This window comes from Ambystoma mexicanum, chromosome 7q (genome assembly GCF_040938575.1).
Source record: "Ambystoma mexicanum isolate Mex_15411 chromosome 7q, UKY_AmexF1_1, whole genome shotgun sequence".
Lineage (NCBI taxonomy): Eukaryota > Metazoa > Chordata > Amphibia > Caudata > Ambystomatidae > Ambystoma > Ambystoma mexicanum.
The window spans coordinates 790,196,770-790,340,948 of NC_090941.1; positions in this window are offsets into that span (position 1 = coordinate 790,196,770).

The following is a 144,179-nucleotide window of genomic DNA, read 5'->3' on the forward strand; positions in this document are numbered from 1 at the left end:
GGTTAGCATTACGGTCTTCAGTGACAGCTCTTCACTTACCTGGTCCATCGGCTGTCACCAACGCCTCGCGCTGCATTCCGGCATCTGAAAGACAAAGGCTTACCTACTCTTCGTGCGCTCCGGAGGTCTTCACACTGCATTCCGGCATCTGAAAGACAAAAGCTTACCAACTCTTCGCACGCTCCGGAGGCCTTCGGCGCTGCATCCCGCATCTGAAAGACAAATCAAGGTGCGTTTAAAGACATTGGGGAACTTTAATACTCACGTGCCATTACTCCTTTCCACATCTAACCCAGTGGGTATTCCGGCACCCTGCAGCCGCTCCGAACTTGTACCTGCAAAATAAAAAGACAGTTAGAGCGCATCGTGAAGCAGGCAACAAGCGCTTACTTACGTGCTTCCAGGTGCTTCTATTCATCACACGGGCTCCATCTTCAACTCACTTCAGCCCGTCATCCGCCATCGCCGGAACCCTGCAAAACAAGAGACATCATTACTAAAGACTTTAAAGACATTAGAATTACTCGAAACTTACCGTTCGTGCAGTAAACGACGGACAGCAGTCCTCTGAAGTCAAGAGGCCTGCTCCCCTTATCCAGTGAAGAAACTGGTTACAGCACCCTGCCCCGAGGCAGATGGAGAGCACAGCGTTCACTTACCTAAGGTGAGAGCGTTAACCTTTGGGGTTCTACAGGAGAAGAGAAAGGGAAGAAGAGAGAGACATTCAATAACCCAGTTCCTTAATCCCATATTTTCTATCTGCAGACATCTTACCCTTCGAGTCAGACATACAGTGCACAGAGGTCCAGCCCAAAGAGCCAGCCATGTGTTACACATCACCTTTGAAGATACGGTATACGCCCAGTCAAGACCGGCGCCTCTACGGGAATCAGGTGAGCGTTACATGTTTGTTCTGACTACAAATAGAACAGGCTTGGATGTACAGTTGTACGTCTGTCTTCATTCTAGGAGACCAAAATTGTCTTTATATAAGACGGAGGGTGTTGGTGATGCGACGATGTCCAGAATGAAGGGTATCGTGGCAGAGGTTGATTATCCTTTGTTGTAATTTCTGTGTGGGGATGACTAGAGCATTATCCTTGAACAAGAATCCATCCTTGATTCTTAGATTCCATTGATTCTTCCTGAAATGTCCTTCTAGAGTTCAGAGCATTGGGTTTGTATCCGAATTTCTTCGAGGAGACTGACTGCTTGGGCTACAAAAATCGTGTGGGGAAACATCTTGGGATAGGTCCGGTCTTCAATTGTTTCGTAGTCAGGATGTTGGGATAAGGCATCAGCAATTATGTTCTGTGATCCGGGGACATGGTGGATGTGGAACTGGTACTGGGCAAAGAAGAAGGCCCAACGGGCCTGACGACTGTTCCTACACTCCAAGGATTGTAGAACTTGAAGATTCCGATGGTCCATGTGGACCTGGACTGGATGTCTCGCTCCCAGAAGTAGGTGTCGCCATTCGGTGAAGGCTTGATGGATGGCTAACAGTTCGTTTTCCAGGACACAGTAATGTGTCTCACTGGGAGTCAGAGTTCTTGAAAGATAAGCAATGGGGTGTTCCATCTTGTCCTCGAACTCTTGTTTCAGCACTGCTCCTATGGCGTAGTTAGAGACATCCGTCTCCACTATGAATGGTCAATTTATGTCGGGTTGTGCTAGGATGGGGGCTTGAGTAAACTCTGTCTTTAAACGTTGGAATGCCTTGTCTTTAGGTGTAGACCAGAGAAAGGGAGTGTCTTTCTTCAAGAGTGCAATGATCGGCTGAACAATCTCAGAAAAGGTGGGTATGAACGTCTGGTAGAAATTGGCTAGCCCCAGGAAGGATTGAACTTGTTTCACAGAAGTGGGAGCCGGCCAGGATAATATGGCTTTTACCTTTCACTGATCCATACCAATTCTTTCTGGACTAAGGACAAATCCTAGGTAATGAACAGAGGTCACATTAAACAGGCATTTCTCAGGTTTGGCTAGGAGTCTATGTTCACATAGTCGTTGTAAAACAGCCTTAACATGTTCTTCATGCCTTAGAAGGTCCTTGGAATAGATCAGGATATCGTCCAGGTAGACGATGATGAAGATGAACAGCATATCGGAGAACACCCTATCCATGAAACGTTGAAAGACGGCAGGGACATTAGCAAGTCCAAAGGGCATTACCAGATATTCGAAGTGTCCAAAGGGTGTTCGAAAGGCTGTTTTCCATTCTTCTACTTCACTGATACGGATCAGATGATAGGCACCCCTGAGATCCAGTTTCGTGAAGATTACAGCTCCTCTCAATGCTTCCAGGATATCCGAGATCAAGGGTAAAGGGTAGCGGTCCTTGAGGGTGCATTGATTTAATCCACGATAATCGGGGCAAGGTCTAAGTTCCTTGGTGTCCTTTTTGGGAGCAAAAAACAGTGAGGCTCCAGCTGGGGATTTCGATGGTCTTATGGTGCCATTTTCATGGTTGGTATCCAAGTATTCTCGTAGGGCTCTCTTTTCAGGTTCGGATAGGATGCACATCCTCCCAAAGGGAATCACTGCTGAGGGTTCTGTGTCTATGGCGCAGTCTTCAGGTCTGTGAGGGGGTAGAGCCTGGACTATGGCAGTTGAGAACACATCAGCATAACTCTGATAGGCCTTTGGAACCAATACGATATTGGAAACCATGAGTGGAACTTGCTGAACTATTGATGGTTCTTTGGAAGGTGTCACTGATGATTCCAGAAATGGTTACCAGACATTTCGTTGAAAAAAAAAGGTCGACAGGACAAATGGTCGAATGTTTTTTTTTTTAGTATTTTCACTTTTTTTTTTTTTTTGGGGGGGTCCCTCTCAAACCCCCTTTTTTTTCTAAAAAACCCTTTTTTTCCCTAAACGAAAACTTACAAAATATATATATAAATAAAAAAAAATTCGATCATTTGGTTTTCGACCAAATCGTGTCACCCATTTGTCCTGTCGACCTTTTTTTTTCAACGAAATGTCCGGACACCTCCAGAAATAGACAGTGAGACATACAAAACTCAGATCCAAGAAATAAGGTTCCTGCTGCCCAGTTGATATAAGGATTATGCTTCTGTAACCAGGGCATACCCAGGACCGTGGGATAATGAGCAGACTTAATGATGTCAAATCTGATCAGCTCTTGGTGATGGTTTATTGAAAGTTGGATCTCTTTAGTCTGCAGGCTTATAGGCCCTGAAGTGAGGGGTCTTCCATCGATCGCTTCCACCGGTTGCATGGTACTTCGTGTCTCGTATGGAATGTGGTGACACGTAACCCAATCTTGATCAATGAATACTCCCATAGCTCCGCAGTCAACCAAGGCCAAAATGGAGTAGGTCTTATTCTTGGATGGCGATAGAAAGGCCTGTACAATCACTAGGCTGGTTTGTCCAGGAGAGTTCAAGGATGGAATAGACACAGAGCAAACATCTCTCTCCCGAAGACTTGCTCCATCTAGGATCGGGAGCTGGCGTTTCCGGAACACCGAGGAGGGGCTAGTGGGCATTCTCTAACCAGGTGTTTATCCGAGACACAGTACATGCATAGCCCCGTATGAATCCTTCTCATCCTTTCTTGCGGGGATATAGGTCCACGGAAGGCTCCTATCTGCATAGGTTCTGGTTCAGTAGCTGACCCTGGATTTGTGTCAGTCTTGGAGGTAATCTCGAAGGATGCCTTCGGGGGGTTACTTTGGATTTTCTTTTTTCTGCCTTTCTTTCCTGGATACGAAAATCTATTTGCATGGCAAGGTCCAAAAGGGCCTGTAACGAGCTTGGGCGAGCCACTCTGGCCAATTCATCTTTGATCTCCTCATTCAGTCCCCTTCTGAAAAGTGTAAAACTTGCTTCAGGAGACCAGTCAGCTTCCTTGGTCAATTGCTTGAATCGGGTTACATCCGTAAGCATATCCAGGGATCCTTGATGAAAGTCTAGCAGGCGCTCCTGGGCACTATAGACCTGCTCAGGGCGGTCAAACATGTCTTTAAGGGCTTGTATGAATCCGTCGTAGTCATCCAGGAGGGCATCACCAGAATTGACTAAGGGCGTAGCCCAAGTTAGAGCATTTCTGGAAAGGTGTGAAATTATGAAGCCAACCTTAGCCCTAGGCGTTGAAAAGTAGTAGGGCTTAAAAGTAAAGTGAACCAAACAAGAATCAAGGAATCCACAAAGGGTTTTTGCCAACCCATCGTATTTGTCAACAATGCCGCCCAGCAATACGCTTTCCTTTGTGGCAGAATCACGGGATATAACTAATTGTTTGAGAGCGGCGTTTTCCGCCTTTAAATTTTGTACCTCGGTCGTTAGTTCTTGCATGACACGCATGAGATCCTGAACAGCCGCTTCCATGTCGGCTTCGACTTCGGTCGTTTGCCGTCTCAAACTGTCACGGAATTCCCCCTTTCTCACCTGGGAGCAATCCTTGTAGGATTTCTTGGGCGGTGTCTTCTTACGCACGGACCTGGTCTTGTATAAGTCCGCGCGAGCCTCTTCTGGCTCCAGCGTGCATTCAGAGCTCCAGGATTCAGACACTGCGGGATCCAGGAACGAAGAGGGTAAGCACACAGCACACGAGTCCGGGAAAGAAGGAGGAAGGAAGAGGGTAATGGGAATGGAATTAGGAGGTCCAGGAACAAGGACAACAGTGTAGCGAACTACGGAGCACACGTCTAGTCGCTGCTTGCAGTAGCATTGAGACGCGCGGGCCCGCGGGGGCGCAGCCTATCTGTAAATACGCTACGTCTGACGTAAGGACAAGGAAGATGTTGCACGTTAGACGGCCATGTTGGGAGTATCAAGGAGTGCAAGCCCCATTGTGACAAGGACCATGAGGTCCAAAAGGGGCGTGTTCTGTGGATCATGACAGCATGCCCCCTCCGAAGACTCGTTCCACCGGGTTTGCCCGGGTGTATGAGATGGTATCTTCTGAGCAATCGAGGGGTATTCAGGTTAGAAGCTGGTTCCCAGGTTCTTTCACTTAGAGGATATCCTTTCCATTCAACCAGGTATTGAAGCTGACCCCATTTATACCCGGAATCGCATATTCGGGACACTTCATATTCCACTTGGTCATCCACCACCACCGGAGGGAGTCGGCAAGATTTCCGGGAAGATCGGATGTAGAGTTTTAATAAAGAAGTGTGAAAAACCGGGTGAATCTTCTTCCAGGAGTCGGTGTGAGACAGGATTTATGATTTCCTTGACGGGAAATGGACCATAGTACTGGGGGGCCAGTTTGTTTGGCCGTAAGTGTCGGGGTAGTAGCTTCGAGGACAACCAGACTTGATCACCAACTGCATATGAAGGCCCTGGTCTTCTTTTAGAATCAGCATTTTGTTTAGTTTGTATTCTGGCCTTCTCTAAGTGTTCCTTGGCTTCCTTGTGTACATTGATGAGTGTTTCCATCCAGGAGTCAACGGTAGGAACAGGTGTGGGATGTGGAAGAACAGAGGGTAACACTGATGGACTTGACTGCAATAAAAGGGGCTGGTGTTGATTGCCGAATGATCGGAATTGTTGTACGTAAACTCAGCCACGGGTATTAGGAGCGACCAGTCGTCCTGAACCTTAGTGGCGAAACAGCGAAGGTACTGTTCCAGGGTCTGGTTTACACGTTCCGTAGCTCCATTGGTTTGTGGATGATAACCTGATGAGAGAGCGCATTGGATTCCCAGAATGCGACAGAGATGTTTCCAGAATTGTGAGACGTATTAAGGTCCTCGGTCTGATATGATCTTGGAAGGAAGTCCATGTAGGCGGAAAATGTGTTCCAGGAAGATTCCAGCTAGCTCTGATGAGGACGGTAGTTTATGCATGGGTGTAAAGTGAGCCATGTGAGTGAACAAGTCAATGGTAACCATGATAGTCATGTATCCCCTGGAAGGTGGCAATTCCACAATGAAGTCTGTAGCGATGAATTCCCATGGTCTTGTTGGTAGAGTAGGTTGTAGTAGGAGACCTGCTGGTCTCTTGTTATCGTGTTTTGTCATGATCTCTGCTTCCAAAAGGTCAGGGTTTTCCCAACTCCCTTGGAAGCAGATCCATAACCCAGGTTCCGAGTGCCAACCAGTCCCAATTGGGACCTTTTGGACCCAGTCCTGGCGCCAGTGGCACCAGGCTCATAAATATGCCCAGTCCCAGCGCTGGAAGCGCCGGGCTCATAATGCTTGGGTGGACTTACCTGCAGCAGACCATGCTGCTTACTTGCCTGCCAGTTGAGCCTCTGATCCTCTTCTGTTTGGAACTACTTTTCCTGTTGGGTGGGGCAGGAGCCACTCCCTAGATTCAGAACACTGGAACTCTTCTGGAAAGCAGGAACTCTTTTCTTACCTAGGCGTGGCTGTGGAAGGAGACACCTAAGCACTACAGGAGGCTATTTAAACCACACCCGATGGATGAATCTTGCTTTGCGTTATTCTGCATCCTCTGCAGCAGAACGCTCATCGTGTCTTCTGCATCTGATCCTGGGCCTAAGGAAAAAGGCTTACCATCCTGAATCCAGTCTTCAGCAACACCTATAAAGACAAGAAAGAACAGGTTAGCATTACGGTCTTCAGTGACAGCTCTTCACTTACCTGGTCCATCGGCTGTCACCAACGCCTCGCGCTGCATTCCGGCATCTGAAAGACAAAGGCTTACCTACTCTTCGTGCGCTCCGGAGGTCTTCACACTGCATTCCGGCATCTGAAAGACAAGAGCTTACCAACTCTTCGCACGCTCCGGAGGCCTTCGGCGCTGCATCCCGCATCTGAAAGACAAAACAAGGTGCGTTTAAAGACATTGGGGAACTTTAATACTCACGTGCCATTACTCCTTTCCACATCTAACCCAGTGGGTATTCCGGCACCCTGCAGCCGCTCCGAACTTGTACCTGCAAAATAAAAAGACAGTTAGAGCGCATCATGAAGCAGGCAACAAGCGCTTACTTACGTGCTTCCAGGCGCTTCTATTCATCACACGGGCTCCATCTTCAACTCACTTCAGCCCGTCATCCGCCATCGCCGGAACCCTGCAAAACAAGAGACATCATTACTAAAGACTTTAAAGACATTAGAATTACTCGAAACTTACCGTTCGTGCAGTAAACGACGGACAGCAGTCCTCTGAAGTCAAGAGGCCTGCTCCCCTTATCCAGTGAAGAAACTGGTTACAGCACCCTGCCCCGAGGCAGATGGAGAGCACAGCGTTCACTTACCTAAGGTGAGAGCGTTAACCTTTGGGGTTCTACAGGAGAAGAGAAAGGGAAGAAGAGAGAGACATTCAATAACCCAGTTCCTTAATCCCATATTTTCTATCTGCAGACATCTTACCCTTCGAGTCAGACATACAGTGCACAGAGGTCCAGCCCAAAGAGCCAGCCGTGTGTTACACATCACCTTTGAAGATAAGGTATACGCCCAGTCAAGACCGGCGCCTCTACGGGAATCAGGTGAGCGTTACAGAACGCAAAGCCTACCACAAAACTCCCGTCCAGGCGCTATGGAAACCTCGGATACCGACCAGCTAGCCCAGTTACTTGGGGAACTAAGGGCAGAAGTGCATGCAGCCCGTCAGGAAACGAACGCTCTAAGAAGGGAACTGATTATTTCCAAGGAGCGAACAGATGATCTCGCTAGACAATTGCTACAGTCACAAGCCGGACAGACCCCGTTACCCGCATCTGGGGGAAATCTTCCTTCTACATCCTCTATGAATCCAGTGCAGATCAACCTACCTGGGAATGTACCTCTGGCTCCGCCCGAACGATTTTCTGGTGACCCAAAGAGGTTTGCAGTATTTATCAATCAGTGCCGGTTGCATTTCTTATGCCGGCCAGCAGCCTTTCCAACTGATCAAGCTAAAGTAGCTTTCGTGCTTTCGTACCTTAGTGGCAATGCGGCAGACTGGTCGATCCCTCTAGTAAATCAAGATGATCCGGTCCTCCATGATTTTCAAGCTTTTCAGCTCAGTATGGAAAAACTGTTCGCAAGACATTCACAGGGGCAGTCCTTGGACAATGAGCTTCTTTCGTTGCGACAAGGTAATCAAGACCTTTTGGCTTATATTGCGTCTTTCAACAGACTGATAGTGGAAACTCAATGGCCTGAGGACAAAAGGATTACGCTGTTTTATAGAGGTCTACGTGGAGAGCTCAAAGATGTGTTAGCCCAAGTAGTGAATCCCCCACAAGATTGTTCGGACTATATAGACTTAGTCGTTCAAATAGATCACAGACTGCAGAACAGGAAGGCCGATCGTTCCAAGTTTGATGCTCGAGTATTTTCCAAGCCGCCAACTCCTTCCAAAGGAGTAGACTCCGGGGAACCCATGCAAATAGGGGGTCTGAAAGGTCCTCTAACACAAAAGGAGCGGGAAAGGAGAAAACAGTTGCAATTATGCCTCTATTGCGGAAACTCAGGGCACTTTCTTCGAGACTGTCCGGTGAAACCTGCCAAGAAGGCAGTAGGAGCTGCAGTTACCAAAGTTACAAACTCTGAGCAGGGAAACGACCTCGCCCGACAAGAATAGAGGTCCTCTTGCCGAGCGTGAAAACCAGTTCCGTGACCTCGCATTTCGTGATACCTATGGTCCTCATTAGCCCTGATAATCCGGATCGATTACATGCAATTGAAGCTTACGTCGACAGCGGTGCCATCGGCAATTATGTGGATCATGAAATGGTTTTGAGGATGAATCTAACTCTTTGTCCCAAGGCTGTAAAGGACGTCATTACTACGGTGGATGGTACGGAGATAGCCTCCGGGCCAGTAACGCATACCACTCAAGAGGTGACGCTAGTAAGTCAAGATGGACACCATGAGAAGATCGTGTTCGATGTGATCAAGGCCCCTCAGTTTCAGATTATTCTAGGAATACCTTGGTTAGAGAAACACAATCCTCTGATCGATTGGCGAGCAAGAACGGTCCAGTTTCCAGAATGTGTCTCTACTTGTCACCCTCCACCTGGTGTTGCACTGGCAGCAATTTCTTCAGAGACTCCCCAGTTACCTCCCGAATACCTAGAATACCAAGATGTTTTCCGGAAGGATCAGGCTAACTCTCTACCTCCTCATAGGTCTTATGACTGCCAGATAGACCTGATACCTGGATCTACTCCTCCTTGTAGTAGAATTTATGCCCTCACCGAGCCTGAGAACCTTCACCTTCGACAATACCTGGATCAATACCTGGCAAATGGGTTTATTCGTCCTTCCAAGTCCCCTGCTTCTTCAGCTTTGTTCTTCGTTCCAAAAAAGGAAGGAGACCTTAGAACTTGTATAGATTATCGCTCCCTGAACCAGATCACCGTTAAGAATAGATATCCGTTACCTTTGATCCCTGAACTCCTGGACCAAGTCAGAAAAGCATGCATATATACAAAGCTGGATCTTAGAGGAGCTTACCACTTGGTACGAGTAAAAGAGGGCGATGAATGGAAGACGGCCTTCCGCACCAAGTATGGGCTATTTGAATATCAGGTCATGCCCTTCGGAACTTTGCAATGCCCCGGCCGCCTTTCAATATTTTATGAACGATGTCCTCAGAGAGCTCATAGATGTGTGTGTTGTTGTTTAAATTGACGACATCCTCGTTTATTCTTCATCGGAATCTGAACATCGGAAACACGTGAAAATGGTCCTCGAAAGATTGCGTCAACACAAACTTTTCGCTAAGTTGGAAAAATGTGTTTTCAACGTGACTGAAGTTGAATTCTTGGGATTCATATTATCACCTGGCGGAGTGCGTATGGATTCAAAGAAGGTCGATGCAGTTCTCAAATGGCCATCACCATCCTCCGTAAAAGGTGTGCAAAGCATGTTAGGCTTCGCTAACTTTTACCGCAGGTTTATCCCCGAATTCTCTCGAATAGTCCAGCCCATCACTGCCTTGTTAAAGAAAAACAAACGTTTTGAATGGTCTACCGAGGCGGAACAAGCTTTCCAGGATTTGAAGACTAAATTTATCTCTGCACCAATCTTAAAACACCCTCGCCCCGAACTCCCCTACATCGTGGAAACTGATGCTTCAAGCCTTGCCATGGGGGCAGTTCTATCACAAAAGGACCCGGTAACCAATCAGTTGCATCCCGTGGCATTTTGGTCCCGCAAATTCTCGCCTCCTGAAATCAATTACACGATTACTGACAAGGAACTTCTGGCTATCAAGTCTGCCTTTAAGGCTTGGCGGCATTATCTGCTGGGGGCCCGACACACCGTTACTGTGATTACGGATCACCGAAACCTGCAATATTTGAAAACCGCAAAAGCCCAATCCTCTAGACAACTCCGTTGGGCATTATTCTTTGCCGAGTTTGACTTCATAATTACCTATCGACCTGGTACAAAGAACGGTAAAGCTGATGCCCTTTCTCGGATGGGAGTGGAAGAACACTTGATCAACCCTAAACCTGTACCAATCATTCCCGAACAAAGAATTCTGGGTGTAATCGCCACAGAATCCATAGAGGAAGTTAAGGATAAAGCCAGGCAACTTGTAACTCCAGCAGACATACAGAATTGCCATCTGCAGGGAAAGGACTTTGCAGTAAAGGACAACTTATTGTATTTCCAAGAACGATTATACCTACCCAGCACAGATTTACAGAAAAAAGTAATCTCTTGTTATCACGATTCTTTAATGGAAGGACATCCCGGTATGGCCAAGACCTCAGAAAAGATCAAGCGCTACTTCTGGTGGCCGTCTTGGAAAAAAGATATCAGAGACTTTATAATGTCCTGTGGAGTATGCGCCCAAAACAAGAGTCAAAAGGAAAGACCAGCAGGCCTCTTACGCCCTATTGACATCCCACCTCGCCCTTGGCATACGCTTTCTATGGACTTCATCACCGATCTACCTCCATGCTCCGGATACAATACGATTCTAGTAATCGTGGACTTATTCTCCAAGATGGCGCATTTCATTCCGCTCAAAGGCTTGCCAACAGCAGCAACTCTGGCCCGAGAATTTCTCGAAAACATCGTCCGACTGCACGGTTTTCCTTCGGTTCTAATTTCGGATCGAGGTAGTCAATTTATTTCTCATTTTTGGCGAAGTTGCTGTCGGTCGGCTCAAATTGATGTGAGACTATCGACCAGTCACCACCCTCAGACCGACGGACAAACCGAGAGGACCAATCAAACTCTTCAACAGTATTTACGCTGCATGCTGCAACAAACTGAAAAAACTTGGAAAGACATCCTTTGGATAGCCGAATATGCCTACAATAACTCTGTCCATTCGGGAACTGGGAAAACCCCGTTTTTTCTTTTGTACGGCAGTCACCCTCGAACCTCGGAGTTGGATCCCCTCCAAGATCTTGAAACACCAGCAGTAGACTACCTGCATTCTACAATCACCCAAGCCTTTAAGGAAGCTGTTTCTCACCTTCAAAGGGCTAAAGAACAATACAAGAAAGGAGCAGATCAACATCGGAAGGAAGCCCCTCAATATCAAGTAGGGGATCAAGTCTGGTTATCCACCAAATATCTACCTCTAAAAGGGCCACGCACATTCAACCCAAGATACCTTGGTCCCTATTCCATCACTACCATAGTAAACCCAGTAGCGGTCAAGTTGGACTTGCCCCAGCACATGAAGATACATCCGGTCTTCCACGTCTCTCTATTAAAACCCGTGCAACCTCAAACCCGACTAACTAAATCTCCAAAACCTATCCTAGTTGATGGAGAACTCGAGTTTGAAGTCAAAAGCATTCTGGACTCCAAGATCTCCAAATCTAAACTATTTTACCTAATTGACTGGAAAGGCTACGGCCCCCAAGAGAGATCCTGGGAACCTGCTGAATATGTCCACGCTCCTCGCCTAATCAAAAGATTTCACCGAACATTTCCTGACAAGCCAAAACCCCCGGAGAAGCCCGGGTTTGGGAGGGGCCTTGAGGGGGGGTACTGTCATGATCTCTGCTTCCAAAAGGTCAGGGTTTTCCCAACTCCCTTGGAAGCAGATCCATAACCCAGGTTCCGAGTGCCAACCAGTCCCAATTGGGACCTTTTGGACCCAGTCCTGGCGCCAGTGGCACCAGGCTCATAAATATGCCCAGTCCCAGCGCTGGAAGCGCCGGGCTCATAATGCTTGGGTGGACTTACCTGCAGCAGACCATGCTGCTTACTTGCCTGCCAGTTGAGCCTCTGATCCTCTTCTGTTTGGAACTACTTTTCCTGTTGGGTGGGGCAGGAGCCACTCCCTAGATTCAGAACACTGGAACTCTTCTGGAAAGCAGGAACTCTTTTCTTACCTAGGCGTGGCTGTGGAAGGAGACACCTAAGCACTACAGGAGGCTATTTAAACCACACCCGATGGATGAATCTTGCTTTGCGTTATTCTGCATCCTCTGCAGCAGAACGCTCATCGTGTCTTCTGCATCTGATCCTGGGCCTAAGGAAAAAGGCTTACCATCCTGAATCCAGTCTTCAGCAACACCTATAAAGACAAGAAAGAACAGGTTAGCATTACGGTCTTCAGTGACAGCTCTTCACTTACCTGGTCCATCGGCTGTCACCAACGCCTCGCGCTGCATTCCGGCATCTGAAAGACAAAGGCTTACCTACTCTTCGTGCGCTCCGGAGGTCTTCACACTGCATTCCGGCATCTGAAAGACAAAAGCTTACCAACTCTTCGCACGCTCCGGAGGCCTTCGGCGCTGCATCCCGCATCTGAAAGACAAATCAAGGTGCGTTTAAAGACATTGGGGAACTTTAATACTCACGTGCCATTACTCCTTTCCACATCTAACCCAGTGGGTATTCCGGCACCCTGCAGCCGCTCCGAACTTGTACCTGCAAAATAAAAAGACAGTTAGAGCGCATCGTGAAGCAGGCAACAAGCGCTTACTTACGTGCTTCCAGGTGCTTCTATTCATCACACGGGCTCCATCTTCAACTCACTTCAGCCCGTCATCCGCCATCGCCGGAACCCTGCAAAACAAGAGACATCATTACTAAAGACTTTAAAGACATTAGAATTACTCGAAACTTACCGTTCGTGCAGTAAACGACGGACAGCAGTCCTCTGAAGTCAAGAGGCCTGCTCCCCTTATCCAGTGAAGAAACTGGTTACAGCACCCTGCCCCGAGGCAGATGGAGAGCACAGCGTTCACTTACCTAAGGTGAGAGCGTTAACCTTTGGGGTTCTACAGGAGAAGAGAAAGGGAAGAAGAGAGAGACATTCAATAACCCAGTTCCTTAATCCCATATTTTCTATCTGCAGACATCTTACCCTTCGAGTCAGACATACAGTGCACAGAGGTCCAGCCCAAAGAGCCAGCCATGTGTTACACATCACCTTTGAAGATACGGTATACGCCCAGTCAAGACCGGCGCCTCTACGGGAATCAGGTGAGCGTTACATGTTTGTTCTGACTACAAATAGAACAGGCTTGGATGTACAGTTGTACGTCTGTCTTCATTCTAGGAGACCAAAATTGTCTTTATATAAGACGGAGGGTGTTGGTGATGCGACGATGTCCAGAATGAAGGGTATCGTGGCAGAGGTTGATTATCCTTTGTTGTAATTTCTGTGTGGGGATGACTAGAGCATTATCCTTGAACAAGAATCCATCCTTGATTCTTAGATTCCATTGATTCTTCCTGAAATGTCCTTCTAGAGTTCAGAGCATTGGGTTTGTATCCGAATTTCTTCGAGGAGACTGACTGCTTGGGCTACAAAAATCGTGTGGGGAAACATCTTGGGATAGGTCCGGTCTTCAATTGTTTCGTAGTCAGGATGTTGGGATAAGGCATCAGCAATTATGTTCTGTGATCCGGGGACATGGTGGATGTGGAACTGGTACTGGGCAAAGAAGAAGGCCCAACGGGCCTGACGACTGTTCCTACACTCCAAGGATTGTAGAACTTGAAGATTCCGATGGTCCATGTGGACCTGGACTGGATGTCTCGCTCCCAGAAGTAGGTGTCGCCATTCGGTGAAGGCTTGATGGATGGCTAACAGTTCGTTTTCCAGGACACAGTAATGTGTCTCACTGGGAGTCAGAGTTCTTGAAAGATAAGCAATGGGGTGTTCCATCTTGTCCTCGAACTCTTGTTTCAGCACTGCTCCTATGGCGTAGTTAGAGACATCCGTCTCCACTATGAATGGTCAATTTATGTCGGGTTGTGCTAGGATGGGGGCTTGAGTAAACTCTGTCTTTAAACGTTGGAATGCCTTGTCTTTAGGTGTAGACCAGAGAAAGGGAGTGTCTTTCTTCAAGAGTGCAATGATCGGCTGAACAATCTCAGAAAAGGTGGGTATGAACGTCTGGTAGAAATTGGCTAGCCCCAGGAAGGATTGAACTTGTTTCACAGAAGTGGGAGCCGGCCAGGATAATATGGCTTTTACCTTTCACTGATCCATACCAATTCTTTCTGGACTAAGGACAAATCCTAGGTAATGAACAGAGGTCACATTAAACAGGCATTTCTCAGGTTTGGCTAGGAGTCTATGTTCACATAGTCGTTGTAAAACAGCCTTAACATGTTCTTCATGCCTTAGAAGGTCCTTGGAATAGATCAGGATATCGTCCAGGTAGACGATGATGAAGATGAACAGCATATCGGAGAACACCCTATCCATGAAACGTTGAAAGACGGCAGGGACATTAGCAAGTCCAAAGGGCATTACCAGATATTCGAAGTGTCCAAAGGGTGTTCGAAAGGCTGTTTTCCATTCTTCTACTTCACTGATACGGATCAGATGATAGGCACCCCTGAGATCCAGTTTCGTGAAGATTACAGCTCCTCTCAATGCTTCCAGGATATCCGAGATCAAGGGTAAAGGGTAGCGGTCCTTGAGGGTGCATTGATTTAATCCACGATAATCGGGGCAAGGTCTAAGTTCCTTGGTGTCCTTTTTGGGAGCAAAAAACAGTGAGGCTCCAGCTGGGGATTTCGATGGTCTTATGGTGCCATTTTCATGGTTGGTATCCAAGTATTCTCGTAGGGCTCTCTTTTCAGGTTCGGATAGGATGCACATCCTCCCAAAGGGAATCACTGCTGAGGGTTCTGTGTCTATGGCGCAGTCTTCAGGTCTGTGAGGGGGTAGAGCCTGGACTATGGCAGTTGAGAACACATCAGCATAACTCTGATAGGCCTTTGGAACCAATACGATATTGGAAACCATGAGTGGAACTTGCTGAACTATTGATGGTTCTTTGGAAGGTGTCACTGATGATTCCAGAAATGGTTACCAGACATTTCGTTGAAAAAAAAAGGTCGACAGGACAAATGGTCGAATGTTTTTTTTTTTAGTATTTTCACTTTTTTTTTTTTTTGGGGGGGTCCCTCTCAAACCCCCTTTTTTTTCTAAAAAACCCTTTTTTTCCCTAAACGAAAACTTACAAAATATATATATAAATAAAAAAAAATTCGATCATTTGGTTTTCGACCAAATCGTGTCACCCATTTGTCCTGTCGACCTTTTTTTTTCAACGAAATGTCCGGACACCTCCAGAAATAGACAGTGAGACATACAAAACTCAGATCCAAGAAATAAGGTTCCTGCTGCCCAGTTGATATAAGGATTATGCTTCTGTAACCAGGGCATACCCAGGACCGTGGGATAATGAGCAGACTTAATGATGTCAAATCTGATCAGCTCTTGGTGATGGTTTATTGAAAGTTGGATCTCTTTAGTCTGCAGGCTTATAGGCCCTGAAGTGAGGGGTCTTCCATCGATCGCTTCCACCGGTTGCATGGTACTTCGTGTCTCGTATGGAATGTGGTGACACGTAACCCAATCTTGATCAATGAATACTCCCATAGCTCCGCAGTCAACCAAGGCCAAAATGGAGTAGGTCTTATTCTTGGATGGCGATAGAAAGGCCTGTACAATCACTAGGCTGGTTTGTCCAGGAGAGTTCAAGGATGGAATAGACACAGAGCAAACATCTCTCTCCCGAAGACTTGCTCCATCTAGGATCGGGAGCTGGCGTTTCCGGAACACCGAGGAGGGGCTAGTGGGCATTCTCTAACCAGGTGTTTATCCGAGACACAGTACATGCATAGCCCCGTATGAATCCTTCTCATCCTTTCTTGCGGGGATATAGGTCCACGGAAGGCTCCTATCTGCATAGGTTCTGGTTCAGTAGCTGACCCTGGATTTGTGTCAGTCTTGGAGGTAATCTCGAAGGATGCCTTCGGGGGGTTACTTTGGATTTTCTTTTTTCTGCCTTTCTTTCCTGGATACGAAAATCTATTTGCATGGCAAGGTCCAAAAGGGCCTGTAACGAGCTTGGGCGAGCCACTCTGGCCAATTCATCTTTGATCTCCTCATTCAGTCCCCTTCTGAAAAGTGTAAAACTTGCTTCAGGAGACCAGTCAGCTTCCTTGGTCAATTGCTTGAATCGGGTTACATCCGTAAGCATATCCAGGGATCCTTGATGAAAGTCTAGCAGGCGCTCCTGGGCACTATAGACCTGCTCAGGGCGGTCAAACATGTCTTTAAGGGCTTGTATGAATCCGTCGTAGTCATCCAGGAGGGCATCACCAGAATTGACTAAGGGCGTAGCCCAAGTTAGAGCATTTCTGGAAAGGTGTGAAATTATGAAGCCAACCTTAGCCCTAGGCGTTGAAAAGTAGTAGGGCTTAAAAGTAAAGTGAACCAAACAAGAATCAAGGAATCCACAAAGGGTTTTTGCCAACCCATCGTATTTGTCAACAATGCCGCCCAGCAATACGCTTTCCTTTGTGGCAGAATCACGGGATATAACTAATTGTTTGAGAGCGGCGTTTTCCGCCTTTAAATTTTGTACCTCGGTCGTTAGTTCTTGCATGACACGCATGAGATCCTGAACAGCCGCTTCCATGTCGGCTTCGACTTCGGTCGTTTGCCGTCTCAAACTGTCACGGAATTCCCCCTTTCTCACCTGGGAGCAATCCTTGTAGGATTTCTTGGGCGGTGTCTTCTTACGCACGGACCTGGTCTTGTATAAGTCCGCGCGAGCCTCTTCTGGCTCCAGCGTGCATTCAGAGCTCCAGGATTCAGACACTGCGGGATCCAGGAACGAAGAGGGTAAGCACACAGCACACGAGTCCGGGAAAGAAGGAGGAAGGAAGAGGGTAATGGGAATGGAATTAGGAGATCCAGGAACAAGGACAACAGTGTAGCGAACTACGGAGCACACGTCTAGTCGCTGCTTGCAGTAGCATTGAGACACGTGGGCGTGCAGGGGCGCGGCCTATTTGTAAATACGCTACGTCTGACATAAGGACAAGGAAGATGTTGCATGTTAGACGGCCATGTTGGGAGTATCAAGGAGTGCAAGCCCCGTTGTGACAAGGACCATGAGGTCCAAAAGGAGCGTGTTCTGTGGATCATGACAGATAGAAGCTGTGCAAAATTGGACAACATCTACTACTCAAACCCAGGTGAGAGCCTTCCTAGGTCTCACTGGGTATTACAGGAATTTCATTGAGAACTATGGGACCATAGCTTCTCTACTGAATGTGATCTCCTCTCCTAAGTTTCCTAAAAAGGTCAAATGGAATGAGGAGTGCAATCAGGCCTTTGAAAGCTCCAGTTCTAAGAGCTCCTGACTACCACCAACCATTCATTGTGCAAACAGATGCTTCCAATACAGGAATAGGTGCAGTCCTTAGTCATCTGGATGAGAAAGGTAGGGAACACCCCATGTGCTTCATCAGTAGGAAACCGAAGGAACCCGAGACAAGGTGGGCAACTATTGAGAGAGAATGTTTTGCCATTGTGTGGTCTCTGAAGAAGTTTAGGCCATACTTGTATGGTTCCACTTTCACCATTCAGACTGACCACCAACCCTTGAGATGGTTGATGCAAATGAAAGGGGAAAACCCAAAACTGTTAAGATGGTCAATCTGCCTCCAAGGGTTTGATTTTACCATTGAGCACAGGTCAGGAGGTCACCACCAAAATGCTGATGGTCTCTCTAGGATGTTTTTAACCGACTAGAGGTAAGAGACTCATCCAGGAGTGGATTAGATCCTCCTGTCCCTTAGTCCTGGGAGCGAGTGTTAGGGAGAATTATCTTCTATGGCTAATTTCCCTTACCTATAGAGTCCCCCAGCAGCTTTGTTGGATTTGAAGGGTTTATTATTTTCTCCTGCTAAGAGTGATACCCTTTTTTCCCACTCTTAGACAGATTGCTAGTGTGTGTTTTAGGCTATCTTGTGTGCTTATTGTCTATGGGGTTTTTCTCACCCTCATAGGAATCATATTTTTACATGTGTGGTACACAGGACCCTCCGTGCCGCACCACAGGGGTGTCGTAGCTACCCCCAAACATAGACTCCATACCCTGGGACTGACTACTGTCTCCCAGGGCATGTAAAGTCCCCATTGACTTTACTTGTCAAATCTTATGAACAAAACCAGTACAACCCATATTACTATGGAGGTAATGGGAAGGGTTGATAGTTTTTCCCTAGTGTTCTTTTTCAAGGGGGTACCTTACAGTCCCTCTCTCAAAAGTTTCTGGCTGCTGGCAGTGTTTACTACCGTAAATATTCGACCACAAATATTTCTCTATGGGATTTTCACATTGTTCGAGGCTACCACTTTTACTGTCAGCCTCTAACATACCACCGGTTTATTTTAATATTAACTTTATTCCGGTAGGTTTTTATTGCCAGAACTTTGATTAAAATTCTTTCTCGTGTCTTTCTCTATAGTCCTAACCCAGGTCGGGGATCCTTTGTTTGTTTGTTTGTTTATTTATTTGATAATGCGCACCAAGCCCTTGGGCAGCTGGCCACAACAGTACAAGTAGCCTCAAAGCTTAGTTACAGTGCCTGTCACAGGCTATTACATGCGTGTAAGTACACAGTAATTTACAATAAATAGTACAGTACAGATAGTTGCCAGGGTCAGCAATAGAAGGAGATCTTAACATATGCATAGCAGGATCAGGCTGCGGGGGGGAAGTTACATATCGTTAATGTGAAGCCATTTGAGAGCGTTACTTCTAAATCTGGTATAGGGTGATGGGCATCTGAGGGCAAGTGGGAGTAAATTCCATGATTGTGCAGCTTTGACAGGGAAGCTAGATCCTCCAGCCGTGGTTAGTTTAAATCTAGGGATTTCAAGCAGGAATGTGTTGGCAGATCTTGTAGGTCGGGTTAAGGATCTCCTGTTGATTTTTTCAGGTAGGTACGGGGGTGCTAGATTATTTAGGCATTTAGATGTGAGAGAAATAGTTTTAAGGAGGATTCTGTCCTCTATCTTTAGCCAGTGGGCCTCAGTCTGGTATTTAGAGATATGCTCTCTGCGTGGGATGTTCAACGCTGCTCTTAGGGCGTTATTTTGCAATCTCTGGAGTTTGTCAGTGATCGACATGTTGGCTCCTGAGTATAGGGCGTTACAATAGTCTAGACATGATAAGAGCAATGGCCAAGGTGAGGCAGCTGGCGCTGGACAGGAATGGTCTGGCAGCTCGGATGAGTTTGCAGGTGTAGGTTGTTGTGGAGGAGAGGGAGTTCACTTGCTTTTTAAGGGTGAGAGCGGAGTCAAGGTAGAATCTTAGAGTTTTAACCTCTAGCATAACCTTAATAATATTGTTGTCAATATTAAAGGATGCATAGTCTGTGGTAAGTTTTTTAGGTTATGGTCTGATCCGAGGAGCAGGATTTCAGTTTTATCGTCGTTCAGGCAGAGGCCATGGGTGGCCATCCATGCCTGAATGAGGATGTATATCTTATTCACCAAGGCCAGGTCCGCTTCATAGTTGCCCGAAAGGGGAATGAGAATTTGAGTGTCATCTGCATAATTTGTGTAAGTGACACCCAGTCTGTCCAACTTGTCAAACAGTGGCTTGGTGAAAATGTTATACATGGTAGGTGAGACACAGGAGCCCTGTGGGACTTCACATGTTATTTGGATGGGATCAGCGCAGGTGGATGTAGAGAAGACTCTCGTGGTCCGGTTGGCTAGAAAGAATTGGACCCAGGCTATAGCTTCCCCTGTGAAGTTGGCAGCGAGCCTGAGGTGGTTGCATAAAACTGCATGATCCACCAAGTCAAAAGCTGCTGACAAGTCCAGTAAAAGTAGCAAAGCTGTTTTCCCACTATCCTTTAATTCCTCAATTTTAGTTTTAAGATCTATCAAGGCTGTTTCAGTGTAATGGAGAGGGCGGAAGCCCGATTGGCGAGAGCCTAGTAGATGGTTAGCTTCCAAGTAATCTTGAATTTGGAGGTAGGCTACTCTATCGATAATTTTAAGTAGGCCGTTAAACACTTAGCACCTAATTACGAGGTCCCTTTGCGGGACCCGACCTTAACGGCTGGTTTTACCAGCCGTTAAAGTAGGGTGCCGCAAAGGGACCTTGGTGCTAAGTACGGTGCCGCAATTTGCGGCACCGTACTTAGCGCCTTCCCCATTCCCATTGAGCCCTATGGGGCAAAAATGGGGAAGGGACCATGGTGAATGGGGAATTACCGCCCCGCCAACCTTGGAATGGGGCGGTAATTCCGCCATTCACCATGGCAGACCCCGGCATGGACCATGGTGCTAATAGCACCATGGTTTAGCGCCGGGGTCGTACTGAGGCCCATGGTGGTGATAGGCCTATAGTTGGCTGGGATAGATGGATCAAGGGTTTGTTTTTTAAGTAGGGGGAGGACCCAGGATTCTTTCAGGTTGGCCGGATTTGAAGGAGGAATTGATGAGCTTCGAGATAAACGGGCTAAGTCTCTAGCTGCATCCTTTATTATTTGTGCTGGGCAGCTGTCGCCCTTACAGTTGGATGGCTTCAGTGAGAGGATGACCTTTTCAGTGTCGAAAATGGAGATAGTTTTGAAGCTAAAAGGCGGGATAGTATTAGGCTCAGTAGTCAATGGTGTGTGTTGATCAGTGGGGGGGAGAGAGTCCTTTTTATTGGTTATTTTGTGTTGGGGGGGTGGAGATTTTATTCGATAGGGCATTTGGTATGTTAGTACACCATATCTTGTGTTTGGGGACTGTGTCAGTTGGTTGAATGGGGGATTCCATTTCCCGGAGGATTGAAAAAAGTTCCTTAGTATTTGATTTGGCATAAGTAATTCTGTCGTTGAATAGATTTTTTTTTGTGTTGATAATTTCTTTCTTGTAGGATTTTGAAAATTGTGTTAAATTGGCTTTATTATTGTCAGTGGGCGAATTGCGCCAAATAGCCCCCCCTCTGAAGTCCTGTGCCCCTCCTTCTGCCCCCCCTACCTGAGGCGTGCAGTGACCATGTTCTCTGTTCGTGGTTTTACGACAAATGTCTGCATATCACACGGCAATAATCCTTTTGTCTCAAAGCGAGTAGTGCTCGAGCAGCTTGCAGTCCCTCCCATCAGAATGTAGCCACGAAACTGCTAATGATGGGCCATTAGTCACTGAATTGTTTCGTGCCTGCATTTTGATGGGAGGGAGGGGAGCTGCGTGGGGTGTGGGTAGTTGGTGTGCACAAAAGCCTCTCTGCAGGAGTGCTTGTGACGCCACCACTGGCATATCGAGGGCCCCCGCAGCCCCATTTGAGAAAAAAAATGAAACATTCCCCCCCCCAAAAAAAAGTTTTGTTTCTTTTTGAAATCACTCTGCATTCATAAATAAATTATTTCTTTAACAAAACTCATTTCTTTATTAAGGCAGAGTGACTACAAAAAGAAGTCTGCACTCCCCCACGTCACTAGCCCATGACATGGTAGACCCTAGGCACGAGGCTTCCATGTCATGGGGTTGGGGGGATCCCTATGACTTCAAAAAGAAATAGGGACTCATTACAGCTATGCCGGTCTGGAAACAACGGTGCTGGTAAGCTTACCGGCACCGTTGTTTCCGGACCAGCATATTACAGGTCTGCCTGCCATAGCCACCGTGCCGGCAGGTCTGACCGTGCCCAGCACAGCGCCCATGGTAGGCAGACCGCCATGCAAGCACCAGCACCATTAACAATTAACAGAGTCCTATGGGAATAGGGAGAAACATTTTACCGGCGCCTGACTTTCTGGGCTGCCGGGGTTGTAATCTCCCGGTGGCACTGGGAAGTCAGGCGCTGTAAATCATTCCGAGTCTGGCGGCAATCCTCCCGTGGCAACAGCACGGTTATCACCGGACTCAGAATGAGGCCCATAGTTTATTTTTGAAGTCACTCTGCCGTCATAAAGAAATTATTTCCGTTATGGGTCGGTCCTTACCGGAAATCATTTCTTAATGAAGTCAGAGTGACTTAAAAAAAAACATTTCTTTTTGAAGTAATAGGGCTCCCCTCAACCCCATGACGTGTGCGAGTGTATGGTGAAAGGGGGCACACTTAAATGTATAGGTGGCTGCCTGTGTGAGTGTATGGTGAAAGGGTGCACACAAATGTATGGGTGGCTGGCTGCGCGTGTGTGCTTGTACAGTGAAAGGGCGCACACTTAAATGTATGGGTGGCTGCCTGAGTGTGCCTGTATGGTGAAAGGATGCATACTTAAATGTATAGGTGGCAGCCTGTGTGAGTGTATGGTGAAAGGGTGCACACTTAAATGTATGGATGGCTGGGTGTGCGTGTGTGTATATGGTGAATGGTGCCTGTGCTTATGTTCAGGGGTGCAACAAAACCTACATTTCGGGTGGGCTAATCCTTCAAATGTTGGTAGAGGCGCTAACTTCACGAGCGGTTGGGAGGGTAAAACGTATTTGTGTGGGGGCATCTAACTTCTATACACATTTTAATGAGACTATTCTAGGGCAGCTTCAATGTTACAAGCAGTTAACTCTCTCCTTTAAGTCTAAAAGCACCCAGCTATGGACTACTGTGAGAATGAGCGGTCTCCTGTTCCATCTCCACCCTACCAATCACTCCCCTGGCATCCAAGTACTAATACCACATCACAATTTCAATTGCCTAAAAAATGTGGCGTTTGAAGGCAGGTACTAACAGTGAAATGCTTTACATTGGTAATTTCTGGGCCCTTGTTAACAGTGAAACCCAGGTGCCGTTTAACATCTGAGTCCTATTCTGTCCAGCAGCTGCTCTAAAGGTCAGCCAGGTCGAGTCAACATAGCACAAAATTTCAGGGGGGGTGCGGAAGCACAGTCAACTCAATGGTGTTGCACTACTACTTGTGTTTAATGCATCGATTACTTATTGGTAATCTTCATTACTCCTAGCCCTTTTCTTCCTCGTCCCAGTACTTATGCATGAGGCAGTATTTGTGTTTGAGGCACTCTGCCTCATACACAAATACTGGGGTGAGGAAGAGGTACATGGCGGTAATGTCTGACTTAGCTACCTGTAATCTTCATTACTTCTAGTTCCACTCTTCCTCACCCCAGTACTTACCTATGAGGCAAAGAGCCTCATACGTAAGCTCTTGGACAAGAACGAGGGACGTGGAGGTAATTCTGGGCCAAGGAGCTGATTTTGGAGGTTGGGGTAGGGGGTGGGAGAGGGGAGGTTTGGAGGGGCGGGATTGTGTGATAAATCATAATGGTTGTCCATGTCCAGGCTAAGCAGGCATGATATGTGGCATTAGTGGCTAGAGAGGCATTTTGGTGCAGCCAGTCTAGTCATTCCTCAGTTTGGTATGACTTTCTTTTAACTGGGCATTTCTGATAAAGCAGTCCTGCTAAGTGTAATTACCGGGATAGATTGGCATTTCAGTGCTGCCAGTCTAGTAATTTCTTACTGCCGCATTTCATATTTTTCTGGGCATCTGTGATAAAATGATATGATATGATATAAGTCATTTATAACGCGCCCGTACATAAGGCGTGACAAGACAAGGGAGGGAAGATAGACGGAGGACAAGACAAACAATCTTACTAGGCCATGTGTCATTCAGATGGTGCAAGTGCGAGAACGAGAAGTGCAAGGGGAAAGGGAGGAGGGGAGGGAAAAACAGGGCAGCAATGCTCTGAGTAGGTGCAGCCAGGGCAGCACGGCTCTGGGTAGTGCAAGGAGAACAAGGGATTTCAGGGTTACAGTTACAGCCCCTAAGTGCATGGTAGGCCCGGAGGCAGTGAAAGGGTAACCGATCAAGAAAGTGCCTGGACTCAGAGAGACTCTGAGGGTAGCCAAGCAACCAGTCGGTACAGCAGACAGGTAGGTCAGCCGGGGAGGGAGAGAGAGAAAGCAGAGGAGAAGAGGAATGTTTTGAGCTGCTTCCGAAACATCAGGTGGTCTGCCTCAAGTTTGAGAGGAGCAGGGAGGCCATTCCAGAGGAAGGCACCTGCAGAGGTGAGATATACCCCCCACTATCTGCCTGGAGAAGGGTCTAACCCTTAGAGAGTTGGAGGTAGCTGAGCGAAGGGCTCGAGGAGGAAGGGATTTTGGAAGAGAGCGTTGGATGTAGTGTGGGCCATGGCCCCAGAAATCCTTGCAAAGGTTCTTGAACTTGATCCCTGCCGCCACTGCGAGCCAGTGGAGAGATTTCAGGCTGAAGAGATATGATCCCTGGGCTTGAGGCCAAGGATAAGACTTGCAGTCTTGTTCTGGATTAGTTGCAGATGACGGAGAGTAGAGGCAGGCAGATTGAGAAAGAGGCTGTTGCATTAGTCCAGCCTAGAGAGAGCCAGTGCTCTGGATACAGTGAGCCTCTGGTGGAAAGTAAGAAAGGGAAGAGCCCCTTTGAGGAGGAGCAGCTGCTAGCGGGACATCTTGGCGACGTCAGAGATGTGAGGAGAGAAAGAGAGAGTGGAGTCCAAGATAACACCAAGGTTTTTTGCCTCTCAGGAAGGTGAAGGAAGGGGGCCCAAGGTGGGAGGTCAGAGTGAGAGAGGGAAAGCAGGGGCAGGGGTCCCAACGAGACGGATCTCATGGCATTGAGGTAGAGATCGTTGGAGGTGCACCAACCTTGAATCATAGATAGACCGTCAGGAATGAGCGAGAGAGGAGAGGAGGCTGAGGGGAGCCTGAAGGAAAGCTGAGTCATCCGCATAACACTGAAAGTAAGAGGAGAAGGCAGAGATCAGGTGAGACAAAGTGTCCAGTAGAGGTTGAAAAACCCGGGTGAGAGGATAGACCCATGGGGAATGCCACAGGTGGGGAGAGGTGGCGGAGAGAAAGGAACCAAGTTGGACCTGAGAGGGGAGGGGTGGTCCAATAGGAAGGCGATCAGTCACTACAAGGCCTGATCCGTGATGCCCAGGTTCTCACAGAGTCGATTGATGAGGATGGCGTGGTTGACCATGTCGAAAGCTGAGGAAAGAAGGAGGATGAGGATGAGGACAGAAGGAATGCTTGAATCACGGTTAGTGAGCAGATCTTCACAGGTTTTCAGGAGAGCATTTTCCGTGCCTCTGGCAGCTCTGAAGCCAGACTGATGGTCATGGCGACAACCAACAGATTCATTGTGGAGAGTAAGCTGGGAGATGGCAAGCTTTTCCAAGAATTTGCCCAGGAAAGAGGTAATGGAGAATGGCCGATAGTTTGCCGGGCAGTTAGGATCGGCAGACGGCTTCTTGAGGTGTGGGTGCACAAGGGAGTGCTTAAGAGGAGAGGGGAATGTTCCAGTGGCAAAAGAGTGATTACAAAAATCGCCCAAGGCTGGAGAGAGGGTGTCAATATGGTCCTTGATGGTTCTGGAGGAGCAGCGGAGCACCTGTTTGGATGAAATTTTCATAGATCGGACTTGTCTAGAAACCTTTTCAGGTGTTGTCAGAGAGAAAGAGGAAAAAGTAGGATAAGAGGTAGAGATGGCCAAAGGAGGCCGAGAGAGGAAGAGGGAGAGGAACAGGAGATAGCGGACAGGATGTCCTGAGATTTAGTGTGAGGCCAGAGATGTACAGAGGGCCTGGGAAGGAACAGGAGAGGTAGAGACCGCAACAGTATTGACCATTTCCTTCCAGATTGTAAAGAGTTTGGCCATGTTGTTAAAGGCCGTGGAGACGCAGGCTTTATTGTGTGCTCTCTTCGTGATGAGTGTTATTGCTTCGACTGGCCAGTCGAGGTATGTCTAAATGTGGCCTGGAATGCTTTACTGTAATGTTATTACGTGTCTACACTGGTCTACATTGTGCAGTCAGTTGGACATGTTTTGATTGTGGCATGACATTTTTAATAGCAAAGAATTAATATTCCTATGCACTGCTGGTGACTTGCACGTATTGGATTGGTGTTACGCTACAAAACAATTGCAAACACTATGGCTTCATAGCCAAATGTTTTCATAAGATTGTGTTGTATATTGCATTAAAAACACATTTATATCTTTCTCCTAGTGCAGTGTGCGGCATACCCCTTCAACAGCACGCTTGTGCGTATTGTGCAAGCGTGATAATCTAGACCAGCCTAGAGTGTGGTGAGAGCTGTGATTTGTTGCTGAGTAGGGGGGGGGGCCCTCATCATGGCTCGCAGGAGGGCCCCCACATTTTGTGTTACGTCACTCATTACCTTTCATGGGCGCCCCCCTACTTTTGTCTGTGCCCCCCCTACTTTCATCTTTGGCCCACTCTGTGCCCCTCCTAAATTTGATTCCTGGTGACGCCACTGGGTGTGAACCAGGCATTCAGGTGGGCTTCTGGCTTGCCTTTGCATAGTTTGGGTGGTGCAATAGTATCTAGTGCATAAGTCATAGCTTTGTTGAAGGTGTCTACTAATGTATCTGGGTCAGTGTTATTCTCCAGGCCATTAATAATAGGCAGGAGGAGGGGGATGAGTTTTTCTGTGGTAATGTCTTTTTTACTTCTAGTAGGGAGTGGTGGTATCATTTTGATAATTTTGGGACTGAGGAGATCAAGTGTGGCAGTGAAGCTTATTAGATAGTGGTCCGTCCAAGGTTGAGGGATGATGTCAGTAATGGCAATGTTACAGTTAAGTTCAGATACCCAGTCAAGGGTTCTACCTTTAACATGTGTAGGGATGAGGACTTTTTGGGTAAGCCCATTGAGTAAGGCAGTTATAGAGTGGGCATTTTTGTTATCTGGCTCATTAAAGCCAATGTTAAAGTCACCCAGCAGCAGCGTTTGAGAGTAGTTTTGGGTATTGTTAGCTATAAGGCTGGTAAGGTCATCTTCAAAGGCTCCTAAGGGTCCTGGGGGCCTATAGATCAAATGGATAGTTAGCGTGCAGTTGTTGGAAAGTGGCAGTTTTTCTGAAAGTATTTCACAGGATGCACAAGGAGGTGAGGTGGTTAGTCTAATGGGCAGAGTAGTTTTGGAGATGATGGCTAGGCCACCGCCTTTGGGTTAGGTCTGTCTATTCTGTGGATCTGGTAATTGTCAGGTATGGCTAACATCAGAGTAGGTCCTGCTGCCTCGTGGAGCCAGGTCTCTCTTATGGCAAGAAGGTCCGGGTTGCCATTGTTTATTGTGTCAGCAATTTCAGTGGTGTGGGCTACCATAGATCTGGCGTTAATGAGGGATCCAGTTAATGTCAGGGTACTTTTAGGATTGGGGTTGCTTACAGGTTTGACTGTGTGTTTGTTTTGGCTTGGGTATTTCTTTTTGTGAGAGTGAGTGGGCATCAGGGTAGAGGATTACGTAGCCTGAGTTTGCTTATCCAGGTGAGTCTGTGTAATCGGGAGTCCAACAGTCTTGTTTGCGCTATTTCTTTTGGGTTCATATATGCAAGGTAGTCTTGCCCTAAGTCTCATGTTTCTGTCTGTAGGTGGGCTAGTGCTATAAGTAGCAGAGGCCATGATTGTAAGGAGGCCAAATGTAGTTAGGAGGGTCAGGGAATTCGGGTTTCTACTCATGGTAGTTAAGGTGGTTATAGGTCTAAATTACTTCAATTACTTCGCTAAAGTTATCTAACTCGGGTGTCACAGTGTGGGCTGACTAAATGATATGCGGGTGGCTAGTTGTAACAATAGGGTTCACCTCGGATCATGGATCATGGTGTAGGCTAATAGGGCCGTGTAACAAGTATACGCAGTTTCAACATTGGGAGTTTGCTTAGGTTAAAAAATCACAGCAGGATTCAACAGTCACAGCAAATTCAAAAGTCACTGCAAGTTCAGAAATCACGGTAATATGAATGTGAGGCTAGGAGTGCGGTAAGCAAACATAAGGTACAGTTTCGGCATTAGAATCACATAGATTTGAAAGTTACAGTAGATTCGAGCATCACATTAAGGTCACCATAGGGCTAGTAGTGCAATGTGCAAGCATATGGTACAATTTCTACATTAATAACGCATACATTCGAAGGTCACAGTAGGTTCAAGCATCCCCTTAAGGTTACCATGAGGGCTAACATTGCAATGTGCAGCCATGAGGTGCAGTTGCTGTATAAGGAGTTCACAATTGTTCAAGGATCACAGAGTGTTGAGGACAAGGCTAGATGTCGGACACTGTTAATGCAGGCATTTGGCAGTACCACATACAACATGGAGCTAAGGAAGGGTGTGCAAAGGCTAGGTAATTTGAATTGAATATGGCATGTGAAATTGGGCTTTGCTCATTGAAAGAATACAGTCGAGGAGGATACTGTTGTTTGCGGTGAGTATTAGGAAGTCTGGACGTATTCCTTCATGTGCAATGCATGGTGACTGCGGTAGCAGTACAACAAGAATGAGGCAATGGATGGCAAGCAGGTGGGTGCACAATGGAAAGTTCACTTATAATGGTAGGAGTTTGGTAGGAGGGTGTCGGAAAAGTTAGCTTGTGGTCCCGGTGAGAGATGAACGTGTGCAACCGCGCTGAATGCGCTAATGATGAAGCAGCAACTTACCCTTATTTTTTTTTTTAAACACTTTTTATTGGCATTTGGGTAAAATTGCACCGCAAAACTGCAATTATTGAAGGTATTCGTTGGCCATAGAGAGTAACAAATAACAACAAAAACAACAACAAAAATGCACAGTCTCTTTGTGTGGGTATCCTTGTTCGGCTCGTGTTCCGGAGGGAAGAAGTGCAAAGGCAGAGTTCGAGGGCTCGCAGATGATCGAGGTTCAGGTTCTGGGTGGCTCAATATTTGTGTAATGTTAGGGTGGGCAGGCACCTCAGGGGGGCTTGAAGTCTGCGGAAAAGGGTATGTCTCGGAGGAGGGCCTTCCATGCTTCAAGGGTATTGTTTACGTCGGCTACTCCAGTGTTAGCCCCATCCTGCCAGGCTCTGGTCTCGGCTGTGGTCCAGCGTTCTAATTCTCTGAGCCAGTGTTCATATCTCGGGCCTGGTTTTGACTTCCAAGCCATAGCTATGGATATTTTGGCTAGGATGCAGGAAATGTCCATCAGCTTGACCACGTGTTTGATCTTGCTCAGTCTGGGGTGTGCTCCGAGCAGGCATTCCTTGGGGTCCCAGTTGTATCTGGTAATGCCAGCTTCCATGCAAGTTTGCTTTATTTTGGACCAGAATTGTGACACTTTGTTACAGGACCAGAACATGTGTAGTAGGTCCGCTGCGTTGGTGCCGCACCAAGGGCAGTTTGATGATATCTTTTTGTTAAAGCTGGCGACTCTCTTCGGGGTCATGTATGTTCTGTAGAGAACATTGAGTTGGATTTGTCGAAACCTGGTGTTCCTGGAGACCTCCTTGGGGTAAAGTAATACTCTCTCCCACTCAGTGTCCGTGAGCGTGATCCGGAGGTCAAGTTCCCATCTTTCTTTTAGTGCTGCACTTTTAGGGTTGGGTCTGTCTATTAGGCGGCCGTAAAGACGGGTTATTGGTTTCCAGCCGTCCGATAGTTCATGCATCTCGTTGAGCAGGGGGTTGGGGTTGGGTTCTTCTGGCCATTCAGGCCATTTAGTTTTCGCAACCTGTTTAAGACGATGATACCACAGGAATTGGCCTCTATTTAGTTCCTCTGACTCCAGGATTGCTTCAAATTCTCTGAATTTGGCGTCCTCGTACATATCGCCCCAAGTGTAGATCCCCGCGCGCTCCCAATTTCTCGACACCCTGAGGTCTGATATGGTTTGGCATGTGTCCACAAGGATGGGGGTGTCAGGAGAATACGGGTGAGTTATTTGAAGGACGGAGCAGGTTCTAGTCCAAATTTGTCTACCCAGCTGCACAATCATGGGGACTTCTCGTGTTTGTTTCAGTGGGTTCCAGAGTGATTCCTTGGGAAACAGATTGGAAGGTGTAAGCCTTAGTAGTTCTGATTCCGCATTTGGGTCGTCGTGGAGCCACTTTGTGACGTGGCTGAGCTGAGCTGCTAAGTAATACATGTGTAGGTCTGGGAGCTGCACCCCCCCCTCCTTGTGTCGCAACGTGAGGATCTTTAGGGGTAGCTTGTGTCTAGCTGGGCCCCATAGAAAGTCTCTGATTAGCGAATCCAGCTTTCTGAAGAAGGATATAGGGATGTAGTGGCAGACATTTGTAAAGTAGTAGAGGAATCTCGGTAGGATAATCATTTTCACGATTGCTGCCCTACCCATCATGGAAAGGGGCAACTTTGACCAGAACTTCATGGAGTTGCGGAGTGCTTTTACTGCTCTTTCAGTGTTGTGGTCGTGGGTGAGTTCTGGGGTATGCGTTATGTTGATTCCCAGGTAGCGGAACATTCCTGGTTGCCATTTTATCCCCACCACCGGCAAATCTTCCTTTGTTGTCTTGTTGAGTTTGGCTAGCGGGAATGCACAAGATTTTGATCTGCTGAATTTGATTCCGGAATACCGGGCATAGTTGTCCAGGCCATCGAGCAGAACCTGCGCGTTCATTTGTGGGTTCTGTAGGTATAAGAGTACGTCGTCTGCGTATAAGGAGATTATGAAGTGCCTGTTGCCCAGCTTTATGCCTGCATCAAAGAACTGTTTCCTGCAGTAGATGGCAATCGGCTCCAGTCCTAGGACGTACAACATGGGTGAGAGCGGACAGCCCTGCCTGGTGCCTCTTTGTATCGCCCAGGCTTCAGATATTATTCGTCCGGTTTTCACTCTGGCCATGGGTGAGCTATAAAGGACCCTGACCCATCTCACAAAGCCTTCACCAAACCCAAACTCGCTCAACACCTCGATTAACCACTCCCAGAAGATGGAATCGAAGGTCTTGACGGCATCTAGTGAGAGTACCGCCAGATCCTCGGCGCTCTCCTGGGTTTCAGCTATGACGTGTTGTAGCCTTCTTAGGTTGGCCGTTGTGTTGCGTCCCGGGATGAACCCGTTTTGGTCCTCATGCACAATGGTCCCAATCACCCTCGCGAGCCTCTTAGCCAGAATGGTGGTCAAAATCTTGGCGTCATAGTTCAGCATCGCTAGGGGGCGATAGGAGTCGCAGCGTTCGGGTGGCTTGTTTGGTTTGAGCATAGGGATTATGATGGTTTCCTTCATGGTGCAGGGGAGAATTCCTGCTTCATATGCCTCCGTGTAGACCCCCAGTAGTATTGGAGTGATGGTGGCTTCGTAGGTTTTGTAGAACTCGGGCGGGAGTCCATCGCTCCCCGGGGACTTGCTGGTGGCTAGAGATCTGATCGCGTCCTTGATGTCGTCGGCGGTGATCTCAGTGTCTAGTGCTGCGCACTGTTCTTCGGTCAGTCTAGGGAGACCGATCTCGTCTAGGGTGGCTCTGATGTCTTCTCTGGGAACTTGCTTATCATGGGAGTATAGCTCGGAGTAGAATTCTGCGAAAGCGGTGTTAATGTCGAGTTGTGATTTATGTGTAACTCCACGGTCGTCCTGGATCTCCGTGAGGGAGTGCCTTGGGTGTTCGCGTTTGCACAACCATGCTAGTAGTCTACCTGGTTTATCGGCCTCTTTGTGTGTTTTGATGGTGTTGGCTACGAAGTCGAATTTCGCCAGTCTGTCCCAAGCCGTCCGACAGTCGTCTCGGAGCCCCCGCAGGGTCTCCTCCTTTTCAGCAGCGGTGTCTGATTGGGACTCGAGGCGTGTTATCTCTGCTTCGTGTTCTTCCAGTGTTTCCTTCAGGCGTCTCCGAATACCTCCCGCTCCAGAAATGGCTTCGCCCCTTGTTACCACTTTCATCGCCTCCCATAGCGTGCTCCAGCTCGATACGGATCCCTTGTTGTTGTCGATGTAGTCTTCAAGCTTAGTGCCTAGATCTTCCTTGAACTCTTGATCAGTGAGTGCCATGGGGGATAGTCTCCATGTCGGAATCGGGGGCCTGGGATCGTTCAGCCTCCACTGCATAACCAGCGGTGAGTGGTCAGATATCGATCTGCCTAGGTATGTGGTGTCATCGACCAGTGCAGCTTGTTCCCTGTCGATAAAGAGGTAGTCGATCCTTGTGTGAACCTTGTGCGGAGCAGAGTAGTAGGAGTAGCCCCTTTCTTCCGGATGTTGCTCTCTCCATATGTCCACCAGGTCTAATTGTTCCAAGGCGTTGTTGAGAGCCATGGCGGCGGCGTTACGTGGTTGTTGTAGGGGTGCCGACCTATCCAGCTCGCCGTCTCTGGCGCAGTTGAAGTCGCCTCCCCAAATGAAGGTGCCCTCTCTGTGGTGGGTTATTTTGGAGCACAGCATTGAGATATGCGATGGTGTCCCGTGTTGCGGGAAGTAGGAGTTGACCAGACAAATTGCTGTGTTTTCAATGGTGCCCCACAATATCAGGTATCTGCCCTCTTTATCAGCTTCCGATCCCTGTAGGTGAAACGGAACGCTTGGGTTCACCCATGTGAAGACTCCACGTGCATATTTGGAGTATGATGCTCCCTTTCCAACGCCTCCCCATCTCTCAGCCAGTTTAGAGGAAGATTCCGCCGTCAGGTGGGTTTCCTGGAGCATTGCAATAGAGATCCTTTTTCTGCGGAGGTAGGATTGAATGCGATTCCTTCTCAGGTAGGAGTTCATCCCGCGCACGTTCCACGTTAGTATCTTTAGTTGTGATGTCATTTGGATGTGTGGGTGCTTTTTTTTGTCCCCTCCCCGGAGGGTCTGCCCAGAAGGATTGGTTTCCTGATGAGGAGATTCGACGTTTGGCCCTCATTCTTGCCTAACGTTAAGTACTGTGTCAGTTTCTTCAGTTGTCCGCTCGAGTGTGATGATGTGGAGGCTGTGCATCTAACATAACAAATAACGTAACTGTAACTGGTGCGCCTAGCGACTGCATTCACTTTGCTGTGCTCAGGCGCCCTCGCACCGTCGGGACCCATCCGGGCGTCGGGTTCGAGTAGGGTCGGTCAGGCAACTGGCCTGTCCTGGTCTGTTCGCGGGGGCGAAGTCCTAGGTCTGGTGTGGGGCCGGGCGAGATCCGCGTTTATCTAGCGAACTGTAGTGTAGATTTCTTCCGCACTGAGGAATGTACGTGGCTATGGCGGGATCTTGCGTCTGCGGTCATGTATGTGACCTGCTGCACAGCTTCGATCATTTGCCTCTGGGATGGATGTCTGCGCCCAGGTCTAAGTTGTTGTCCTCCATCCACATGTTGGCGGCCTCTGGGGTCTCCAGGAAAATCGAGCGGCCCTTAAAGATGACTTTTAGTTTGGCGGGATAGAGCAGCATGTATTTTAAGTTTAGTTGCCGCAACCTGGCTTTGATTGGAACAAATGAGTTTCTCTCTCTTTGCACTTTTGGGGTGTAGTCCGGGTAGACGGATATTTTTGAGTTGCCACGTTCGAGTGGGCCAGTCTCCCTGGAGTGTCTGAGAATGGCCCTCATTACGACCCTTGCGGAAATTGACTGACCGGACCGCAACAGCGTAAATAGCGTTTCCGCCATTGCACGAAGGAGCAAAGTGCGGCCAATCACGACCCATCGGGCACGAGCATTACGCCATGGCGGAATCCGAAAGGCTGCGATGGCGGAAATGACCCCAAAACGGCCCTTACCGCCGCCGTACGCTGCACCAGGTGCAATACCGCCACCCATCTTAGCGGTCACCGTAATGAGCGGTCACCGTAACGAGCGTGCACCGCAAATTACGGCCACCGTAAATATACGGAAACGGAAGTAAAAGCATGTGGCCGGAACGGGAAACAGCACGCCGCACAACTATAAAATCCGAATCCCAACACAACCATAAAAAATCCGACCCTGACACACATCCCAACCCGTTAGCAACCCCAGTTAAAAAAATAAATATGGGAAAGGTAGCCAAGAAAGCGTGTGACCGCAAGCGGCAGGTACACTTCTCCCGAGAGGAACTGACCGTGCTCACCGAGACCCTACAGGAAAATTCCGCCGTCGTCTTCTCCAGTCAAATGACCAGGACGGCCCTTGCCAACAAGAAGGCCATATGGGTCCTGGTGGCACAGCGCGTAAGTGCGGTGGGGACAACACCCCGCACGCCACAGCAATGTCGCAAGCGGTGGGACGACCTGCGGATCCGCGTACGCAGCATACTTTCTGCGAACAGGAACATCGCCACAGCTACCGGGGGGGGTTCAGAGTCGCCCATCAAGTTGACCCCCTGGGAGGAAATCTGCGCCTCCACCATAGGAATGGAGAGCATAGAGGGAGTCGGAGGGATGGAGAAAGGAGTGCCGACATCCGGAGAATCAGGTAGGTTGGCCAAGAGAAACAATGCGAAATCCACAAACCACGAACATGTGCAGTACCATGTGACCCCATAGTGCAATACATACTTAGCCCTGACAGCGCCCTCTAAAAGTCAGAATGAACAAACAAATCAATCAAGAAGCCATAAACAACCCCTACATGTGCAGCATGCACCCCCTAACTGCAGGCAGCCAAATGAATGCATCCTCAATCCACACGGAAATGAGACCACCTCCAAGGCCCAGTCCCAAATCAGCCTCATGTACCACCCCAATGCATTTGATACGTTGCCATTCCAAATCCGACAGACCCATAACTAACGCTCGCCCCTCTTTACTCCACCACAGGGTCCGATACCAACGACGAGCTGCAGGACACCCCTACCAGCACGCCTGCAAAGAGGGCCAGGACCAACGTCCCAAGAGCCTCCACCTCAGGTGCAAGGATCAAGACACGGCAGCAGCAGGAATCAAGTGGCAGCACACTGGAGGGGACTGCAACAGGCACCCCAGCAGCCAGCAAGTCCACAACCCCAGCACCACAGGTCCCCCCAAAGAACGTATCTGATGGCACCGCCTCTGGTGGTAGCAGCACCATAGGGGACACAGCTGTCATGCCAGCATGCTCCGACACGGAAAACAGTGCTGGCGACGTAGGTACCATCCATGACCTTTCCCAATCCCCCTGCATGTCCCATCCCCTACACCATGACGAAACCACGCAGGGGCACCCTGAAGACGACGACTGGCCAACCCCCACAAGTCCTGTGCCAAGGCAACATGTGTTGAGCAGCCCCCCTGTCACACCACCGCAAATGTCCATGGCCCAGCAGAGGCAACAGTCCCTCGACCTGCTGATCGAGCAACAGCAGGAAGCGTCCACGCTACTCAAGGACCATGCAAATGAATGCGGGGGTTCCAGGGCAGCCATGGAAACATCCACCGAGACACTCAGGGCACAAATAGAGAAAAGTAGTGAGAGCCTCAGGGGAGAAATGGAGAGAAGCACCGAGAGCCTGAGAGCACAAATGGAGAGAAGCACCGAGAGCCTGAGAGCACAAATGGAGAAAAGCACCGAGAGCCTGAGGGGGGAACTGCATGCGACGTCCAAAGACGTCTGTGCTGAACTTGCTGCTGTGCGCCGTGTGCTCTCGGAGCTCTCACAAACCCTCAGAGACATGCATGGACGCGAGCAGGCAGAGACCTCATCCGTGGCAAGTTCCGTCCAGGGCAGCCCCCAACGCAGATCTGGCAGGAACCTGCGCTCCACGGGCAGGGGTGCCCCTGATACCCGTAGAGGGGGCTTGCAATAGCGTCTACCCACGGACAGCATGCATATTTGGACACTGGTGTTGGGGGGGGAGGTAGTAGGGTGGAGGGGGTGTGTTGGGCTTCACTGGGTGGCGGGTCCATAGGGTGTATAAATCAAATCACATTAACAATACAGCACCTCATTATCATCCAATGACATGTGTGGACATTGATATTTGCGTACGAGGCCTTCATAGGCGTACAGTCCACAATGTGCCTGTACTACACACACACAGTGCCACAGGTCCCCTTTCCGTGTAATAGGCACCATGCGTGGTTGCTAGAAGCATGCATCTATGATGCTCTGTCGGATTGCACGTGCATCCTGTGCCTCATGGACTCCTTGAGGTGCCTCCACATCCCCACCCTCATCATCATCATCATCTTCAGGTGCATGCAGTACAGCGTCAGGGGGCATGGGCACATTCCTACGTATGCACATGTTGTGCAGCATGACACATGCCATGACCATCTTAGAAACCTTCTCATGGCTGTATATGAGTGCCCCGCCAGACCTGCTGAGGCTGCGGAAACGAGCCTTCAGTAGGCCGAATGCCTGTTCAATGACCACACGGGTACGTGAGTGGGCATGGTTGTAGTCCTCCTCATGCTCGTTCTGTGGGTTCCGGATTGGTGTAAGGAGCCATCTCTTCAGTGGATACCCGGCATCACCTGTATGAGACGAATAAAGGGTGTCAGTGGAATGATAGTGCTAAGTAGCCCCCCCCCCCCCCCCTGCAAGGTCATTGACGCATCAAATGGGCCACGATGTCATGCATGAAATGAGACTCACCGAGTAGCCAGGATCTGTGCCCTGCGTGTCGCTCCATGTAGCGTGGTATTCTTGTGTTCCTCAGGACCATAGAATCATGGGTAGATCCTGGAAATCTGGCACAACAATGCGTAAATATCTTGTTGGAGTCACACACCATTTGCACATTGATTGAATGAAATTGTTTCCGGTTGCGGTACTGGACCTCCATGGCATGTGGGACAACCAATTCAACATGGGTGCAGTCGATGGCACCAATGCAACCCGGGATGCCGCCAAGTGCATGGAATCCCACTTTAGCGTTGGTAATCTCCTGGTACGTGCGTGGTAGTGTGATGTGGTCGTCGGCGTGCTTCAGGAGGGCATCGTGCACTTGGAAGAGTGTCCGTGAGAACAGTGGCTGTGAAATGCCATGCAACTGTCCCACTGTGTGCTGGTAGGTGCCTGTGGCCAGGAAGTGGAGTGCAGACACCACCTTCAGTAGGGGTGGGATGGCGGTTGGGCTATCTATCATGCTCACGAGGTCAGCATGTGTCATGTCCACAATGGCGATTATGGTGTCCCGGTCCAAACGGTAGAGGGTGTGGATCTGCTCAGCAGTGAGGTTGAACGGATCGGCTCGGAGGCGTGGGATTGCGGGCCGCCTGCGTGGTGGTGGTGGCAGTGCTTGTGGGCCTTGCTGACCCTGCCTTGCCCTCCTCCTCCTCCTCCTCCTCCGTCTCCCCTGTGCGCCCGGTTGTTGTACCTGTTGTTGTTCGTCGTCTTCTTGTAGTTGTAGCACTTGCAGTGCTATCTGGTACCCCAGGCCCAACATCGCTAGTCCTGCCGGTAGCATTTTGGAGTGGGAGTGGTTGTGGGAGGGGTTTGGGTCTGCAATATATGTGCTGTCGGCCTGTATGGCCTCCACCTGTGCTGATTGAATGAATCTGTGGCAGATGCAATCCCTTCTGGTCGAGCACGGCCCGCACGTAAGGCTGCATTTGGCCGCATGGCATCTTGGGATTGGAATCATGTATCAAATCCCGATGGCAGTGTGATGTACTTTGACTGATTTTCATGCTATGCTCCCATTGTTACACATGCTATGATTGCAGCCGCTTACATACCTGTGAAGAGTCAGTGGTATGTAGGGCTCGATCGATGGCCGACCCTCATGCAGCACAGTAACGTACTTCACCGACGGGCGTGGCGTCCCATTTGTGATTGCAGCCAGTTAGCATCATGACACACAGCCGCACTACATTGATGTAATTGTGAATGCAAGCGTTCACAGAAGCCTTTTCGACGTAATGTTGCAAGTGAGGAATTCGAAGGCCAGCATTTTTGGTTTTGAAGTAGCGGCGAGGATACGCCCACAGGTCTGGCTGGAAATGTAACGTTCTATTGTAGAATGTCCTTGGGACATGGCCCATAACGAGCAGGCAATGAATGATATGAATTGAATGGGATGCGCAATAGCGTAGTGGACGATAAGGCAGGACGTTCCCAAATCCATCTTGCTTCACAACACTACAGATCCGGCCAGGGGCACAGTGGTTTTTGCGGACTGCATTACGCACAGACGCGATGGAAGTTTCACATATTATGTGAGTGAATATTCATGCGTTTTCATTGCGGGATGAGGGAATGATGTGTGGATGCATGGACTGATGAATCCGTTCAGGGTCTGCCATGTACATGGGTTTCTTGGTTCACTCCCCTTCCCCTGCGTTATGTGATGCAAGGCTGCCATAGTGGGACATACGTCTCTCTGCCCTTGTCGGATCCTCCCTGTCTCGACGCGCCTTCATACACTTGTGTCTAGGCACGTTACTAATCCCATGTCATGGGTTCTATCTTGACGGACGCATGCACAGTAACCGACGTTGCCAATGGTGTATTTAGCTCGATTGGTTTCGTTGTGATTCGATACTGGATTAGGGGTGTGTATATTCCTTTGGAGTGGGCTAGCATGCATATGGGTGTGGATTTGGTGTGTTGAATGAAGATTGTAATGCATCATGAGTCCCGTAATGCAATCGGTTGATTTGTGTTTCTTTTGGGTGACAGGTATCTCCTGCCCTATTGCAGATGCCATCTCTACGCCACTCCTCCAGATGGTTTTTACTCTCGACTCCTGCAGCTTCGGGTGAATCAGTGGAGCACCATTTCGATCATATGGGACGATCGCCAATGGGCCACATGCCCTTACGCTGTACTGGTGGCTAGGTGCAACATTTCGGCCTTTCAGCTCGACTAGTGCCTGCCTCATGGGACGGACCTGCGGTTCTTGCCGCTTCCATGTTGCCTTTTGGAACGTTGATGTAAGCCCTGTGTGCCATGATGGTACAGGGCGTCACACAAGTGGAAGCCGGTCAATTATTGCAGATGCAGCCCTCGGTGATGATGGTTGTTTTGGTGGGATTTTGCAAATTGATGTGGGGCCTTTGTCATTTGGATGTGCATTTAAATTGTATTCCGATATTTGTCGTGTTGCGTTGTTCTTTGCAGGTGATGTGGCGATTTTCGCTTTGTGGCGGTATGTATTGCATGATGATCTGCTTTGTGTTCCGCCTTCTGAGTTGAGTTGTGTGGTACAGTACTGGCCGCGTTTGCCTACGTAGCACAGTATGGTCACGGATAGAGGCTGCCATTGTGTCTGTTTACATGATGTGCTGTTCAGGGGCGGGGGATTGGCTTTTGGCCGACTGGTGCCTGTCAGCCAGGTCGATTGGTGGAATGATGGGTTGTTCAGAATGTGGCTGGTCACAGGTGACTGTGTTTGCGTGCGTTTGTTGGAGGGGGACTGGGGTCATGTCCATTGGAATAGCTTCTGTATTGATGCCATCTGTGCCCTGCAGCTCCCATCGGCCCCTCTTGGGATGGGCCTGGCTGCTCAGTCACTCTGCCGACTTGTGTGGTACATGCTTCTGCTGATGGTTGGTTTGTTTACTGGCATGAGTACAGGGCTGGTGCAATCCCCCTCAGGATGCTGTTGTGGATGTTGCCTTGCGCTGGTGGCAAGCGATGGGGGACTACTGTTGTTTTGTGTCATGTGTTCTTGATTTTCATTTTGATGTGTTGTACCTTCACATGCCTGTGCTGCGTCAGTACGGCTATGGTGACATGCCGTACATGGATGCCCACTCACGGGGCGCTTTGAGCCCCTGCATGCTTTTCTACGTTGGCATGCATGGGTGAATAGTGGATTTCACTGGTTGCATAGTGTGTGTACATTGCGCCTGCCAGGAGTTGTGCAATGAGGCCAGGGAGTGGAGTACAGGCACTCAGTGGGCCATTTACGGTTGGTTCGCGTTGCCGTATTTCTCGCCATGGCGGAATGGTACTTTACGACGTGCTTGATGGCGTTCAGTACATGTCCGCTAGGGTCAGAATTCGCGTACCGTTGCGCCATGGCGGTGATTCCGGTTTTGCAAGGCGCGCGTGCGCGTACTTGGTGCAGTTAGCGTTGCCGTTCACTGCGGTGTCGCTAATGGCATCGTACTTTACGGTGACGGGTCATGATCGCAACGAGCGGTGTTCGATGGCGGTATTGCATTTCCGCCATCATTTTTCCATTTCCGCAAGGGTCGTAATGAGGCCCAATGACTTCTCTGTCCTGGAAGTTAAGTATTTTGGCTATTATTGGACGAGGGTGTGAGCCCGGAGGGGGTCTTTTTTGGAGGGACCTGTGTGCCCTCTCGACAGCGAAACCTTGCGTGAGTTTGCCTGCGCCCACCTCTTGTTGTAGTAGGGTCTCTATATATGCAGTGGGGTTCGGGCCCTCATCTCCTTCGGGGATTCCGAGTATCCTGATGTTGCCTCTTCTGGCACGCCCCTCGGCCTCCTCAGCCCTCGCCTCGAGAAAAGCCACCTTCCTTTCAAGGTCCGTCACCTTAGCCTTCAGCTCCACAGTGTTTTCTGTGGTCTCTTTGATGGTGGCCTCAGAGGTGGCTACCCTGTCCGTTAAATTCCTGGCATCCTGTCTCACAAGTTGAATATCCGACCTGAATTCGTCAATTTTGGTGTCGATGAAAGTGCGCAGGGATGCTATGGCCTCCAGCACTTGTGTTTGGCTCTCGGTGGGGTCTGTGTTCTTTGGTTTTGTAGGATCAGGGCTGGGGGGGTGCAAATCAGCCGAGGTTCTGGCTTTTGTGGAGACATAACTGTCCATCGTGGCAGATTTTGGCTTGCCTCTAGCAGACATGGCGGGTCTTGGGGGGCGTTGGTCAGGTAGTGCTGTCTTGATGGTACGTTGGGTGGTAGTAGCCCTCGAGTTACCGGGGTAATATGGCCCTCACGGGCAGCGAGGGGCGGATTGATGGTGTCGGTAGTCTTGTGGGGGGATCGGGGGGGGCCGAGTGACGTTGGGCTCAGAGCCCTGAGCGGCAGATGCTGGTGCCGCTGTGGAGTTCAGCGGGGGCCCCCCTTTCTCCTCACCTCATATGCTTCGGTCCCCACTGTAGTCAGGTCGGCGTTACTTCCGACAGCGCTTCCGACAGCGCTCTGAGTTGTCCTGTCGTCGCCCGTTCAGCGGGGGGAATTCCAGCGCCTGTTGGCTGCGGCTCGTGGCGTCCTGAGTGTCGGGGGAGCTGCAGGCGCTCAGTGCGTGGCTTCGTGGCTGTGGAATGTGTTCCCCAGGGTCGCATCCACTGATGATCCGCTCCTCCGTGTGCTGGGCTTCGCGACGGCAACTTCGGTCGCGTTAGAGCAACGCAGTGGCCGCCATCTTGAGCTCAGGCGAAGGTGGAGAGGGGGAGGGTTCGTGCAGAGCAGAACTGTGCTTCTACGGCTCCGTTTCTTCCCGGGATTGATGCCGCCGCTCGACGGCGTTTTCCGCCGTTTCGTGTCCGAGTTAGTGGCCCGGAGGCGAGCTGCATGCGGTCGGAAAAGGATCGTACCGCGGCGTCTCGGCCCGAGCTCGGCACCTTAGCCTCCTACCACCATGAGCTCTAGGCCACGCCCCGCAACTTACCCTTATAACACCGGGTTATGGGCATCACAGTATGCAACGGCTGCGGGATTTGGATTAGCAAGGGTTCAGTGGCGATGGTGGTTGGAAGGGCTGGACAGGGACGGACAGGCAGTTGTCCTTATCTCTGTGGTCCTTTGCTCCTGTGGGCCGGCTCACACCTTGCCGGCGTGCTGTTGGCTGGGATAAAGGCTCCAGCAGCCAATACCAATAGGCGGTTTCCTGGTTGGGGGTTTGCCGGTCAGGATCAGGCAAATGGTCGTAGGGCAGCCATCTTGAAGTAGCTATTGGCCTTGTGTATGCCAATGGATTCCGGATGGCATCTGCTTCTACAACAATGCCATTTACACGATCGGCTGGTCGGCGGCAACATCAGGGTGCAGGCAGTGGATACGGGCACAATTAGAGCCCAGTTCCTCCAAGCTTCATAGATTTGGGGGCGCAATGGTTGAACACTGGGAATGTAGTCTGAGGGTTTACCTCAGAGCGTTGTATTGCCGCAGGTGCAGCCACTGCTCCAGCAGTGGTGTGGGAGCTCCTGCTCCACTTGAACACGGCGTCGGAATGTGAAGGAAGGGCGACAGAGACGGACAGGCAGTTGTCCTTATCTCTGTGGTCCTTCGCTCCTGTGGGCCGGCTCGCGCCTTGCCGGTGTGCTGTTGGCTGGGATAAAGGCTCCAGCAGCCAATCCCAATAGGTTGTTTCCTGGTAGGGGGTTTGCCGGTCAGGATCAGGCAAATGGTCGTAGGGCGGCCATCTTGAAGTAGCTATTGGCCTCGTGTATGCCAATGGATTCCGGATGGCATCTGCTTCTACAACAATGCCATTTACACAATCGGCTGGTTGGTGCAACATCAGGGTGCAGGCAGTGGGTACGGGCACAATTAGAGCCCAGTTCCTGCAAGCTTCATAGATTTGGGGGCGCAATGGTTGGACGCTGGGTATGTGCTCTGAGGGCTTACCTCAGAGCGTTGTACGTCCTTTTGGCGGGCTTCTGCACAGAGTCTGGGGTAGCCAGGATGTGTGGGAGGGGGAATAGGCACCCTAGACAGGGTTGCCTATGCAACCCAAGTCGCACTCCGCCCTGATAGGCTGGGGGGTTCTCCCGCCAGGAGAGCCACCCCACTGTGTGAGTGACAGCTAGGCTGTATGAATGGGGGTCTTGCTGCATAAAAGCAGGTTCCTGAGGACTGGAGGACAAGACGTCGCCACTGGAACTAAGAAGCCGAAGAGGAGAGAAGCCAAATACATCTGCAACGACTGAACTACCAGTGAAGCCCTGCGGCAGATCCTCACCACTTTTCTCCAACGACTCGAGAAGATCTTCACCTGCAAGAGTCTTCTTCCCTTGAGCTGGTGGGGCCAACCAGTTCACCAATCGCCTTCCAGGACCTGGCTTGGTCGAATCGCCAGTTCCAAGCACTAGGAGACTTGATAGCCAGGCACCCGTCCACCCGGACCGCGATTTAAAGGAGCATACCTTTTATTTGTTTGGCAGCACCGCGGCTGGTTTCATCCCTGGGCAGTGCAGTAACTCGAACCTTCCTCCACGACTGGAGCATCTCTTCCTCTGCTGGATCTCCTGAACTGCAGGAACTGCCAGGAACTACCGCCACCGCAGGAGCCTCTTCCACTTTTAAGATACATTGGGCCTCATTACGACCCTTGCGGAAATGGAAAAATGATGGCGGAAATGCAATACCGCCATCGAACACCGCTCGTTGCGATCATGACCCGTCACCGTAAAGTACGATGCCATTAGCGACACCGCAGTGAACGGCAACGCTAACTGCACCAAGTACGCGCACGCGCGCCTTGCAAAACCGGAATCACCGCCATGGCGCAACGGTACGCGAATTCTGACCCTAGCGGACATGTACTGAACGCCATCAAGCACGTCGTAAAGTACCATTCCGCCATGGCGAGAAATACGGCAACGCGAACCAACCGTAAATGGCCCACTGAGTGCCTGTACTCCACTCCCTGGCCTCATTGCACAACTCCTGGCAGGCGCAATGTACTCACACTATGCAACCAGTGAAATCCACAATTCACCCATGCATGCCAACGTAGAAAAGCATGCAGGGGCACAAAGCGCCCCGTGAGTGGGCATCCATGTACGGCATGTCACCATAGCCGTACTGACGCAGCACAGGCATGTGAAGGTACAATACATCAAAATGAAAATCAAGAACACATGACACAAAACAACAGTAGTCCCCCATCGCTTGCCACCAGCGCAAGGCAACATCCAAAACAGCATCCTGAGGGGGATCGCACCAGCCCTGTACTCATGCCAGTAAACAAACCAACCATCAGCAGAAGCATGTACCACACAAGTCGGCAGAGTGACTGAGCAGCCAGGCTCATCCCAAGAGGGGCCGATGGGAGCTGCAGGGCACAGATGGCATCAATACAGAAGCTATTCCAATGGACATGACCCCAGTCCCCCTCCAACAAACGCACGCAAACACAGTCACCTGTGACCAGCCACATTCTGAACAACCCATCATTCCACCAATCGACCTGGCTGACAGGCACCAGTCGGCCAAAAGCCAATCCCCCGCCCCTGAACAGCACATCATGTAAACAGTCACAATGGCAGCCCCTATCCGTGACCATACTGTGCTACGTAGGCAAACGCGGCCAGTACTGTACCACACAACTCAACTCAGAAGGCGGAACACAATGCAGATCATCACGCAATACATACCGCCACAAAGCGAAAATCGCCACATCACCTGCAAAGAACAACGCAACACGACAAATATCGGAATACAATTTAAATGCACATCCAAATGACAAAGGCCCCACAGCAATTTGCAAAATACCACCAAAACAACCATCATCACCGAGGGCTGCATCTGCAATAATTGACCGGCTTCCACTTGTGTGACGCCCTGTACCATCATGGCACACAGGGCCTACATCAACGTTCCAAAAGGCAACATGGAAGCGGCAAGAACCGCAGGTCCGTCCCATGAGGCAGGCACTAGTCGAGCTGAAAGGCCGAAATGTTGCACCTAGCCACCAGTACAGCGTAAGGGCATGTGGCCCATTGGCGATCGTCCCATAAGATCGAAATGGTGCTCCACTGATTCACCCGAAGCTGCAGGAGTCGAGAGTAAAAACCATCTGGAGGAGTGGCGTAGAGATGGCATCTGCAATAGGGCAGGAGATACCTGTCACCCAAAAGAAACACAAATTAACCGATTGCATTACGGGACTCATGATGCATTACAATCTTCATTCAACACACCAAATCCACACCCATATGCATGCTAGCCCACTCCAAAGGAATATACACACCCCTAAATCAGTATCGAATCATAACGAAACCAATCGAGCTAAATACACCATTGTCAACGTCGGTTACTGTGCATGCGTCCGTCAAGATAGAACCCATGACATGGGATTAGTAACGTGCCTAGACACAAGTGTATGAAGGCGCGTCGAGACAGGGAGGATCCGACAAGGGCAGATAGACGTATGTCCCACTATGGCAGCCTTGCATCACATAACGCAGGGGAAGGGGAGTGAATCAAAAAACCCATGTACATGGCAGACCCTAAACGGAATCATCAGTCCATGCATCCACACATCATTCCCTCATCCCGCAATGAAAACGCATGAATATTCACTCACATAATATGTGAAACTTCCATCGCGTCTGTGCGTAATGCAGTCCGCAAAAACCACTGTGCCCCTGGCCGGATCTGTAGTGTTGTGAAGCAAGATGGATTTGGGAACGTCCTGCCTTATCGTCCACTACGCTGTTGCGCATCCCATTCAATTCATATCATTCATTGCCTGCTCGTTATGGGCCATGTCCCAAGGACATTCTACAATAGAACGTTACATTTCCAGCCAGACCTGTGGGCGTATCCTCGCCGCTACTTCAAAACCCAAAATGCTGGCCTTCGAATTCCTCACTTGCAACATTACGTCGAAAAGGCTTCTGTGAACGCTTGCATTCACAATTACATCAATGTAGTGCGGCTGTGTGTCATGATGCTAACTGGCTGCAATCACAAATGGCACGCCACGCCCGTCGGTGAAGTACGTTACTGTGCTGCATGAGGGTCGGCCATCGATCGAGCCCTACATACCACTGACTCTTCACAGGTATGTAAGCGGCTGCAATCATAGCATGTGTAACAATGGGAGCATAGCATGAAAATCAGTCAAAGTACATCACACTGCCATCGGGATTTGATGCATGATTCAAATCCCAAGATGCCATGCGGCCAAATGCAGCCTTACGTGCGGGACGTGCTCGGCCAGAAGGGATTGCATCTGCCACAGATTCATTCAATCAGCACAGGTGGAGGCCATACAGGCCGACAGCACATATATTGCAGACCCAAACCCCTCCCACAACCACTCCCACTCCAAAATGCTACCGGCAGGACTAGCGATGTTGGGCCTGGGGTACCAGATAGCACTGCAAGTGCTACAACTACAAGAAGACGACGAACAACAACAGGTACAACAACCGGGCGCACAGGGGAGACGGAGGAGAAGGAGGAGGAGGAGGGCAAGGCAGGGTCAGCAAGGCCCACAAGCACTGCCACTACCACCACGCAGGCGGCCCGCAATCCCACGCCTCCGAGCCGATCCGTTCAACCTCACTGCTGAGCAGATCCACACCCTCTACCGTTTGGACCGGGACACCATAATCGCCATTGTGGACATGACACATGCTGACCTCGTGAGCATGATAGATAGCCCAACCGCCATCCCACCCCTACTGAAGGTGGTGTCTGCACTCCACTTCCTGGCCACAGGCACCTACCAGCACACAGTGGGACAGTTGCATGGCATTTCACAGCCACTGTTCTCACGGACACTCTTCCAAGTGCACGATGCCCTCCTGAAGCACGCCGACGACCACATCACACTACCACGCACGTACCAGGAGATTACCAACGCTAAAGTGGGATTCCATGCACTTGGCGGCATCCCGGGTTGCATTGGTGCCATCGACTGCACCCATGTTGAATTGGTTGTCCCACATGCCATGGAGGTCCAGTACCGCAACCGGAAACAATTTCATTCAATCAATGTGCAAATGGTGTGTGACTCCAACAAGATATTTACGCATTGTTGTGCCAGATTTCCAGGATCTACCCATGATTCTATGGTCCTGAGGAACACAAGAATACCACGCTACATGGAGCGACACGCAGGGCACAGATCCTGGCTACTCGGTGAGTCTCATTCCATGCATGACATCGTGGCCCATTTGATGCGTCAATGACCTTGCAGGGGGGGGGGGGGGCTACTTAGCACTATCATTCCACTGACACCCTTTATTCGTCTCATACAGGTGATGCCGGGTATCCACTGAAGAGATGGCTCCTTACACCAATCCGGAACCCACAGAACGAGCATGAGGAGGACTACAACCATGCCCACTCACGTACCCGTGTGGTCATTGAACAGGCATTCGGCCTACTGAAGGCTCGTTTCCGCAGCCTCAGCAGGTCTGGCGGGGCACTCATGTACAGCCATGAGAAGGTTTCTAAGATGGTCATGGCATGTGTCATGCTGCACAACATGTGCATACGTAGGAATGTGCCCATGCCCCCTGACGCTGTACTGCATGCACCTGAAGATGATGATGATGATGAGGGTGGGGATGTGGAGGCACCTCAAGGAGTCCATGAGGCACAGGATGTACGTGCAATCCGACAGAGCATCATAGATGCATGCTTCTAGCAACCACGCATGGTGCCTATTACACGGAAAGGGGACCTGTGGCACTGTGTGTGTGTAGTACAGGCACATTGTGGACTGTACGCCTATGAAGGCCTCGTACGCAAATATCAATGTCCACACATGTCATTGGATGATAATGAGGTGCTGTATTGTTAATGTGATTTGATTTATACACCCTATGGACCCGCCACCCAGTGAAGCCCAACACACCCCCTCCACCCTACTACCTCCCCCCCCCAACACCAGTGTCCAAATATGCATGCTGTCCGTGGGTAGACGCTATTGCAAGCCCCCTCTACGGGTATCAGGGGCACCCCTGCCCGTGGACCGCAGGTTCCTGCCAGATCTGCGTTGGGGGCTGCCCTGGACGGAACTTGCCACGGATGATGTCTCTGCCTGCTCGCGTCCATGCATGTCTCTGAGGGTTTGTGAGAGCTCCGAGAGCACACGGCGCACAGCAGCAAGTTCAGCACAAACGTCTTTGGACGTCGCATGCAGTTCCCCCCTCAGGCTCTCGGTGCTTTTCTCCATTTGTGCTCTCAGGCTCTCGGTGCTTCTCTCCATTTCTCCCCTGAGGCTCTCACTACTTTTCTCTATTTGTGCCCTGAGTGTCTCGGTGGATGTTTCCATGGCTGCCCTGGAACCCCCGCATTCATTTGCATGGTCCTTGAGTAGCGTGGACGCTTCCTGCTGTTGCTCGATCAGCAGGTCGAGGGACTGTTGCCTCTGCTGGGCCATGGACATTTGCGGTGGTGTGACAGGGGGGCTGCTCAACACATGTTGCCTTGGCACAGGACTTGTGGGGGTTGGCCAGTCGTCGTCTTCAGGGTGCCCCTGCGTGGTTTCGTCATGGTGTAGGGGATGGAACATGCAGGGGGATTGGGAAAGGTCATGGATGGTACCTACGTCGCCAGCACTGTTTTCCGTGTCGGAGCATGCTGGCATGACAGCTGTGTCACCTATGGTGCTGCTACCACCAGAGGCAGTGCCATCAGATACGTTCTTTGGGGGGACCTGTGGTGCTGGGGTTGTGGACTTGCTGGCTGCTGGGGTGCCTGTTGCAGTCCCCTCCAGTGTGCTGCCACTTGATTCCTGCTGCTGCCGTGTCTTGATCCTTGCACCTGAGGTGGAGGCTCTTGGGACGTTGGTCCTGGCCCTCTTTGCAGGCGTGCTGGTAGGGGTGTCCTGCAGCTCGTCGTTGGTATCGGACCCTGTGGTGGAGTAAAGAGGGGCGAGCGTTAGTTATGGGTCTGTCGGATTTGGAATGGCAACGTATCAAATGCATTGGGGTGGTACATGAGGCTGATTTGGGACTGGGCCTTGGAGGTGGTCTCATTTTCGTGTGGATTGAGGATGCATTCATTTGGCTGCCTGCAGTTAGGGGGTGCATGCTGCACATGTAGGGGTTGTTTATGGCTTCTTGATTGATTTGTTTGTTCATTCTGACTTTTAGAGGGCGCTGTCAGGGCAAAGTATGTATTGCACTATGGGGTCACATGGTACTGCACATGTTCGTGGTTTGTGGATTTCGCATTGTTTCTCTTGGCCAACCTACCTGATTCTCCGGATGTCGGCACTCCTTTCTCCATCCCTCCGACTCCCTCTATGCTCTCCATTCCTATGGTGGAGGCGCAGATTTCCTCCCAGGGGGTCAACTTGATGGGCGACTCTGAACCCCCCCCGGTAGCTGTGGCGATGTTCCTGTTCGCAGAAAGTATGCTGCGTACGCGGATCCGCAGGTCGTCCCACCGCTTGCGACATTGCTGTGGCGTGCGGGGTGTTGTCCCCACCGCACTTACGCGCTGTGCCACCAGGGCCCATATGGCCTTCTTGTTGGCAAGGGCCGTCCTGGTCATTTGACTGGAGAAGACGACGGCGGAATTTTCCTGGAGGGTCTCGGTGAGCACGGTCAGTTCCTCTCGGGAGAAGTGTACCTGCCGCTTGCGGTCACACGCTTTCTTGGCTACCTTTCCCATATTTATTTTTTTAACTGGGGTTGCTAACGGGTTGGGATGTGTGTCAGGGTCGGATTTTTTATGGTTGTGTTGGGATTCGGATTTTATAGTTGTGCGGCGTGCTGTTTCCCGTTCCGGCCACATGCTTTTACTTCCGTTTCCGTATATTTACGGTGGCCGTAATTTGCGGTGCACGCTCGTTACGGTGACCGCTCATTACGGTGACCGCTAAGATGGGTGGCGGTATTGCACCTGGTGCAGCGTACGGCGGCGGTAAGGGCCGTTTTGGGGTCATTTCCGCCATCGCAGCCTTTCGGATTCCGCCATGGCGTAATGCTCGTGCCCGATGGGTCGTGATTGGCCGCACTTTGCTCCTTCGTGCAATGGCGGAAACGCTATTTACGCTGTTGCGGTCCGGTCAGTCACTTTCCGCCAGGGTCGTAATGAGGCCCATTGTTCCGCCAGGCCTCCCTTTACGTTGGGTACTGCTAAAGGTGTTTTAAATCCTTTACTTACCTACTGGGTTGGCCGCCCCTGTCATCTAACATTGTCTTTAACCTTCTGCAATCGCCTTTTTGAATCATTTAACAAAGACTTGACTGCAGCTACTAGAACATTTTTCTCCTGGGCACTTTGCCCTGTACCACTGATTATGGCAAAGGCCTATTGACTCTGGCTAAATCTGTTACAACTGCCTTCTCTAGATTGCTTCTCACCTAGAAATGTGTTGGTGCACCTAACTCTTATAACCACCTTTTCCTTCCCTCTTTTTAAACTTGTGAAGTGCCATTTTGCTCGGTCTTCACCTCAGTATTATACATGCTAAAGTACTGCCTTGCTAACTTGTCCTTTCCCTCCCTTTTGAGAAATTGTTAGAGTGCCATTTCTGCTTGGTTTTCACTGTGCCGTTTTGTTCAGTTTTCACTCTTGCTCAAACGTGTCTACAATTTTAATAGGGAGTTGTGTATACTTTTCTTGACTGATTTAACTTGCTTTGATAATAGTGATTTGTGTGTGAACATCTGAGTGTGTAAAATAAATATATATATTCTTTTTGATACAAAGCTTTGGTCAGTGTTTCCTTGTTCCATAGTATGCTAGTCCTAATGTGTAAACCCTGAATACTGCTCATCTCCCTCTTGAGATAAGTCTTACTGCTTAGCCACAGCTACCAACTAAATCTTTGTGGTACTGACTGATATCAAAGGGGATTTATTGCACATACCTGTAGTCTTAATCTTCTGTAGTACTCCCTAAGGGAACTGCACAGGATTCTGCCTTACAGGTGGCGTCCGGATCAGGTGGGTGGCCACCAACAGTAATAGTACAGCAGCCAAGTAATGTGCTGTTGGCCTCCCCGGAAAGGCTGGCTGGGGATCCACCGAAATACATGACCTTCTTGACACAGTGTAGATTGTATTTCGTCTGTAAACCAGTGACTTTTGAAAGCATGCAGGCGCTGGCAGCCTTTGTTATTTCGTGTTTGACTGGGGATGCAGCAGCATGGGCCATACCACTTGCTATAAGATTGGAATGCATTTTTGGCAGCATTTGTGAGGTTGTTTGATAGATGGGAAGTGTCATTAGTGCAGGGCAAGGAACTTTAGGCATTACGTCAAGGGGCACAAGATTTGGTTACCTATGTTCCCAGTTTAATCGGCTGGTGATTGAGACGGATTGGCCTGAAACCAAGCAAACAGTGCTCTTCTATCAGGGTTTGCAGGAATAGCTCAAGGACGTCATAGCGCAAGTGGAACCTCAACCTACCACTTGCACTATGAGGATTGACTTAGCTTTGCGATTAGACCACTGACTTAATGAACGGAAAGGGGAAAAGAAGAAGCCAGATGCAGTCCCTTTTGTTTGTTTAGACAAGGGGGGGGGGAGTCCATGCCATCTGATGTGCAGCCTATGCAAATTGTGAGTGTAATGGGTCTGCTTTCCACTGAAGAAAAGGAAAAGAGAAAGGCAAACAATCTTTGTTTATATTTTGGTCAATCAGGACACTTTATTCGAACTTGTCCTCACACTCCTCAGCGAAGTACTGGGTCAGACAGAAACATGATGGAGGCGGCAAAAGGACAGGCTTGACCTTAGGAGATGTAGATGTATTTGACAAAGGGAGGCTGAGAAATTGCCCCCACACCGGACATAGGATTGTGTTATAGATTTGGGGCCGGGGGCTAGATTACCTTGTAGTCGAACCTATGCACTCATTGAGGTTGGGAACAAACATTTGAAAGAATATCTAGACCATATGCAAGACAGAGGGTTAATACAGAATTCTACCTCACCAGTATCTTCACCGCTATGTTTTTGTGCCAAAGAAGGAAGGTACACTTAGGACATGTATTCACTATCGAGCCCTGAACAAAGTAATGATTAAGAACCGGTTTCCTTTACCACTGATCTCAGTGTTTTTAGATCAAGTAAAATCAGCTGTCATCTACACGCAATTGGATTTACATGGGGCTTACCATTTGATTAGATTAAAGGTGGGTGATGAGTGGAAAACTGCTTTTAGAACAAAGTTTGGACTTTTTGAATACCTAGTTATGCCGTTTGGGTTGTGTAACGCTCCCGCAGCTTTTCAGCACTTCATGCACAAGGTTTTGAGGGAATTCATCAATGGTTTCATTATTGTATATATTGGTCACATTTTGATTTATTCAGACTCCAAGGAACAACACGTGGGGCATGTGAAGGCTGTATTACAGAGGTTACAAGAGTATCAGCTTCATGCCAAGCAGGAGAAATGTGTATTTCACACAGAAAAGGTGGAGTTTTGGGGATTTATTTTGACACCAGCAGGCATTATCAAGGATAGTAAGAAGGTTCAGGCCGTAACTGAGTGGCCCTCACTCCAGTGTGTAAAAGATGTTCAGTCCTTTTTGGGGTTTGCCAACTTCTATAGAAGATTTATCAGCAATTTCTCTCACATTATGACACCCATAACACAGTAACTCAAGAAGTCCACACTGTTTGTGTGGGGTGAAAGGGCGGAAAAAGCTTTTCAGGAATTAAAGCTGGCAGTTATGAATGCACCCATGTTGAGACATCCAGGGCTAGAGAGCCCGTTTCAGGTAGAAAGGGACACATCCAATGTGGCGTGGGGCTCAGTATTGTCCCAGAAAGATGAGAAGGGTGTATGGCATCTGGTAGCATACAATTCTAGAAAACTCACTGGATGTGAACAGAACTACTCTATCACAGACAAGGAACTATTGGCAATTACAGCAGCCTTTCTTGAGTGGAGACACTATTTGTTGAGGGCCCAACATCAAGTAACAGCAGTGACAGATCACAAGAATTTGCAGTATTTTCGGACAGCTCAAACACTCAGTCCAAGGCAATTGAAATGGTCACAGTACTTTAATGAATTTGATTTTGTGGTAACCTTCCGCCTCGGAAGGAAAAATGGGAAGGCAGATGTGTTCACACAGCAGCGACATTTGGAGAAAGTGATTATGCAGGTAAAGGTTATTATTCCTCCCAAAAAGATTATTGGGGCATTTACGGAGGACTTGGTAGGACAAGTACACAAAAGCATGAGCAGAAAAGAGTTGCAGGTTTGGGTGTCTGGTCATGCAGCCCGGATGGTGCGGGAGGGTCTCCATATCATTTAGGGTGATTATACTTGCTGAGTAAAACTTTACAAGAGAAAGCATTGTTCTGGTGTCATAAATCCCCATTGGCAGGACACTCTGGGGAGCGAAAGACCAGGTGTATGTTGGAGAAATACTTTTGATGGCCTGACACGCAGAAAGATCTTCATAGGTATATTCAAGAATGTGAGACTTGTATGGCAGACCATTCCAAAAGAATGGGATTGTTACAACCTTTGCCTACTCCTGAGAGTCCATGGACGAACATCTCCATGTATTTTATTACAGATCTTCCAAAGGATTACAAATATGATGATACAGTGTTGGTGGTGGTGGATTACTTTTCCAAGCAGACTCACTTCATTCCATGCATAGGAATTCCTGGGGCTAGTCAATTGGCAGAATTGTTTTTGCAAAACATCATAAAGTCACATGGGTTGCCGAGAAGCATTGCATCAGACAGAGGACCACTGTTCACTTCAAGGTTTTGGCGTGCCTTTTACAGTATGTTGGAAATCAGTTGGGCGTTGTCTACCAGTTATCATCGCCAAACAGTCAGGCAGACTGAGAGAGTAAATCAAACATTGGAGCAATACATTCAGTGCTATTTGGGGGACAGCATGTCATCCTGGGTGCGAGCCCTGTGGCTGGCACAGTTTACCTACCTGGTATGGCTCCCAATGAGTGCCTTTACGGGCAAGAGCAAAACATGATTCCGGAGATCTTACCGGAAGTAACTCAGGTTCCAGTGCTTCAAGAACGTAAACCGTTGCTTCTTGACAAAAGGCACGGCTGTCATGATCCCAGTCAGTGAACATAATCCTCCTTCAGGCTTTCAGGCTAGACAGGGAACATTACATAAACCAGTAGGTCAAAGGTGGGTGTTAGCCTGGCACACATGGCATTTACATCATTCTCAGCATACACTTCCATAGACTATTGTGATGTTTTACAGTAAATTCCATACACTTAGCATGTCAGCTGCACGATTCATTCATAAGTTGCAGCACGTTCTATTCATATGTCAGAGGGAGCTATTTAAGCCCCGCCTCTGCCTGAACGCACGCTTTGCGTCTGATCCACTGACAGCGGGAAGTGCTACCGGTGTTTCTCCTCACAGAACCTGTGAAAGGAGATAATAGAGACATTAGCTTTACTGCAATTTACAGAGTTCAATAGTTAATAGAAAAGACTTACCTGTTCAAAGTTATCTCCGAAGCCCTTATCTTCCATCAGAAGTTTTACTCTCAGCCGCCGCATTTTCAGTCGGTAGTCTCCGCTCATATTCGCAGCATCATCCATCAGAAGTTCCACTCACTGCTGCAGTATCTTCAGTCAGAAGTTTCTTCCGCAGCCACCGCATCTTCCAAAGGTATTTTTCCTCAGCTTTTCGAAAACCTGCAGACAAAACAAGAGGTATTTAATTAACAATATACAAACTTTATAGTTAAAAGAAAAAGACGTTAAATAAGCATTACGTACCTGAAGGTTCTTCAAGTTTTCACCTCACAGTTGTTTCCGCGCTCATCCCTGAAGACTGCAGTTACTCCGTATACATGAACTCACGTTGTATAAAAGTTTTCTCATTCTGGGTAACTCCGCAGCCCTTCTCAGACATAAGCCCTTTTTCTAAATTCCGAGAACCTGTAAAAGAAAGTGAAAAAGAGCAAGTTTTTAGAAAGAGAGATCTCTCCAACGTAGGAATCTAATTTAAGCCTTCAATGATTACAGCATATTCACCAGCTACTTACCCCAAGACTCATTCTTAAAAGTAAAGAGATTAATTTGACAAGAAGCTATAGAGTACAACAGCTACCCAAGTTATCATTGTTTCTTCACCTCAACGCCCCCCTGTAGAAAAGCAGGATGGAGAGCTCCATAAAAAATTAACACAGGTGAGAAGGGAGGGATTAAAGGAGCACACATGCCATGCAGTAGTATTTTAGTTTATAGATGTTATAGTGTTCTATTGTTGTTATTGTTGTTTTAAACAGAAAGAGAATCCAAAAGGTGTCAATTACCAGGTCCATAGGTAGAGAACGCATTACGCTCCCGAGGAGTCCAGGTAAGCGTTACCGTACGCAAAGCCAGTACTTAAAATACTCCACCTGAGCATAATGGAGAACACAGAAATAGAGAATTTATCCCAGATTATGGGAGAGTTAAGGGCCGAAGTCCATGCAGCTAGTTCAGAAACCAATTCTCCCAGGAGAGAGTTGGTAGTTAACAGAGAACGCACTGATGAATTGGGTCGCCAATTACTACAGTCCCAGGCAGGACAAGCACCACTTCCCGGTGGTGCTCCACAGGGTCAGGTTTCCACTCCCAGTCCTCCTCTACAGGTGGTTTTACCAGGGAACATTCCAATAGCAGCCCCAGAAAGGTTTACGGGGATCCAAGGCATGTTGCAGTTTTTATGAACCAACGCAATTTACACTTTCTGTGTAGACCAGGGGTCTTTCCTTCAGAAACACTGTTCAGAAACACTGTTCCTCCTCCCTCTCCTCTCCCCTTCATTCTCTTTCCCCCCTCCAAGCTCTCCTTCTCTCCCCATGCCCGCAACCTTGGTCTCCATATCCACCCTCTCCTCTCTCTCTATCCCACCACATGTCTCTCACTGCTAAATCCTGTCACTTTCACCTCTACAACATTTGTAAAATTCGACCTCTCCTTACCTTTCACGCCACTAAACTTTTAATTACCTTCCTCATCTTCTCCAGACTCTTCTACTGTTCCTCCCTTCTCTTCGGACTCCCCTCCTCTCATCTCTCCCGTCTTAAATACATCTACCAGTCTGCCATCCGCTCCCTATGTCTTCTCTCACCTCTTGATTCCATCTCCTCCTCCCTCACCTCTCTAGGCTGGCTCTCTTTTCACTCCCCGCTTAAATTCAAGTTCCTCTGTCTTGTTTTCAAATCCCTCTATGGTCTTGCCCCCCCACCTCTCGCCCCTTCTTTATTTCTACACCCCTTCTCGTTCTCTCCACTCTGCTAATCTTTTCCTACTCTATCCTCCTCCTCCACCCTGCGCCCCTCCCCCTTCCGCTCCTTCCAACTCCTTGCTCCCTTCCACTGGAACCGCCTCCCCCTTCACATCTGCTCTTCTCCCTCCTTCCCTTCCTTTCGCTCTTCCCTAAAATCTTATCTCTTCCACTCACCTCCCTAACACCCCACATTCCTCCTCCCTTTCCCTCTACTCTCACCTCTTACTCCTGCTCTTCCTTACCCTCTCCATCTCACCTACCTCCTTCCTCCCTTCCCCCTGCTCGCATCTAGTCTCACCTTTTCCTCTCTTCTTCCCTCACATTCCTGCATTCCCTTTTTCCCCGTTCTTACCTCCTCTAACATCTACTACTCCTTTGCACACCTCTCCCCTCCCTACACCCTCCTCACCTCTGCATTATTGTAAGTTGTTCTTTATACTGTTTTCAGGTTGTGGTTCAATTGTCATCTTATACTTGCTGTATTGTTTACTTGTTCTCATGTAAAGCACTTTGGTGTAAAGGGCTATATAAATTCAATAAAATACAAATACAAAATACAAATACAGATCAGGCTAAGGTGGCATTTGTGTTATCATACCTGGGTGGACATGCTGCTGACTGGTCCATACCCTTAGTCATTTCAGATGACCCATTATTGAGACACTACCCTGGCTTTTAACAGGAGTTGGAGAAACTCTTTGCCCATCTTGCTCAGGGACAGGGCTTAGATAATGAGCTGCTCTCTCTATGCCAAGGTAACCAAGAACTATTAGCTCACATTGCTTCCTTTAATCGACTAGTAGCAGAGACTAATTGGCCTGAGGAGAAAAGAACAACACTCTTTTATCGAGGATTACGGGGGAACTCAAAGACATATTGGCGCAAGTAGTGAACCCTCCTACAGGTTGTACCGAATTCATTGATCTAACTATACAATTGGATCATCGACGGCAGGACCGGTGCTCTGATCAGGCCAGATCAGAGACTAGGTCAATCTATGTTCGTTCAAAAGACAGTGGAAGTCGTCAAGTGACTCAAAGTCACTTTGAGCCAATGTAGATACGAGGTGTTCGGGGTCCCATTTCTAAAGAAGAAAGAGACAAAAGAAGACAACAGAGTACATGCTTCTATTGTGGTTCAGCCGGTCATCACTTGCGTAATTGTCCAGTGAAACTGCTGTGGAAACCAGTGGGAGCCGTAGACAAAGTGGACAAGAATATAATAAAGAATGAATTGAGGGAAAACTCCAATGCCCGACAAGTGTAGAGGTCGACTTGTCGAGCCAGAAGAAGGAAATTCAGATCTCTCATTTCGTTGTTCCCTCTATCTTAAGTAGTGACCCTCAACCTTCCAAGATATATGCTCTGGAAGCATATGTGAACAGTGGTGCGATAGGGAACTACATGAATTACAAACTAGCAGGCAAGATGGGTATTGGTATGCACCCAAAGGCGGTGGTGGAAAAGGTCACTGCAGTGGATGGTACTCAGCTGATATCTGGACCAGTGACGAAGTGTACTGAAGTTTACACCTTGCTTTGCCAGGAGGGACATCAGGAAAAGATCTCGTTTGACCTAATTAGTGCTCCACAATTTAAAGTAATACTTTGAATTCCATGGCTAGAGAAACATAATCCACAGATTGACTGGCATGCCAGAACCTTGGTATTTGCTGAAGAATGCAAGAACTCCTGCTATGTTCAAGGCGGAACCTTTGGAAAAGAAGTTCAAGCGATTTCAAGAGAAGAGCCCCATTTAGGATTAGTAGGAACCCTTCCACAGGAGTATCGAGATTTTCAAGAAGTATTTGAGGAAGAACAGGCCAACGTGTTGCCTCCACATCGGCCATATGATTGTCAAATTGATTTAATCCCTGGTTCAAAAACCCCATGCAGTAGAATTTGCGCCTTAACAGAACAAGAAAATATTCATTTGAAGACATATTTGGAAAACTATCTTGCCAAAGGTTTTATTCTGCCCTCTACATCACCCATGGGGCCTCATTACGACCCTGGCGGTAAGCGAAAAACGATGCCGGTAAATGATAACCGGCATCGTTTTCCGCTAGGTCCGATCATGACCCGTGACCGTTAACTACGATGCCATTAGCGGCATCGTAGTTAATGCTCCCGCTAACTGCACCAAGGTCGCGCGCACGTGACCTGCCACGCCGTAAATACCGGCATGGCGCAAAGCTAAGCGGATCACGACCCAAGCGGACATGCACCTAACGCCATCACCCATCCCGTTAAGTACCTTACCGCCATGGTGCTAATTACGCCATTGCGAACCAACCGTAAATGGCCATGTAAAGTTAACCCAGCTGCCACAGGTGCACAGAATCAGCACAGGTGGAGGCAATACAGACTCAGGAAGTACAAAAAGAGCACACCCCACCCCTTCCCACACCCAGTCACACTCCACAATGATACCAATAGGACTAGCAATGTTGGGGCTGGAGGACCTGATAGCAATGCAAGTGCTACAACAACAACAACAACAACAGGCAGCACAGAGGAGACGCAGGAGGAGAAGGAGGGCAAGGCAGGGCCAGCAAGCCCCACCAGCACAGCCAGTGCCACCACGCAGGCAGCCCCCAATCCCACGCATCAGAGCCAGTCCATTCAACCTCACTGCTGAGCAGATCCACACCCTGTACCGTTTGGACCGGGACACCATCACCGCCATCGTAGACATGACACACAACGACATCGTCAGCATGATAGAAACACCAACCACCATCCCACCCCTACTGAAGGTAGTGTCTGTACTCCACTTCCTGGCCATAGGCACCTACCAGCACACAGTGGGGCACTTGCATGGCATTTCACAACCATTATTTTCACGTACACCAATGTCCAATGTACACCGATGCCCTCCTCAAGCACACAGACGACCACATCTCATTACCACGGACTGCCCAGGAGATTGCAAACACCAAAGTGGGTTTCCATGCACTAGCCGGCATACCTGATTGCATTGGTGCCATCAACTGCACCCATGTGGAATTGGTGGTCCCACATGCCATGGAGGTACTGTACCGCAACCGTAAACTATTTCACTCAATCAACGTGCAAATGGTCTGTGACTCCAACAGGATCATCACACATTGTTGTGCCCGATTCCCCGGAGCAACCCATGATTCAATGGTCCTGAGGAACTCCACAATACCACGCTACATGGAGCGACATGCAGGCCCAAGATCCTTGCTACTCGGTGAGTCTAATGTCATGACCATGGAAATGTGAAGTGGGTAGGTGAACGATGTACCAATGCATACTCCACCTGGCTGAAAGGGGGGGGGATGATGCATACTCCACCTGGCTGAAGGGGTGGGGGGATGATGCATACTCCACCTGGCTGAAAGGGGGGGGGGAATGATGCATACTCCACCTGGCTGAAAGGGGGGGGAATGATGCATACTTCACCTGGCTGAAAGGGGGGGGGAATGATGCATACTCCACCTGGCTATGAGTAGCAGAGACAACGGAGCCAGATCATACCCTAAAGCAACACAAACTTCACCCAACACCAGTAAACCCAATGCCTGATGTATGCAGCCCTACCATGTGAATGAGGTTGTGTCCCAACCATGACACAACCATCTGCAAGTGCATTGTACCAATTCAGACCACATTGACTACAACGAAAACCACCTACATTCACATCACCAAACACCATCAACCGAAAGGCCTGTCCCCCATAACTGCGCACAAAGGAGGCACATGACGGACAGAAACATCAACACACCATCACACAGACAGCAGGACCCCCAAAATGTCCCTATAAACATCAGTATTGCTCACTGGGGTCATGATGAGGCCGACAGCAATGTTGCAATGACGTGAGCATTGACATCACAGGACACATGCCAGGCCACCAAAACAAATGGCATGAACAAACACAGTGGATGGGCACTCACAAGGCACTTGACCCCCCTGCATACATTGGTTGATGGCATGCAAAACAGGCCATGAGAGCCATGAGCATAAACAGGTCGCATACTGTGAATCAATTAGTGCATTTAGAAGTGGTCCAAAGTAACAGTTGGATGCAAGCCATGGTGGCACATCATGTTTCGATTTAGACGTCATGACTGACACATACATTCTCGCCCACATACAGGTGATGCAGGCTATCCCCTGAAGAGGTCACTCCTTACACCAGTCCGGAACCCACAGAACCAGCATGAGGAGGACTTCAACCGTGCACATACACATACCCGTGTGGTCATTGAGCAGGCATTCGGCCTATTGAAGGCACGGTTTCGCTGCCTCAGCAGGTCTGGTGGGGCACTCCTGTACCGCCATGAGAAGGTGGCAAAGATCGTCATGGCATGTGTCATGCTACACAATATGTGCGTCAGACGAAATGTGCCCCTGCCCCCTGACGCAGAACTGCAACCACCTGACGATGAGGATGAGGAGGGTGCAGAGGGGGCCGCACCTCATGGAGGAGGTGATGCACAGGAGGGGCGTGAAATGCGTCAAAATATCATCAATCAATGCTTCTAGCACACACGGCTGGTGTGTATGACATGGAGACGGCACTTGGGGCACTGTGTGTGTCGGGGACATGCACACTGTGGACTGTACACCAATAAAGCACACATGCGCAATGAACAATGTCCACACATTTGATTTGTGCAAAAGGAAAATGTGTATTTTAAATGTGAATTGTTGTGACACACCCACTCCCCCCTCCCCCCTGAACACCCCAACACACCCACTTCCCTCTCCCCCTGAACACCCCTACACACCCACTCCCCCCTCCCCCCTGGACTCCCCAAAACACACCCTGTGACTAAGTGGCTAATGTTGCATGAGAACGGTGGGCAGCCGCTATTGCAAGCCCCCTCTCCCGGCCCCCGGGGCACCCCTGCCTGTGCTGCGCAGGTTCCTTCCCGATCGGCGGATGGGGCTTCTTTGGGTGGAACTGGCAGCGGAGGAGGTCCCTGCCTGCTCATGTGCACACATGTCCCGAATGGAGTTGCTTAGCTCTGAGAGCACGCGCCGCACGGCGGCAAGTTCCGCACACATGTCCTTTGAGGAGGACTGCATTTCAGCCCTCAGGGTCTCAGTGCTCCGCTCCATTTCAGCCCTCAGGGTCTCTGTGCTCCGCTCCATTTCAGCCCTCAGGGTCTCAGTGCTCCGCTCCATTTCAGCCCTCAGGGTCTCTGTACATTGTTCCATAGCTGCCCTTGCCCCCCCACATTCTGCAGCATGCTCATTCAGAAGCGAGGAGAGTTGTTGCTGGCGCGTGATTACCTCCTGCAGGGAACGTTGGCTCTGTTGGCCCATGCCTATTGCAGATGATGTTACGAAGGGGCTGCTCCCCTCCTGCTGATTTTCGACAGGGCATGGGGTGGATGGCCATTCCTCATCTTCTGAATGGCCCTGTGTGGGATCCTCATGGGGGCTGCTCTGGGACAGACAGGGGGAATGATGGAGGTCAGTGGGGGGTCCGACATCGGGCTCCTCTGTGTCACTTTCAGAGCATGCTGCAATGGCAGCAGTTTCGCCTATGGTACTGCTTCCTGCAGAACCTGTGTCTTCTGTGGCGAACATTGTGGGGATGTGCGGTGCTGCTGCTGCCATGCTGCCTGCTGGGGTGCCTGTCAGTGGCCCGTCCTGTGTACTGGCAACGGATTTCGGCTGCTGCGGTGTCTTGGTCACTACAGCTGAGGTGGAGGGTGTTGGCACAGTGGTCTTGGCCCTCTTGGCTGGTGTTGTGGCAGGGGTGTCCTCATCCTCGGGGTTGGAATTGGAGCCTGTGGTGGAGCAAAGGAGGGAGAGTGTTATTGATGGGTCTGCGGACATTGGGATCGCGATGACTGACATCATTTTGGTTACTAGATGCAGCACATTTGAGGCGGGGCATGCAGGTTGTCTCCTTTTTGTGTGGCTTTAGCATGGAGGTATGTGGGTGCCTGCAGTTAGGGTGTGCATACTACATGTGTACAGGATGGAGGTCGGATGTGGCTGTGGGCAGTCTCCTGCTGATGTGTTGCATTTACACTCTAGGGCAACATTGTGCTACACATGAATGGACTTCAGTGACTATTGCATGGCTTGATTTGAGGCACCTACCTGCCTGCATCGCCTGATGTCGGTGCTCCTCTCTCCATCCCTCTTACCCCTTCTATGCTCTCCATGCCGATTGTGGAGGCACAGATTTCCTCCCATGGCTGGAGTTTAATTGGGGAATCCGATCCTCCCCCGGTTGCCAGGCCCAGGTTTCCTGACGCGGAGCCTCAGGTCGTCCCACCGCTTTCGACACTGCTGTGCGTTGCGGGGTACGGTTCCCACCGCACTGACCCGCTGTGCCACCAGGGCCCATATGGCCTTCTTCTTGGCAATTGCCGGCCTGGTCATTTGTGTGGAGAAGACCACCGCCGCATTCTCCTGTAGGGTCTCCGCCACCATAGTGAGTTCCTTCCGAGTGAAGCGGTCCTGCGGCTGCCGATCACAGGCTTTTTTGACAACTTTTGGCATTTTGTAGTGGGAAAATGGGTGGGTAATGGGTTTTGACAGGTCTCAGGGTCGGATGTAGACTGGTTGGGGAGGATGCCAATGGATTGTGTTTTTAAAGATGGCCGCTGTGCTCTTTCCCGTTCCTCCGCGATAACGCTACTTCTGGTTCCCCTTATTTACGGTCACCGCTAATTGCGGTGACCGCTAATTACGGTCGCCGCTGTGATGGATGGCGGTAGCGCACCTTGCGCGGCGTACGATGCCGGTAGGGGCCGTTTTGGGGTCTTTTACGGCATGGCGTAGTTTACATTACCGACATGGCGTAATGCTCGTGCGCGATGGGTCAGAATGTGCCGGACTTTACGGCATCGGACCAGGGCGTAAACGTTAATTACGCCATGCCGGTAATGTTGAATACTTACCGCCTGGGTCGTAATGAGGGCCAGGGTGTCTCCTCTGTTCTTCGTGCCCAAGAAGGAAGGGGACCTTCGTACTTGCATAGACTATCGTACATTACAGTATCACAGATAAGGAATTACTAGCAATAAAACATGCTTTCAAGGAATGGAGACAACATTTATTGAGGGCCCGGCATACCGTCACAGTTTTCAAAAACCACCGAAACCTGCAATATTTACACAATGCAAAGGCTCAATCTTCCCGACAACTCTGCTGGGCATTGTTTTTTGTGGAATACGATTTCTTTATAATTTACCGCCCAGGAGTAAGGAATGGTAAAGCGGATGCCTTGTCAAGGATTGGAGAGAAAGAAGAGGTCCAAAGTACTTAATATCCAGTAAACATAATTCCAGAAGAGAAGGTGCTGGGAGTCACTGGATTCTCAGAAGAAGACCTAAAGTCATAGATTCAACTCAGCATGACCACTTCAGAATTAGAGGCCTGGAAGTCAAACGGACCAAAGTTTAGCATTCAAGAAGGTTTACCTTATTTCCATAGTCGCCTTTACCTACCAAATCAGGAGCTACAAAGGAAGGTCATGGCAGATTACCATGGAACCCCACTATAAGGCTACCCTGGAATCGCTAAGACCGCAGCCAAGATCAAAAGACATTTCTGGTGGCCAACATGGCGCAAGGATATCATAGATTTCATCCCGACTTGTGGAATTTGTGCCCAAAACAAAAGCTCAAAGCAGAGACCAGCAGGACTTCTTCAACCATTACCTGTCCGACCAGCACCATGGAATACCATTTCTATGGACTTTATTACTGAGTTACCCCCTTGTTTGGGTTATAAGACAATCCTTGTAGTGGTGGATTTGTTTTCCAAAATGGCTCATTTCATTGCCCTCAAGGGACTTCCCACATCATCAGTTTTAGCAAACGTGTTCCTAGAACAAATTGTGCGTCTTCATGGATTTCCATCTGCAGTGATCTCTGATAGAGGGAGTCAGTTTGTCTCTCAATTCTGGAGGAAATGTTGTGAGTTGGCTAACGTTGAAGTAGGTTTATCTACTAGCCACATCCACAAACTGACGGCCAGACTGAGAGAACCAATCAAACTCTAGAACAATACCTTCAATGTCTTCTCCACCAGATAGATTGTTCTTGGGTGGATGTCCTTTGGGTAGCAGAGTATGCTTATAATAACTCCGAACACACTTCCACAGGTTATACTCCTTTTTACGTCCTTAACAGTTCGCATCCTCGAACCTCTACCTTCGATCCAACAGAATCCTTAGAAATTCCAGCATTACGGAATCTTCAAGAGAACATTACCCACGGAACAAAAGGAGGTCCAGAGACATTTGACTACAGCAAAGGAAAGCCAAAAGAAATTTGCAGATAAACTTTGAAGAAAATCTCCAGAGTATAAAGTAGGAGACAAGGTATGGTTTTCTTCTAAACACATTGCATTTAAGGGCCCACGTAAATTCCAGCCCAGATTTCTGGGCCCATTCTCTGTGGAAGTCATTGTTAACCCTGTAGCAGTAAGATTGAACCTACCAGCTCATATGCGAATTCATCCTGTATTCCATGTTTTTTTGTTAAAACCAATGAATCCGGGGACTCAACTACAACCATCCCCAAAACCCCTGATCATAGAAGGTGAACCAGAATTCTTAGTGAAAGAAATCTTAGATTCCAAGATTGTCAAAAGGAAATTATTCTACCTTGTGGATTGGAAAGGGTTTGGTCCACAGGACAGGACTTGGGAACCCAGTTCAAATAGCCATGCTCCCAAATTGCTTCAGAAGTTTCATCAGAATCACCCCAGTAAGCCAAGGCCGGAGGGTGCATCTTTGGGAGGTGTCTTGGGGGGGAAAACTGTCATGATCCCAGTCAGTGGACATAATTCTCATTCAGGCTTTAAGGCTAAGCAGGGAACATTACACAAACCAGCAGGTCAAAGGCGGGTGTTAGCCTGACACACATGGCATTTGCATCATTCTCAGCACACACTTCCATAGAGTATTGTGATGTTTTACAGTAAATTCCGTACACTTCCATAGACTAGTGTGATGTTTTATAGTAAATTCTATACACTTAACATGGCCGCCGCACGATCCATTCGTAAATTGCAGCACGTTCTATTCATATTGCAGAGGGAGCTATTTAAGCCCGGCCTCCGCCTGAACGCACGCTTTGCATCTGATCTGCTGACAGCGGGTAACGCTACCGGCGTTTCTCCTCACAGAACCTGTAAAATGAGATAATAGAGACATTAGCTTTACTGCAATTTACAGAGTTCAATAGTTAATAGAAAAGACTTACCTGTTCAAAGTTATCTTGGAAGCGATTATCTTCCATCAGAAGTTTTACTGTCAGCCGCAGCATTTTCAGTCAGCAGTCTCTGCTCATAGTCTAAACACTTGTGTATGAGCGCGATAGAAACAAAATATCATATCATATCATCTGTCAGAAGTTCCACTCACCGCCGCAGCATTTTCAGTCAGCAGTTTTCAATCGAAGTCACAGTATCTTCAGTCAGAAGTTTCTTCCGCAGCCACCGCATCTTCCATAGGTATTTTTCCTCAGCTTTCCGAAAACCTGCAGACAAAACAAGAGGTATTTAATTAACAATATACAAACTTTATAGTTAAAAGAAGAAGACGTTAAATAAGCATTACGTACCTGAAGGTTCTTCAAGTTTTCACCTCACAGTTGTTTCCGCGCTCATCCCTGAAGGCTGCAGTTACTCCATATAGGCGAACTCACGTTGTATAAACGTTATCTCATTCTGGGTAACTCCGCAGACCTTCTCAGCCATAAGCCCTTTTCCTAAATTCCGAGAACCTGCAAAATAAAGAGAAAAAGAGCAAGTTATTAGAAAGAGAGATCTCTCCAACGTAGGAATCCAATTTAAGCCCTCAATGATTACAGCATATTCACCAGCTACTTACCCCAAGACTCATTCTTAAAAGTAAACACATTTATTTGACTAGAAGCTAAAGAGTACACCAGTTACCCAAGTTATCATTATTTCTTCACCTCAACGCGCCCCTGTAGAAAAGCAGGATGGAGAGCTCCACAAAAAATAAACACATGTGAGAAGGGAGGGATTAAAGGAGCACACATGTCATGCAGTAGTATTTTAGTTTATAGATGTCGTGGGTGCCTACCCGTGGAAGCTATGGCACAGGTATAGGTTGAGCAGCCATTAGCTTCCTCTCAGGTTTCCTTTTGTTTCTCGAGGTGACGGTCTAGTCTTTTTTCCGCTCCATCCAATGTGCGGAATGGCGGACGGCATTTATTGTCCTCACTTCCGGCGTTCCGCGCATTGCAACGTCGGAAGTTTCTCTACTCGAGTGCTTTGCTTGGTGTCATCACCCCACTCGTTCTTTTGAGCCTCTTTGCTGTTTCTTTGCTATTTTTCCTTCATATCCGGACTGCAGCCTCTCTGCCGTCCCTCTCCTCGTCTCTACGCTGGTCTCCCCCCAGGGCTTTCTACCTTCCTTACCTGCTGGAGACTCCCATCCTCTACGCTTTCCTCCTAGCGTTTCCCGGTCTCTCTCTCTCTCTCTCTCTCTCTCCATCAACCACGGCCGCTACTGCCATTCTTCCTCTCTCAATCCCGAAGAGTGGCCCAGGAGTCTTTCACCCCTTTCCCTGGATCATCTTTCTACACCGGCTTCGCTCATCTGTTTTCTCCGGAGAAGTTACTTCACCCGTGTGCTGACTTATTTGCTTCTGAGACCGGTTGCCAGAGATTACAAGACCAACTGCAATGAACTGTGGGTTTTTTTGTCGCCAAAGGCTTTTTCCCCTGACATTACCTGCTTCGGTACTGGGGCCACAGGTGGCTACAGCTCACCGGTGGCAACTGTGGCTTCATACCAAGGCCGGTTCCAGTCTCCACAAGAGTATCGTGAGATCGTTGGATACAGCACGGATTCCAGTACTTCAGGTGAGGAGAAGGAGGGTGGCTCAGATTTGGACGAGAGTGAAGTGTTTTATGACAGTTTGCAATGCCTAATAAAGATGGCTACACCTGGCCAGATCTAAGAACTAGTAAACGCAGTACAGGTGCTGTCACAGGAGGTACAAACCTTAAAGAACGAAAATGGCATACTTCAACAAATCTCTCAAGAGGTTCAGAATCTGAAGGCTGAGAATGTTGTGTTAAAACAGATGGCCACACACAGAGAGCCTATAACCGCACCTGAACTACCCCCTATGCCTTTGTCATCAGGGAAATTCGATGGCTCTTCTAAGAAGGTAAAGGAATTCTTAGATGCCTGCAAGATCTACTTTACATTTCGACCCAGCCTATTTTCCACAAACCAAGCCAAGGTGGGGTTCCTCATCTCAAATATGACTGGAAATGCACTAACTTGGGCTACCCCTCTAGTGACAGGGGATGACCCCATTCTACAGGACTATGACGGATTCCGAACTCTAGTAAAACAGACCTTTGAAAGATCTGAAATCACATTTACGGCATGCGAAGAATGATTAGACACCCATTAAGGCACCATGGACGTGCTATCCTATATCTCAGAGTTTAAGACTCTAGCGGCCCAGGCGGGGTGGCCTGAGCAGGCCCTGTATGCCATATTTAGGCACGGTCCTAAGGAAGAGATCAAAGATGAATTGGCTAGACTACCTCGACCTCCCACTTTTTCTGAACTATTGGTTCTGCAGATCGAATATCGTATCCAAGAAAGACGAAACGAACGGAGACGGATCCGAAATAAGACTCTGCTAGGTCCAATGAGCTACTCTCCAACTCCCTCCTCTCCTACATGTTCAGATGAACCTATGCAGATAGGTGCTACCAGAGGACCCCTGTCCGCACAGGAAAGGAGACGCAGACGTGAAAAGGGATTGTGTGCATATTGTGCATCCGAAAATCACTCTATTCAAGACTGCAACGAACTTCCCTCCAGAAAGTCGGGAAACGAAAGACCTCGGAACTGAAGGGGACTAGTATCCGAGGGGCTGCAGATGTCTCAAGTCCCTATGTTTCAATGTCGATATCTCCTTCGGAGCAAGTTAAGACAGTGGATTCAAGACTCATGGTCATTGCTGTTTAAATCAGGAACAAGGAAAGATGGACGGAAGCCCTAGCCTTATTGGATTGCGGAGCGGCAGGCAACTTTGTTGACATCCATTGGGCAGAAAGTCTGGGCATTCCGAGAGTTGAGAAGGCGGAAGATCAACAGGTGGAAGGGGTTGACGGGACGCCATTATCCTCTGGACCCATAACCCACATGACCGAGCCACTCCACATGCGAATCATACAACATGCTGAGCTTATTACGTTTGATTTAATTCGAGCCGCTCATTTTCCGATTATATAAGGAATTACTTGGCTCCGCAGACACAACCCTCTGGTTGATTGGACTCACAACCAGTTAACGTTTGTGTCAGAATTTTGTACCAACCATTGTCTTCCTACCACGAACGTGGTTAAGATACAAGCCTCTGCCATACTTCCAGAAGGTCCCACTGGAATCCATGCTCTACCCAATGAATACTCCCAATTTCAAAGTGTTTTCTCTAACCATCCCTTTTTGGAACTTCCTCCACATAGACCAGAAGATTGCGGCATCGAGTTGGTACCAGGGGCTTTAGTTCCTTTTTGTCACATGTTCTCTTTATCCAAGCTTGAACAGAAAGCTCTTCGCTCATACCTGGACAGCAATCTGCAAAATGGACTTATTCAACCATCGAAATCACCAGCTGGTGCTTCCCTATTTTTTATACCAAAAAGGTATTCTGACGAACTAAGGTCATGTATAGACTTCCGGGGGTTAAACCAGGTGACCATTAGAGACCGTTATCCGATGCCGCTTATCACGGACATACTCGAGACAGTTCAAGGAGCGAAAAGGTTCACTAAATTAGATCTTCGTAGTGCCTACCACCTGCTGCGAATTCGCCAGGGAGATGAGTGGAAGACAGCGTTTAGAACCCCCTGCGCTCTATACGAATATAAGGTTATGCCCTTTGGCTTAGTCAATGCCCCGGCTGTATTTCAAAGATTTATGGACAGGATATTCTCTGATCTAATGTTCATAAATGTGATCATCTATTTAGATGATATATTGATCTATTCTAAGGACCCTTCACAGCATTCCCAACACGTCTCGGAGGTTCTCCGTCGGCTCCAGTCACATCATCTGTTGGCCAAGCTGGAAAAGCGTGAATTCAGTGTCACAGAAATACGTTACTTAGGATACGTCCTATCTGAACAGGGTATCGCCATGGACAAAAAGAAGGTAGCTGCGATCTTGGATTGGAAGTCACCCACTTCAGTGAAGGAAATCCAAAAATTCCTTGGTCTGGCAAATTTCTATAGGAGGTTCATTCCTAACTTTTCAGAAGTGGTTCTGCCTATTACCTCCTTGTTGAAGAAGACCTCTGGGCCTTTCAAATGGACAGTGGAAGCTGAAGACAGCTTCGGACACCTCAAATCCCTCTTTTGCTCCGCACCCATTCTACGGCAACCGGACCAATCTAAACCGTTCGTCATTGAGACGGACGCCTCCGCCGCAGCCATTGGAGCTGTTCTTCTTCAAAAGGATAAGGGGTGTGAATACCCCATTGCCTACTTATCAAAAACTTTGACTCCCAGTCAGAAGAATTATTCAGTTATAGAACGAGAGGTGCTAGCCATGAAACAGGCATGTGAGGAGTGGCGACACTTACTACAAGGAGGGGCTCAGCCATTTACCATCCGCACCGACCACCGCAACCTCAAGGTGTTGGAGTCTATGGAGTGCATCAACTCACAACAGGCCAGATGGGCAAATTTTTTTGCGCAGTATGACTTTCACATTTGTTATCAACCAGGGAAGGCTAATATCCTGGCCGATGCTTTATCCAGGCGAGAATCCTTAGAAGACTCGCCCAAGCTCGCGCCGGAGCTCATGTTTCCCAAGAAGGTGATTGCCACCGTGGATACCTTTTTACAGCAGGTGAGACAAGCCACTGCTAGGGAACTCAGAGAGCTCAAGTCTTTTCCCTCAAGTTTAATTAATGAAGATGGACTCTTGTTTAATAATGGTCTCCTTTACATCCCAGAAGGCTCATTACGCAAACAAGTGTTAAAATGGTGTCATAATATCCCCTCAGCCGGTCATCGAGGAATATCAGGAACATTAGACCTGTTACAACGCTCCTATTTTTGGCCAAATCTCAGAAGGGAAACTACCGACTATGTAAGAAACTGTTCCACCTGCGCCATGAGCAAATATCCTTCTGGCAACCCCATCGGTCTTCTTGAACAGCAAGCTCTGCCCACGACACCTTGGAGAAACATTTCCACTGACTTTATCATAGATCTACCTCCCTCAGACGCATGTACTTGTATAATGGTAACGATTGATACTTACTCCAAGATGGCTCATTTCTCGCCATTGCCCAAGCTTCCCACAGCAGAAGAAATGGCGAATGTGTTTCTTCGGGATATATTCCGCTTGCACGGACTACCCGAAAAGATAATATCGGACAGAGGAGCTCAATATACCTCGAGGTTTTGGAAGAATGTCTGCCACCAACTGGGTATTGAGAGGGCGCTTTCGTCTGGTTTTCACCCTCAAACCAATGGACAGACAGAACGGGTGAATGCCACCCTAGAACAATACCTCCGATGTTATTGTAACCAGCAGCAAGACAACTGGGTAAAACTCCTACCCACTTCCGAATTTGCGCATAACAACGCAAAACACTCTGCGATCGGCATGTCTCCTTTCTATTGCACTTATGGTTTAAACCCACGTCACCTTCTTCCTTCAATCAGGAGTTCAACCAACATGCCTGCTATTGAAAACATTATTGACAAGATAAAAGAAGCTCACAAGACAGCATACTCCAGTCCACAAACCGCTACTCAAACTTATAAGAAGCAGGCAGATCGACATCGCCAAGAAGGACCTGCATGGAATGAAGGATCACGAGTTTGGCTTTCTACAAAATTCCTGCCCAAATGGGCACACCTTCTAAACTATCCCCTAGGTTTCTGGGTCCTTTCTCTATTCTAGCTAAACTTAACCCTGTAATTTATAAGCTTAAATTACCACATAATCTGAAGCGGATTCATCCGGTCTTTCACTCTTCTTTACTCAAGCCTTTCTCTTCACAGGCTCCTGGCTGCTCAACCCCCAATTTTAAACACTTAAGAGAAGAATCTGAGGAAGAATATGAGGTGTCATCTATTTATGACTCCAGGTATCGAAGAGGGAGATTGGAATACCTTATTGGATGGAAGGGGTTTCCCAGATCGGAAGATACCTGGGAACCATTAACACACATCCACGCTCCCAAATTGCTGAACAAATTCCATAGAAACCATCTGGGGAAGCCTGGGGGAGTAAGCAGGAGAAGGGGGCATACTGTCATGGGTGCCTACCCATGGAAGCTATGGCACAGGTATAGGTTGAGCAGCCATTAACTTCCTCACACGTTTCCTTTTGTTTCTCGAGGTGGCGGTCTAGTCTTTTTTCCGCTCGTCCAACGTGCGGAATGCCGGATGGCATTTATTGTCCTCACTTCCGGCATTCCGCGCGTTGCAACGTCGGAAGTTTCTCCACTCAAGTGCTTTGCTTGGTGTCATGGCCCCGCTCGTTCTTTCGAGCCTCTTCGCTGTTTCTTTGCTATTTTTCCTTCATATCCGGACTGCAGCCTCTCTGCCGTCCCTCTCCTCGCCTCTACGCTGGTCTCCCCCAGGGCTTTCTCCCTTCCTTACCTGCTGGAGACTCCCATCCTCTACGCTTTCCTCCTAGCGTTTCCCGGTCTTTCTCTCTCTCTCTCTCCATCAGCCGCGGCCGCTACTACTGCCATTCTTCCTCTCTCAATCCCGAAGAGTGGTCCAGGAGTCTTCCACCCCTTTCCCTGGATCATCTTTCTACACCGGCTTCCCTCATCTGTTTTCTCCGGAGAAGTTACTTCGCCCGTGTGCTGACTTATTTGCTTCTGAGACCGGTTGCCAGAGATTACAAGACCAACTGCAATCAACTGTGGGTTTTTTTGTCGTCAAAGGCTTTTTCCCCTGACATTACCTGCTTCGGTACTGGGGCCACAGGTGGCTACAGCTCTCCGGTGGCAACTGTGGCTTCATACCGAGGCCGGTTCCAGTCTCCACAACAGTATCGCGAGATCGTCGGATACAGCACGGATTCCAGTACTTCAGGTGAGGAGAAGGAGGGTGGCTCAGATTTGGACGAGAGTGAAGTGTTTTATGACAATAGATGTTATAGTGTTCTATTGTTGTTATTGTTGTTTTAAACAGAAAGAGAATCCAAAAGGTGTCAAGTACCATGTCCACAGGTAGAGAAGGCATTATGCTGCCAAGGAGTCCAGGTAAGTGTTACAACGGCATAATCTTGGGAAGGCTAAGGTCACGTAGAAGGCGCAGGCAGACAAGAAACGGCAAGATGCTCTGAGATGCAAGGTGGGAGATAGAGTGTGGTTGTCCACTCAGAATTTACAACTGGTGGGGTCTTGCAAATTTGCACCTAGGTTTATTGGTCCATATGAGATCGAGAAATGTGTGTCGCAAACAGCAATGCATTTAAGATTGTTTGACAACTTGAAGATACATCCAGTGTTGCACCTGTCTGTGTTTAAACTTGCAGCTCCAGGGGTCACTACCAAGAGGCCATCATCAGTCATAAAAGATGTACAAGCTGAATAGGAAGTGAGATGAATTATGGATTCCAGAAGGAGGCAGCGGCGCCTGTGGTATTTAGTGGAATGGTTGGGGTACGGTTTGGAGGAGTGCTCATGGGGACCGGAGGAGTCATTGCATGCACCAAGATTGGTGAGACAATTTCATAGAAGAAATCTGGGTAAACCAGGCCCGCAGAGGGCTCCTGGAAGAGGAGGTACTGTCAGGAAAAAGGTTGGGGGGAACAAGCAGCAGTAGAAATGCGGCACGGCTGGCCTCGAACTACATTTCCCAGAATTCCTGGGGGTGCATGGCCTGCGCACGCCAAACTGGCATGGCCAGCATAAAACTGCTGCTCTACCCGTGCCAGGTGCGGTTTATTGATGATTCTCGGCACGAGCTGATGCGGCGTGAGGAGCAACTACACTGTTGGAACACTTTACCGAGAAAGGGCTAGGTGCGGGATGGCCTGAGATCCAGGGATGGAGCTGGGCAGCAGTTGGGAGGGGCGGGGAGGGGAGTGGGGATAGTTTATCAGTTGGGGATGGGTAGGGTGGGGGTGGTAAGGGATTTGGGGAGTTTGAAGGGGGGTTAAGAAAAGCGGGGGAGCGAGCATACACCTATAAATCACTGCGCATGGAGCGGAAGACAAGGCAGGACAGGGGCGGAATGGGGTATGGATAAGATAGGGGACCTTAAGATAGCGACCTGGAATGTCAGGGGGCTCAATAGTTATTTGAAGAGGAACAAGGTCATGATGTATTTGAAGAGACAGAGAATCGATATTGCTCTACTACTGAAAACTCACTTGACAAAAGAAAAACAGGAAGTGGTGGGGAGGAAATGGAGAGGGACCACCATCGGAGCAACATACTCTGCGTATGCCAGGCCGGTAATTACGTGGATAGCAACTCATGCCCCCTTTAAGCTGTTACAGTCCACCATAGAGCCAGGTGGGAGGATGGTGCTAATAAAAGGACTAGTGGAAAACAGGGAGCTGAGCATTATTAACACGTATGCCCCGAACCAAGATGCCACCAGTTACTTCAGAACCCTATACTGCAAGATCAGCCCATATATTGGGGGGGGGGTAGTTATATGGGGAAGGGACTTTAATTGTACGTTAGATCCCAGGGTTGACAGATCAGATATGAAGATAGAAAAGCCCACCCCGGTAGCTAAAGCTTTGAAGTCCTTACTAAGTGACTTTCGACTAGTAGACGTATGGAGGATGCACCACCCACAGGATAGGCAATATTGTCACTACTCGGCCCCACAAAACCTGCACACGCGGTGGACTACATATTTGCGAAACTGGAGCTGACGGGGGAGTTGGTGCTGTCAGAATACAAAGCAAGAGTCCTCTCAGACACCTCGCCATTGATTGTGGAATGGCAGTACTTGCCACCCAGGGCACGGATCCCAACATGGAGACTTAGGGCTGAAGCTTTGAAAGACACAGGGTTTAGAGAGGACTTGAGGAGTGAAATAGTGGAATACTTGGAAAACAACACTGGGGGAGTAGAATCAGCTGGCACATTATGGGAGGCATTCAAGGTGGTGGTAAGGGGGCTGCAATATCTAAATCCAAAGGTCTACAAGGTGGAATAACGCATGAGCTACATGAAACAGAGAAGAAATTAGAGATCATAATGCGCAAGGGAGGGCATTAGGGGATGGGTAACGGGGAGGTGGTGGGCACATAGAGAGACTGCATATGATACTTGAAATGTATAATTGTTGTTCACTGTCTGGTTCCTTTTGGTTGTTTGTTGAAATTAATAAAAATTGTAAAAAATAAAAAAACTAAAGTGTTGGAGCACAGTGGAAGGAAACTGGAGAGCAGTGAAAAGGACCTGGGCTGCACGGCGGTGATGGTGCAAGCCCTCAATGTTTTACGACGTCTTCTACAGCATCCGGGTGTCCTCACAGGGCATCCAGACTTCAGTTAAGTGCATACCGCTTTTGACCATGTGTGTTTACTAATGCGTTTTCCGTGTTGGGAATATATGCAGTTTCTGCAATTGAGACCGACTTGTAGGCAAAGCTATTTCCACATAACTAAATGAAAGGACAGTATTGTTGGGGCTCTGAAGGGCTCTGAACTGCTGGAGTTGTCATGGAGAGTAAAGCATGGTTCTTGGTGTGGGCGTGTGAGGAGGTATTGTACGAAATTATCGAATATAAAAGTCCGACCCCACCAAAAGACCTAAAACACACACCAGGAAAAGTTCTAACTACCAAAAGTTTGAACCTTTCGTGGTATGTGTTTAGGTGTTTCGGTGGGGTCGGACTTGGGGCTGGGGGGTGTCCCCCACAACACCCCGTTCACTACAGTGACAACCCTGCAGCACACCTGAGAAAAAAAAAAGGAAAAAAAGGGGGCTGTGAGGGTGTCCCCCGCAACACCCCGCTCACTATACTTTACAGTATAGCGAGCAGGGTTTGCGTGGGAAACTCCTGCAGCTGCCCGAAAAAAATTAAGAAAAAAGAAAAGGACCCTACGGCACTGGTTCCCAATCACAAAAGTGAAAAGGAACTGGTGCTGCAGGGACACAGCGTGTCTTCAAAGGTAAGTAGGGTGGGGCTGTGGGTGAGGATGTGTTGTGGGTGTGGGTGGTGGTGTGGGGTTGTAGGGGTTTTTAATGTTTGTTTGCATAGGAAATGTACAAAACTTTTGTGTTTCGTACATTTCTCATGCAAACTTTTCCATCGTTGACATTTCTGCGACGGAAAATTCATGCAGATCCGTGTGAGGATAACACGCTGACTAGACTGTTCAGTATCTCTAGGAAACATTTCTTTTCTGTTGCTTATTTCATGCTTTATGTTCAGTGTTATGTGTCTTCATGAGGCCATGAGTTTTGTCCATCATAAGGGGAGACCCCTGCTGTTTGTTCCATATCTTGCCATGTTCATACTGTGAGGGTGTGTCATGTTTTATGTTCTAGGCAAACATATTTTGGTACAAGGAGGTCTGGGGAATGCATGTTAGGAGTAACATAGGGAGGTCGTAGGCATGTTCAAGCAGGTTAGGTAATTCCTAGGAGAGGGTAGGTTACTAGGTGAATATGCAAGTGTATCAAGGTGTGTTTTTTCCCTAACTCCCCTCTACCTATCCAACTTTGTTACCCTAACCCTCTTTCTGGTTCTCCTACTTCCCCCCTTCCTATCCACAACCACTCCCTAATCCTTCCTTCCCCCATTGGCTGCCATGTGGTCCCCTGTAATTGCTAACATCAGGAACCTGTGCCAACCACGGTGGAAGGGTCGAACTTGTTCGGCTTCTGTGGTTAGGGAGTGGGTGTTGATACCTTTCCCTTCAAGTATTGACATTCGGGCACGGACCCCTGACAGATGTTCGCCTCCCTCCTTGGAGTTCACTGTGGCTTTTCTTACTTTCATGAATCTTTTTATTTTTTATTTTTTTAAAACTTTTCTTTATTGGCAAGAAGTAGTAGTTGGCACATTACAGGTTACAGCAACAGCACACATTACACATTTAAATCGTGAATGATAAAGGGCAGATGTAGCAGCGGACCACACATAATCCTGACAGAGGTTAACAACAATAGGGGCGTTATGGTGTAGTATGCTCAGTCCCCGGATCTGGAGATGGGGGAGAAGATAGAAGCTCCAGGTCCACCTTACAGTTCAAGTAGCTACAAAACTCTGTCCATATGTTGTTAGGCCAAGCATTACTAGGCAACATGTTAATGTAGTCTTCTTCACAAGATTGTGTCCAGGTGAGGGCTTTCAGCCACATTTCTAGGGAAGGGGGGGATCTGCGCTTCCAACATTCCAGGATGCATTTCTTGGCCACACTAGCCGTCACATTCAGAAACTTGGCCTCCCGCTTCGCCTCAGCCCCCTCCCACAGCCCAAACAGAAGAGATAGGGGCCTAGGGCAGATAGGAAAGCCCACTATCTCGGAGAGGGTCTCAAGCACTGCATCCCAGAACGGGGCCAATGCCCCACAGGCCCAGAACATTTGAGCATGGTCCGCATCGTTAGATCTACATCTTTGACAGGGGAGGGACTGATCCCGGGCACACTTTCCAATCGCTTAGGGAGTGTAGTACAGGCGATTGAGTAGCTTGTATTGAACACATCTAACTCTGGAATTAAGGTAAACCTTGTGTGTATGCATGCACATCTTGGTCCACATATCATCAGTGATGTCTAATCCCAGATCACGGCTCCAGGCAGCTCGAGCAGTGTAGGGGGGTTCTACAGATAGGGAGGACACAATGCCCTTACCACCAGCGGAATTCGTAATGTAGCAGACCTCTGGGGACTCAGGGGGTTCGTCAGGATATGAAGGCCACATGTCTTGAACCGCCGCCCTAAGTCGAAAGTATTGTAGCAACTCCAGTGGGGACCTGGAGTGCCCTGGCTTCCACGTATCTGGGGTGATGAATTTTCCATCAGGGAACAGGTCGGAGAATGAACTGTATACCAGGTCCGACCAGTGTCGCATGAGGAGCTTATCTTGTGTAGGGGAGAGGCCAGGGCACGACCAGAGGGGAAGCCATTTGTAATACGGGGGGGAACCAGAGCCAGGCTTCACAATCTGGCGCCATGCCCGTATAGTGGAGGCCACTGGGTCAGCAGGGGCCTCCGATTGATACGAGTGATAAAGGATCAATGACATGACGTTCACCTCCTCGGTCGCCAGGATTTCGAGCTTAACATGCGGGGGGGTTCCTGGTGATGGTACCAATATGTAGCATGCTGAGCTTGAGCGGCTACCCAATACTGGGCGAGATCAGGTGCATTAAAGCCACCCCTCTCATACGGTAGGGTCATATGTTGCCACTTTCTGCGCACGGCACCAGGATGCCATAGAAAACGGGCACACCCCGCATGCAGGTCCGCAAAATACTGTTTCCCGGGCCAAAGTGGGACGTTGGCGAATATGTATAGGAGCTTGGGGACTATAATCATTTTTATAAGGGACAGTCTCCCAGATAGTGAGAGGGGGGAGGTTCTGCCACCTTTCCATCCTGGCATCAGCATACTGCGCGGCAGCTCCGTAGTTATCGGACAGTAGAGAGGATTTAGAGAGGGACACCTGGACCCCCAGGTATTTGATGCCTTCAGGTGCCCATTTGAAAGGAAACTCGCAAGTAGGTTGGGAAGTTACGGGCGTGAGGGGAAATATTTCTGATTCTGTGTAGTTTATGGTGAAGCCCGAGAATGTGCCAATTTTGATAATTTCGCGCATGATCGGGTCAAGGTGGACTGAGGGGTCTCTGATGTATAAGAGCATGTCATCGGCATACAGTGATATAATTTCGGGGGTATCCCGCAGGCGAATCCCTTTGCGCACATGGTTGTTTCGCACACTATCCGCCATGGGCTCGATGGCCATCGCAAATAACAAGGGAGAAAACGGGCACCCCTGCTGCGTCCCCCTGTGGAGAGAGAAGGGAGCCGACAGGTGGGAATTAACCAGGACCCTGGCCACGGGGTCAGTGTACAGTAGTTTAATGCAGGACATCATGTATGGGCCGATCCCCATCCTCTCCAGCACCACCCAAAGGTATTGCCACGAGACCATGTCGAGCGCCTTTTGGGCATCCAGCGTCACAGCCACAGCGTTGGCTTGAGGGTCAATTCTAGAGAGAACATTATACAGTCGCTGAATGTTTAATGCCGTGGAACGGGCAGGGACAAAACCGCTCTGGTCTGGGTGAATCAGGAATTTCATGATGGGGAGGAACCTATTTGCTATGATTTTGGCGAAGATTTTGGTATCAGTGTTGATGAGGGACAGAGGTCTATAGGAGCCGCATTCATCCAGGGGCTTGCCCGGTTTGGGGAGCACAGTGATGACAGCCTCGCGGAGTGACCAGGGGAGGGTAGATAGACGCAACGACTCCTCCCAGACCTCGTGAAGACGTGGAGCAAGAAGGGCAACATGTTCCTGATAGAACTCGGCGGTTAGACCGTCGGGCCGGGGGCTTTACCCTTAGGGAGGGCAGAAATGACAGCGGTGATCTCGTCAAGGGTGAAGGGTGCATCTAATTGTTCTTTGGTGGCTGGAGATATAAGGGACATTGGGATGCGGCCTAGGAGGTCGTCCAGGTCCTGCGGGTTGTGCTCTGGTTGCTGGGCATAAAGGTTCGCGTAAAAATCTGCAAAGGTCTCAAGAATGGGCCGGTCCGACCAATGACGCACTCCGTCATTGTCGATGATATTATCAATCCGAGCTCTACCTCCCTCGGCCCGGGCGAGGCGGGCAAGGGTACGGCCCGGCCTCTCTCCTTCACCATATTTCCGAGCCGCAACGGGTCGGGCAAGGTATCTTATCTCGCTGAGGGCAAAGGTTTCAAACGCATCCAGTTCAGTTCTTATCTGCGCGAGCACAGGTGGAGAGGGGGTGGCTGCATATTCGCGCTCCAGTTCCTTGAGTCTGGACTCAGAGCGGCGCAGAGAATTTCTAATGTCCTTCAGGACCCCAGCCTCCGTAGAGATACACATGCCCCTGATGAAAACCTTAAAGGCCTCCCATCTCACCCCATCCGTAGTATCGTGGCGCTTGTTATTTTCAAAAAACGTGGAAATGTCTGCGAGGATGTCAGCCTTGAAGATAATGTCATGCAGTGCATCTGACTTAAACCACCAGTTAGAGTGCTGGTGGAGGGCCGGGTGTAAGGCGATGTCCAGTGTAAGCGGGGAGTGATCGGACAAAGTGCACGGGAGAATCTGTGTGGTAAGTGTTTTGCCCATGAGCCCGGCAGAGAGAAGGAAAAGATCAATCCTGGAGTGGCTGTCATGGACAGAAGAGTAAAACGTGAACTCTTTCGACAATGGGTGGAGTACTCTCCAGGCATCTACCAGCCCGGCGGAGAGCATGTGTGCATGGAGGCGACGAGCGGCTCTGGACAGAGTTCTAGGTGCAACACCGGATCTGTCCAAGTCCGTGTCCAGGATGAGATTCATGTCCCCCCGCCAGATAACAGGAACCCCAACATATCCCAGGAGGATGTCAAGGATGTGGTCAAATACATGGGGCGTATGTGTTGACCAGGAGGCATTCAGTATTAGCAAGGAAACAGTGGAGGATAACGCATCTACCCTGGTCATCTATGTGGCTGGTGCGAAGGGAAAATTCCAAGGACTTATGAATCAAGGTGAGGACACCTCTGGACTGCGAGGAGAACACCGTATAGTATTTGTTGGAGCCCCATGTAGGGGCAAAAGAGGACGAGAGATGAGCGAAAGCGTGAGTTTCTTGCAAGAGAAGTATTTTGACCCCGTGCCTCTGGACGTAAGCAGTGATCCTGCGTGCCTTAGTGAAGTTGCTGAGCCCTCTGATATTCCAAGACATTAGCCTAATAGCCATTCAGTAGCCCTTTAGGGGAGATCCAAGTAATGTGTGAGAAAGTATGTTAAACAAGTACCGGCCACCAATACAGCGGCCTGTTGCATCGTACCAGAAGCTACCACTGCCTTACCATTTTTGCCATAACACCCCAAAACTACACCCGCCCCCTCCCACACTGCCCCCCCAAACAGAGCAGTGCCCAAAAGCCCTCCCAGAGTTCCAAGGCACTTGTGCCAAACCCAACGGGGCAAGGCCGGCCCACGCACCCAACAGGGGTGCAACCAGTGAACATAACAAGCCAAACTCGGTGTTGCAACTGCAGCGGGGGTAGCTGCTGCCGTGAGCCCGATTGGGCGGTTGAATGGAGGACTCAAATTTCAGTTCCCCTTTTTCACGGGCTAGATGTAGGATGTGGTCTCTATCCCTGAAGCTGAGAACCTTGGCTATAATTGGTCTGGGGAAGTCCCCCGGCTTGGGGCGCGGGGCCAACGAACGGTGGGCGAACGGTGGGCGCACTCAATGGTGAAGAACGGGGAGAGTTGTGGATCCCCCAGGAGGTCTCTCAGAAGGGTCTCGACTGCGAGTTCCATCTTGCCCTTAAGAGCCGACTCCGGAACCCCCACAATGCGGATATTGTTCCTGCGGGATCTGGACTCTAGGTCATCACACTTCGCTTTGACCTGCTTCATATCCCGCACAAGGTCGGAGACCGTGCCCTGAAGCACATGTACCTCATCCTCGGTGGTTCCTATCCTGGTCTCGGCCTCGACCAGCCTAGCGCCATGTTGGTCCAACTTAGTACGTAGTGAGGCAACATTTGCATGTATGTCATCCAATTTTTCATGAAATGATGCAAAGTTTTGGTCCATAGATTCCATGAGTGTGGTGAGGTCCGGCTGAGGAGAACATGTGGAAACATCTGGGTCGTCCTGCGGGAGGGCCGCCCCCCCAATCCTGTTTAGCCAATGATTTAGCAAACTTGTCCCTCGCTCCAGCTTTGTTAGCCCCGTGAGCCTTGCCGGACATATTTGGAGGCGCACCTACAACAGCAGGGCATGTATTGCAGTAGATTGGCAGTGGGGCCCCGGCGGTTTAGGGAGGGCCTCCAGGTCTTGATCAGCACTGGGGCGGTAATTGCATGGGGCCTGCGGCGAAGAGTACTCAAGTGTCACAAGCGGCCGTGTCCTGGGAGGGCAAGTGACAGGCGGCACTCGCCTCAGAGTCAGATAGGTCTAGGCAGCCAGAGTCAGCAGTGAAGGGCAGCAGAGACCGGGGCACCCAGTGAACTCAGGGCACGGGCAAGTATTTGCACAGTATGGGGAGAGGAGAGTGGTGAAGCACCCAGAGTCGCACCAGTGCAGGCCAAGTGGTCAGAGTTAAGCCGGCGAGTGGTGCCAGAGGGCCAGGAGGGCCTCAAGGCACTAGTGCAGCAGTGATGGGCGACGCAATCCAGGGTCACAGTTGAAGGGCTACAGTGGTTAGGTGTGCCGTCCAGGGGTATCGCAGAGGAGCCCAGGCAGTGGACCAATCTAAGAAAAAATGAATGGCTGCCCACAGGAGAGGAGCAGCGCCACCCTGGACCACGTAGATGTTGAGGGGCCTGATGGCCCGTGGCCCCTCACCTGCATGTAAAGTGTCCAGATCACTGTCGCCGCAGGGGTCCCAGTCGATCCAGCCTCCAGGCTCCAGAACGTGGAGTAATCAGGCAGGTCCCAGTACAGGCGCAGATGCAGAGCTACGGTGCCCCTGGGGAAAAAGGACCACCAAGGAGCCCACGCGGGGGCGAACGATCCGGTGGGGAGATCTTCTGACGGATCTGTGAGAGAGACAGCAGTGCGGGGGGGCGCTCCAGCAGCCCCCGCAGTCTGGTGTCCGGGGATCTGGCGGTGGCAGGAGGCAGCTCTGTCCCCACATCGGGACCCCTCCAGGGGCAGCCGGAGAGGACTGGCCGCACGGGCCAGCAGCAGCGAGTGGCGCACCAGGCCGCAAGGAGAGCGGGGGGAGAGGAGGGAAAGACAGCGGATCGTCAGGCCGGCAGGACTCAGGGGACAAGGCCCGCAGTAATCGCACCCAGCCCAGCGGGCCTCAGTTGTCGGGTGCGCGGCCAAAAGGAGAAGGGGTCTCCCGCAGCCCCGGAGCGCCGATTTCGCCCAGACATGAGTCTATGCACGGGGCAATCAATGTACAGCACAATGCGCTCGTTCCCAGTGCTGGATGTAGCAGGGAACCGCCGATTCTAACGGATAGCCAGCCGTCGGGTCACAGAGCTGGAAAGCTAGGCAGCCATCTTGCCGGCTGCTCCACAGCGCCCCCACTTTCATGAATCTTAAAGTATTTTTAAACATTTCTTTGGGCTTCGCCCCTTTTTTCGGCTTCCCTCTGCCAGGTTCACTCTTGACTACTTTTACAATACACTGTTCATATGCTCATTTCACCAAAAGGTATTCATTTCCCTTAGCTTCGCATTCATCTGTTGGTCAAAGACTTTCGACGGTACAGAGACCCCTGTATGACCACTTTGACCTCTTCTCGCCTCTTCCAAAGGGCTTCTGGTTACAGTAGTTGCTACCATCGGGTAATCGCCCAGCAATTCCTGCCCGAACACCCACGTGATGTTGGATTCCTCTACTGCTGGTTTTCCCCCTCTTTCTCACTAGTATATTTAAGCTCTTTAAATGTTCCAAATTAGCTGTTGGCTATTTATCGTTCGACACAGTTTGGTTTGTTATCAGATTTTCCCTCAACTCACCGGTTTTGATGAACTGCGTGGCTTTCTTCTCCGAGTCAAGGTTGGTACCATATAGACCTGTGGCTCTCCCCAGTCTGGTTATTAGCAGAGAAGGGTCTCAAGTACCGTAGACATCTGCTGCAACACATGCTAGCTATTGTTTGCAGACTTATAATTCCTTCTGCTAAGGTTTCATGGTCCTTGGTCGGAAAGGGCAAGGTCGCTTCTCTCCTTGTAACCCTCTTGGTCTGCACTGTCTTTCTTCTCCTCTTGAACTGCTGTGCTGAGTTAGCTCTCACCTTGTGTGGTCGCCTTACTCGTCCTGTGCTCTCGTGCTCCACCTTTTCTCCCTGTGGGGAAGGGAAAGGGCTGACAGGTGTGTGTAATTCTTCTCAATTCCCTGACTTTGCCTTCACTACTTTCAGCATAGACTCTCCATAAGTGCGCCTTCTAGGGATTGTTCTTTCTTGTTTCTACTAGTCACTTTCTAACACCCTTGTAATTTCCTAGATCCCAAACCTTTTCGGACTGCTCCTTCGTTCACTGTCTCCCGCAGCTGCAACCTGTTTCTGACTGCGTTTCCCTGCTGTCTTACTCAGGCTTTCTCTCCCTCATCCCTGGACTCGTCTATTCACGGTAGGACTCCTCTGAACTCCATTATATCGCCCAATCACGTCTTTCCGTAATGAGACAGTTTACATTTTGCTTACTTTTAAAGTGTGCCAGAGAATTCTGTGATCGCTGACCAAGTTGCTTCTGACTCCAAACCCGCCAGTATAGACTGCAGCATCTTCACTTCTGAAACACCTACTTCAACAAGTAGGTAAATCGGAAGAATAGCAGACCTACGCATCATACTGTTATCCAAGCATTCATTCATTCTTCCTTTGTTCCTTCCTGTAGTCTTGCTAAGGTTTCCTGCCAACCCAGCGGAATGTCCTCTAATCAGTCACAAGCTTCATTTAGACACCTCTCTTCACTATTACAGGTGCAGCTGCATATATACATTACCTTCTCTGAGCCTTTACCATACCTTGATATTTACCTGTGTCATTCTTACTATTAGGACTCGCTCTACCATCAAGACCAGGGGGAATTCCGACTGTGAACACTAGGATCACCACGTGAGACCTCACCACAGACCAGTGAAGTGGGAGAATGGGAAAACAAGCTCCCCCCAATCTCATCACGACCATGGCCTAGAGGATCACGGCCTAGGCACCCCCCATGGGACGAGTTTGTCTATCTACCAGATGACAAAATACCCTGGTTCAGGAATATAAGGGTATTGTCATGATCTCTGCTTCCAAAAGGTCAGGGTTTTCCCAACTCCCTTGGAAGCAGATCCATAACCCAGGTTCCGAGTGCCAACCAGTCCCAATTGGGACCTTTTGGACCCAGTCCTGGCGCCAGTGGCACCAGGCTCATAAATATGCCCAGTCCCAGCGCTGGAAGCGCCGGGCTCATAATGCTTGGGTGGACTTACCTGCAGCAGACCATGCTGCTTACTTGCCTGCCAGTTGAGCCTCTGATCCTCTTCTGTTTGGAACTACTTTTCCTGTTGGGTTGGGCAGGAGCCACTCCCTAGATTCAGAACACTGGAACTCTTCTGGAAAGCAGGAACTCTTTTCTTACCTAGGTGTGGCTGTGGAAGGAGACACCTAAGCACTACAGGAGGCTATTTAACCACACCCGATGGATGAATCTTGCTTTGCGTTATTCTGCATCCTCTGCAGCAGAACGCTCATCGTGTCTTCTGCATCTGATCCTGGGCCTAAGGAAAAAGGCTTACCATATTACGGTCTTCAGTGACAGCTCTTCACTTACCTGGTCCATCGGCTGTCACCAACGCCTCGCGCTGCATTCCGGCATCTGAAAGACAAAGGCTTACCTACTCTTCGTGCGCTCCGGAGGTCTTCACACTGCATTCCGGCATCTGAAAGACAAAAGCTTACCAACTCTTCGCACGCTCCGGAGGCCTTCGGCGCTGCATCCCGCATCTGAAAGACAAAACAAGGTGCGTTTAAAGACATTGGGGAACTTTAATACTCACGTGCCATTACTCCTTTCCACATCTAACCCAGTGGGTATTCCGGCACCCTGCAGCCGCTCCGAACTTGTACCTGCAAAATAAAAAGACAGTTAGAGCGCATCGTGAAGCAGGCAACAAGCGCTTACTTACGTGCTTCCAGGCGCTTCTATTCATCACACGGGCTCCATCTTCAACTCACTTCAGCCCGTCATCCGCCATCGCCGGAACCCTGCAAAACAAGAAACATCATTACTAAAGACTTTAAAGACATTAGAATTACTCGAAACTTACCGTTCGTGCAGTAAACGACGGACAGCAGTCCTCTGAAGTCAAGAGGCCTGCTCCCCTTATCCAGTGAAGAAACTGGTTACAGCACCCTGCCCCGAGGCAGATGGAGAGCACGGCGTTCACTTACCTAAGGTGAGAGCGTTAACCTTTGGGGTTCTACAGGAGAAGAGAAAGGGAAGAAGAGAGAGACATTCAATAACCCAGTTCCTTAATCCCATATTTTCTATCTGCAGACATCTTACCCTTCAAGTCAGACATACAGTGCACAGAGGTCCAGCCCAAAGAGCCAGCCGTGTGTTACACATCACCTTTGCAGATACGGTATACGCCCAGTCAAGACCGGCGCCTCTACGGGAATCAGGTGAGCGTTACAGGTATGCCCACCAGCCTGTCCGGCTCAGGCCGACACCTGAGGCAAGGATGAACTCGACTGTGATTACAGCCACAAGTATCCACATCGTTAGAGATGCCATAATGACCTAGCCAACTGTCAAGAACACACGTGCTACCATGCACACTGGTCACTCACACACCAACCTACACGAAGAACATATCTAGTGCTATGACTTAGGTGACTGACACACCCACTGACGTGCATCGTTGTTATTTTTCACATAGGCCTATTTATAGTAATGCAGAAACGCAAGACGCTTGAAGAACTCGTGTATACGCTTGCTGACGCTTCTCCCACCACTCGCCCTGTGACGACACCATCATGTATACCTAACACTGCTTGAGACACCATGCCAAACCGCGATCTCCATACAATGTATTATGTATTACCGCCCATGAACTAGGCCCGAGTAGGCCGCAAGCAAGAGCCCCACCATGAAAATCCTCTCAGAGCAAGAGTACAAGTGCTGATCATGCAGCACAAGCCCCAGCGAGAGCCCATAGCCAAGGCCACGATGTTGCAACTCGCATGCTACCAACCCGGTGCCAAGGTAAAAAAAGCCAAGCCCACAGAAACGGAATACAAATCTAATGTGCAGAATTCTGCTCCAGCTACGGTCTCTCCACACGTGACCAAGCCGATCTGATAAGGTGCCAGACCCATAAGACAGAAAGTCGCCTGGGTCCCACGTCTGGGATACAGGTTGCAACAGCGAAGCGGCAAGATGGACACCTACGGCGATGGGAATGGCCGCTCACAAGTCTATGAGCAGCCCTGTACGTTGTCTGCATAAACACATAGTTGCACATTGTTGCTAATGACAGGTACACCGCGAGCTGGGAACGACGATGGTCCCAGGATTGGGGGCTCGCGAGAGGACCAATCAGAACGCAGGGGGGCTCATCACTGACATCACTAACATTAGCCAATCACCAGGGGTCCTCTTGTAGTGATTTCCAAGTATCTATTACTAGGGACAGCCCAAGTATACCACCTGACTCATCCTTAACCACTAATATCCTTCTCTATATGTATCCTATACTAACCCTACCACTCGGGGGAACCAATCCGGAGTGGCAATAGGTTTTTGCTAACTTTCCCAGGTGACACAGGTAGCGCGTCATACTGCTGTAAAAAGGGCCTGCAAGCCCCACTAAGAGTGAGAGTCAGGACGGACGCGTACGATCCAAGTCCCATCCCTGCCGTTGTTATAATAAACAGCAAAACCACCTTGCTCCTTGTGTGTGTCTCATACTCCTTTTGGGAAACACGGGAGGAGTTGGGGCCTCTCAGCCCGGAGGTCCGTGGACGGCTCTGCCAACCCCAGGATAATCACCCCGACAAGTTGGAGGCACTGCTGAGATCTCTTTAAGGTCTACTCTTTTTGAGCTTTTTCTTTTCCAAGGCATCTTGTTGCGAGGAGGCCCGGCGGCGCGGCCCCCTCTGCCGCTGCCCCCTTTTGAGGACTACAGGACCATTGCGGAACTACGAGAAGACCAGACAGCGCAAGCCGAATATTGGCCCTCAGGAGCCGGTTGAGAAGTATCCTGCCCACGGTTGGCAAGTGTCCAGACGTGGTCCAGACGAGGGGAGGTGGCGAGCCGCTTGGAGGGGTGCAAGCAGTCGAGCGACCCCGCATCAAGAGAACTTGGTGAGCATGGCACACCCAACGAGCAATGTGAGGGTTTGAGGGAGGGGGGAGGAGTTGTAATAAGGGCGGCGGGTGGTGTTATTACAGTGTGTGGCGAAGATTTGATTAATAAGTGTTGATAGACGAGTGAGCGGTAACGGGACAGGCACGAGGGCCGTCCTCTACCACGTCACGGAAGCAGGGTGGATGGAGCCAGATGGCACCACGTGCGGTTGCTCGAAGACACTGATTGGTCCAGATCGTGGTCACCTGTAGAGGGGGTGTGTGTGGCTTTCCTACGAATTGACGTTGTAGATCAATGAGTAGATGAGGATCTCTATTGATCGAGCAGTGAAACTTGATAGATAGATGACGTTTTCCTGTAGGAGGTAGCTAGATTGTTGCCAAGTACGGAAGATAATTGGCTGGTTAAGCCCCCCTCGGTGAGGGGCGTGTCACACGCGAGGCGATGCAGCGTGCGCAGTCCGATTATAAGAGCGTATTGTTGGTTACCTTGTTCCGGGTGTAACAAGAGGACAGCTGTGGGGTTAACGGGGACAAGAAGTTAAAACTTATTGCGCGCTCTATTGAAGTGTAAAGATCTTACCGGTAGTAGTTGAAAGAGGTTGGTGACGTCACCCGTAGGGCCTTCATAAAACACCTTGACCACATTGCGTTGTTGAAGGGTGGTAGGGGAATAAGCAAAGGACAAGGGGGGTAAGACCGAGGTGGGGAGGCTGCGCACGGAGACCGCCGGCCACCCCCAAATACGGGAAGGGTGGAAAGGGGGAAGTGACCGTGCATGGAGAACGCCGGCCACGCTGAGTAAGGTGAAAGAAGGAGGGGAGTGAAAAGGTGGGGCGGCTGTACAAGCACGTCACACAGGGCACGAAGCCGCAGGGGGCTTCGTGTGCCACGGCCGCAGGGGGGCGTACCAACGGTATCAAAGGAAGAAACAAACAGAGGAAAAGGACTGTATACTTGTAATTGTTATACTTGGTTGTTTTACTTTTAGCGGACGGTCGGAAGTCCCCAATCTATGGGGCCAGGTAACGATGGCTGTGCTAAGGGGAGTTAAAAGCACAGTATAACCATGTCATATGGATCGGGATCTGGAGGGTGGGGGAACACTCTGACTACCCCCCTCCAACATATTTGCAAACCGCTGTCACCCCACAGGGAAAAACTCATCAAATATAGCATAGAATGGACACAAGGAAAAGACAACAAAATGACGACACCATGACCGCCTAATGGCAGTTTTGAACCGTACGTCCAACACTCACTGCTGACACACATACACAATACGTACAAAGGGAAAATGCTGGCACATCACGTGGAGGTGTTTAAGTTGTGGAGGAGGTTCCAGGGATCCCGGCCAGGACCAACCGGAATGTTCACCGTGGAAGGGACGACAGAAGAGAAGGGGAGCGAAGAAACAAAGGAGGGGAAGGAGATTAAGAAGGAAGAAGGAAACGGGGAAAAGGCGACCAGTAGCGCACAGTGCGCGAGAAGAGACAGGAAGGGGGATGAAAGGTCTGGTAATGAAAATGAAGTAGAAGTAAAGAAGGAAGGGACAGAAGACATGCCCCTAGCGAAGGTAGTGAAGAAGGAGGAAGGTGGGTTATATCCTGTGACGGAGCTACGAGAAGCAGCAAGGCAACAACTGACGGCAGCTGAGGGGTACTCAAACCCTGCGTACAGCACTCCACCATATACCGCTACAGGTAGCTACCAGAGGGGCGAGGAGGTGACGAGCACGGTAGGTCCGAGTTGCACGCAGGCGCGCACAAAGGGAGGGAAGAACAGCGAGGAACACATTTCGAACATAGGACAAGATGAATGGATAGCAACTCAGGTGCTCTTAAAGCTGCGAGGGACATTAACAGGAGAAGAAAAAGACGTGGTGAGGAGAATGAATAAGGACGAGGCAGGTAGCACTGGAATAGAGGGTGAGGAGATCAACACAAGGGAAGGAGAGCTGTCACAAGAAGAGGAGGAGATGTTGGAGGAACGATTGGCTGAATTGAGGGATGAGCGGAGTGCACTGATTAAGCAGCTCGAGCAAGAGGCATGAGGAAGGTGGAAGGAGAGAAAGGAAAGTAGGGATGAGTTAGAAAGAATGAAGGAGCGTACATAAGAAAGGAAGAGGGAAGCGCAGAGGATGAAGGCAATAGCGGAAAGGGTATCCCGAGCAGCACAGCGCGACATGAAGAGAAGGGAGGAAGAGAAGGAAAAGGAAATGGAACTATGGAAGAAGAAAATACTCTCTGAAAGCACCAGGAAATACGAAGAAGGTAAAGTAATAGAAAGCATATTAGAAAGGGAGAAAGAGAAATGGGAAAGGAGGAGAGAGGAAGAAAGGATATTAGCGAAGGTAAGTAGTGAGGTGATGGAGGAATTGAAAAAGAAGAGAGAGGAAATAGGTGGTGAAATAGTGGAAAAAAAGGAAGAGGAGAGAAGAGAGAGGAAAGTGGAGGATGGGGTAAGAACATATGCGCGTCGGGATGCGGAAGTGGCTACAACATCAGCGCAAAGGGGAGTAACTGGTAGAGGAGAACAGGAAGGAACAGATTTAATAGACTTAAAAACGGTGACAATAAGGGGGAAAAGGAAAGATTGGGGGTTGTCGCTCCTGGAAGAATTTTGCAGCGAAGAAGAAGAGGGCGTGGGGAGAGAAGGAAGAAGAGGAGGGGGGGAGAGTTTAGATAAATTGTACATCACACGCGCTAACGGGGAATCACCATGGGCATGCAAGAAGAAGGAAGAAGTGAAGAGAGTTGAGGAGCAGGTAAGAGAAGTGGCAGGAGGACCAACACGCGCAGTTACATCCACATCTTCACGGCCAACACGCCCACCCACACCCACGCCTGAACACACACCATACATCAGCAGGCTCAGAGATCTCCCAGGACGCAGGCAGGAAGAACAGCCACGCACACCTGCAGTGAACCAAGAGAGTAATAGGAAAGGGGGGAGAAATGAAGGAGAAGATACGACAAGCAGCAGTAATAAAGATATGGCAGCAGATTTACTTGACACAGAGGAAGAGGAGGAGTACACGGATTCCACCCCGCGACAACTAGGGGGACAGATGGGGTACAATTTAATGCCACTATTGGAGAGGGGAGGAGCTAGACCACACTATGTCCCTTGGAAGCATGCTGATAAGGAGAATATAAAGTGCAGGCTCCCATCATTAAGCGGAGGAGCGGGGAAATGGATATACGAGATGGAAAAACACACCGCGGGACAGAAACAAGCAGTGGGAGACGTGAAGGGTTTATTAATATCAATATTAGGAGACGCGGCAGATGACATTTGGAAGAGGGCAGGATCCCCCGGAGTAACAATAACAAACACTTCACATGACAGGGCACCATTTGCCAACTGCAGGCATGCATTATGGCAGGCCCTGAGGGTGCAGTATCCAGACACATCAGATATAGGAGCAATTACGTCATGCAAGATGCGTGAGAATGAAGATCCTGTTGATTATATCCAGGAGATTCAGGAGAAGTGGCGCTTGGAAACTAGAGAGCAATGGGACAAGACACCAGCAATTTTTTACCACATACTAGTACAAGGGCTTCCGGAGGCAGTACAAAGACAACTGAAGAAGATAGTGGGAATGGAAGCTAAGGCCTGGCCGGAAATACAACTAACAATAATACACCACTGTAGGATGTGGCAAGAAAAGATTAAACAAAAGGAAGACGATAGGAAAGCAGAAGAGGCAAAATGAGTGCAGAAAAAATGAACTAAGTATACCATGAAAGGAGCACTAATAACTACACCGACAATAATGGCATCAAACCCCACGCAAGTAGTGGCTGCACAAGATTCCACACAACAACAAATAGTACCATTACCACAACCACCACAACTTATAACACAACAGATGCCACCACCCCCACCATACACGGCTCCCACAGGAGGAGGGTACATACCACCGGGAAATGGATATTATAACAACCCCAGGGGAAGGGGCAGAATGATGAGAGGGAGAGGATATGGCCAACATGCACAACAGCAAGGGGGAGGATTTCGAAGTTACTACCCCAATGGGCAACAAGGGTACCAAGACAATGCGGGGAGTTTCCCATGGCAGGCCAGGGAACCACCTGTATGTTGGCTTTGTGGAATGTTGGGACACATGTCACGCACATGTAGAATGAGACCCACCCCACCAGTATGGGGGGAACAGGGACCACAAGGGCCTATGAGGAAGCAGCAGGTTTACCAGCAACTGCAGGGAACACAGCTGTCATGATGCCTGCTCCCGAGGAGCCAGGTCAGGCCCAGCGTCCCCGGAAGCAGACTTCATTCTCACCAAGCAGGACCCAGCAAACCCCTATAGGGGCTCTTTGGACCTTGTCCTGGCGCCTTTGGCGCCAGGCTCATAAAAGGCATCTGTCCTGGCGCCGTAGGCGCCAGGCACATCATGGCAGAACTTTTGGTAATGCTTGGGTGAACTCACCTGAGGCAGACCATGCTGCATACTCACCCGAGGCAGACCATGCTGTCTGAAGCTCCAAGCCAACTAAGGCTGGGGAGGAACTATTTTCTTTCAGGAACTCTTTTCTTACTCGGGTGGGGCCAGTGGGAGAACACTCACCTGAAGCTCTTCCAAGGCTATTTAAAGCACGCCCGGATGGCCACACGTGCTTCGGGTTATTCTGCATCTGCAGCAGGACGCTCACCGAGTCGGCTCCTGCATCCTGGCTCCTGCCACGCCCGCCAGCACCCGGAACACCTGAAAGGAGAGAAAGGCAAGCATTAGGACATTACCTACCTTCATCCAGCATCCGGATTCTTCACTCCCTCGATCCTGCAAAAGAAAGTCAAGGGTTAGAAACGCATCTCATCGCTCACTGCAGCGCCGCTTCCACTTACCTTCACGTAGCGCTGTCTAGCTCTTCAGCGGTTATAGGCGACATCGGCCGCATCCCAGCACCTACGGAAAAGAAAGACAATAGTTAGAAGTGCTCCGCTTCTCACGCTGCTGCGCCGCTTCCACTTACCTTCACGTGGCGCCGGCAACCTTTTCAGCGCCCATAGGTGACATCGGTGGCATTCAAGACCTACGGAGAAAAAGGACAGATTACTCACCTTAAGTCTTACCTGAATTTTGTTGGGACCTCAGTTCCCTTTTCGGGTCGGAGCGGCTTTTCTGGCTTTTCCGTACACCGGCCCCTATGGGGAAATAAGACACACTCATTAAGGTGTCGGAGCAAACCACTACGGCACACCTTCATTAAAAGTACTCACCTGAGCTTACCTCGGCGAATCCATTCCTCCACACGGATTCCTCACCTAGTCCCTGAAAATTAAACAAAGGCCAAGGGACAAATAAGACTTGATCTTTTGAACTATATACTTACGGCAGCATTTTGGTAAAGGCAAGCAGACATCGAACCCTCGCCAAATCCGAGATCCAGTGAAGTAACTGGAAATCTACGCGCCCCTGCGTCAGAAGCAGGATGGAGAGCTCGTCCATACAGAAATTAAGGTGAGAGTCTGCGGAAGGCACAGCTAGGGTTCGAGGAGGGTGAGAAGGGGAAAAAGGGGGGAATCTCACACACAATCTAGCAGACAGTTAACTCCCTTTTCCCATCTACAGAAGGATTATTCTACGGGCCAGACAGACGAGGTTTGGGGGTCCAGTCCAGTCCATCTTCCAAGCACTACGCTTTACCGTGGAAGAAGTTGTAGCAGTCCAGAACGGGTCGGCGCCTCCGTGGGAATCAGGTGAGCGTTACAACAACAGAGTAACACACAGCAGCAAGTATCACCACAACAACAGTTGCAGACATACACACCACCGCAGCAGCAGGTGGAAATAACACAAAAACACCAAGTGCAACCAGTACAACAGCTCACTCAAATACAGGACCATAAATTGACACCCATTGATACACCGCTACAACAATCACAGTTGGAGAGGGTGACTATCTTGGGACACAACCCTTACACAGGAAGCGGTGAGTCACTGTACCCACAATAAGACAGCCCACAGACACCCTTGGTGTGTCCCATCCTGTCGATAACACCTAATAGTGCGGAGGAACCACGCATTCAGGTAGCGATAGGTGACAAAAAATGTTCCTTCCTTGTTGACTCTGGGGCAACTAGGTCTTGCATAAGGGAGGGTAAATTTAAAATGTCAGGCGAGGCCATGCACACTCAAGGATTCTCTGGGGCTAGAGGGTTGGTTCCCTTTACTGATAACATCTCCTTATCCATAGGAGATTATGACATGAGAGACATAATGAGCAGATTAAATATGACAATCTCCTTCACGGAGAACGGCATAATTTGCTCCACACCAGGAATAAACATGCTTACTGCACAACAAATACTGCAAGCTTACTGTGGCCAGACAGTAGCTCGAGCTGAGCCTGTGGATGGCGAGCTGTTCCATATGGAACAGACATGGCATTTGCATGGATGCCAGGATTAGAAGGAAAGATATGGAGGAGGCCAGCAGCATATTTGTTCAGGCCTGAGACACCAGCTAGTGAACCAGAGGGGAAGGTGATTTCGGTGAGCATCGAGAGCATTATAGCAACTGAAGATTACATCGCAGTACATGCCCAAGACAGGGAAGGGAGAGCATGGAGAGCAGTGATAGCACTGGCTGAGGGATGCAGGCTCACGCAGGTGTCTGACGAAGAGCTCTTTTCAGAAAACAAGGGAGAAGGAGAGATGGTATTTATGATGAGTGTCGACATCTGGTTAAGAGTAACATACAAGCAAGTAGCACTGAAAATGGCTATGGCACTCGAGGCACCTGCATCTACCCCAGTACCATTTTACAAGGAAGACATGGACAAGGTTCCAGCATCACTGTGGACCATCAGTCCCTATGACGTGGGCTGCACAAAGAGCATTGGAGGAGTAAAGATAAAGTTTTAAAAGTGTGCAATACTACCTAGAGTGAAGCAATACCCACTATCCCACTATCAAAAGAGGCAGATGAGTGCATATACGAAACCATAACAGCCCTGATAAACAATGGCATATTGGTACCATAAGAGTCAGCATGCAACACGGCTGTGTACCCAGTGCGCAAGGCTAAAGGAGGGTCTTGGCATGTCATCCAGGACCTCAGGCCCTTGAATTACATTGTAGAGGCAGAATACCCCATAGCAGCAAACCCAGCCACGATACTATGTGGAATACCAGCAGAGGCATCACGTTTCACTGTGATTGACCTCAAAAATGCCTTTTTCTCAATACCTCTGCACCCAGATTCACAAGATTTGACAAGCTTCACATACAGGAATACAAAATGGAAACACACAAGGTTACCACAGGGGTACTGTGAGTCACCCTCAATTTTCAACAGAGTAATAAAGATGGATTTGGGAAAAATTGAAATGGAAAGCACAGTGCTGCAATATGTTGATGATATCATAATTTGCAGCACAACTGAGGAGAGGTGCAGGGAAGACTCAGTAAAAATGCTGACAGTGTTGGCTGAAAAGGGGTACAAGGTAGATAAGGAAAAGTTGCAGTACTGTCAGGAACAGGTACTATACATTGGCCAACTAATATCCCAGCACGGAAGAAACATTGCACCACAATGAGCACACGCCATAACCAACACGCCACAACCACAAACTGTGAGGGAACAGCAGCAGTTCCTGGGCCTATGCAACTACTGTAGAGCATGGGTTTTCGACTACAGCTCATACATAGGACCCCTGCTCGAAGCACTGAGAGAGGCACAAAAAGGGGACAAGAGAATGGGTTGGACAAGAGAAATGAAAGAGGCGTTTGATGAGTTGAAACACGCCATATCCACAGCTCCCATACTAGCCACTCCAAATTACGAACATCAATTTTTCATTTTTTCACATTGCAACTCAGCAGTAATGAAAGCAGTATTGACTCAGAAAACTAGCATGGGACACAAGCCAATAGTGTTCTACAGCAGTCACTTGGACCCTGTCATGTTAGGACATTTCCCTTGCGAACAGGGTCTCGACGCAGTTGCATATGCGGTGGAGAAATCATCATCGATAACAATGGGGTGCCCCACCACATTATATGTGGAGCATGCACTGTTTGCAATTCTGAACAAAGCTAAGTCCACACTGACCACACAGAGGGCGTCAGGTTACGAGATTATCTTATCCAGACCCGAATTGACAATTGTCAGATGCAGTAACGTAAACCCAGCCAGATTCATAGCGGAAGTTGTTGAGGAAGGTGATTATGCTCACGATTGCACACAGACTATTGAAATGGGGGTGAGATATTGTACATTGATGGTTCGTCAACCATTGACCAAAGCGATGGGATAAGGGGAACTGGGGCAGCAGTAGTTAAAATGACGGAAGATTTGATGTACGTCCCAGTACAATGCATGCAATTACCGCAGCATTATTCGGCTCAGGCAGTGGAATTGGTTGCGCTGATTTTGGCGCTGAAGGAAAGTGTTGACAAAAGAGTTACTATATACTCTGACAGCGCATATGTCACATCAACAGTGCACTCCGGGTTGATAAAATGGCAGAGAAGGGGGTTTAGAAGAGCTGATGGCACCCCAGTGCAACATGCCCTCTTGCTAGAAGAATTAATTGAAGTAATTACCGACCCCCAAGAGATAGCTTTGGTTAAATGTCCAGCACACACTAATGGAGATGACTATGTCTCGAAAGGTAATGAAACAGCAGACGCACATGCCAAGCATGCTGCATATTTTGGTGAATTATGGACCCCCCCCAGAATCAGAGAGAGGGAGGGGGAGGTCAATGGTAAGACAGATGATGATGAAGGAAGGGTACACTCATCTCCCTGCAACACAGATAATGGAATTGCAGGCAGCCGCACCAATGACAGAAAAAGAACTGTGGGTAAAGAGAGGATGTACAATGTCCCCAACAGACGCGCTGTGGCATCAAAATAATACTGGAAAAGTGGTCATGCCATTGGCACTGTTGAACACCGCCCTGGCCCAGCTCCATCATCCAACACATACAGGAAAGGAAGTGATTGCAGCACGAATTAGGGAGGCTTTGTTCTGCCCCGAGTTAAATTCTCATGTTACTAATTTCATCAGCAACTGCCTCACATGCCAACAGTTTACGGCCGGTCACACGCTGCAAGTGATAAAAGGTAGTATACCCCGGCCCGAAGGACCCTTCCTACACCTTTAATATTGACTACGTTGATATGATCAATGTATGTCAAGGACATAGGTACATGATTGTAGTGGTATGTCCATTCTCCAGGTGGATCGAGGCCGGACCCTGCTCACATGCGGATGCGTTTAGAGCAGCTAAATTCCTAGTGAGCGAGGTCTTCCCCAGGTGGGGTGTTTGCGAAGTGCTGCGGTCGAACAACAGCCCACACTTTGCTAATGAAATGTTTGAGCACATCACATCTCTGCTGGGTATTAAACATACATTTGCATGTGCATACCATCCGCAGGCCAACAGTATCTGTGAACGCCTGAATGGTCTATTGAAAGAGGAAATTGCAAAAATTCAGCAGACAACTAAAAAGAGATGGTTGTACTGCCTTCCGCTGGCTCTATTTGAGCTGAGGAACAGGCCAGGATCTGATCACCACCTCACTCCCCACGAGGTGGTGACAGGACGTCAAATGTGCCTTCCTTTAACGCCAACATCAACAGCATTTAATTACCATGATAGCATTGCAACTGTTCTTGGTGACGAAATTTATCAATATGTGTCTTCCTTGATTACTAGTGTCGCCTTTGTATCTCAACAGCTTGAGCGCATGCGGGGCGGGTCGAAGAGTTCTCAACAAGAAGACACCAACGAGGAACAAGGGAAGGAAGGACTATGCACTATTGCGGAGGGCAATCATGTGCTCCTCTGCAACTTCATAGCAAGAGTACAAGTGCTGATCATGCAGAACGAACCCCAGCGAGAGCCCATAGCCAAGGCCACGATGTTGCAACTCGCATGCTACCAACCCGGCGCCAAGGTTACACCTGTAAAAAAAGCCAAGCCCACAGAAACAGAATACAAATCTAATGTGCAGAATTCTGCTCCAGCTACGGTCTCTCCACACGTGACCAAGCCGATCTGACAAGGTGCCAGACACATAAAACAGAAAGTCGCCTGGGTCGCACGTCTGGGATACAGGTTGCAACAGTGAAGCGGCAAGATGGACACCTACGGTGATGGGAATGGCCGCTCACAAGTCTATGAGCAGCCCTGTACGTTGTCTGCATAAACACATAGTTGCACATTGTTGCTAATGACAGGTACACCGCGAGCTGGGAACGACGATGGTCCCAGGCTTGGGGGCTCGCGAGAGGACCAATCAGAACGCAGGGGGGCTCATCACTGACGCCACTAACATTAGCCAATCATCAGGGGTCCTCTTGTAGCGATTTTCAAGTATCTAATAGTAGGGACAGCCCAAGTATACCACCTGACTCATCCTTAACCACTAATATCCTTCTCTATATGTATCCTATACTAACCCTATCACTCGGGGAACCAATCCAGAGTGGCAATAGGTTTTTGCTAACTTTCCCAGGTGATGCAGGTAGCGCGTCATACTGCTGTAAAAAGGGCCTGCGAGCCCCACTAAGAGTGAGAGTCTGGACGGATGCGTACGATCCAAGACCCATCCCTGCCGTTGTTATAATAAACAGCAGAACCACCTTGCTCCTTGTGTGTGTTTCATACTCCTTTTGGGAAACACCGGGAGGAGTTGGGGCCTCCCAGCCCGGAGGTCCGCGGACGGCTCTGCCAACCCCTGGATAATCACCCCGACACCAGCGCTCTCAATCCAGCACAGGGTTTTATTCCCCATAGGGTTTCCCTGGGGGGTTTGTCCTTCTCTGTTTCCTGTGCTCTTTCAGGCGGAGACGGGCAAGGTTCCCTGGGGGTTTCTCCTGTCTTCAAGGACTGAACATCTGAAAGGTTAGTGGTTTTCTGCTATTTATAGCACAAATACATGACAGTGCTAGAGATGGCACATTCTCATTTGACAGTCGGACATTTAGGACAGTCTGAAACCTAATCTCACATCATTGGGAATTTCTACTGGCCAGGTATCCATGCTGACATAAAGAACTTCATCCAGACATGTGAAATAAGCCAGAAAACCTGCACACATATTCTTACCTGCCCCTCTAAACCCCTTACCAATCATAGAAGTCCCTTCCTCCCGAATTCGGATGGATATCATTGGACCGTTGGAAACCTCTAGACTGGGTAATAAATATATTCTCGTATAGCAGGTTGCCACTGTGATGGTGGCTTTGTTTCTCCTATTTTGTATTTTTATCATCTTTTCGTGATCAACCTTTTTAAAATATAACTTTAATTGCATGCAAGTCGTTAAGGCCTATGCTGATATATGATTGACGTCTGTTATTCTAAGATTATTCTTGAATGAACTTCTACTCGTATTCAAGACCTAATAGCACTAAAACCAGCGCACTGCTATTGACTTACCTCCTTTTTCTTTTACTCAAAGATTAGACAAAATAGTGTTGTAATCACACAAACTGTTTTTTTTTTTTTTGTTTTTTTTATCATGGCTGCAGGCTTATGGAGTAAACGTAATGAAGGCATGGGACTTACCTCCCTTAGTATTGACTCTCTTGTTTGCCATGGTAGTACAGCTTACACTGACCTACCTATTTCAGAACATATGACTAATGTACATAGCATTGAACAGAGGGCATGTCCCAATCTATCTTCTTATGAGGTTATGATCCATGCTAGTGAGCGGTGCTCCTTAACATCATTATGCTCTAATCCCTCTCAGACGGCAAACTACTCTAACCATGATTTAGAGATGAATGGGATTGTATATGACGAATGTGATCCCAGGTTTTCACTAGCTGATTCTGATACCAAGAATTTGCATGCTCAGATGATAAAAAATATGGTAGATCTCGATCATCAGGTGACTCGTGCTATTGATACACTGACTCCGTTTGTAAAAGGCTCAAAGAAAAAATCATTGAAGGAGCGCCCTCAGTTATTGAGTGATCGAAGCGTAGTGGAGGAAACTGATAGGATTAGCATATCACAACCCTCATATGTTTTGCCATCCCCTTATGTAGCTGACCTATCTGACTCCACAGAGGTTTCCATTAGGCCCTTTCAAATTGACCCTATAGATGATCCTATTGAGGTAGGTGATGATGTGTTGAGATCACCACATCCTCTTCCTGTAATTACCAAAATACTGGATTTATTAGACAAGGGCCACGAATTGACACATTTAGAATTAAAAGAAATAAAAGCTACCCTCCAATATCTCGGAGCCAAAATGGAAAAAATTGAAGGCTTTATTATTGCTGTAGACATTGTTAGAACTATGAACAACAAAACGATTCCACTCTCCCAAAATGAAAGCGTAAAAGCTACGCAAACTGAAGATGTTACTTGTAATTCTACAGCAGCATCCGTGGCTAATAGTCAAGCTTTAGTCTCCTGTAATTGCTCAGTGGAAATAAAAGAACTAAAAGTGCTAATTGACACACTGACTTCTACCATCAACCCTCGAATAAATAATCCATTGCCCTTTGATGAGTGCCCAGATAGTCCCTCAACTCTGGTGAGGGTTCTCGATGAGCAACAGCAGACAAGATTAGAATCGCAGAACTCTGAAAAAGAGTTCTTTGTCATGTCACGTCGTGCCAAAAGGATGCACAGTAGAGCAATCAAAAGACGCGCAAAGAGGAAAAGCGAATCAAAAGCTACTAAATTATATGAGGAGGGTGGGAAAACTAGTAACACAAATTTGAAATCCGTATCTGGACAAGATCCAGTTATTAAAAATCCTGACGAAGACTATATTGATCTTCACCAACTTTCCAAAGAAAGTCAAGAGGCACTGATACTCTCACCGAGTTCGATTACTAAACCAATAACTAAAAAAACATGAAATGAATGCGGTACAAGTAAAACAGGGACTCCATCTGAGAATATAACAAATAATTGCCCCCCTGAGAAAGTACTCTCGGAAAATCTACATGTATCCCGTGAAAGTCGGGAAGCAGATTTAGATTCTAGGGGCGCCGTTGCATCAAACCTATTGAATTCAAAATCAACTCTGCCTAGCTTTTTTCCGTCCTTAGGAAGAACTTGTACCACTAGGAAAGATCCTATTATTAATCAATCTCTGGAAAGAGGTGAACTACAAGTTCAAACTATTTGTCACTCGGAAGGAACGAAATCTTACAGTGATGTGTGCGCCGAGCAGCCTGTTCTCTTAGGAAATCCGCTAGGAAAAAAGGAAATCGGCGGTTTTAAGACCTTAAACATGATAAACGGGAGGGGAAAAGTTTTAATAATGGGCCGAATTCTGGGATACCTCAAACACAATCTATGATGACACTCTACGATGACAACAAGATATCTCACGTTTCCAATATGATGGGAGATGAAACCCTAAATCCTATGCAAAGGAATGACAACATGATATCTCACGTTTCCAATATGACGGGTGATAAAACCCTAAATCTTATGCAAAGGAATAAGATCATTGGGAAACAGGGGATAAAAACTACGTTTAGCCCTACTCGCATCTCTGCTCACGGCCCGGCATTGAGTAGAGCCTTCTCTATTAAAAATCGACATGATCCTACATATGATGGCCTACCTCTGACGGACATTGCTGAACGGATATCTGAAGAGGGCTTGACTGGTAGGAAGCTCTTTTTAAATACGACATCGGACGCACTAATTCAAGCTCTGCAATGTAAAGAAATAAATATTTCTGCTAAATCCCAAGATGCGATTTTTGAAATATTTCATAAGGTCCCTTATACTAATGATCAAAATGTTTCAAATCAAAACAAGGCATTATCAACTGAAGCAGAATTTAAAGTAAAAGAGCCGTCACTTTCCTATTCTAGCATAGTGGAGGGCCATAATAAAAATAGTGTGGAGGTTAACGATAAGCAATATTTAAATGGATTAGAAGGAGGTTTGATGGCTACTGAGGGGAAGCGGATCAATCGATCATTTATACAATCCTTATTTTCCCGCATCCCACAACTCAGAATGGTAAAATCAGAAGACATGCTTAGAGTGTCCATAGCCCAAACAGATAATTGCAGAGCAGTATGCTATCTGAACTCAGAAATAATATTAAAATTTCTTCTGTCTCACTTTGAAGAGATAAATAACCAAGGATTCAAAATATTTGCTTTCAAATCAGAACCTCTAGCTAATGATTTCTTAGCATATGTCCCTCCCCATGCTAATGTCGAAATAAGGTCTAATAATGACTTTCAACAAAACAATTTGAAAAATGAAGATGATTTGCATGCGCTGCTATCCCATGTCGCTATAACAAAAAATATGCCATGGCTGGAATCCATGATTACTGCTTATCTGGGATCTAAACCCTCAGCTCTCCACTTATAGCAAGAGGAACTGGGCATATTTAAGGTACTTTCTTGGAACACCTGTGGCTACACGAACCTTATCAACTGGATCTCATCTCGATCATTTTCAGAGCTACCCACAATCTTGATTTTACAGGAGACAATGAAATTAAGTACATTTATTATTCCAGGTTTTACTACCTACTGCAGGTCCGCCAAGAGGCCTCTCCTGGGAAGGCCCAGTGGAGGCCTTGCAATAGCCATAAATAATTCGATCAATTTTCGATCCGAAAGCATATGGGAATCAGCAAATCTTTTAGGAGTAGTAGTCCAAAATAGTTTGTCTAAAAAGTTGCCTTCTATATTGATTATCTGTCTATATTGGAATCCAGCAAGCTCTACGCTCGAAGAAATGTTAGATGAATTGGACGCATGTCTAGAAAATCTAAAAATGAAATTTGAATTCTCAGAAATCATGATTGGAGGCGACTTCAACTGCGATTGCAGAGAACTGACTGAATATGGCCCTCTTAAACCATCACATCTATCACGAGATAGAGGTGTGCAATTTAGAGAATTGTTGGAGAACTGGGACTTGGATATAGTAACACACAAAAACCCTAATTCTCCATCAACATGGTCTCGAGGCCCAAAATCATCATCAATTGATTTCATTTTTGTTTCTCGATTATTGTCCAGGTTTATTTCATCCTCTCAATGCAGTTTTGTACAGATTAGCGATCATGCACAAATTGTCTGTCATTTGAATTGAAAATTCAGATACCTAGCCAGTAGTCCAGCACTGGACCTAAATAAGATTGACCGTCCACAAATCTCCATCAGATGGAGTAAAGGACTATGCCAACAATTTGTTAATCATGTATCATCACAGATAAAAATGTCTCAACTCTCTAAAAACGAACTGGTGACACTAAATCCCAATTACTATGCCAAGTTAATTGAAAATACACTCTTGACTTTTAGTAAAAAGTACACTAAAACCTCTCACTTGCATCCTTGTGATGCGAAATGTAAGAAACTTAAGAGAGTAAAACATAAGGCAATTCGTCAACTTAAAACAGCTGGCTATGAAGGAGAACAGTATCGCTATATGAGGTCTCTAATTTTGAATGACTTTAAAAGGAATATAAAACATACACGTATACTAAAGTTTAATAAGGATAATTGTAACCTCATACAAGCAATAATTCATCATGACACAAGAACTATATGGCAGATGATAAGAAAGGATGATAAGAAAACTGTCCTAACTCCAGTCTGCTGTATATCGGACAATATATGGTGCGATTATATAATTTAAAATATCGCATCCCAACTAAATTCGAACCAATCCCAAACACACAGCTGTGTTATAGTAGGATCGTCCGATTTAAATGGACACAAGATGATCTTATATGGGCTATATCAAAGATATCATATTCTAGATCAGCAGGCCCAGACGGCATTCCTCCATGCCTTTATAAGGCTGACCCACAGTTTTGGGTGGAAATTCTAAAAATCAAATTTGATAATATTATTGACACGGGTAGGATCCCTTCATCTTGGACTACTGCAAACATCATTCCTATATTTAAAAAGGGCGATCCTGCTCTCCCACAGAATTACAGACCAATTGCACTAATTGACACTGATGCAAAACTGTTCTCCATTCTTCTCTTATATGAACTTGAAGCATTTATTGAAGAAAATGCCCTTCTTTCAAAGTATCAGATAGGCTTCAGAAAGGGCATGAGCACCTCATTAAACGCAATGGTTATGTCACATCTGATTGCAGCTACCAAAGTAAAAAAAAATATACAACCCATATATGTGGCCATGGTAGATATGACATCAGCCTTCAATAATGTGGTGCGAAACTTGCTATGGAACAAACTGAAGCTGATGGGAATACCACTGCATTTACTCTATTGGTTTATTCAGCTCCATTCTAATACCTCATATAAGATCAAAATCGCGGAAGATGGTCGAACTACCGAGCACATTAAAACAGCAATAGGCCTTAAGCAAGGATGTAACTTGGCGGCCACCTTTTTTAATTTGTATATTGCTGACCTGGATAAACTATGGGAGGCAAACAACCTGTTTTCCGTAAAAATTGGAACATTGCGGCTAAAGTGGATGGCCTTTGCTGATGATATCATATTATTTGATCCCACATCAGCTGGGCTACAAGCCAAACTATTGCTTTTTCAAGAATTTGCAATCGCACATAATCTTATCCCCAATCCTGCGAAAACAGTTATCCTTAGATTTGGTGGCAAGCAAAATATCAAATGATATCAATGGGAGCTTATGCAAATTAAAAAACAATGCTCATTGAGCGCAACTTATCTGGGTTATAACCTATCCACACAAAATTCAATAAAATATTGGACTGACCTAATTAAAAATAGGTCAGGTCCTTTATTATCACAATTAAAATTGATCTACAGAAAACATAGATAAATTCTCATTGATACCTATGATTGAATTTTTAACTTTAAAAATAGAAGCTGTTATTTTGTATGCCACCGATATGTGCCTTATCGATATTTCTGATATCTTGGACACACGCCAAGGCACATTGTTGAAATCTGCCATGCATTTGCCAATGTCGACTCCCAACTCGGTATTAAGACATGAATTAGGGCTGATTGCACTATCCTCACGATGGAAATGGCGCCAATTATCAGGATATGCAAAGATTTGCTTCCCGCAGTAAAATTCTTTGTACATGGATTTTAACGCACTGTTAAATACCTCTTCTTCCCTGTCCTTTAAAACTTATCAATCAAATATGCAAAGAATACTGAACGATTTGAGCATCACAGTTGACGATATATACTTTCGTCCTGCCTTTGCAAAAAAAAAAAGTTGTTTGAAAAGGACTGGAGATGCACGATCGAAACTATACAATCATATAAAATATACAAAGAATATTGCGCATTCCTTAAACCACGGTTACCTAGATATGACCATGTTGTTACTTTTCCATGCAATCATACGAGACAAGCCTATATACTGTTCAGATTGAATCTATTTCACACAAGAGAAAGGACAGCTAATTGGTCCAGTTATGAAGGCTCAAAGATAAGGAAATGCCGATTTCCTTCTTGTAATGAATCGATCGAATCAATGAAGCATCTCATTCTGGAATGTCCACACTTCAAAATTGTGAGGACTAAGCGACTCTACAAGTTTGTAAATGTGGACTTTGAAGACTGCTTGCAATTATTGTGGGCACGCATGATGCAGGCCATGCACAAACCTTTGATATATGAATTGGTGAGCTTTTGTAAACACATTGAAAAGGAGTTGTTACAGTTTACGTAGAAATGACATGTACGCCTCAATAATTTGCAATCTCATGTGTTTAAAATGATATGCCTTTGAGGTTAAAAAAAAAAAACATTTTTTTTTTTTTTTTTGTGTAGATATTTTAAAGATTGTTGATGTCTCCCTTTTTTTACGATGTTTTGTAAAGGTTATGCAAAGGTATTTTATTTTTGTAAATGAACCAAATACAAATAAATAAATAAAATAAAAAATAAAATATATTCTCGTAATCGTTTATTACGCTACCCGATACCTGGAGCCGTTCCCCATGCGGAACAATACAACCCAGCAAATCTTAAAACACCTACTACCATACTTTTCTAGGGTTGGTTTCCCCAAGGAAATTGGAACAGATCAGGGATCCAATTTTATGAGAAAACTCATGGCTGAAGCCAAGGAATTACTACAAATTTCCACTTACGAACCTCAGTTTACCACCCCCAAACAGACGTATTGGTATTGAGATTTAGCAAAACCCGTAAGAGGATATTGAGAAAATTGGTAGATACGGATGGAAAGGACTGGGATAGCATCATCCCCTGGGTCCTATTTGCAGTAAGAAAGATGCCTCAGGCATCCACCGGCTTCTCTCCTTTTAAACTACTTTACGGTAGAGGACCAAGAGATGTCTTAGACATGCTCTGGGAGACTTGGTAAAAGAAGGAAGAGGAACCTATTCCCCTCTCACAAACAGCTACCCGATTGCGAGAGCATTTGAAATTCGTTCGAAATATAGTCTACACTCACATGAAAAAAGCCCAAGGCCAACAGAAGTCCACCTATGACAAGAAGGTACATTTAAGATCCTTTTCAGTAGGACAAAATGTTTTAGTCCTCTTACATACCTCTGAAAATAAACTTGTCTCAAAGTGGCATGGGCCATATGAGGTACAAGAACAAACAGGGACCTGTACCTATAAAATAGTCCAACCTGACAGGAAGCAAAAGACCCACCTTTACCATGTAAATCTCTTAAAGGAGTGAAAAGAAAATCCTTCCACTGCCTGCGCCTTGATAATGTCTTGTTTGGTACCGGAGAAGATAGACAATTCTGACCTTATTCCCCAAGAACTATCTAGACAGAAGCAAGAAGATTTGAATGACCTGGTTCTGGCATTCCGTGATGTATTCTGCGAGAAATTGTTAGGGCGAATTCTCATTCAATGGCTAATTTCCCTTACCTAGTGAGTCCCCCAGCAGCTTTGCTGGATCTCTGGAGTTTATGTTTCCACTTGGTAAGAGTGTACCCCTTTCTTTCCACTCTTATCTGTGTTTTTCCATGTGTATTTCATCTGTTTTTGTGATTGTGGACTCTGGATTACACCACTTCAGTAGCCCCCTTCTTTTGTGTGTTACACAGCACCTTCAGTGCAGTGACACAGGGTTGTCTTTTAGACTTCCCACCGACTCCATTTCTGAGGCGGACTACTGTCCCCCAGAAAAGGGTAAAGTTGCCATTAACTTTACTTAGTCATTGTCAGCCAGAGCTCTTTCCTCCCCCTGCTCCTCACCTCTTGCTTCCTTATCACTGTCCTTGGAAGAGGAAGACAGCTTCTTTGAGGTCCTGCAGGGATCCTTGGTTGGCTTCTCCTTGGACTTCCTGTCATGCAAATAAGGCCTGGCTCCCTCGGAGGCCACCCTGACAGGGATTGGGACCTGTCTCGGGGGGCCCCGAGGAGCCAAACCCCAATAGTTTGGGAATAAGCCGGACTGGCGTCAAAAAAACCCTGTAGTGTTGTCCTTGTAGTTTGTGAGGCTCTCCAAAGCGATGAAAACAAAGGGCTGATGAACTTCCTGGAGAGCGGGCAGTCTGCTCTTGAAACAACAGGAAACAATGATGACTCCAGTGTGACTATATGCTGCAGAACACAGAGGAATAGGCTTGAACGGCAAAAGAGTCACAAGGAAGCAGACCGGAAGTAGGCTGGGATATACAACTCTGTAGTCGGAAGCCGTGAGGAAACAACAATACAGAAAGCAGAACTGAAGAAGAAGGAAAAAAGGTAAGAGAACCAGAAACAGAACCCACTTACCAGAATAAGCTCGAACCACGAAAGGAATAGGTAAGAACGTGAAGGGTCGCGGAGGAGGCGGAGTCAGGAAGGGTTGCCGCTAGTACGAAAGGCGAGAACGCCAAAAGGTAAGCTAAAACGAGGAGAAACTAGAAGCGGCAGAGTGCCGGAAGAGCAAAGGTAAACAAGCACGAAAGGGGAAAAGTCGAAGAGAAGACCGGGACAACGGAAGAGAGGGGAAGAGACAAAGAAGGCAAAGTAAGGCTGCTAAACGAGGTTAGCCGCAGAGCGCATGTATCAGGGAAAGCAGATACAATGCACCGGGTGGTGGGCAGGGCTAGATTTTATAAACATGGCAGCCATGATGGGTGAGGACTAGACCGTGCTATAGTGACACTACACAGCGTTACCCTTCCAGTAATGCCAAAGCTTCCACGGTCGAGTCCTGACAGTCATTTAACCACAGATCCAGTACACCCCATCTTACATGGAGTACTGGAAAGGGTTAGACCTTAGCCCTTATTATCTGTACCTCCTAGAGCATTGTTTCGCTCTTTTAACATTTAGACTTGGCTGGTGGCAGTGGTATCTACCCTAACTTTTCTACCGCGATTATACTATATAAATGTGGTATTGTTTTAGGCTATTAGATTAGCCTCGAACTTAAACCCGGTTGACCAAATACTTTTTCTTTTGGCTCCGGTTGGGTTTAATCACCATTTCTTTTTGTTAAAGTCCTTCTTGTGTTTTACTTTGCGCGGCAAACCAGGTTTGCCTCCTTTGTTCACTGTCTTTTGGCAGGCTTCTGCCCAGAAGCCCTCCTCTAGACACATGGGTGTCTAGGTGGGCTGAATGTGATGGAAGGGTGTAGTCACCCCCTGCACAGGGTATCCTAGGAAACCCAAGTTGCACTTTGCCATGAATGGCTGAGGTGGGTGTCCGGACCGGACAACCCCCCTGCTGCGTGATTGACAGCCTGGCTGTGTGAATGGGGGATTTTCGCATAAAAGGTAGGTCTCTTGGTCTGGAAGTCAGAGTGGCCACTGGAACTACAAGGAACCGAAGAGAAGCAGAGAAGAAGTCGATTGCTGCAACTATCCCGTCCCGGTGAAGCCCTGCTGCAGTCCTGAGCTATCTACCCTTCGACGACCAGAGAAGATCCAGTCCGGAGTCTTCTTCCCTTGAGCTTGGTGGGGATAACCAGCTCATCTTCTACAGCCAGAGGATCCTCTTCGTAGTCGAAATCGCTGCACCCTGCTGTAGTCGTCCGAATAGCCATCTGAAGAGCCTCTCCTGTTTTTAAGGAGCACACCTTTTATTCACCGTCGCTGCTGCCAGCTTCAGCCCTGTGTGGTGCAGACCCCTCCAGACGTCCTCCTTCGGATCGAAGCTCCAGGAACCGAGGGTCTGCAGGAAACTACCAGGAACAACTGCCGTGGCACCAGCTTCTTCCTTGAATAAGGTACTGTGTTCTGCTCGAGGAATTTGGGTGAATCCATTTTCTTCGCCTCCAAGGCTTGCCCTTGTCTTCCCTCCTTCTTATAACTTTTGCTTCCTCTGTTGACAATATATAAGTACTCCTGGCTACGCCGAATCGTGAACTATCTGACTGTGTGACCCTCGACATCAGGAACCCGGCTCCACTTGACACTGGCTCCGGCCTATTGACTTTTTTTAATCTATGTCTAAGAGTGTTCTCTGATTCTGTCTGCCTTGACAAAAGTATTGCCTATGATTTTTGCCCCCAACTCTCTCTGTGTATCTCAGGTGCTAAGTGTGTTTTTGCCCCGGTAACATTTCTTGCCGCGCATACGCGTTTCTTTAGTAAGACCGAACTGTCATTACTGTCAAAAAGTGATCGCAAGTGTATTCCCGGTAATATCTTCTGTTTCATAACACCGGTACGCTAAAACACAGGGTACTTACCTTGAAGTATACCATACAAAGTGAATTGGTTAGTTGTAGTGTATTTTACGTGTGGTTTTCGAATTAATAGAAGTGTCGTGTTTATAATAAATGGTTTAAAAATAAATGTACTTATAATTTTTACCTGAAACCTTGAGTCGGTGTTTGCTTGAGTCACAGTAATTGTGGTCCCTTTGTGTAATCTCTGCTACTGCTCATATACTCTTGAGATAAGCCTGGCTGCTCCGCTACTGCTACTTAACATAGTAGTACAGACGTGTACCAAAGGTAAAACTTGTATTGCCACCTGTAGTCTTAATTGTGTGTAGTGGTCCCTATGGGCACTGCACAGGATTGTGTGTAACAGAAACCAGGGAGAGTGCATGGTACTTATCATTATATCATAACTCCAAAGGGAAAAGTGGTCCATTTAAAACCCTATAGACTCCCAGAAGCCCGAAAACAAATAGTGGTTGAGGAAGTGAAAAAAATAATGATGGCAAACATTATCGAGCCCTATTCAGGCCCGTGGTCCTCCCCTATTGTGTTGGTAACTAAGCCTGATCATTCTTGGAGGTTTTGCATAGACTTCAGGCAGGTCAACTCCATCTCCGCCTTCAATGACTATCCTATGCCACGCATTGTTGAGTTAATAGATAAACTCGGAAATGTCACATTCCTCTCAACCCTAGACTTAACCAAGGGATATTGGCAGGTCCCCATACATGGGCCTGATAAGGAAAAGACAGCTTTCTCGACTCCCCTGGGACTATTCCAGTTCAAAGTCCTCCCTTTTGGCCTGCATGGGCCCCCAGCAACTTTCCAATGGCTTATGGACAGGATATTACAGCCCTACTGCGATTTTTGTGGGGCCTATATGTTATGTTATGTTATGTTACTTGGCCTTTATATAGCGCTCTATATATCATTGGTATGACCTCAAAGCGCTGGTAGGTTGAACGCCCTCGGGAACCGTAGTTCTGGTCAGTAGAGAGAGATAGTGTCATAGGGTGCGTGGGTGCACCAGATATGTGTGCAGCTGATGTAATTGCTGGGTGGCAGCTGCATCCTAGCATTAGGTGTGGTGCTGGAGATATCAGTTGGATGTGTGCAGTCTGGTGGGTGGAAACCCAGACTGGGCTCTGGCTGCGTTAGGCCTGAAGGATGCATATGTGAGTGACTAGGTGGGAATGTGCTTGGCTAACTGCGTTTTATTAGGGTGATGAGGTGTTCATGGGGTAGCATTCATATGTGGACAGCTAGGCCGAATTAATCAGGGGTATAGCTGTGCTCTAGTTGAATGATGGTGTATAGTAGAGAGTAAGCGTAGTGATGCGATATGATGTTTATCTTTAAAGCACCCAAGACCAGGCATGTGAACACGATGGCAGGGAACATAGCGACACACGGAAACATAGAGACAGGGGGCTGGGCTTACAGCGACAGGGGGGGCGATACGGATATGTAGCAAAAGCATGGGGAACAGGAAGGCAGGGTACACAGTGATACACGTGTTAACATTTAAATTCATATTCTTATCCAGATGCGATTCAGGCTGATGTTTACAGCTCCACCCTAGTGTGGGACATGCCAACATTTGCATTTCTATCTAGAAGCGACTCAGGCTAACCTTCAGAATCCTCTCAGGGTCTGGCGCAGGCTAATGTTCACAGTTCTAACTGAGTACTTCATTAATTCCATCCATTTCCGTCTATTTCATCCACTCATTGATTTTCTTTTCTTCCATTCCATCCATTCCACCCACTTCATCCGTTCCATCCATTTCATCTATTCCATCCTTTCCATCCACTCCACCTATTCCATCCATTCCATCCACTCGGTCCATTCCATCCCTCCACACAATCCATCGATTCCATCCATCGATTCCATCCACCCATTCCATTCCTATCCATTTCAATCCGTTACATCCATTCTATCCGTTTCATCCATTCTATCTGTTTTATCCATTCTATCCATTTCATCTACCCCATCCACCCCATCCACTCCATTACACCAATTCCATGCATTGCACCCACCTCATCCACTCAGTCCACTCCATCCATTCAATTCACTCCATCCATTTGATTCACTCCCTCCATCCACTCCATCCGCTCCATCCGCTCCATCCACTCCATCTGCTCCATCCACTCTATCCGCTCCATCCACTTCATCTACTGCATCCACTCGATCCACTCCATCCATTCGATCTACTCAATCTTTTTTGTCCACTCCATCCACTCCATCCATTCCGTCCACTTCAACCACTCCATCCATTCCACACACTCTATCCATATTATCCACTCCGTCCACTCTGTCCCTTTATCCATTCTATGCACCCTATCCACTCCATTCATTCCATCCACTCTATCCATCTCTTCCATTCCATCCACTCCACCCAGTTCATCCACTCCATCCATTCCATCTACTCCATCCACGTCATTTATTCTATCCATTCCATCCATTTCTCCCATCCCATCCATTCCATCAACTCTACTCTAACCATTCCATCCACTCGGTCTACTCCTTTCGTTGCATCCATTGATCAATCCCATATCCATACACTCTGTCCATTCCATCCACCCCATCTGTTTCATTCATTTGTTTAATCCATTTCATCTACCCCATCTGTTTCATCTGTCCACTCCATCCGTTCCATCCGCTCAGTCTGTTGCATCCGTTTCATCCGTTCCATCCATTCATCCATCCGTTCCATCTATCCGTTTTATCCAACCGTAACCATCCTCATTCGACTCAACGATCCATTCCATCCAATTCCACACACATCATTCAATTCCATCTATAAATTCCATATACACATATTCCGACCATTCCATCCATTGCATTCGTCAATTCTCTGTACATATCTTCCAATCATTCTACATGCATCCACCCCATCCATTCCATCCACTCGCCCCACATGCGTCCATCCACTCCATCCATATCATCCATCCCTTCCATCCGTCCGTCTTTTTATCTATTGCATCCATCCATTCCATCCAGCATCCATTCCATTGATCCTCTCCATTCATCCATCCTTCCACTCTATCTACTCATTCCCCTCCATCCATTCCATCTATTTATTCATCCACCGTTCCACTCGTCCGATCCATCCATCCACCCATCCGCTCCATCCATCAGTTCTATTAGTTTCGTCTATTCTCTCTAGTTCATCCATTCTATCCACTCTATATACATATCCTCCATTCATTCCACATGCATCTGTGCCATACATTCAATCCCTCCATTTCACATGTGTCTATCTGTTCCATTCATTCCGTCCTCTCCAACCACTCCATCCGTACGCTCTATCTTTCATCCATACATGCATCCACACCATCCATTCCATCCACCCTTTTTGTCAATCCAGTCCCTTCATCCACTCCATCCATCTATCCTATCCTGTGGGTAGGATTAGAGGTAGTCATTTATAGTAAGACTTTGGAAGACCATCTTTTCATCTTTCTACTAGCTTAGCTGCCAATCCATTCAAATGTAAGCTGGCTCAATCAGCCGTGCAATACCCTGGCTTCTTTGTAGGCTTCTTCGTAGGGAATGGCAGTGTCCAGCCCCATTGAGAAAAAGTGAAAGCCGCCTTAGATAGCCCCACGCCTAAAACCAAGAGAGACCTTAGGGCATTCCTAGGATTGACTGGTTATTACCATAGGTTTTTCCCAAATTTCTCAGATTGGATAGCTAGGTTGACAGACAAATTAAGGAATGCTGAACCCAAGAAGATTCATTGGACTGATGGGGATGATGCATGTTACAACAACTGAAAACAAACCTTGTGTCAGAACCCAATCCTAAAAGTAGTAGACTTTTTTAAAGACTTTTTTATTTTCTAAACTCTTTATTGTTTTACAATATAACAACCAACAACTACAAACATCACACCCAAACTGACACTTAGTGTTTGGATTCCGCTCATCGTCTTCAGCCTCCTCGGTACGCTTCTGTGGCCTTTCTTGCCCATGTCCTCAATGTTCTGCATTGCCACCAGGTTTCCCTCTCAGGGTCCTACATTTTCTGGGTTAGATTGCCTCTGCCCCCTCCTTCCTCACAGGATTCTCCCCCCACATCCCTGCCAGCTTGCCAGTCTTCCTACGGCTCACCGGTGTTGCTTGTGCTATCTCTCTCTTTGCGTTCAAACAGTTCCTGTATTAGCAAGTTCCATGCAAGTACCTTGGCTCCACTCTCGCTTTCTGCGCTTTGCAGTGCTCTGGTCCAAACTGACGTTTCCACTATTGTCTTTTTCTTCAGATCTGCCCACCATGACTCTATGGTCGGCCCGTGCTTGTGTTCCATTTCATTGCTATGCAGCGTTTCACCAATACGCACATTAAGTCTTTCATTTTTGCTATGTGTGTCCTTTGTTTGCCACCCCTTGGGAACAGACCCAGTAGGTAGGACTCCAGTGACCACGCTTGCATGTGGATTCCGCCGTCCGCTGCTTTTTCTTTGACCGTGTCCCAGAATCTTGTTATTACCAGGCAGGATCAAAACATGTGCAGCATGTCTGCCTTCTCTGCTGCGCATCGCGGGCTCCGCCGGGTTTGCTTGCTACCTATGGTGGACATTCTCCTGGGCGTGAGGTACGTACTGTGTGTGAGGTACAGCTTGGCTTGTTTAAATCTTGAGTTCCTGGAGACTTTCTTCGTGTACCTAAGTGCCCTGGACCATTCCTCGTCCGTAAAGGTTTTCTGGAGCTCCTCCTCCCATCTTTCCCAAGCTTGCAGCTCTCTCGCATTGTTGCTTCCCAGGAGCTGTTCATAGAGTCTGGATACTGTGTGTCCCCCTTGTGACACGTCGTACCATGCTTCCAGCGCTCCCCCAGTGTCTGACCCTTTGGGTAGTGTTGTCCACTGCTTCCTGATCGCTTGGACCATGCTGTTGTACAATATAAACTGACCCCTGTGTATGTCCTGTTCTTCCATCAAGGTCTGAAATCCCACCCATTGTCTGTCATGCCATAAATCCCCAATCTAGGCCACTCCCTTGCCTTCCCAATGTCTTCGATATATCGCCAGGGCCTCTGGGCGGGCTGCGACTAGCCCTGCAAGGGGGATATGCATGGAGCAGGGGTCTCGTGTCCCTTGAGTTTTCCATGCCCTTTTCCATAGTGTCAAGCCCAGTTTGACCATGTTGGGGAGGGTTTTGATCAGAGATTTGTCTAACCATGGCAACTCTCTCAGGTAGTATTGTCGGAGAGCCGGCTGAAAAAGCAGTGAGTGTATGAATGTGTCGTCTCCCAGTCACCTTACCACAAACTGCAGTTGCCCTGCCAGGTAGTAGCGTTCGAAGTCCGGCAGCCTGATCCCTCCAGATTCATAGTCCCTTTGTAGAGTGTTCAGGGCTATTCTGTTCCTCTCTCCTCCCCACAGGAACTCCTGTGCCATCATGTGTAGCTGTTTGAAAAATGACCCGGGTATGTTATGTGGTATATTTGTAAAGTAGTACAACAGGCGGGGCAGCACTGTCATTTTCAGGAGGGCCGCTCTGCCTATCATCCCTAGTAGGAGTGTAGTCCAGAACTTCATTGCGTTCTTGATTTTATCTAGGACTGCCTGCGTGTTGGCCTTCTGTGTCTTTGCAGTATCGTGATATATGTCTACCCTCAAGTAGCAAAAGGTGTTTGGTGTCCATGTGAGGGCCAGGTCTGGCAGTTGGTCCGGGGTGACCCATCGCAGATCCGCCAGGCGGAACAGAGAGGACTTTCGATTGTTAATGGCAATTCCCGACAGTCTGGCAAATGCGCCCACGGCCTCTAACAGGTATGGTAAGTGTTCTTGTGGATTCTTGACATAGAGGAGCATGTCATCTGCATATAACGAGATTTGGTGTATGACCCCATCTATTTCTATCCCAGATTCTTTATACTCCGCTCTGAGGAAGGCCGCAAATGGTTCGAGGGCCAATATATATAACATCAGGGATAGTGGGCATCCCTGCTTCGTGGCCCGGTAGAGTTTCCAAGCCTCCGAGATGTGCCTGCCTGTCTTCACCCTCACCTTGGGATCCATGTATAAAAGCTTTATCCAGTGAAGAAATCCTTCTCCTATCCCAAAGTGTGTGAGTGCGTTCAGCAGCTTTAACTGCGTCCAGTGATGTCACAGCGCTTTCGCCCCGTCTCTGGTTCGTTTGATCCACTATATGTTGGAGTCTGTGCAGATTCCACATAGTGTTCCTCCCCCGGTGCATATCCTGTTTGGTCTGTGTGCATGTCACGTCTCGGCTAAATTGGAAGCTGCCTTGGCGATTGTCTGAGCGCTATCCGGCACGTAAACGTCTTGGAACCACAACTCCCACAACTCTTGCTGTTACAACCACGTGACGTACACGCATGACGTTGCTGTGTTTTCATTGGTTGGGAACTTCATTTAACTCCCATCTATCCGGAGATCGAGTGCTCCTAAACTGCTCTTAGTTACGAGCTCTGTTCCCTGATTCCTGTTTGACTTCCTGACTACCCGGCGCTTGAATCACGTTATTGTCCTTGTCTGTCTCCCGACGCCTGCCTCCCTCGATTGTTCCCCTTGGATTATATGAACCCGGCTTACCCATTATTGACCTCCCACTTCTGAATCCTCAAGTTTTGGTGACCCGATAACCCGAACATTTGCGAAAGGGAAATAGCGTGAGATTAACGCTCGCTTCCCTGATCGTTTCATTTCTTTCCTGGTCCACACCTATTGCTTTGTCCATTTGTTTTGGACGCTCTGCTGTTTACATTTGGATTGCTTTGTACCTTAATTTGGGACGCTCTGCTGTTTACATTTGGATTGCTTTGAACCTTAATTTGGGACGCTCTGCTGTTTACATTTGGATTGCTTGGAACCTTAATTTGGGACGCTCTGCTGTTTATACTTTTGATTGCTTTTGAACCTAATTGAGACGCTCTGCTGCTTCCACCGTGGTGTTCCTAGGCTACTGGCACACCTTCCCTTCACTCTTCATCCTCCTTGTTTTCTGCACTTCGATACCAGTAGGTTACTGGTATATCATTCCTACGGAGCAGGTAAGAGTGGGTAATTGTGGGCGGTGTCGGCTGTTTATTCTCCGGCACTACTTGGCTGCATTTCCTGAACAACTGTTTCATTCTTTGTTCCTCTAGCTCTGACGATTCTGCTCCGGCCTTTTCACTCAAGCCCCCGGCCTGCCAGGTGTATTGATCCCTGTAGGCTGAGCTCTTGGGAGGGAAGTCTTTGGCACATCACCTAAAAGACCCCAGATTCCTTGAAAGAAAGGAACTTCCCTAGAAGAGTGGGGAAGGATTATCTGCAACAACCAGAAATCAACCTCTGGGTTGTGACAGTGCACCAGCGTGGGTATGACTCGTTCAAGTCAGCTGGCTAGAGTTGCCGTTAGGATTTTGGAGTTCTGATTTATCAAGGAAACCGGCCTATAGGAGCCACAGTCGAGAGGTGGTTTCCCTGGGTTTAATATCGGTATTATGACCGATTCCGACATACTGTTCAGGAGCCGTCCTCTCTCATATGCCTCCTCATAAGTCTCTAGCAGCCTTGGGGCCAGGGTGTCTTTGTATTTCTTATAGACATTCTCTGGGCAGCTCGTCGGGTCCCGGGGACTCTACAGTGAGGGGTGCCTCTAATGCCTGTGCCTGCTCCTCTGATAATTTGGGGAGGTTGATCTCCACCAGGGTATCGGCTACGTCCTCCACCTCCTGGTTCTGGGAGTACAGCCTTTCATAAAATCGTGAGAAAACCTGATTGATGCCCTCCTGGGTCCTCACTTCCATCCCCTTTTCATCTCTTATCGCATTTACCGGTTCATGTTAACTCTCCTGCCTGGTTAGCCAGGCCAAGAGCCTACTGGGTTTATCCCCTTCCGCATGTAGTCTCTGTATATACTTCCCATAATCCACTCTCCCCAGTTCCTCCCAAATGGCAATACACCTCAGCCTCAGAGATGTAAGCTCCCCTTGCTCCTCCCCAGTTATGCCCGCCTGTTTTTCAGCACGCTCTATCTCCCTTTCTATTTCCCTCAGCTCTGCCAGCAAGCTGCCCCTGAGTTCTCCTGCCTTTCCAATGCCGCCCTCTGGACCTCCACCTTAAAGGCTTCCCATACCGTACCCATGCTGTCCACGCTGCCCTCATTATGCTCAAAATATTTGTGTATCGTGTCTTGAATATGCTCCTGGAATTCCCCGTCCATTAGTGCCTCTGCCGTTAGCCTCCACGTGGGTATGGGAGCCCCTCTGTACGTGTATGCCCATGCTGTTACTAGTGGGGCGTGATCAGACAGCGTTCATGTTTTCCTATTGTAAATAAGTAGTCTATCCGTGTGAATGTTCAGTGTGGGGCGCTCTAATGTGTGTATCCCCTAGTTCCTGCATGTACCTTCCTCCAGACGTCTTCCAGCTTCAACTGGTCCAGGATCGAGGATCTTCTGCAGGGTTCTCGACGGTGGCGTTGGCTTCCCGTGCTTAGTGTCTAGCAGCGGGTGCAATGTGCAGTTGAAATCTCCTGCCCAAATGAAGGACGCCTCCCTGAATGGGGCCAGCGTAGGTGCTACTTTCTTGAAGAACTCGGTTGCGTCGTGGTTGGGGGCGTACGTGTTTATCAGGCATACCTCTTTATTTTCCTGCATTCCATGTACAATCATTAGCCTGAAAGAAGAGGAAGTAAGAGGATCCAGATCTGGATCCTCTTACTTCCTCTTCTTTCAGCAATTCTGGTTTTGTGCCAAGACCACTTTTTCTCCCCTGCACCTCAAGTTTCAAAAACACATTACCTATTAAGTGTCAAGCAGTTACGTACCCTGAACCATTAGTGTGCACTGTCAATGACAAATACTCTTTGCAATCATCAGCCTGCCCTCCGAATCACTCTCTTCTTTTATCAACTGGAAGGGGACTCCCGGGGCTATCCACGTCAGCACTCCCCTGGCGTGTTAGAATACGTTGAGCTATACATTGGTGCGACCCATTTCTTGGCTACTTTGGATTGCTTCTCCGCTGTCAGATGAGTTTCTTGCAGCATTGCTATTTTTGCCTTCGCCCTGTTCAGCCAAGCATATACTCTTAGTCTCTTAACGTAGGAGTTCAGTCCCTGGACATTCCAGGTGACTATCGTGGCTTATTCTTGGCCCATTTGCTTGGTGTGTCTGGCGGCCCCTCCATTCCCACTAGCCCATGTGCCGCCCTGTGATTGACTGCTGGCTCGCCTGCATCGCCCTTTGCCGTTCTCCTCCTCCTGGGGTGTTTCCGACCCTTATTCCCTTCCATGTGGGCGCTGGTCAGCCCGGGCCTTGCATGGGTCCACTGCCCTGAGGCATTGTCATGTCTCCCTCTGTTCAGGCGCATCTCGATGGTGTCACCACTTGCACCGTCCCTTTGCCGCTGTTGCCTGATGCGTCCTCCACTTCTCGTGCCATCTTCCAAACAACTCTCTAATTATAACTACTAACAAATGCCCAGCCACCCTCCCCCTGCTCAGGTTCTGTCGCTGTGGGGTTACTGTTCGTGGCGTCCGGCTGGCAGCACTCGAAATGTACTTCCTCCCGCTTGCTTAATCGCTGGTCTATTTCTGTTTCATGTTGATCCTCCATCATATCCTTGCTCTGTGCCTCATTGGGGGACATTCCTGTTGACCTGCTCGTTTTCCTTTCTATCTCTCAGTTGCGGGATCCTCTGCTTGCCTTTGTGGAGCACTTTTAGTTTAGCTGGGTACAGGAGCATGTATCTCACATTGGCGGCTCTAAGGCGTTCCTTAGTCGGCCAAAACGGTGCCCTTTGCTTTTGCACCAGAACTGTCTAGTCAGGGGAAATTGTTATTCTGGAGGCGTTCCTCGTTATCACCACGCCCTCCCTTGAGAATGGCAGTATTTTTTTGCAGTCTTTAAAGTTCATAATCTTTGGGATCATGGGCTTCGGGGGCGCCTCTGGGCAGGGCCTTCTTGTCAGGGCTCTATGTGCTCTTTCCACTGCAAAGCCCTGGGATAGGACCCTGATGCCTACTTCTTGAAGCAAGAGGCTCTCGACGCAGTTGGTGGGGTCCCTGCCTTCCTCCCCTTCAGTCAGTCGCACAATGCACACGTGTTGCGTCGGGCTCTCCATTCTGCATCCTCTGTCCTGTGTTCCAGGGTGCGTTTGTGGTTCAGCGCCTCTGCCATTTGGGTTTGGGTGGTCGTAATGTTCACAGTGTTGCTCTGAACCTGCTGTTCCGCTGTGTTCACTTGCTCCGCCAAACCCCTCAATCTGAGGGGTCCCACATCTACTATGAGGCATCCATTTTGTGCTCCAGTAGGGTCGGATTGGCCCCTCGGCCTTTCGGCATATGGCCGGGCCGAAATCGTCCCTGAGGAGTAGGGGCCTGTTTCTGGCCATGCCTGGGCCGGTTTTGGAAGAAAAATAAATTTGAATTTTAATTTTTTTAATTTTTTTAATTTTTTCTAAAAGCTTTTCATTCTTCTTATGTCGATAAATGAGTAGCAACACAGGTTGGGTGATATTGTATGCATATTTGCTCTACAAAAAAGAGCTTAAGCGTAAGTGCTATACAATAACATATTATCATTTGCCTTGGACGTCTGCTTGGATTCACAGTAATTTAGTGTACTTAGGAACAATGCTATTTGATGCCACTTCCTGTTTTGTCAAGCGGTGAAAGGTTGTGTTTCATCACTTCCCAGGATGTCACTTTGGGGTGGGGTCAAATGACATCACTTCCGATGATGTCATCAGAGGTTAAGGGTCATAAGGCGAGGGGTGGGCCACTTTTTATTGGGTGACCGGGCCTATTTCTTGTCCCAGTCCGACCCTGTGCTCCAGTGATGATTTCAATGCTGCAATAGCTTCGAATATGGGGCCCTCCTCCTGTCCCCTTTCCAGCTGTTGTGAGTTGGATGCGCTTGTGTTGGCCTCTGTTGCCACGGGCTGGGACGCTTCATTTTTCCGGGCGTGTGTTTCCATACTGATCTGCTTTCCTTTGCCGCCTTTCTTTTTTTCTGGCATGATTACTCGACCAGTTTATGGTGCGCAGCTCCCCCGGGTGGTGTCAGTGGTCTGCACTGCTTCCTTTGGCAGGCCCGGCTGTTCTCACTTTGTGATCTGCAGTGCCGCCACTATTGGCAGCAGATTGTGCTCTCCTCCGTCGAGGCCGCATCGTGTAGGGGTGCCAGCTAGCCGTATTTTGCATGTCTGTGGGGGCAACCGTCTTGTTACGGCTAATGTTGGCTGTGCCTTGGTCTCAAAGACATTAAACAAGTGAATATAAAGCCTCACAACCGTTGTGAGATGTTAGAAATCAAATTTAGTAATAAAACGCCTGTTGAGATAGGAAGTCTGGAACATATGTGAGGCCTACTTTTGGCGAAAGATCCTGCGCCTTCCGACATCGCTACCGGTGGAGCTCATAAGAACAGAGCTCAGGCTTCAGTCTGTGGCTTCAATTGCTCTTTGGAAAACCCTATCCTTGTATAGAAAGTGTATCCTCGACAACCCACCCAAGCCGTTTGAAATCTTAATGCAGAGGGAAGTACCAAATGAGGATACAATGATCCGAAATTGGAAAAGAAGATGCAAAGCTAGCTTGAAACAGGCAAACCTTTCGGAAGACACCCTAAAGGAAAACCCAGATAAAGCCAAAAGATCCATCCGGGAAAAGGACTGGGAGGAAACACAGGAGCAAAGATTGAAAAGAAATCAATGTCATAATATTGTCTGTGAAAAAAAAGGTTTGAATATGCTACCACCCTACCTGCTGAAATTCCCATCTCACCATTACCGAGATCTGTTGATGCGCTGCAGACTTAACATCTGGCACTGCAGAGAGGTAAAATGGAAAAGAAGGCAAATTGAAAAATCAACTGCATACTGTAGATTCTGCAAAACTAAAGACCAACTTGAAACTATCAGACATGTAATGCTATCCTTCCCGGCCTTGAAATCGAAAAGGGAGAACTACTTGGGTAATTACACGAGCAACATCACTGAGGAGACGGAAGAAGAATACTGGGAACGGCTCCTGACCATTGATAAGGTCAGCAGAACCCTTGACGCATTAAAATTTGTTGAACTATTAAACTTGGACCAAGAGGAATAGGATATTGGTCCTGGAGATAATTCTAATTCTAAGGAGGCAAACTAGATCTATTTAAATAACTATTTAAATAACTCCTTCATTAACTACCTCTGGCCAATTGATGGGACAAGGTGCAGTTGAGGGAACAAACTATGGATATGGTTCTACTGAATAAAAATGAACTAAAGAATGAAATAATGGAGTAATGAACTAATGTTTAAGGTTTAAATATGTTTAACCAATAAAACAAAAACAAAAAAATAAATAAAACGCCTGTGCGTCACCTTGCGGCTGCTAGCTGTCTGTCTCCTGTGAATTACACAATATGGCCTGGGTAGAAGTAGAATCCTCTGACAGCAAGTAAAGCAGAGAAGGGCATTCAAACATTCTGCAGGACCCCTCTCTGGGACAACTGATGGAGAAAGCAGCATGGGCAGGTCTAGGGCCGTTATCCCATAAGCTGGACTTTCTCCTGGGCTGGGTCGCCTTTTCGCAAGGGCTGACAACTGTGAGGCCCAGAGCCTGCAAGAGACAATGGCAGGAGGAACATAAGGCCAGTGGCAAACCACTGTCCGAATCATGCAAAGGACACACAAAACAGTGGCATGCTAAGGGAAAGGAGTGATGGAAGGGACAAGGTGACATACCCATAGCTCTCAACTCACACGCTTTTGGTGGATGTCACCTGCCTTGTAAAGCGCTGACTCACCCGCCAAGCCTCCTGCACGCCCATTCATTCCAAAGGGCGTCTCACCCGCCAAGAACAAAATCGGGTGATTTCACCCGCCTTTGCAAAACAAATGGTTGAGAGCTATGCATACCCCTTAGCCCACAGGGAGACCAAGAGGGCAATGAATGGGATTCCAGCAGCACTGAGAGTTCTCACCTTTCTGTGAGCTTGGCCACTCCTCATGAAGCAGAACCGTGCAAAAGGCACAATAAGAGCGTTTAGAAATGCAGAGATAGTTCCCTGGTCGACCCCTTTCATCCAGACCTGCTACTCCACCCGAGATCCTTGGAGGGGAAGCCCCCACTTAAGGCCAAAAGGTACTTGAGCAAGCGACTGTGCACGCCTCTAAATAAGGAGGTGAGAGTCTAATTGAAGGCCCAATATCCCAGACCTTCTCTGCGGATAAAGTAGCGGACACTCTGGAGGTGGACTCATTCATGGTGAAGCACACCAAGGACCTGAAAAGGGCATTGACCACTCATGGATTGCATGGCAGGACACGCTCCCCGATTCCATGGGTCCATTGGCCAAGATCATTAAAATGGTGGAAGAGACCAAAGAGGCCCTGCCTATGGATATGCATATTCTGGCTAATTGGTCACAAAGAGCATTTTGTTTAATAAGTATTAACAACTGTACGATAGCAGCGGAGTGCAGATGATCGTTTTTAGTAAAGATCGACCTGAAAAACAGGAAGTTGGCATCCTCTGAGGCCGCTGCAGCAGCTAAAGGGCTTTTGTTTGGAGAAGCTTTTGTCAAAGAAATGTCCTGATTTGTTAGCACCTTTGCTGCTCTGGACAAAGGTCAGGCATCGTTAAAAAGAGTGTTTGTGCCCTGTGTATCCGCCAGGGCGGCAGAAGCAGAGGCGTCTCAGCCAGCCGCTGAGGAGGCCAGAGGCCCTATAGAGAAAACAACTGGTGACAGCAGTAAGACAGAAGGCTGGATCCTTCCTTCCCCTCCCGTGGAAGAGGCAGGAGTCAGGGCTGGCACTGCAGCAGCAGGTGAGAGCACAGTCGTATGCACACAGCGGAGCAGCAAGCAAAGCATTCCCGCCATAGGTGGTAGGCTAGCGATGCACCTAAGCGCTTGGGAGGAGCTTACCGTGGACTCTTGGGTCGCAGAGACTGTGCAGTGGTGTTGTCTGTAATTTTTAAAGAGCACAGACAAACGAAACTGCAGCAACCTTTCGCAATTTCGGAGTGTTAGGCAGAATCACATGCAGTACCCTTTGGGAACACTACATACAATTAAGACTACAAGTGTCAGTACAATTTCACCTTTGGTACAAGCCTGTACTACACAGTTATGTGGTAGCATTGGCTGAGCAGCCAGACTTATCTCAAGAGTTTAAGTGAGCAGTAGAACAAGTTACACAAAGGGACCAACAAATACAGTGGTTCAAACAAACACTTACTCAAGGTTTCTTGGTAAAAGCATATACATTTATTTACACAGTCAATTAGAAAACATTACACTAGCAAAGCAGCTTAATATCATACACTAATACACCACAATACACAACCAATAAGTTACTGAACAAGTTCAGCTCCCCTGAAGTGGGAGCAAAATGGCACTTCCGTTGCTTTAAAAAGGGGTACAAAGACAAGGCTATAAGAAATGCAGCCCAAATACATCCATAGGTGGGGTAAAGGGTTTCATTTAACTACAACCAGCAATTCAATTCGATAGGCCTGGGCCAAAGTCAATGGTTCAGAGTCATTGTATAGGATAGCACAGTTCTTGTAGATAACGGTTAAGTCTTTGCCACTGTTTTTAGAAGAATTTGGCTAGGCGAAAAGTTAGACAAATGTTTAGGGAAGGACCAGCCTTCAAAGAGGGGAAAGTTTCAGAAACTTTCTCTGTGGTCGAAAAGATTTCCGGACTGTGTTTGCACAGTACCTTTAAAGTGAAGAAGAGCTGTAGCAGAGGCAGTTGTTCCTGGCAGTTCGAGCAGACCTCACTGTTCCTGTGCTTCAGTCATGGGGACAAGAAGGAGGACATCGGGAGGTTCCTGCACTGCCCAGGGAAGAGGCCACAAGCTTGGATAAATGTCGGTTTAAGGTGTGAGTGCCTTAGAGACCACAAACTGGTATCCTTCCCACTGGCTATCCAGTTTTCCACAGCACTCTGTAGAAAATTCGACCAGAGGGGACGGTTTCCAGGCGGCTTGTGAGTTGGTTGGTCCCACCAAACTCAAGGGAAGAAGTTAACCTTGAAGGGCTTCTCTGTCAATGGAGTTTCAGGCAATTCGGACCTGCAGCAGGGCTTCACCGGTAAGTCCCAGAGACCTGCTTTTAAACAGTTTTCCCCCATTCATTCCAGTCTGGCTGTCACTCAAACAGCAGGGTGGCTGTCCTTCCCGGACAGCCAGCCACCCAATCACGCCAGAGTGCATTCAGGTCTCCTAGGAGAATAAGCACAGGGGGTTTCGGCCACCTCCCTCACATCCTGTCCACCCCAGGCACTCAGGCGCCAGAGGAGGGCTTCAGCAATGAAACCCGCCAAAGGCCAATGAACAAAGGGACCAAACCTGGTTTGGCACGCAGAGATAAACACAAGAAGGATCTTTCCTAAAAGAAACGGCGAAAAAAGCCAACCGGAGTCTGTTTTTATAGATAGGTCTTGGGCACCATCTTGAAAAACATGGCTGATCTGATTTTTTGCTACCATTGTTCGCGGTCGGGTAAAATCATGGTAGTTTGATCTAAACCACTGCCACCAGCCATTTAAAGTAGGAAAGGGTAACATTTGACTTTTACATGAGTGTTTTGACTCAGGGGATGCTAGACAACCCCTCCAGCACTCATATAGGAAGATAGTGTGTGCTGGGTCAGTAAATATAAAGAGACTAGAAAAGTCAATTTAACTTTACATGCTCTGGGAGACAGTAGTCAGTCCCCGAGAAAGTGTTTAAACCTTGGGGAGTCTGAAAGACACCCCTGTGCCACTGCACTGAAGGTGCTGTGTGACACAAAGAAAAAGATGATGCCTATGGAGTTGTTTTAAAACACCATAACCAAAGAACACAAAGTAAAACACACACCAAAATACATGGAAGAGTGGGAAAAAAGGCTCACACTCTTCCCAGGTAGAAAAATCAAATCCTAGAAATCCAGAAAAGTTGCTGGGGGTCTGAAAAGGTAAGGGAAATTAGCACATTTTGAGTATCCTCCCTAACACAGAGGAGGAACAAAGCCTCATGGACAAGGAAGTAGGAGAGTTGCTAAAGGAAAGGGCGATAAGGCCAGCGTAGCAGGTGGCGCAATTCTTCCTAAGCAATGTCTTACTGGTGAAACAGAAGCAAAAGGTCAGGCCGGTGATAACCTCAGACAATTTAACGCCTTTCTCGTGTACCGAGACTGCAAGATGGAGGAAATCCATCTCTTTAGGGACATTTTGCAGAAAGGGCACTGGCTAACCTGTATAGATTTGAGGGATGCCTATCTAGCAGTACACATTCCTGAGATGCACCAGCAATTTTTAGAATTCCTCTGGTGATGGGAAAGGTGGGAGTTCATGTGTCTCTCTTTTCGGACTAACTTCAGCACTGTGGTGCTTCACAAAGCTACTCAGGAGTGAGACTGATTTTATACATCGAGGATATTTGTCTCATGGCGCAGGATCCGATGCGGCTGCTAGAGCAAATGCTCCCAATGACGGGTCTCCTACAGAAGCTGGGGTTTCTCATCAATTGGGAGAAATCCGAGACCAGGCCACAGCAGAGAACGGAGTTCCTGCGGTTTATCACAGACTCAAAGCTGGAGCACTGTCTCTGCCCCTGTAGAAAATGAAAGACCCTTTGAAATATCACAGTATTGACTTTCCATTAAAGACTAAACTTTACTTGACAGTCTAATGTTTGCTCAATCACCTCTTCTGTGTAAAAGATCTTTTAACTAACTGATCAATTTTCCATCAATCATATGTCATAACAAGTTGCATTCGTCAGTAATTTTATAGTCACTTATCTAAGAAGGAATCTGCTGAACCTCCAAGGGAACCTGACAGCAGGTGCGCTTACTAAACAGGCAGACAACACAGGGCGGATGCCTGCCGGATTTGGAGGCGGTTCATTACAGGTTTTGTTCTTCACTATACCCTGTTTGAGATGGAGTAATTCAGTAGGAAGCTACAGAGAGACAGTGAATGAAAGAGGAATTGGGGATGAGGAATTGTGAGGTGATAGGACCATAACGTCGTGAGTAATAGACTAGGACAAGTGTCATGCCTGAGGGCAATAGAGTTTCAAAATGCAAATACTACATTGACACCGAAAATGTTTTTTTCTTTGATTTTTGTTTAATGTTTTTTTTCTTTTTTAAGATTGCTGCTTGAGTTTTAATAAATAATAGTATGCATAATACGAGCCTCTGTGTCTTTAATAGAATCATGACTTTCCTGAAAGAAAGTATGGACAATCTGGACTCTACCACAGTACTAACTGCCTCAATGGAGTTTACCATCAGACAGCATTTCTGGCTACTCCCTTTTTTCTGGCAATGTATTCCATATCGTGTCATGGAGTGCCCCCTACATTTCTCTGTCAACAGAGCTGCCGAGTCTCCCTAAATCGTGGGAGTCTCTAGCAAAAGGAGACAGACACCTGCACTCTCGTATTTGGGCAGGATTTTCTTTCTACATCTGCAAAGATCTTCAGCTGTGCCTCAGACAGTCCCTTTGTTTGTGGCAACACTGGTTTGAAGTAAGTAACACACAGCTGAACACAGCACTCAAAAGCACATGCTGGTCTGACTGGGGCTAAGCTCTGTCCTGTACACCTCGACTGCTGAATTTCCAGCTGATCTCAGTGGCAACTTTGGCTAAAGAGGGATAGATGGGATAGATAAGATTATCATGTGTGTAATTTCAGCACAGGTGGTGTGCGAGAGGACACACAGCCCATGTGATGGTCTGACATGCATATTCTGGCACACAAACATGACTGTAGTGTCTGACAGGACATATTCTTGTTTTGCTTCTAAATCTGATTAGAAACCACATCCTGCAGTCTCATATGAAGCACAGTTAAGGGTTTCTAAGCCAGACCTTTCGTTTTTTAACGTTACATCAGGAAAGGAGAGGACCTTGCAATTCTCTTATTGATTTCATGTGCAAGTTCATCACTACCAGGTCGGTGCTGCAGACCCCGGCCAATGTCAAGGGATAGGCTTCACGGAGGAACTACTTCACCTTAATGTCTACTTTCCTTAAGCCTCAACCCGAGGAAAATCCAGACACTTCCCAACAGACTGGTCCCTCTGAATGTCGCTGTGGCTCATATGTCTCACACTCTGCCCAACCTCTATTGTCCTTCAAAGGCATGCATGAAATGGACAACTGCCCTCAGGGCCACAGCTTTATGGAAGAAATGGTAGCAATTATATGGCTTTTCCCCTAGTCCATGTTGGCAAGAGAGTAACAATATTCTTATACTGCAGGCCCATGTGAAATATAGCTTTGTCTTAAAATCTATGTATCATATGTTTGTCCTTCTGTAGGCTGTTGATTTGCTGGAGTCATAGATGTGTGTGATGTGTTGCATTTTGATAAGTCATTCATTTTGTGAGGCCCATTGCTTCCGAGTCACATTTTACATGTTACTTTGTGGGATCTCAGCAGTGGGTCAAAGAATAGAAGAAAAGCATGACACGGTTTAGTTAAAAACAATATTTCCAGAGACACACGGGCTAGATGGAGCCTGGGGTCCCCTGGTATATTAAACAGGCTAGGCATTTCAGGAGCTACATAAGGAAAGAAGGAAGGCCCTTTACCCTGGAATAGGGGGTGCAGAGATTGGGGGCTCCCAAAGCATTGACACAAACAGAAATGCGACATTCACAAATAGAGTGAGAGGCGTTCCTTGGTCTGTTTTGGTGTCGTCATGTCCACCTTTACATTTTTCATAATCCTATCATCCTATCATGATCGTGATGGACCCAAAGCCCTACTGCCAATATTCCAAGGGTCATTTCTTCGCACAGCACTCCCATTAGAGCACTTGATTGCAACTGTCAGATTACATGGTCACTGTCCATTTCGATGCAGTGGCTTGCAACCCCATGGACTACCTGCTGGGTTATCCAGGTCTTTGGGCATCGACATCAGAGGCAGTGGAAGTTGAGGCGAAAGCTCTGGTTAGCATGATGAGATCGATGACTCGTCCTGCTGCTATTTAAATTCGTTTTCAGCTGTGTGCAAATCGTAATTGTCCTGCTGGTGTTTAAATTCATTTTCAGCTGTGTGCCCATCTTGATTGTCCTGCTCATGTTTACATTTGTTTTTAGCTGTGTGCATAACCTGCTTTTTATGAGAATGTGTTAACAAGTCCACCCCTCTGTACTTTGTCTAGTCTGCTACCGGTTCCCTCACCCTTCCTCAGTCCCATTGTCCCTCTGTGCTGTTATTCCCCTCAGCCCTACACCCGCGACCCCCCTTCCTCTGCATGTTCACTGTTTTTCTGTGCATATTACCTCCCCCAGATCCCATTGTTTTTCTCCCAGTCTTGTTCCCGTCTCCCCGCCTCTACCTTCTGCTCTCGCTGTGCCTCTGTGGCCTCAGACTGGTTAAGTGTACCTCACTCTCTGCAGTTTTCTATGGTGCTATCTATCTCTCCTATCTTCTCAAACTGCTTTTCTATTTCTTATCCTTCACCCCTTACTAAGTCTGTCAGGAAGAACCTCAAGAAGGACATACTGAGCTCTAACCCAGGCCTTCCAATTGCAGGCACCTACGTCATTGCCTCTGCCAGAGAGAGTCTCACAAACATACTCTATGTCGTTCCCTTACCCATCCTATGGACTCTCCATATGATTGCTCTTCTCTCTCCTTTCTCTTCTTCGCCCATCAATGGTGGCACCCGCTGGGAGGTCTTTCTTGCCCTCTCCACCTCCAGGGTCATCATCAATGTCTACTGCAATGGTACTATCATGGTCCAGGGTCCTCAACCCAACCTTCTACTCTTTGATAGGCTCCTCCCCCACCTTATCAATCTCCTTCCGCCTTCTGCACCAGCTCTTTCAGCTGCCCTGGCTCCGATGCCAGCTGTGCCCACCTTGGCTCCCTTGCCACCTCCTAACTACCCTTCTACCCTCACCATGGCTTTCTTGCCACGACCCCACACATTGACAACCCGTCTGCCTTCTCCTCTTGGGTGACCCAGTCACCCACTAACTTGTATCTGGGCTCCCTCCTCACCCATTATGGTCCCGGCTCCCTTACCGGCCTTGGCTCCTCTGCCCCTTCTACCTCTGTCCCTCAGGCACTGTCGTCACTTAGGGGGGCCCACTGTCCACTGCTCCCCCCGGAAGTCTTTCACTGATTGCAATCTGCTCCACATTGCCATGGTAAGCACTCGCTCAGCTGTCAAACACTCCTTGAACTCTTGGATTGTGATGTTCTTGCCATCACTGAAACCTGGTTCAAGGATTGCTCTGTCACAAGTTTTGACACATTTCTCCCAGAAGGCTACACAATACTCTCTCTTCCTAGACCAAACAGACCAGGTAGGGGAGTAGCATTGATCTTCCCTGAGTGTATCCCTGTGTCTGTCATTCCCGCTCAGGCCTACTCAGCCTTTGAGTGCCTGATCTGCAGGCTGTCCCTCTCTCTAAGCTCTTCACTGCTGCGGTCTACCTTCTATCGGCCACCTGGTCAGCCCTCCCTCTTCTTTTTGTAATGGGCTGACCTGGCCTCCTCTCTCCTTTCCTCCTCTTCTCATCTCCTCCTACTGGGTGATCTCAACATCCATCTCGACTCACCTGATTCCTTAAGACCTTTATGCAACCTTTGCGACTCTCCCTATCTTTCCATCTTACCGTCTGGCCCAACGCACAGCACTGGCCACACCTTGGATGCTCTCATCTCAACTGATATTCCACTATCTATCCCTCTCACTACTTCTCTCTCCTGGACTGATCATTTTCTCCTCTCTTCTCACTTGAAGCTCTCTTCTCCCCTTGCATAGGTAAGCCCAGCACTGCCTCCTGTCTACAAGGTCATCCGACCCATGAAAAGAGTCTCAGTAGCTGCCTTTGCCTCCACCTATTATGCTCCCTCCACTCCTACGACTGACTCCCACCCTGCCACAGCCCTCTCAAACTTTAACCTCTCTGTTTCCAATACTCTTTATATTCTTGCCTCTGTCATGAGGGTACGACTGAAGCCTACCAAAAAGTGCAACTCTTGGCATGACTCCAAATCAGCTTCCGTTAAACACAAGAGCAGGGCAGCCAAATGGAAATGGGATTCCTCTGGCGCACCCTCTGACAAACTGGCCTGCCGCCTCCTCCAAAGGCAGTATAGACTCTGCATCTGCTCCCAGAAAAGAGTCTTTATACATGCCCGCATCTCTGCGGTATCCAATAACATGGACACACTTTTCAAAGTCTGCAACAAATTAGCCAACCCTACCGCAGCCTCCTCCACCATTGCTCCCACCAAGGCAATTTGCTCGGCCCTGGCTACACAATCATCTCAAAAACAGTGGATATCCTATCCTCCCTCTCTTCGTCAACACCTCATGTGGCAACATCTCTTGTATCACCCTTGGCCACCTCCACCCCTCCCCTTCTTCTCCCTTTTGTCTCCCCTGTCACACCTGAGGAGGTTACTAGACAAGTCTAGTTTATAAAAGCCTCCTCCAAACAGGTGGATCCCTGTCCCTCCAAAATCATCAAGGACAACATTGACTCTCACGTTCCAGCCTTGGCTGACCTCTGCAACCTCTCCTTCGCCACTGGAGTTTTCCCCACCACTGCTCTTACGCACTCCCTTGTGCACCGGCTCCTGGAAAACTATCGCCCGTTCTCTATCACTCCTTTCCTGGGCAAACTCCTGGAGAAGTTTGCTTGCTATTTCCCAGCTTACCCTCCGCACTGAATTTGTTGGCTCCTTCCACGACCACCAGTCTGGTTTTAGACCATCCAGAGGCATGGAAACTGCTCTTCTGAACCCCCGTGAATATATGCTCTCAAATCTTGGTTCTAACTCTCCCTCTGTCCTCATTCTACTTGACCTCTCCTCTGCCTTCGATACGGTGAACCACAACACACTCATCGCACGTCTCTGTGATACCCTTGTCATCATTGATCAGGCCCTGGCATGGCTAACCTCCTTTCACTCCGACAGCCCATCCCAGGTGGAACTGGGGTCTTTCCTCTCCCCTATCACTCCCTCTACTTGCGTTTTCCCCAACGGATCTGACCTACCCCCCTGGATTTTCAATGGCTACATAGCCCTCCAGCCCCGTATCCTAGCCACCTTCACCTCCAACGTTCAGTGTTACACGGATGACACACAGCTCTCTTTCAGGCTACCCTCAGCCTCTTCCTCTTCCTCACTAATACCTGACTGTCTGGCCGCAATTCAGTCGTGGTGTGCTCCAAGCGACCTCTGAACAGCATCCACAGTAGAATCACTCACCTGCGACAGCAATGAGGATTTCATGTCTGTTTCATCACCAGATGCTAAGGCTTCCTCAGAGGTGTACTCAGAGACACCCCTGGCCAGGATGGTCTGTAGCACCAATGGATTCTCATGGGCTACCACACCACGTCCTCATCCACTGCATCCAGTGCCTCATCACCTGCACAAATAAAAAAAAAACATGAATACAAATGTTAATAGCATAGGCCACACACATAGGCATTACAATGTTGTCAACCAACACATGAACCTGCCATGTCACACATGACACAAAGTCAGGCACGCACGCAGTGTCAATGAAAGGGAAGGGGAGCCTGAAAGCAGACATGGGTGCGTGTCAAAGGGCAAATATACTGCATAGCACCTGCATCACACACAAGCATGTGACTGGCAAAGTCCTTCCACAAACATGACTGATGCCAATACACAGATGGCACGTAGCATAGTCATGCACGAATTGTCAACCAGCCTCAGATGGAAGTTGAATACTACTGACCAAGAGCCATGTACAATGCAGATGACATTTCATGGAATTCACTATTAGAAAACACACACATGTGTCACAGGGTGCAACAATGCTAGGGTGTTGTAATACAGTGAGGGCAGGCATACGGATTCAATAATGCTAGGTCACATTGACATCACGCAAGTGAATAGGCATATTGAAGGGGATAACAGGGTTTAGAAGTGTGTGGGTGCAGTGCAGTACATGGGTACGACCTCAACTATGAATAAAAATACAGATCCAGTAATGTCAATGTCGTGGCCTGAGGGCAGTGTAAGGGTAAGTGCCGTCATCATGTGTAAAGTGTTGGTAGTAGGTTGTAGGGATACAGTAAACCCCACCCCAAGGGCGGGGGGTGGCTGGGAGGCAGTGCATGGGTTAAAATGGTTGCTCAGAGGACTGTGTCATAGCCGACAGTGTGGGCAGGTGGCAAGTGCATTCTCTCAGTCATCTGGGACTACAGCAGGGGAGAGGAGGACAGAAAGCACAACACATAAGGAAGCATCAGAAGTGCCTGCAGACCCGGAGAAGCTACACCTCCACTTACATAGAGGCAGGGAGGCGAGACAGTGAGCTGCTGGGGGATGGAGATGAAAGGAAAAAAGCCTCTGAGGAGGAGTAACTTGCAGGGTGACCTCACAGAGACGTCAGTCATGTGACGATAGAAGGCGACTGTTGAGTGGAAGATCATCACAGGCCATCCGCGACCACAGGTTGGAGCAAGAATAGGGCCAAGAGAGGCTGGACAGAGAGTGTCATGGAAGGAGGGAGCAGGTGTGGTGATGAGGATTGCCTCTGTGTGCAGCACATGGTTTGTATGCAGTCTGCATGACAACAAGCATGTATCAGTCCAGCATCACATGGGTCACACATGGCAGTCATGACAATGTAGCCTGAACTTGCAGACAATCATAACACATCACCCAAGCAACATACACATGGCCTGTACACACACGCATCACCACTCACCGGACATTCCCTCATACATTGGCAGGTCTCCCACGCCTTGGATCTGCTCCACTGCAATGAAATCACTAGCGATCTCCTCATGTCCAGTGAGTTCATCGTCCTCTGGTGGTGACCCACTGCCAGTCACCAGAGTAGAGGCGAACTTGTCTTTTGCTCGGTGTCAGAGGTCATTCCAGCGCTTCACAACATCACCAGCTGTGCGCCTCCCATAGCCCAAGGCGCTAATATGGTCTGCGAGGCACTGCCAGTGGGTCATACGCTGAGCAGGTGTATGTGTGCTGCCTGCCTGCACCAGCATGCCACAGCCGTGTTCCAACATGTAGTCCACGAGCATGTCCAGTTCATCATCACAGAAACTCCTCTTTCTCGACGTGTGGGACTCCTGTGCCGTGTCTGGGGTCTTAACCTGTACCGCTGGAGCATCGCTTCTGCTTCTTGTGAGGTGGTGCACACCCTGAGTGGCTTGTACCACTCTGGTCAGTAGGGGCTGGAGTACAGGTGGACTGGCCTATGGAATCAGCCACTAATGTAACTACAGACGATCAGCTTCTGTGCCACACATGTCTTGGCCTTAGTGACAAGGGACTTGGCCCCTGAGTCACACTGGGCCGGGACCAATCCAGTCCTGGCTGGATGACCCTGAGCCAGGGTGCCGGTTGCTAGAGCTGCCCCTGCAGCTTCCAGATCCTGGCTGGTGTGAACAGCAGATGACACCGCTGCTAAGATCCCTGGGTGCCAGTGCCTGGAACTTGCACCGCACGTTTATTGGCCTTCGGGACATGGAAATCGGTCATTGAGTCACCCTGTCCCTGTGCCGGGACCACTACAGTCCGGGCTGGCTGACCCTGAGCTTGGGTAGTGGTAGCCGCAGTTGCCCCTGCAGCTTCCACACCCTGGCTGGTCTGGACAGCAGATGGCACTGCTTGTCCGGGACCACGGGTGCTGGGTATGTCAGCAGCTGCTGCATCTCCCTGCCCCGGTTGGGTGGGGGGCATAGTTCTCCCTGCATGGTCCTGGACACCTTGCCCACGTGGACCACCTTGGCCACCCTGGCCACATCGCCCACCTTGGCCACCCTGGCCACGTCGCCCACCTTGGCCACCTCTGGCAAGTCGCCCACCTTTGCCTCCCTTCCCACTTGTTGCCCTCCCAGTCATGGCACTAATGGACTAGCGCAATGGGAGGTGCAGCCAACAATTGTCCTGGGCAATTGGAGTGAGGGGGCAGGGTACGTGATGGAAAACGTACCACTGTGCTCCAGAAAGGCTCTATGTGACCCCTGGTGAAAAAATAACGGGTCGTGCAACGCCCAGGCACCCCAAAAACAAAAATCAACATGTACGCGACCCCTCGATAGCCCACGTGTGAGTAAAAAACATCCTGCAATACGCTGTGTCACCCAGCAACACAAAAAATGCATACACGAGGAACACGTAGGCTACTATGAGCTCGAAAATGGGGTACGCGACACAAAGGGGCAACCACAGTAGGAAATATGCATGCACGACTCACCGCCTGTCTCATAGAATGAAAAAAAACACACACGCGTGTGCGCGTAGGCAACTCCCCTCCCAAAACAAGAAGTATGCACTGCCATAGTAGTGAACTATTCGCGTGTGAACCCACAAATATATGAAGTCCAAGCATCCGTCCCCACGAAAACCACATACAGTACACTGTTGTCCTATGCAGACCTTTAACCAGATACTGAACGGCAATGCCCAACGTCCAGCGAGTGTTTCGTAACTTACACGCTTAGGGCCTTTCCTCTGATTACACGCTGACGCACTGTTTCCACACGTGCGGAGTCACTCTGTTTCGAGCCGGCCACGCAAAAGAACACGGAAAACCCACACTCCTGCCTACAAGGCCATTTACCTGCCTCCAACTTCCCGAGCTGCCTCCTACGAGCCACCTGCTGCTGCCAGCCCACTCTGTGTGCCTGCTGCCCACATGCCCTGCAGTTTGGTGCCTGCTCATCAGCCATTGCCAGTGATCCTGTTGTTGTGACCACCTCTGCTGATCCTGAAGACTCCCGACTGCCATACCACCACAGCCCAGCCCCAGGACCACCTTGCCATGTCTGACACCACACCATCAGGGAAGTTGGCATCCTGATGGAGCAAGTCCTGGGGCATCATGATGCCCTCTTCCATGGCCCATCGCAAGTCAGCAATGAAGGACGGAAGAAGATCTGGGGGACATCGTGGGTGCCATCAACGCGGAGGGGGTGGCACCCCGCGACTACCATCATGTGCACAAGCTTAGTGGAAGACTTCAAGTCCAGGACACACAACAAGGCCTGACGCCTCCTCAAGGCAGTTGATGATCGAGCGAAGTGCTGGGGCCAGTTGACCACCGACGTGATGAGGGTTCTGGGGCGCTTCTACCCAGCGCTATACCCCCAGGTCTTGGAGTTGGTGCTCCGTCTGGAGTCGACTGGTAAGTGTTCATGTGTTCTTGTCCACCATAGTGCATGTGCATGTTGACGTTTCGATGGAGTGTGCACCTTGGACTTATGTCTGGATTGCCTCCTGTACAGATGTCTGTGTGCATGTCCCTGACAGTGCTGCATGTGAGTCCATTCAAGCGTGTCCCACATCGATGGTGTCTGTGTTGCAATGCGTGAAGCGCATCGTCATGTAACGACACGCACATGTTTGCATACCTGTGTCTGGTCTGGGGCATGCGAGAGGTGTGACACATGGGTGCTTATGTCACCATCATGGACATGCATGGTGTACATGTGCGTGTGTCTGAGTAGTGATTGTGTGTGAGTGCCCAACACTCCGCACGTATGTTACTTGAGTTCTTGATTTGTGATTGCCTCCGGCTGCCAATTTACCCTCGAGTGCATTGTGACGTGATAGCTCCATGGCCTGCCTCATGACTGTCAGGTGATGTGTGTGAATGAGATGTGTATGTCCCATGATGTGTGTGATCTGAATACACAATTATGATCTTGTGTCAGTGCCTTGTCCATGGATGTGAATGTATGTTGTGAATGACAGACATGTTTGTGAGTGCGTGTGAATGGCCTTTCCCTGTGTGTATTGGAGGGTGATGATGGTTGTGACCTTTGACAGTGCCACTGATGTACATTTGCATTGTGACAAATACACATACCCACATATGTTCAGTTGCCTGATGTTTGTGTTCGATGTTTCCCTATCCACAGCAACGATGGAAGAAGAGGGCGGAGAAGGCGATGTGGAGCACCACAGCAGGGATGCCTCCACCAGGCACAGACGCAGGGCCCAGTCCTCCTCCCAGGTACCGTTATCTTCCGGTAGCGAGGAGACTAGTGCCGCGTCCACGAAAACAGCCGCAGCTGCTGAGGGGAGGCCCAAGAGGGTGAAGTTGGTTGTGGGCACCTCGGCAGTGGGAGGGATAGGTGATCCCACACAGGGGCAGTCCGATGCAGAAGACAATGGGGAGTCATCCAGGTTGGTGGTGGTGGAGGAGGAGGAGGCCACATCAGCCCAGCACATGGGGCTTGGCAGGGGTGATGAGGTAGGTGTGACTGGTGCAGTCCAGGATCAGGGGCCGGAGGCAGTGCAGGTCACCGTGGAGGGGCCTGTGACTGATCTTGTCGCTGGAACTGCGACTGCACCACTATGCACCTGCGGGCATGCCTCAGGCCGGACCCATCCGCATGTGGCGGATGTATCCACGCAAATGGATCTTCCACTACCTGCGGATGAAGCAATTTGTGACAGGGTGGAACCGTTGCTAGCCGGTATTGCAAGGCGTACAGCCAGCATTCGTGATGATGTGCAGGCTTCCAATCGGGGGCTTGCACATCATCAAGATGAGGTCTGTTGCCTCATTAACTGGCTAGCTCAGGACCTGATCACGAATCTGGTATGTGTGCTGGCCACTGCTCCAACCCCCCCTCCTCCTTTTCCTCCTCTGTGCATCAGTCGTCCTCCCTGCCGTCTTCTGCCTCAGATACCACCAGGGCCTCCTGTGTTCTTGTCCCAACCCTGGCAGCCCATCTGGTGGAGATCACATCCCTGCCACAGTTGGGAGTCGAAGGAGGATCAGCAGAGGTTGTCACCGCAGCGACAGGAGCTTTGGCAATGGAGGAAGTGCAGGCACCAAGCAGCAGGGCACGTGCACGACGGCCCCGGGTGGTATCATGCCAGAGGATGTCCTTGTGGCGCAGGCACCAGGCATTTTGGCAGCAGCAGGCTCAGGGTAGGATGCAACAGGACTCGGGCGTTCATCATCAGAGGGGCAGGTATGGGCCATCGGGCAGGAGGCAAACGTGGACCTTACGACAAGGATGTCTTCCGTGTTGGAGTGTTGGGCCAGCAAATCGGGGCAGAGCAGCTGCGGGCACAGGAGCCATGGCCAGGGCGGAGAATTCACTGCGTTGGGCAGAGAGGCGGGCATAGGTCCTCGAGGAGACTAGCAGGGAGTTAGAGAGGAGCATGGAGGAGTCCCTGCAAGCCCTCGAGGGGTAAGCCGAGGCACGCCTACTGGAAGTGGATACAGTGTTCAATGATGCCCTGGCGGAGACTATGAGAGAGCATGGTGAGGAGATGGACTAGCCCGCTGCCTTTGTATACAGTTCTTTAGGAGTAGGTTTCATTTGCTTTTTCTTTTTATTTGGAGTTCCTGGACTTTGCTCCGCATCTTGTATATAGTTATTTTTGTATTGTATTTTTAGGCTTTTTCTACATGTTTTGGGACCATGGACCCTGGATCTTTGTAAATATTTGGATTTTAATTTGAACAGTTTTTTTAACCATGAAGGAATGGTTTTCACATGATATGTGATTTCATTTGCACATACGTTAATGGACAAGGACCAAATTTTTGACTCTTTCATTTTTTACATCACATTGATTTTGGTTTTCGCTTTCTTTTGGTTTTTGATTTGGTTCATGCATGTTTAATTTGTTATTTTTACTGTGTGACTTAGATACATGTTTTTTAATATAACTTTTTGACATTGAAAAAGAAAGTGGTATCTGGTCTCAACGGTTTAGTGCATGTTTCACTCCTCCATGACTCATTTGTGTGTCTCTGCTGTTCACCAATGTTGTTCATGTGTGTGCACATGCATGCATGTGTGATGTTAGGATTCACATGACATAGGGAGCATGACCAATGGATGGGTGTTGAGGTGCACCAGGGGGATGCAGCGTGTGGTGGCATTTTAGTTGGCATGTGCTGCGTGATTGGATGTTGGTCCAATGTGTTTTGGGGTGGGGGCCGGGAACAGGTGGCGGGGCCTGCCTGTGCGGTATGGTCACGGGTGATGGGGTGGTCATGTGGTGTGGGCTGCCTGCGGGGTATGTTCACAGGTGATGGTGGGGGTCCCATGTGGTGTGGGCTGCCCGCGGTGTATGTTCATGGGTGATGGTGGTGTCCCATGTGGTGTGGGCTGCCTGAGGGGTATGTTCAAAGGTGATGGTGGGGGCCCCATGTGGTGTGGGCTGCTTGCAGGGTATGTTCACAGGTGATGGTGGGTGCCCCATGTGGTGTGGGCTACCTGCGGGGTATGTTTACAGGTGATGGTGGGGGCCCCATGTGATGTGGGCTGCCTGCGGGGTATTTTCACAGGTGATGGTGGGGGTCCCATGTGGTGTGGGCTGCCTGCGGGGTATGGTCACGTGTGATGGGGGACCATGTGGTGTGGGCTGCCTGCGGGGTATGTTCAAAGGTGATGGTGGGGGTCCCGTTTGGTGTGGGCTGCCTGCAGGGTATGTTCACGGGTGATGGTGGAGATCCCATGTGTGTGGGCTGCCTACGGGGTGTGGTCATGGGTGATGGGGGGGCCATATGCTGTGGGCTGCCTGCGGGGTATGGTCCACTGTTGGAGTCTGGCTGTCCCGTGAGGAGGCGTCTGCTTCCAGAGGAGTTGTGCATGTATCACGGGGTGCACGCGGGCCTTCCCACGTGATTTGGCTGGTGCGAGCAGGGTGCGTGATTTCGCTGGGGCGCGGACGGGGTATGCGAGGGCCTTCCCACGCCATTTTGGTAATGCGAGTGGGGTACATGATTTCGCTGGGGTGCGGACGGGGCACGGACAGCCCTTCCCATGCGATTTGGCTGGTGTCTGCGGGGTATGTGAGTTCAATGGGGTGCGGATGGGGTACGCGCGGGCCTTCCCATGCGATTTGGCTGGTGCAAACGGGATACGCGATTTGGCTGGTTCGCGGTCGGGTTACGCACAGGCCTTTTCACGCGATTTTGCTGGGGCGAGCGGGTTACGCTCTGATTTTTTACGCGATCACGATGGGGGGCTGTGTGCTGGGTCACGGATGGCGCGGGCCTTGTGCTGTATTGAGCATTTCACTGGCTTTTGCTTTCGCAAGGGGGTGTGTTGGGGGCGTTACTGGCGCTGCTTGGTGTTCATTGCGCCACGGCTACTGATGCCTCGGAAAATCCATGAATACGCGTGCCACGCAATTGCTGGTTTGCGCCACAGCTGGTGCACGCGTGGCACACGCTCCTTCTCGGTGCGTGGCACTTGCTCTGCTTCTGTGCTGGATTATATGAATTATGGGAAGATTTAGCAACATTTGTAAATGATGTTTTCATGATCGTGCATATACTCTGATATATAAGTTATACATATTATCAGTAGGATATGGTTGTACTGTATTTATCACAGTTCGTACAGTCAAGTGTGAAACGCATGAATTAATGTACAAACACACACACTTTACTATTGCGTCCATTCTGTTTTGGAAAGCATGTACACAATACATGTTTGTTTAAAGCATTACACAGTAATAGGTTTTGGATTGAACTGTTTTTTAAATTTAGTATTATGCAAGAAAAGCACAAGATGCAAATACTTTCGGTAAATTGTTTCTATCCTACAAACTTTCAGAATCACACATGCAGTTTATTTTAAGATGTAACTTAAAATAAAAAAGAGAGCATCATGAACCATGCGACGGTTCACATTAGAGATATAATTTGACGCTTACATGGAGTGAGACGTAGTGAGCTCGAATCCTCCATGGAACCTCTCAACTTTATTTTTAAAGAAGGATTATAATTGGCGTTTAGTATTTTCATTTTTAAAAAGGAGGATTATAATTTGAAAAACGAAGAGAGATTTATCGTGACACGTGAAACTTTTTTTGTGGCACGGCATGTGACACCTGCCAGTGGCACGTGTCACTTGTAGTGGTGACATGCAGTGGCATGTGTCACTGGCATATGACACATGCCATATTCGGCTCCTACCCCTACTGCATACAGGACTGCGTGTTACCGTATTCTCTCAGTCCAGTGGGGGGAGGGGGAAGAGGGGCTAACCCGCTCTGCCGTCCCGGGCCCCCAAGCTCGTCCCCACCACTCCGTTACTGTGCTTCCCGCCCCTCCAGCTGCATGTCCCGGCTGCCTTGTCGCTCTCTCCGGTGCGCCTCGTCCCCTAGCCCAGTTTTCTCTATGTGGTGGTCGGTACTGTACTGCACTGACACAGTTTCCCGTGGGCTGGCACCGTTGGCGGTGCTGCTGGCCGGGTTCAGTTTTGGCACTCTCTTCTTCCCCGGTCCCCACCACTTATTTCCACCGGCGCCGCACCAGGCCCTGCCTCAATGTTCTCTTGTCAGCGAGCGTAGCTGGTTACGCCCATCATTTTGTATGCTGACACAGCAATTTCACTTGGCCCGTTGTCCTCCCCTTTCTCCCCACCAATTCTTAGCAGTATTCTCTCTGGACGTGCTCCAGGCTCTCTGACACCCTTTCCTGTGTTTTGCTGCAGTTTTCATTACGATTTCCTGCCAGCTTGGCATATCATCATACAGGATTACTCGGGAGCTCCGAGATGCTGCAGCCTATTCCATGGCCGCCGATCCATGCCTCCAACCCATATTTCTTAGAGGGAAACAGCGCACAGACATATTGAAAGAGAGCCGAGGCGGTCCAGTGACTGTGCAGGATAAACAGCAGCCAGCTAATAAAGCACCGCTTTTAGGTAAGTGCCCAATGCCTGCACAGACTGATACAGGGAGGATTACTTTGGGGGCAGATGAAATTACTAAAGATCCTCGGAAGACCCTGGCTCCAGAGAGGACCCAGGGATTGAAACTGCAGATGGTCATGTGCACAAGACCTGCACATGTATGCATGACCCCTTTGATAGTCCAGTGCGGGCGTCAGTGAGAAGACCACTGGGTCCCCTGCCTAAGAGGATACCAAGAGTCTTTATTTCTAGACTACATGTGTATGACCCAAAGAGAAGCCACCTGAACAGAACTACAATCCTGTCAATTATGAAGGCTATCCCTTAACTCCAATTATTTTTTACATCAGACATTGACTCTGTCCGATTTCCCTATGCCCCATCCTCTGATACAGTGGTGTTAGGATTAAAATCGAGATTAGGTGTTGATGCAGTTTTAAGAGCCGAAGGGGGCCTGAGAAGGAGTGGCTTTGAAGCTGTACTGGACCTGCCCATAAGCACTAATTTACACTCAAGAACGGGCTTGAAAGGAGTGACAGAGCAGCCACAATCCGTGGTTCCACATAGGGCAGAAATTCCACCTAGCAACTCTAGTGAAGGAATCAGTTAATATGCTGTCATTGAATACCAGAGGCAATAGATCTTTTAGAACGGAAAAACAGGCCTATATTTTTGAAAGGTTCGATTTGATTGTGTTCCAGGGAACATGGCTTCAGACCACTTTTGGGGTGGATGGGTTCTCAATATTCCAGCAACTAGCAGTGGGTGAGGGAGTAGGTTGGCCCTCTGGGGGTCATAGTATTGCTTGTAGAAATGGGGTTTTTGATCATACTGTCCTTCTGTCAAATGAGAAGTCTGACATTTTGGCGGTGAAGGCTGAGTCCACCTCCACCCACACCCTTAACATACCCCCACCCACACCTTCAACATACCCAAACCCTACTTACCTTTCCTTCACGCTGTCTCCCTGCGGTGACAGTTCCGTTTCACTTCTGTGATCGGGAACCGGCTCTGCAGGGTCGTTTTCTTTTGAAAGCTGCAGCAGTTTCCCCCCGCAGTCCCCGCTCGCTATACTGTAAAGTATAGTGAGTGGGGTGTTGCAGGGGACATCCCCACAGCCCCCGTTTATTTATTTATTTAAAAAAAATGTATCGGGTGTGCTGCGGGGGTATCCCCCGCAACACCCTGCTCACTATACTGTATAGCATAGTGAGCGGGGTATTGCGGGGGACACCCCCACAACCTCCATTTTTATTTCTTTTTGCAGGGGGCTGGGGTGTTGTCCCCGAGCCCCAAGTCCAACCCCACCGACACACCTAAACACACACCACGAAAAGTTCTGACTTTTGGTAGTCCCAACTTTTCGTGGTGTTTGTTTTAGGTCTTTTTGTGGCGTCAGACTTTTTTATACGGTAAAAACGTATAATACTGTGTGGAATGGAAGTTGGTTACATTACATAGGCTTATTCTGTCCCCTCCCCCTCTCTCACTCTATGAAGATGTTTTGGTTGCGTATAAGGAGCATCTAACTTGTATTTGAACAACTTGAAAACTGCATGTGTCAAAATCCTTGATGAATCAGAGTGTCTGGAGGAAACCTTAATCCAAAACCCTATGAAGGCTAAAGAACCTATTGAGAGAATGGACTGGATACGCACCATTACAGTAATGAGGAAATCAAGGGTCCATGCCTCTCTTACACCCACAGATAAACTTAGATTTACGAGACCGACCTATCCGACAAAATTCCCTGACCCATCTATAAGAGCAGATTTGTTTGAGGTTTTGTTTAAATTTACTCCCCACGCTGGAAATCCAGAAAATTAGAGATGCTGCCACGACAGCAAGTCCAATCTGCCAAAGATGTGATGAGAATGAGACCCAAACCTTGAGACATCTGATGATTGATTGTCCCGGTACCACTGAGTGGCTAACACAAAGGTTGGCAAGATTTGCCCCCCATAATTGGTGGATTGAGACAAATTGTTTCTGGAATAGATTGGTATCAGGACACATGGGTCCTCATTACGAGGTGGGCGGAATAGGTTTAACGGCGCCGGTAAAGGTGCCGGCGCTGTTAAACCCATTCCGCCCTATTACGAGGTTCCAGAGCGGGTCCTGCAAGGGTACCACGGAGCTAACAACGGGCCTGTTATTAACGTGCTCGTTGTTAGCTCCCTCCACATTTCCATTGAGCCCTATGGGGGCTCGAATGGGAATGGGGAAGGTCCGGGTCCGGGTTCCCTGAAAGGGGAAATACCGGGCGCTCCAAGGTCGGAATGGCCGGGTATTTACCCATTCAGGGAACCCGGACCTGAGTTTGGAGGCAGCCATGCCCTTATGAAGGGCATGGCTGCCTCCAAAATCATAATGAGTCCCATGGTCTTTCTTACTGTTGAAGTGGTAAAATTATAGCGAGACTGGAACTTGTTGAAATCATTTGTATGATTAACTAATCTTAACATTTGTATATCTTGCTTGTTTTATTTGTTAATGTATCTGTTTAACTGTTTTAGTTCTTTGTTTTTCGTTTATTGTATTTTACTGTTTTTGGTACGTTTGTGAAAAGTCAAATTTGAACTTGCTTTGTTTTGACTATATCACAATAAAGGAAAAAATAATAATAATAATCTGGGGGCTAACCAACAGCAAGTCAATATGAGAGACAGTGCGGAGCACGTGTGAAAAAAAGGAGAAGTCTTTTGTCTCTGGGTGGAACACCCTCCATGAGTCCACCACTGCCATGGTCCTGAATAGGTGCAGCAGGCTCAGCGCAATTTTGAAGTCCCTTGCCTTGGTTGATGGGACCTTTCAATGAGGGGGTCCGGGACCCCATTTAAGTTCCCCCTATGATCACTTTCCCCTCCAGGAAAGGTAGTAGGTTGGATTCCAACTCTGCAAGAAATAATTCTTGCTTATCGTTGGGTGCATACACTGATACTAGAGTATGTAAGAGGCCAGAAAGCTTACCTTTAACGCCTATGTAGCGTCCCTCAGGGCCGTATAAGACTTCCATTTCTGTGAAAGGGACTCCCTTCACCATAAGGATTGCAATGCCCACTTTCTTAGCGCCACTAGACCATAGGTATTTTTTCGGGAAGGCTCTGCAGTGAATCCGTGGGAAGTCTGCCTCAATCAGGTGAGTCTCTTGGAGGATGTCATGAATACAGCTCCGCAAAGACTATGTATACCTTCTTTCCCTAGCACTGGTCAGGGAGGAACCAAACCATTGCCTGGCCAGTTATTGAGGCCACAGGTGGCTGAAACAAGAGTACTGGCACCCAGGCAGCTGCAAAGGAAACAGTAAATCAAGCATGAAAACCACAAAAACCCCACAAACAGTAATACATATACAGGAATGGGGCACCTACCTGCAGACCAGCCGGGGAACGTTGTATTGTGGAAGGAGAAAGGATCCCTTGGTGTACCCTCCCCAAGGAAATGCAAATGGTGGGGAAGGAAGGACCAGCAGCCGCAAGGTGGTAGCAGAACGAGGACCAAAGAGGATGAGTAGCAAGAGTCCCTGCAAGCCCTTGATGTTTGGCCACAGTAGTCTGGGACTTGATGCAGGGAGGTTCCAGAACTGGGTGTGCTGTGGGAAACAATGGCACCAAGAAAGGCAGTCCTGATGCAATTTCTGAGATTGGTAGGTCCGGAGGACACAGGAGCAACGTGGCAAGACACTAGGAGGGAGGCAGTCCTTATGAACAGAGCCGAGTCCAATAAACCGTGAAGTCAGGCAGCTAAGAGACGTCGTAGCCAAGGGTTAAGCACAGCAGGTCTGGGAAGCAAAAACAGGTCAGAATCTGAAAGAGCGAAAATTCAAGGTCCAAAAACGCCACTCGCCGGTAAAGAAAACAGCTGAGAAGCACTGTTCAGAGTGGCCGGCGTTGCTTTATGCTGTAGCAGTTCCTGTTCGATCACGTGGGCGGGACTGCACTGTGTCACGTGAGCGGGTTCCGTGACACGTGGGCAGCCCAAAGCGTGGTGTGGGTGTCACACGGGCGAGATCGCACTGGGGAACATGAGCAGGCCGGTGACACGTGGGCAGCCCGAATTGTGGTGTGGGTGTTACTCGGATACCATGGCAACCGCCAATGTGGCCACAGCTGCCAAGAGTGCCGAACCCGAAGGAACGGAGCTCCTTTTGTTGCTGGATGCCCGTGACGACAAACTGCTTGGCCACGTTGCTGCTGCTGGGAGGGACCCCGGGAGAGGTAACCTGATGCATTGTATGTGTGTCAGGTGTTGTATGTGTACCAGGATTGCCTTGGTGTGCTGCTGAGGGCCTGACAGAGGAATACCAATGAGCTCCCCATGTCGTTTAGGCGTTGGAGTGCTGACCTGCATTTATTTGGGTAGTTCAGGCCTTGTATGTTGAGGGAGACAAAGCGTAGATTCTGTTGTGGAGGAGAACTTTCTTGTCTCTCTGCCAGGCTATGTAGGGGGGATAGTCTAAGCAATAAGCTGTTGCCATCTGT